This window comes from Lissotriton helveticus, chromosome 1_1, assembly GCF_964261635.1.
Source record: "Lissotriton helveticus chromosome 1_1, aLisHel1.1, whole genome shotgun sequence".
NCBI lineage: Eukaryota > Metazoa > Chordata > Amphibia > Caudata > Salamandridae > Lissotriton > Lissotriton helveticus.
The window spans coordinates 1,522,349,464-1,522,493,642 of NC_136057.1; positions in this window are offsets into that span (position 1 = coordinate 1,522,349,464).

The window sequence follows — 144,179 nt, forward strand, 5'->3', positions numbered from 1 at the left end:
CACTAAAGTTCTCGTGGGGACATAGACAACTTTTTGAACGTTCCAGTGACCCGATACAAATCGATCATTGTCTTAGAACCATACAATCAATACAATCACATAGTTTTGTAGTGAAACAATGATAAAGGCGGGCATGTAGTCACAGTTTGCAGGTATGTTTTAATTGTTATTTATATTCATAAAGTAATCAGACCAACTGTGAAAACACATGTTTTTAATCTTACATCTTCATGCACCAAGCAAACAAAGGTGGGACAAAAAAGGAAGAATAAACTGAATGCTATTTGCAACATTCCTAAACTTCAAAATGCAATTGGAGTAATATTGTAGTGTAATGGAGACAGGCTACAAGCACACAGAGCTGTAAGAGCAGAGAAATGTCCACTTTGTAAAAGTGGCATATCTAAAAAAGATATATAATATCCAACCTTACCAGTTTAGAGGATTTATCATTGCCATTCAAAAGATGCAAAGCATGGCACAGCTTCTCCTTTCAAAACAGGACTGTTAATCTATGAGAGGAGTAGGCCTCACAGAAGTGAAAAACAAATGTAGGTTTTTTTCACTACAATGACATTCAAAACGTAAATGTTCATGTCCTACCTTTTAGTAACACAGCCCCCTGCCCTGTGACTACCTAGGGCCTACCTTAGGGGTGACTTATGTGTAATAAAAGAGAAGTTTAAGGCTTGGCAAGGGGTTTTTAATACCAAGTAGATATGGAAGTAAAACTGCACACACAGGCTGCTCTACATTGTCAGGCCTGATACATGTTTAAAGGGCTACTTGTGTGGGTGGCACAATTAGTGCTGCAGACCCACAAGTAGCATTTAATTTACAGGCCCTGGGTATATGGTATACCACTGTAATAAGGTACCTGTAAGTATATTAAATATGCTAGTTGTGTATACACCAATGTTATCATGTTTGGGGAAGAATTACATGCATTTTAGCTCTGATCAGCTGTGGGTAAAGTGCTCAGAGTCCTAAGGCCAACAAAAAGAATCAGTAAAAAGAGGAGGTAAGCAGGTAATAGGTTTGGGGGAAGACCACCCTAAGACTGGCAGGTCTAATAGTATGGTATAGGATTCTGTGTGTCTGAGTATTGAAGTCAGTCGAACCGCTTTTGGAATCTCCTTGTTTAGCAGGGCACAAGAAGGAGAACAAGAATAGTTTCTCAAACACTGGAAGTTTATCGCCTGCATTCCTGTGACTGGAGGGTGCATAAACCCTCAATGCATAGCAAAGTATACAATGCAATACATAAACATTTGTTTTCTCATCGATGAGAAGCGTTATTGCAGATGGATGATACGAGTGTGGAGTGCACTCAAACTGCATTATCTTGCACAGAACTATAAGAAGCACTATGAGATAAATTTGCAATGAGAAGTAGCCTTGTGTGGGATGCTCACAAAAATGGGATGTGCAGAGTTTGTGTGGAAGAGAGACGCTTACCAATGTAAAAAGGCCTGCTATGAAAGACATATATGAGATGCTCACAGAAGATGAGTATAGTGAGATATGCAGAATGAGATGTGTGGCAAAGCTCAGATATGAGGTGTTAGTGATGAACACCAAAAGCATAGTGTTTGTGTGTAAAGCTTACAAATGAATAGAGTGGTTAGAAAGTCACAAATGAGTAGTGCATGGAATGCACTAAAGCACAAAAACTTAGTTATATGGGAAGCTCACAAAAACTATAAAATGCTCTTGGCCACGTCCCATTAGCGTGATTACTGTTGCTCGTCAGGCAAGGCGTGGTGACGCAGGTGGGTGGAGAGGCTGTAGGCGGCGAGTGCGCGGCGTGTGTGAGCCGCGGGGTTCGAGAATCGAAAAAAGCCGGGAGCAGGGCACTGCGAGGCTGTTGGGCAGCTGCACGTTTCGCAGTTTTCTGAGATCGGAGAGTGGAGATCGGTCGAATCGCGGTAAGGCGGCAGCGCGTAACCAGCACACGTGAGGGGGTGTGAGGTACAGGGGTTCAGAGGCTGTCTGGGAGGCAAATTACCGCCATTGCTGACGGGCTCTGGTGTGTAGGTGCTCCCGGGTGGCTTTTTCTCCTGCCCCCCCCCCGAATCACGCAAGTTGCAAGTTGCATGGCGCACGGAGCCCCTCGCGCTTAGACCTCTCTCCCGAGTTTTTTCTGCCCAGATTACCCCTTGCAGCCCCCAGTGCTCCCTCAGGGCTCTTGGCGGGCGGCTCCACTCCCCTGTGCTCTTAGCCCTCAGCCATCCCTTGCCCCTTCGCCCGTCACCTGGCCTGTCGACAGAACTCACTAGTTTTGGGGCTGCTCCCCTTGCTCCTCATCCCAGAGCCCGCCTAGGTCTCGACCACATTGACCAGGCCCTGCTCGCTCCACCCCAACCCCCCCCCACGTGCCTGCACTTAGCGCTCTGTGATCACATTGCGCCTGTATAGCACGTAACCCTAGTTGATCACGCGCCCTTGGCTTGAGCCGGAGGGGCGAGGTGGTGATAGCTGGTGGGGTCAAGGTTGGGGGGGCCTAGGGTAGGTTGGATTAGGTGAGCAGGGGGGTGCCACTAGCTATGTATATATATATATATATATATATTACCTACTGGCGGTCGCCAGTAGGTATATATAGTTAGGATTTTTTCTCTATGGGTTTTTTGAAAATTCTATGTCTAATAACTTTGGCGTTTGTGGACGGAATCGGCTGAAATTTTCAGGAAAATGGCACATTTTGTTTCTGAGCAGCCCTTGAAAATTTGGGGGGGGTTCGTCCAGTGGGGGCCGAGAAAAAAGGGGGGTCCCAAAACGTGTTTTTAACATTGAGTTTTCCATAGGGCGGTTGGCCTCACTTTTAGCCCGAACGGCTGAATGGATTTGCACGAAACTTGGCAAAATTGTAGGGACTGGTAGCCCGATGTGCCTTTTGTAGGTCTCAATATATGTGCTCCAGTCGATTTTGAGAAATTAACGTTTAAAAAAAGATATATATCTGTAACAGCGGACCGGTTAGCGCTCTGGTTCGCGGACTTTTCGCGCAACGGAGCTTTGTGAAGCGAAGCTGATTGGTTCTCCGGCGTCTGTCAACATTCCAAACAGTCCGTAGCGGCCGCCATCTTGTCTCTCGGTAGGATCGAGAGACAAGAGGAGGTCAAAACAAAGGGGGAAATAACTATAAGGGGGCATAGTAGATCCTCGCTGACCCCCTAGGTTTGATGTGGAGGTTTTAAAAGGGCCCCGCGGGGCAAAAAAAAACCAAAATAATAATAATCGAACGGCTGAATGGATTTGCACGAAACTTGGCAAAATATTAGGGACTGGTAGCCCGATGTGCCTTTGCTAGGTCTCAATATATGTGCTCCAGTGGATTTTGAGAAATTAACGTTGAAAAAAAGATATATATCTGTAACAGCGCTCCGCTTCGCGTACTTTTCGCGTTACGGAGCTTTGCGAAGCTGATTGGTTCTCCGGCGTCTGTCAACATTCCAAACAGTCCGTAGCGGCCGCCATCTTGTCCCTCGGTAGGATTGAGAGACAAGAGGAGGCCAAAGCGAAGGGGGAAATGACCATAAGGGGGCGTAGTAGATCCTTCCTGACCTCTTAGGTTTGATGTACCATTTTGCCAAGTTTGGTGTAATTCCGTTCAGCCATTCAGGCTGTAGACGTATGTAAATGTCCTATGGAAAATTGCATGGGGAAAACACATTTGAAAGTGTTGAAATTTAGAACCAATTAAAATGTTACTTTGGTTTTGTATTTGTGTGTGATGAAAGTTAATTGGTTATGTATATATGTCAAATGAGAGGAAACCACAGCCATTTTGTGATACTACTGTCTGAGGTACATTTGTGAGGAATTTTTGGTGGTGAATTTCTGGTGTTTGATTTACACAGTACTAACACTTCTGCTACTTTTAAAAAGGTGAGTTGTTAATTTGTAAGGGGAACTATGTTGTACACTTGAAGATAATTTGAAAAATGGTTTCTGTTATTTATTTGCTGTCCTTCTGTTATACTAAATACTTGATGAAGTTAGTTTTATATTATGTATTACTAAAAACGATAAATGAAAGTGATTATTTTTTTCTGCAATTTACAGCAAGCAATTTCAAAATAAAATGGCTCACAATGAAGAGACCGTGGCAATTTCTTTTGAATTGTCCACTACATTGATTGAAATTGAGAGCACCAATAATGAAATATTGTCACAAGGAGGACATGACTTGTATGATTCCATTAGATTGATTGAAATGGACAGCACCAAGAATGAAATATTGTCACAAGGAGATGACTTGAATGATTCCACTACATTGATTGAAATTGAGAGCACCAATAATGAAATATTGTCACAAGGAGGAGATGGCTTGTATGATTCCATTAGATTGATTGAAATGGACAGCACCAATAATGAAATATTGTCACAAGGAGGAGATGACTTGAATGATTCCACTACATTGATTGAAATTGAGAGCACCAATAATGAAATATTGTCACGAGGAGATGACTTGAATGATTCCACTACATTGATTGAAATTGACAGCACCAATAATGAAATATTGTCAGAAGGAGGAGATGACTTGAATGATTTTTTTGATCAATCTCTTGATGGCGAATTTATCGAGTGTTTGGAGACCATAGAGTTACAAGAATCATCATTGCAGACTTTTAATGAGGAGATTCCAGATGAGATGATTGAAGAGGAAATTACTGATGAGGACATGTTACTAGTTGTTTCAAATTTAGAAAATTCTGAAGAATAAATTTATATTTAGAAATCAAAAATTGTTTGAGACATTATTTATTTTTATTTTTAATTTATGAGGTTGTAGCGAAGTGATTGTAGTATAAAATGAGACTTATAGTATAGAGTGCAACATTTTTATGTTACATGGTAAGTTTACTCATATTTACTTCCCTTCTGCCACTATATTATCTCCAATGTGTATTTGACATGTCTTCTTCATCTCCGGCCTCCTTTCTCTCACTGTGTGTCTCCGATGCATCTTATCGCTGGTATTTTGTGTAATTACAGAAGAGAGTAAAATAAAATAGTTCGGAACGTGAAAAGGGGGCAAAGTAGAGTACTCCTCACCCCCTAGGCCTTTTTAGGCGGTCCCAAAAGGATCAGTTTCTGCTTTCCTGAGAGATTATGGTATGAGTTCCATATACCACAATAACTTGCATTACAACATGCAAGATATCTATCTCCTATTACCAACTTTTGGAGATATTCGCGCTAAGCGCGAATATCTCCAAAAAGTAACACCTGCCCTGAGCAGTTCTTAGCCATGTTATCCAATGGGAGGTGGATAACATGGCTAAGAGTATTAGCTCGGTAATGCATGAATATCGCTGAGTTTTTAGCGATATTCATGCATTGCGGCCGTTTATTATCGCATTTGCGATAAACCTTGATAATAGTAAGGTTTATCTTCGATAATTTCTGACGATGCTTAGTGGTAAAAAATTGGTTGGTAAGCATCGTTAGCGATAAATATCGCTTAACTTTGGTAATATGCCCCAACGTCTGTTAACGTTCGATTCGAAGGAAATGAGGAAGTGTTGAAAAACATTGTCTGCGCCATCTTGCCTTTTTTTAAATGCCACACTTTTGTCGTGCACGGCAGCCATTTTAGATGTCTTGACCAGACCCACTCTCTGCACGCTGTCGATTCGTAGCATGGCTCCTCACCCTCGTAAGCATCTCCCCCAGGCACTGGTCACCACCGCTCTCTGTCTTATGCATGGGCAATAAACCTTCCCCCATCTGCGCTGCTCTTCCCTGAGAATCACACTCTGTGCCCGCCCGACACCTCCCTTTCGCCCTATTCACTACCGCACCCTCTGACACTCCTCTTCCTCTGTGTCCGAATGTCCAGGCCGGTCCTAGGCTATCAGCTAGCCCTGCAGATGTAGTTTATGGCCCCAGCTGTAAAGAATCACCCCTCTTCAAAGGAGTTATAGTAGATCAAGGCCCACACCCGATGTGATCCGTCACAGCACACGCGTTCCTACTATCTGAAAACCATCCTGTATTGTGATTGGGGAGAGGACCGAGCCTGAAGCGGAAGATTCCAGGAATGACTCTTTGTACATCAAAGTTTTTACAATTATGTGTCACATTAAAAATATATAGCACTCCAACAAAGTAGTAGGAATATAAAACTTTAATAACATATAAATATATACAACAAAACAAAAACAGTAAAAACATTTAAACAACGAAGAGACCGTGGCAATTTCTTTTTAATTATCCAATAGATTTATTGAAATTGACAGCACCAATAATGAAATATTCTTGTCAGTAGCGGTCTGTTGTGCGAATAGTTCCAAGGCAGCAGAACGCGCTGAAATCTAGATGGCACGAAAGTGATGTCTAGTAAGTTGCCGCCCAGCAAAAAACGGCGTGGGGCGCCGCGGGGGTGAGTGAGTCCAGTAGGCACCACAGCTATTCTTACCGGCATTGCAGAATTACTGCTGGGGACAATGCCTGTGCTGTAGCAGGGTCACAGCAGAAACAAAAAGGATTCTGTTGAAGATGTTGTTGGTTTTCAATTTGAAAACAGTTCTGGTGTCAACTGCTATGCTAATGTAGTGGTTAATGTTTTGTTTTCTCTAGAAAATGTAAAAGAGGGGGAGGCAGTCCAAAGTTCCGTTAAAAGGGCAAAGGAAAGGATCGGTGGTTTGAACTATCAGTCAAAAAGGGGAGGGGGTGCAATAATTTTTCCTACCGGGTCACACTGTGCTTTCACCGGAAGTGAGGTCTGCAGGATTGTAGTAATTCAAAGTGAGGCTGGCGCCAGCATGGGAGCGCCGACGTCCCGCGGATACAGTTTCGTCACTCCACGGGCGATCATGGCAGTCATTCCCCATCGGGGGTCGGAGACTCCCGCGGCTCCTCTAGAATCTTCAAGGTCGTGGAGGACTACGGTGGTGGAGTCAACCAGTGACCGGGCCATTTCTTTATGTTGGGCCCGCTCTTGCCAGGTCGACCGCCATTTTGAGAGTTCGGCAGCTACCGGCGATCGCGGGGTCACATGAGCGGACGGGCTCCACCCTGCCGGGCGAGACGTTGCAGCATGGCCACAGTGGAAGAACCGTTATCTAGGTCGTTCCGAAACTGTGCAGCACTGTAGTTGTTAGGATGCCACCGCCTGGAGCGCTGAGGGTGCAGCTGGGAAGCCTCCACCTGGGGAGGCGGGAGAGGCCTGTTCGCACCGTCTCTCCCTCCCAGTGCACCCCACGGCGTCTCGCTTGAGATTTGTTATGGCCGGACCAGGCGATGAGGACGAGGGGGGGGTCGGAGGCATGTGCAAGACATCCCCCTCCAGTGTTGTCGCAGCCATTATAAAAGAAAGAAGTGTCCCGTCCGTCTTCGGGCCGGGCTTCCGGTGGATGTCGGCCGGACGCCCCTGGCTCTGGCCCCATGAACGGGTTTCTTGGTTTATCGGCTGCAGCCGGATCCCGTCGGCCTCGGCCCCCCGACCGTTGGTGGTCGGACCGGAAGAGCATGTGGCGGGACTACCTGCAACTCTCAAGGGCCACCGCGGCCGGACTGGGAGAGAGAGGGGAGGGTCGAGGAGACATTCCCCCCCCCTGCAACTGTTCAGCGTTGTAAAGGCAATCCCCTGGCCGGGTCCCGCTGGTCTCGGCCTCTCCTCCGGCTACACCCTACGTTAGGATCTCCTGGCCGAGGCGTGGCAGCAGAACCTGCCTTATATGGGCTGCTCCCGGCTGGGCGTAGCCGGAACCCTGCCCCACCTTGGAAGTTTCCAGAGTGGGGGTGGATGTTCTACTGACTTGCATTTTCCCTAGTCTATCGATTTTTTTGGCGTGGCAGGCGGTGGGACAGCGAGGGGTGATTTGGTTTCTCTTACTGTTTTTCTGGTCTCTCACCACTGGCATATTTTAACGTTTTCTTGTTTCTAGGACATTAATAGGTTTTATCATTACGTTATGTTATCGTTTCTTTGTTCGTTGTTTAATAAAAGTTCATGTTCATCAGTGGCCTACTGATTTTCGTTTTCCTATTTTTTTCTTTCCAGGTTGTTTCATGGTAAAGTTTCTGTTAACAGGATACAGTGATCACTTCGTTATTATTGCATATGTCCTTTTCACTAGGGGTGCTCTCTGGTCGGGCCAGATGACGTATCTCTAGTAAATGGTCCGGGTGAAAAAGGTGCATCAATCAGTGGGGAGTAGATAGGCATGACAGATTACAACGGGGGAGAACGGTCCGCATTACGTACCCTTTCACTACTTGCAAAGATTTTCCTACGTTTATTTGCAAACAGGGAATACCTCCAAAAAGAACTAATTCCCAAACAGTCAATGTTCGGACAATCAATCAATCAATGAGGAATGAAATAGGTACGACGTGTTAAAGGCTTGCGTTACCTACCCTTCACTATCTGCAAAGGGAGATAGAATATTCCTATTCTTCCTCGTTTGCAGGTAGAGAAGATCGTTAAGAGAATTAACTTCGAACAATTCAATGCTCGATTGAAACAATCAACAAGGGGTACTGTGAACACAAATGAACGCCGCTTATATACATACGCATTGCTATTTTCAACAGGTTGTTCCTAATGTTTCTATTTTAGCGAGGTCAAAAGAGATCCCATTAGTGGCCTACTGATTTTGCTCGATTCCTTTTGTTTTTTTACACGATTTTTCGCTATCTGCAAAGACTAAACAGAGTATTGCGACTCTGTGCTTGTTTGTAAATAGAGAATGAACCAAAGAGAACAATCAATCAAATGGAGAGAGAAGCAGGCACGACGGATTACAAAGGGGGAAAGGGCTGCATTAACTACCCTTCACTATCTGCAAAGAGAGAGTACTCCTAATAGAAATGAGGGGTGGGGGGCAGCAATCAAAGCAGATCAGTGTGCATAAACACGAAAAAAAAAATTCTTACCACGTACTTGACATTCGACAGCTTATGATATTTGCTATTAAAAAACCATTGAAATTCACTGAAAAAACCATAGGTTATAGACCATATATAGTTAGGAATTAGCATTTACAAAACCTTGAAAATTCACTGAAAAAACCATAGGTTATAGACCATATATAGTTAGGAATTAGCATTTAAAAAACCTTATTTTACTCACACAAAACCATTGAAATTCCATATATAGTTAGTTGCACTAACTATATATTGCGCACCCGCAATCCACTGCTGATGATGTCACATATTACATCATTCATGACATGGTCAGTGACATCACTGATGACATCACTGATGACATCTCAAATGACATCACTGATGACATCACTGATGACATCTCATTTGACATCAATGACCACATCACTGATGATATCATTCATGTGACAATACAATGCATCTCCTCACATTTTAATATAACCTCTGTTTCACCCAGTGTTAAAAACAGAGTATAATTTTTGAAACCATTGACACACCAATACTAGTTACTACATACGTACTCACTGATTCCTACGTCTACACACACATTCACTCATTCACCCATACAATCATTCATACATACAATCACTCATGTTTACAACACAATCATATGCACTCATACACCTATACAGACACTCACACTCTGCCACTCATCCATGGAGTTACTCACACACCTAGTCAGTCCTGTAAAGAATCAATCACACTTCCATTTTCTACTCTATACAGTTAAACATAGAGCACCTTACGTTTTCAACCATATACTAACACATACTTACTCTCTTATACAATCATTGATACAAGTACACATTGATCTGTACAGAGTCACACACCTCCCATCCAGCCACACACACACTCAGTCTCCCATGCAAATACTTGGGCAATCAATCAATAACCCATATAGTTACTCATATAGCTACTGATCAACACATGCAGCAGTTTACAGAACAACAGACATAATGATGCACAAATTAAGACAGTTTAGTCACTAACCCATGCACTCAGTGAGACACATTTAATCACTCACTCATACATTCAGTCATGCACCTACTAAATCCTTCGTCCAGACACTTATACATCCACTCATTCTTCAATATGTAAGACATATTTTAACTTTACAGAAACATAGTCACTGGATGTTGTCATCAGTGATGTCATCAGTGATGTCATTTGAGATGTCATCAGTGATGTCATCAGTGATGTCACTGACCATGTCATGAATGATGTAATATGTGACATCATCAGCAGTGGATTGCGGGTGCGCAATATATAGTTAGTGCAACTAACTATATATGGAATTTCAATGGTTTTGTGTGAGTAAAATAAGGTTTTTTAAATGCTAATTCCTAACTATATATGGTCTATAACCTATGGTTTTTTCAGTGAATTTTCAAGGTTTTGTAAATGCTAATTCCTAACTATATATGGTCTATAACCTATGGTTTTTTCAGTGAATATATATATATATATATATATAGCTATATAGTTGCACAGTTATAACGCACTGTGGCCAAACTTCAAAACCACGCTGCAATAAAAAGCCACTGCGAGCCACCGCAAGCCCGGCTTAGTCCAGTCGAGCCTTGGTTCTGGGAGCACCATTAAATACCACACTTGTGAGTACCAGTTAGTCATCTTTTAGCCTCATCTCAAAAAGAGACCTTGTCAATAAATAGATAGGAGCCCTGATGGCTATGTTCTTTTATTAGTCGAAAGCTTTTCATTTACGTTCTATCTCTTTCTTCCTTTTTCTTTCTATGCTCTACTCGCATGTTCTGACACGTTAATGAATGACGGCCCCAAGTTAGAATGTTAGGAAACTTGGGCATTGTGAGAAATTGAACATAATGTTCATAGCATTCTATTGTGTCCTTTGATTAAAACATAGATATAATGGAGACAGTTATTAGTAAGGATAGGAAAATGTCCATAAACTGACGTTGGAGATACAACGAGATTTAATGTGAAACACAAGTGAAACCATTATGGACAGTGTTGAGTGTCAAAATGAAAAACAAGATTACTGATCTGTTAATGTATTTGGTGCTGCTATTGATATAAGGAAATGTTCAACACTATGATTGTAAATACTGACCCTAAGGATTTTTAATATGTAATAGTTTTTGTGGAATAGCGACCGACATGTACATAGGTGTTGATCCTGTGTTTTTTTCTTTTAGATTTGTGTTGCACATTGAAATAACTACACAGTATTGTAGGGCTGGAGGGACGTTTAAGAGACCAAGCCTAAGTAGTATCCCCCACAGGAACAAACTACGAAACAGCAAACTTAGGGGTCTATTTAGAACTCCAGAAGTAATTCTATGCTTTTGTAATCATGTCAACAGTACATGAGAAACAAACACAGCAAATCCAACAAACCATACCACCAAAAAGTGAAGCACCAGGTAACGTGAGTCACCCCTGGTGGAGGATTCCCATCAAAAGTCTTGTATAGATCAATATTCTCATTTGGTAGTCCTTAACGGGTATCGTGTCTCTTGATCATTGAGACTGGCATACCCCGACAACCAGTTAGGGGTAGCGACCCACAATCACTCGGTACTACCACATGATGTTGATACAATGGGAAGTGCAGTGCAAAAGCAAAAAACGTGGTGATTTAAAACAGGATAGGGAACCTAACACAAACCAGTTTTAATAAACGTTAGCCCCTTCCCCTTTAAAAACAAGAACAGTATAATAGCATCAGCGCAGTCCACACAAATAGCTGCGAGGAGACCAACATGTTTCAGCCCCAGTGGGAAAATTGCCCAGGCTTTCGTCAGGGTCTCTGTTCTAAATATATGCTACTGCATTATGAGTGATGAACGTGTGAAAAACTAAACAAAAAACACACAAGTGAAAACCAGAAAAGGATATGATTCTCCTTCTACTGTATCAACTCCTCTCTTCGGCACCTGGTCGATTTAGTACTGTATGTTGGGAACAAACATACCGGTAAATCACGATCAGTAAACATGGTCTGCTGAGGGAGATTACAAGATACCTCAATCATTCTCAAATTCATTACTCACCCAGGGTGTCCGGGGAGTGGACCTCACCTCTTCCTGGACCTGGCTCAGGATATATGAGACCCCGCTCTAAAAACAGAAACCCACTCCGTCACTACACAGTGTAGAAAAAGCAGATATTACTCTCATCTAACACTGTGAGTCTGACGAAGACACACGGTCTCCTGTACATAGAGTCCTTAAACAACTGTCTGAACACTATCAATACAAACTACTGTCCCCACCCACTACTAACCACTGGCCGTGTGGCCATGGGTGTCATATTCATTAACGTACATACTCAAGTCAAGGCACACATGTTGCACAATTAGTAGGGGAAATAGAGATGTGTGTCCTACCTGTCCGTCGTTGTCTCTGGCTCTGAGACTGAGTCAGGGGGAGGCACTGAACATCCATTCTTCACCCTACTTGACTCGTCTTGTCCAACAGATAAGCCAATCAGTGCAAATGTAGGAGGGGCACAGTGTGTTAGCCCTAATTACTCAGCGTCCGCTGAGATTGCAAATAGTTTGAAAACCGGGGGGCCAAGTCCATGTTGTCGACTACCCTCGGTGTTTAGGAAAAATCCTCGGTGTTTGGGAACACTCGCGCGTACTCTCGCGAGACTCCCACATCCAAAACTACAAAATGACGTCACGCGTCTGAGTATTGTAGTTTAATCATGCCCGGGCACGGTGTATTAGCCCCAATTACTCAGCGTATGCTGAGATGCCAGATGAAACAAAAACGAAACAACAACAGTGGGCCAGGTACATGTTACCGACTGCCCTCAGTGAAAGAAACGAATCCCTGATGTTTAAAACACACTCGCGCGTGCTCTCGCGAGATTTCCATGTCAAAACTACAAGATGACGTCACGCGTCTGGCTATTGTAGTTCCAACCTGCCGTTTCCGCCCTATACACAGATTAGTTTTTCGAGGTGGCTACTAGTTGCTGACAAACCATTAACCTCCACCCTCTCAATGCCTGTTAATTTATGCAATATAACCAGACAATGAAACCCAGTCTGAACATTAACGTTATGTGCACAAGCAATTATGTGGGGGAAAAATGATCAGTAAAATTGTGAATAATTGATCCGTGTTCGTGAATGGAAACTGCAAATGCGACAAGGCACATCCGCAACTCCACAATAATAGAAACAGTCCACACAACAGGAAGGACTGGTGTGGATGTTGCGCTACAAGGGTATTGATATAGCCCCGTTTTCAACTATACACAGGTATTATGAGTCTGTTAAAGGTGTTTGGACAACAACATTAGTCACACCAGCCCTGTGCAGATAACACTAACCTACCTATGTACCTCATATTACGATAGATTGACCCAGGGTATATCGTCGTTCAATCCTCGTCTGTCTGTGCCCAATCTGAAGACCCACTTTTGTTCACGTAAGAACAGAAATCTAGACACGTCACTCACATGTGGTGGGATGAATGGTTTTTCCAGGACATGCCACTTGAAGTCTGTTTCAGCATGATTGTGTGTTATGAAATGCTTAGTGAGTTTTGAAATGTCCTTTTTGCACCGAAAGGTGCTCCTATGCTCTTGCATCCTCACGCGCACCTTCCGCGTGGTCATACCCACGTACCGTTCATTGCATGTGCAGGTGATGAGGTAAATTAGGTTAGTACTGTTGCAGTTAGAAAACTGCCGCAGTTCCCAAGGCCGATCTGTCCCGATGTCCACGCTTGTGATTTTGGTGGTCAAAGGGCAGACGGAACAGGCTCCGCACGGATGGTGACCCACCACTGCAGGTAAGTCCCAAAGAGTTCCTACCTCTCTCCTGGATGTAGCTTTAGGGCGAGTGTGAACTAACTGGTCTCTTAGGCTTCTGGAGCGTTTGAATGCAAAGAGTGGAAAAGCAATTTTTTCTTTCCCGCTGTTTAGAATCCTCCAGTGTTTCTTGATCACTTTCTGGACATAGTTGGACTTAGAATTGAAAGTGGTCACCAGTGTCAGGCGATCCAGAGGTGGTTTCTCAGGGCGCGGTTCCAGTAGCGCAGCCCGATGGTTGTTCGCTGCACGTTTGTATGAACGCTGGACTAGTTTCTTGGGGTAGTGTCTCGCAGTCAACTGCTTAGAGAGTTCGCCTGCATGTCGTTTGAACGTCTCTGTCGTGGAACAGTTCCGACGGACTCGGAGAAACTGTCCAAAAGGCAGATTCTCCCTCAGAGACTTCGGATGTTGGCTTTCGTACAAAAGCAGAGAGTTCCTCGCCATAGGCTTGCGGTATAGCTCGCTCTCTAGGCCACTCTCTGTACGGCACAAGGACAACCTCAGGTCCAATGGGAGGACACTACAGGTCCCCATGCAGGGACACGGAGCCATACGAGAAGGAGTGCCCAAGAATAATAAACACACCAGAGAAGAGCTTGGTCGTGAACCTGAGCCAAAGACCTTTATCAGACCTTGAAGAAGTTGTGCTCAATAAGGGCCTAGGTTTTGTGACAACAGATGAGGGGGATCCATTTGTCCTCCAAAATCGAATTAGCACAGTTTCTCCGTAAATTGAGGCTCCACTATTTTTTCAAGGACAAGAACACTGAGGAAATGCAGCATGATGGAGATAGGAACACAGGCCTGAGAACCAAATCCACTTTCTCACCTCCTACACATGCCATACCACCTCACATACTCACGTTTGAACTAGCTGTCAAAAATGATATAGATCAGATACACTATAGCCCCAGATCCCGCTATAATAATTTGACCACCGCGGAGAGACTTGCTCTCAAAACCCTGACACAGGACAGGACCATAATTGTGAAGCCCGCGGACAAAGGGGGCTCCACTGTGGTTCAAGATGTAGAGACATACAGGACTGAGTGTCTCCGTCAGTTGAGCAACGGTAATGCATACCGACCTCTGACCACAGATCCCACTCCCAGACTGATGAGTGAAATCAAAGTCTTGGTTGAAGAGGCCCTGGGAGAGGGTTGGATCACCCCCTCAGAGGCTCAGTTTTTACAGGTTAAACATCCCACCATGCCGTATTTTTATACCCTTCCTAAGGTCCATAAACCCCAGAGACCACCCCCGGGCAGGCCCATAATATCTGGCCTGGGCTCACTTCTGGAACCTCTTTCAGCGTTTGCGGATTATTTCCTCAAACCCTTGGTGCAAACCATGCCCACTTTTCTTAAGGACACAGCCGATGTCCTCAGAGTAATTCCTGACATCGCTTTCAATCAAGAGACTGACTATCTAGTCTCCCTGGATGTTGAGTCCTTGTATACTTCCATCCCCCAGGATGCGACTCTGGACACCATCAGGTCCATCCTGGGGGCATCTGATTTGGACTCCATTACTCCGGTACCTTTCATCATGGCCTTGGCAACCATAGCCATGAAAGAGAATTTCTTCATGTACGAGGACCAGATATACCATCAAATCTCGGGGACCAGCATGGGCAGTATTTTTGCCCCTTCCCTAGCGAATTTGTATGTTCATGACTTTGAACAAACCATCGTTTTGCATCCCACCAACCCGTTTTTTTCATCTATAATTTGGTGGAGAAGATACATCGATGATATTCTCATGGTTTGGAGGGGTACCAAAGAATCGGCACTCATCTTCCATCAATGGTTGAACGGCCAGAACAACTACCTCCGTTTCACCATAGAAATGAGCAAAGAAAGGCTTCCTTTCCTGGACCTCTCGATCTACAGTACAGAGAGTGGCCTAGAGAGCGAGCTATACCGCAAGCCTATGGCGAGGAACTCTCTGCTTTTGTACGAAAGCCAACATCCGAAGTCTCTGAGGGAGAATCTGCCTTTTGGACAGTTTCTCCGAGTCCGTCGGAACTGTTCCACGACAGAGACGTTCAAACGACATGCAGGCGAACTCTCTAAGCAGTTGACTGCGAGACACTACCCCAAGAAACTAGTCCAGCGTTCATACAAACGTGCAGCGAACAACCATCGGGCTGCGCTACTGGAACCGCGCCCTGAGAAACCACCTCTGGATCGCCTGACACTGGTGACCACTTTCAATTCTAAGTCCAACTATGTCCAGAAAGTGATCAAGAAACACTGGAGGATTCTAAACAGCGGGAAAGAAAAAATTGCTTTTCCACTCTTTGCATTCAAACGCTCCAGAAGCCTAAGAGACCAGTTAGTTCACACTCGCCCTAAAGCTACATCCAGGAGAGAGGTAGGAACTCTTTGGGACTTACCTGCAGTGGTGGGTCACCATCCGTGCGGAGCCTGTTCCGTCTGCCCTTTGACCACCAAAATCACAAGCGTGGACATCGGGACAGATCGGCCTTGGGAACTGCGGCAGTTTTCTAACTGCAACAGTACTAACCTAATTTACCTCATCACCTGCACATGCAATGAACGGTACGTGGGTATGACCACGCGGAAGGTGCGCGTGAGGATGCAAGAGCATAGGAGCACCTTTCGGTGCAAAAAGGACATTTCAAAACTCACTAAGCATTTCATAACACACAATCATGCTGAAACAGACTTCAAGTGGCATGTCCTGGAAAAACCATTCATCCCACCACATGTGAGTGACGTGTCTAGATTTCTGTTCTTACGTGAACAAAAGTGGGTCTTCAGATTGGGCACAGACAGACGAGGATTGAACGACGATATACCCTGGGTCAATCTATCGTAATATGAGGTACATAGGTAGGTTAGTGTTATCTGCACAGGGCTGGTGTGACTAATGTTGTTGTCCAAACACCTTTAACAGACTCATAATACCTGTGTATAGTTGAAAACGGGGCTATATCAATACCCTTGTAGCGCAACATCCACACCAGTCCTTCCTGTTGTGTGGACTGTTTCTATTATTGTGGAGTTGCGGATGTGCCTTGTCGCATTTGCAGTTTCCATTCACGAACACGGATCAATTATTCACAATTTTACTGATCATTTTTCCCCCACATAATTGCTTGTGCACATAACGTTAATGTTCAGACTGGGTTTCATTGTCTGGTTATATTGCATAAATTAACAGGCATTGAGAGGGTGGAGGTTAATGGTTTGTCAGCAACTAGTAGCCACCTCGAAAAACTAATCTGTGTATAGGGCGGAAACGGCAGGTTGGAACTACAATAGCCAGACGCGTGACGTCATCTTGTAGTTTTGACATGGAAATCTCGCGAGAGCACGCGCGAGTGTGTTTTAAACATCAGGGATTCGTTTCTTTCACTGAGGGCAGTCGGTAACATGTACCTGGCCCACTGTTGTTGTTTCGTTTTTGTTTCATCTGGCATCTCAGCATACGCTGAGTAATTGGGGCTAATACACCGTGCCCGGGCATGATTAAACTACAATACTCAGACGCGTGACGTCATTTTGTAGTTTTGGATGTGGGAGTCTCGCGAGAGTACGCGCGAGTGTTCCCAAACACCGAGGATTTTTCCTAAACACCGAGGGTAGTCGACAACATGGACTTGGCCCCCCGGTTTTCAAACTATTTGCAATCTCAGCGGACGCTGAGTAATTAGGGCTAACACACTGTGCCCCTCCTACATTTGCACTGATTGGCTTATCTGTTGGACAAGACGAGTCAAGTAGGGTGAAGAATGGATGTTCAGTGCCTCCCCCTGACTCAGTCTCAGAGCCAGAGACAACGACGGACAGGTAGGACACACATCTCTATTTCCCCTACTAATTGTGCAACATGTGTGCCTTGACTTGAGTATGTACGTTAATGAATATGACACCCATGGCCACACGGCCAGTGGTTAGTAGTGGGTGGGGACAGTAGTTTGTATTGATAGTGTTCAGACAGTTGTTAAAGGACTCTATGTACAGGAGACCGTGTGTCTTCGTCAGACTCACAGTGTTAGATGAGAGTAATATCTGCTTTTTCTACACTGTGTAGTGACGGAGTGGGTTTCTGTTTTTAGAGCGGGGTCTCATATATCCTGAGCCAGGTCCAGGAAGAGGTGAGGTCCACTCCCCGGACACCCTGGGTGAGTAATGAATTTGAGAATGATTGAGGTATCTTGTAATCTCCCTCAGCAGACCATGTTTACTGATCGTGATTTACCGGTATGTTTGTTCCCAACATACAGTACTAAATCGACCAGGTGCCGAAGAGAGGAGTTGATACAGTAGAAGGAGAATCATATCCTTTTCTGGTTTTCACTTGTGTGTTTTTTGTTTAGTTTTTCACACGTTCATCACTCATAATGCAGTAGCATATATTTAGGACAGAGACCCTGACGAAAGCCTGGGCAATTTTCCCACTGGGGCTGAAACATGTTGGTCTCCTCGCAGCTATTTGTGTGGACTGCGCTGATGCTATTATACTGTTCTTGTTTTTAAAGGGGAAGGGGCTAACGTTTATTAAAACTGGTTTGTGTTAGGTTCCCTATCCTGTTTTAAATCACCACGTTTTTTGCTTTTGCACTGCACTTCCCATTGTATCAACATCATGTGGTAGTACCGAGTGATTGTGGGTCGCTACCCCTAACTGGTTGTCGGGGTATGCCAGTCTCAATGATCAAGAGACACGATACCCGTTAAGGACTACCAAATGAGAATATTGATCTATACAAGACTTTTGATGGGAATCCTCCACCAGGGGTGACTCACGTTACCTGGTGCTTCACTTTTTGGTGGTATGGTTTGTTGGATTTGCTGTGTTTGTTTCTCATGTACTGTTGACATGATTACAAAAGCATAGAATTACTTCTGGAGTTCTAAATAGACCCCTAAGTTTGCTGTTTCGTAGTGTTGTGTTGCACATTGTCATGTTTACAATCTGCGAATGACGGTCACCTGACGAAGGCTACTGGCCGAAACGCGCGTAGTTTTATTCCACCGCATTGTCTCCTTTAAATTTTCCAACAACCGAATATGTCGTATAGCACTCTTCTTTTTTCTTTTGTCTCATGTGTTATGTGATTGTATGTGATACATGTTGTTGTATGTAATTCGTTAAATTAATTGCTACTAATGTTGAAAAGATATTTAAAAATGACAAAATATTTATAACAAATAGAGAAAAAAATATAAATAAAATGTTTTTTGAATTTGGATATACATTTTTGTGATATTTATGAATTGTACAAGGTCGCAAATAATTTGATTGCATGAATCATTAGGGTGGTACAATAATATTGGTTTGCTATATAGCCTTTTTTCCTACTTGGTTCTGGGAGTATTCAGAAGAGTCTAACTATACCCCGGAACATGAGATCTGGAAAAGTAAGGAAGTACACGGCGCCATCAAAGCGAAGGAAATCCAACCAATCGGATGTCGCTGAGGCGTCAAACCAGGCCAACCATAGATCAAAACCTCAAAAACCCATAAGCTTGCGGGACTATTTCAGAAAAACGCCAACAAAGACTGTTGTATTGTCACAACCACACCGTTCACTCTCCGGAGGTTATCACATCTATAACCCCGGTTCAACCAGGGTTGATCCATTTGGCCTCACCGCAACATTGGGCATTCGAAACCAAGAAGGCGACAGAATCATCAGAAGTTTACATCTTTGGATCTACCCACAATAATCTGCCGAGGAAGCAGCGAACTGACGAAACTCCCATCGCAAACAGCAAAAATTTCCAATATGCCCATTCCCCATCGGGCAAGTTTCCCGTTTCCCCAGCAGAGGACAAAGGATCATCTCACTCATCGCAAACCCAGTTGGAGGGCACCTTGCGCACAACAAAGGCCTGCTCAGTTCTAACACAGTCCCCTGAAACTTGCCCGGCGACACCAATGGAGCCCTCAGTGGTCTTGCCTCGGCAAACAACGACGGCGCAAATCCATAGGCAAGTCAACCTTGTGCCTCTCAATAGCAGCCAGCCGCTCTCAGCTCCACAAACAACAACCACTCTAACTGCATCACCAGCCTCGAGCCCTTCGTACATGATATTTTCGCCACCTGGACTAACAAAGGACTCACTGCAAAATCAGTCAGAACCGCCCGACTCGAATGATCAGCTCATCTCAGATCTGTCTCTCTTTTTCAAGACCACTCAAAATTCCCCCAAGCACATCTTAAACAAAAAGTCCAACACTGAAGATCATACAGCAACTAGTGCCAAGCCACAACTCCTCCAGGCCCTCCAACAAACTGTTAACGCAATAAACTACCATTCGGTAAAATTGGAGGTGCAGGTTGACCTATTAAACACCTTGGCATTATTCACATCTGGGATCGACAGCAAACTAGACAAATTAAACAATTTAATCTTAAGGGCGCAAGCCTCCACGAAGCTTGCCCAATCAGTTTGCTGCTGCTCCCCAATCATAGACTCTCTCTCTCTGCTTCCAGAATGCCTAACCACCGTCATAAGGGAAGTCAAGTTGATGAGGGGAGGAAACGTCCTCACTATACCTTCCTCCCCCCCACAGCAAGAACAGCAACACCTTACCCAAGACCTTGTCAAGCAGAGTGCAAATATGAACGAAGGGGTGCCGCCAAGAGCAGGAATAACCTCCGGCCCAATTGAGTCGAACGGGCAGGGCCACCGTGGTCAATTACAACCAAAGTCGATAGACGACAACGGTCTACCATTGACTTCAACTGGGCCCACAATCAGCCCAGACCAACTTGTGACCGGGTCAAAAGACAGCCCAGTGCCCCAGACTGCTCTAACAGTGGAAGTTCCCCCAGCGCTCCCCCCACTATGCAGTAAGAGAGAGCGCAAACGCCAGGGTAAAACTAGAAACAAACTCAGGGCAAGTTCCAATGTGGTCCACCAGGAACTCTTCCCTCTTTTTGCAAAAGCAGAAAATAAAAAAACCCTCACCAAAACCAGTGCATTATTGCTTACGACAAACCACAATGGAGAAATCCTAGGAATACCCACCCAACAACCAGCGAGGAGCTACCAGGACCAAAGCAAGCCAATTACGGACCTAGAAATGGACGAGCCCAGCGCATCCACTGAAAACACGAGGATGAGCTCAGATAAGATAAGTGCAACTGGGCCCAAGTCGGTACCAGGAAAACCTAAGTCACCGATGGCTCCAATTACACCCGGAAAGGACAATGTAACGTTAAGATCAAACTACTCTAAAACCATTTGTAATAATTCAACAACCTTGACTAGCCACAGCCCACCATTGAAGATGGCCCTGCAAAGATTGACACAACAGACACACGAAACCAAACCAGCCATGTTACCCGACAAACTTGACAACCTGCTTCTAAGTGCACCGGAGGTGAGCAAAAACGATCCATCGTGCCATCAGATCCTATTGGCTCCTGAATAAGAATCCAAAGGTCGGCACGACATTCTTAATAGATTGAACCTGATAAAACTCGTGGAAGGCATCCCGGGGCTCGCAGGGTTGTCCACGGACAGCATTGATTCCATTGAATTCCTCCCCCCCAGAGGTAACCAACCATCAGAGGTCACTGTGGCGACTTTTAAATCGGCCAGTTGGGTAGGAGCTTTTTTGGAACACAAGTCCATCTTGCAAAACTGGGGCATTAGAGTGTATCCATATTTCACACCAGGGTATCCAACTTCCCTGCTAACCAGATCGACTTCACCCAGACAATCGGTTACTATTAAATCAACAGTACATGCGAGATCTTACTCCGTTCTAAAAAACGCGTCAGGACCAGACGTCGAAATCAAATCCTTTGAAAAAGATGGTGTCAATGCAGATCCAAGCCAAGCCTGGGGGTGGCTGCCAGCGATCCTGTCCTCTAAAAACTCAAACTGACCGTTTGTGGCCGAGACGCAGGCAGAAAAATATAAACCCCCGGAAAATCAAACCCAGCAGCAGAACTACAGTTAAAAACAGACAACAGGCAAGGGCGGCTGCTCTTCTCACTGTGCTCATGGAACATCAGCGGGCTCCACCAAAAAACCTCCAATGATGACACTCTAGCCTTCCTATGCAAACACGCAGCAATTGCCCTACAGGAAACCTGGGCCATAGAGGGCCGCCCTATTGCAGGTTACATTGAATTTTGGAAGCCAGCACTTAGGGACAGCCGCTACGGTCACTCTAAAGGCGGTCTGTCCACATATATTTCTAACAACTTAAAAGGTTCATTCAATCAACTTTTACTCAAAGAAGACTGGTTACTTGGGGTCAAAATTAACCCGTGGAGGAAGCAGTGTTCACTCTTCCTCATAAACGTGTATATTAACCCCAGCACCCGTACCAAAAAAGACCACCTGGCCCGCCTCAGTGAAATCATGAATGACATTGCCACAGGACACCCCAACTCGGACTGCATTGTCACGGGGGACTTCAATACCAATTTATTCCAGGGGAACGCAGCAGACATGGAAGGGCCCGCCATGACAAACATCATTGAGGCCATGACTCAAACTAAACCTCCGAATCAAGCCCTCAATAAACTGGGTGAGCTCTCCGTGATGAGATTCTACAATGCAGGCTACTTGGTAATGAATGGCAGGTCAACCAGTGACTCTCCCCCAAACTGGACCTGGTCAAACGGAAGCAAAAACTATTTAGATTTCACCATCTGTAATTCAGAACTATTATTCAATCTGGACAGTTTCTGCATCCATCCACGGTCTGAAAGTGACCACAGGCCGCAGGTTATCTCTCTCAACACAAAGACAGAATCCCATAAAACGGCGCCCGTAACCTACAAGGGAATATATTCTGAAAATTTAAAGCGTCTCAAATGGAGTGAGATTAACAGCCGGAATATTTTAATAGTAAGTAAGGACTTTATCAAAGGCAGATTCGACCAAGACGCCTCCCCGACAGTGAAATGGTTGCTGTTTTGTTTTCACCTGATCAGCTGCTTCCCAGCGACAGTGCAGGGTTCAAGCCGCACTCTATCAGCCGGGTTTGCAGTTTCCACTGACACAAAGTCTTTAAAGAGAACGAGAAACAAGCTCTGAGGACACTTTCAAAATTCCCGGGGAATAGCGCCTACCTTACTATATACCATCAAGCTCAAAAAGCATTTAAGAGGGCAATTATCCGAGAGAAACAGGCGCAGGAAACCCAATATTGGGTTGAACTGGTGTGGAAGAGCAAGAAAAAAAATTCCAGGAAATTCTGGGCTCTCGTTAACCGCACCATCTTGAACCTGACAAACTCTGGCTCAGCAAATATTCAGGAAGCAGAATGGGCAACATACCTAATGGACCACTTCCAGGTACAAGACCACTTAGATCTTATTGGATCAGCCAGCGCATATGGCACTGGCGCTGGTGTATCATTGAGTACTCCCTCTGATCTAATACAAGGGTCCGCCGCGGAATATGTACTAACCGAAGAAAGAGTCACCAAAGCAGTGACAAAAGGGAGACAAGATGGAGCACCAGGTCCGAACGGCCTCCCACAGAGGTTGTTTAATTCGGACATCCCTTTCTGGTCCACGGTGCTATCAAACCTTTTCAACTACACTCTGAGGACAGCAACAATCCCGGACTCATGGCGGGGTGCAATTATCCACCCCATTTATAAATCTGGATCACGCGCTGCCCCTAACAACTACAGATTAATTGCCCTTTTGGACATAGAGGCGAAACATTACGCTGGGCTTATCCTGGAGGACCTTGGGCAATGGGTAAAGGACCACAATCTGATACCACTGAATCAAACAGGGTTTGTTGCCAACTCAGGAACCATGACAAATTTATTAGCAGTCTCTACCATCATCGACAAAGCCCTTTAAACATCTAGGACAGCATTTTGCTGCTTTGTCGACTTCAAAGCTGCATTTGACAGGGTTCCCAGGGCGGCACTCTGGGAAAAACTAAGGCAGTGGGGAATTCCAGATAAAATCCTGAACCCTATTATCCAACTGCACTCCAGTACATGGGTCCGAGTGAAGTTAGAGTCCGGCACACATCTCTCGCGAAAAATCATGACCTCACGAGGCGTCAAGCAGGGATGCGTGCTGGCCCCCCTTCTCTTCAACCTTTTCATAGCAGACTTGTCAAGTACTCTAGACAAAGTAAACAGTCACTCGCCCAAAGTAGGAGGCACTGCATTATGTAATCTTTTATATGCCGATGACCTGGCCCTGTTTAGCCTCACAAGAGTAGGGTCACAAAGGCTTCTCGACTCACTGATGCAATACACGACCATTAACCAACTAGAAGTCAACATGAAAAAGACCCTGATTGTCCCGTTTGGCAAGAAACGTTACGGCGGTGGCGGCTGGTCACTTAATAAAACAAGCCTTACCACTGGCCAATCATATAAATATCTAGGCGTTTATTTGGATTTCAGGGGCAACTTTATAAAGCAGAGTAATGTGATCGCAGCCAAAGCCACGGCACTAGTGGTATCACTCTCTAAGCTGTTGCAGAAACTTTCAGGTCCAACCTTTTCTCCCCTACTGGAAGTCTTAAGAGCAAAGATTGGCCCTACACTATCATATGGTATAGAGATCTTTAAAGGTAAAATGAACACCGCTTTAAATAAACATACAACTAAAATGTACAAGTCAAGTCAAGTAAGCTTTATTCGACAATTGTCATAAAAGCAAGCTCAATATATATAAGTACATGTATAAACCTTTAGTATTAAAACCATTATAAAATCAGGATATAAATTTCGTGAATAAATAGATAAAATCATTACAAAAACAGTACAAATGTGCAAAATATTACTCTCAACAGAGGTACTTAGCCTACGACTATGAATAATGTATTATTCTATCAAGAGTCGGGCTCTGATCGTCCATGCCCATCCTAGGAATTTCGCCACGGCTATGTACACAGACATAATAGGGCTAGTCCGGATAAGTCTGACTGCAAACATTCCTTTCCTTGTTCCCAATGTCCTGCACATCGGTTTTAGCCACTTCCGTCTCGGCGCTGCATACATTGGGCACTCAAACAAAAGGTGGGCGACAGTTTCAGTAACGTCTGAGCAAGCTGGAAAAGCCACCTTGCCCCCACTGGACCATTTATTTGAGAATGCCCTTATGGGCAGGCTTCCCACTCTTAGCTGAAAATAGAGTTTGCGGTCAAGGGGCTTCGTGATGACGTTCCAGAATTCCTCAAGTTTGGGACAATCTTTGATTTCTAAAAATAGGCCTACAAGAGATTGTGAAGGAGTGGTGCTAAAGATCTTTGTAGCCACCAAGTTCCAGTAGCGTCTTCTTCGATGGGAACCTGGCGTGCAATGGATCCTTCCACAATTCGCCTAGTCCTAGCTCAGTCAAAAGATTTTGAATGTGTCCCAGCCATTTGACTTTCCGGGAACCGTCACTATTGATCACATCCATCAGCCCTCTGATATATGTTTCCAATTCCTGTGTAGTCCAGATTCGCCGCCAATATAATATTGGGCGCAGAGATGCGATTAAATCTATTGGTGATATACCCAGGTCATAAAGCAGCGGATTCAATGGGGTGCTTTGAGGTAAACCTATTACTTTTCTAAGAAATGTGTTTTCTGAGACAGTCATCCCCTTTAGCCTTTCATTACCCCACATTTCCACACCATACAGCGTAGAACTAACTACCTTGCCATTGTAAACCGCTAACACCGGGCTTATCGGTTTAGTCAAAGACCTGGAATGCTCTATAGACAAAGCTCCAGAAAGTTGTCGGTGCTTCAGGGTGGCCAAATCAATCTGCTGCCTCCAGGAGAGGTCCTGTTGAATACAAATACCCAGATAGTTAAATGCCTGTACCTTCTCGAGTGGGCCGCTACTCATATGGACAGTACCCCTGTTGGCTTTAGGTGTATTAAAAGACATGTACTTAGATTTAAGAACATTGACTTCCAAACCACGTGCGACTAAAATTTACATCTGTGCATCCCCTGCACAGATCAGATTAGAGCTGGGGTTAACTAATTACGAAGCCTCTAATGTTGGTACATACCTTAAGCTTTGCCACAAATTAAGACAGGCTGAACCAGGTACACTAGAATCCCTAGTCTGGAAAGAAATTAACGAGAGCAACCAAGGAGGATCTTTTGGCTGTCTTTTGAAGGACTATATCCATCAAATGTCAGCTGCCGACCTCTGGGCCCTCAATCCTAGTCAGTCTGCCTTTAAAAACGCAATCAAAAAATGTGTGAGATTGACATCTCTCGCCACTGACAAAGCTCTCCTCAAGAAACGCAGCCATTCCTGGGCAGTAGTCAACTCCTATAAACGGCGATCCCCTGCTATGTATTTTTCCACCACATTTTCACTCTACTTAAAGTGCAGTTTTAGAGCCCTAAGAATGGGGGACTGGCGCTTTCTTCAAATCTACCCATTTGGCGTCGTATGGAGGAGGACACAATATGTAGAGGATGCGGGTTAGTGACAGAAACAATTTTGCATGTGGTTTGCATCTGCCCTACCTTCAATTCTCAACACAGGTGTATGCTCAGGTCAGAATGGAACAGGTTGGGAGTTCGGACCTGTAGGCATGCCGTCATCGCTGCTCTGTCCACGGACAACACTGTTTTAAATATAAAATTGGCCAAATTTATCCAGCAAGCGTATCGTAATCTCATCACAATGAAATCTGTTATGGCTTTGCAACCCACCTTTTACATTAAATAATGTACTGTAACAGAATTTCCAACGATTAGGAGGGTCGTAATACAAATTGAAATTCTGTAGCATGTATGTTTATGGTTCGATTTTATCATTTGAATATAATGGGAGCTGTACGAGAGACGCCAGGTCACGTTGCACAAAACAGTTTAAATTTCTATTTTTTTATGCTTTTTGTGCCCGTATGGGTTTTTTTAACCATTTTATTCACAAAACTGTACACAATGTGATTTGGGAAAAACTTTTAAAGATATTGTTTTATATCTAAATAAAGATTATTATTATTATTATTATAAAATGCTCAAAACAAACAAATATACCTTGTGCTAGAAATATTCGATCTAAAATATTGAGCATTTAATTGAAACAATGATTGAAGGCTTGGAGACCTTGTTCAAGACTATGACGTTTATTTACAAGTGACATTTGGAGAGTTGCATATTTTCAGTGAAGTAATCTTTGGCGAATAGTTATTGTTACCAAGGAAAAAGGTCAGATGGGCAGGATAACTTTGATATGGGTGGTGATGCTTCAGACGATGAGCCAGGGGTGTCCAACACCAAACACTCTGCTTCTAAGCATGTCCAAGAGGAGCCTGAAGACCCCTTGCTGGGGAACTCTAGTCCCCCAGGGAATAGTTCTAATGACACAGAGGTATGCCCTTGAGGTAGGACCCCCTGTGGGAGGGTACAACATGTTCAGGGGAGGTCCACGTCCTCCACAGTTAATTGAACCTCTTCTGCCACTGCAATAGAGACTTCCATCTCTAGCTAGAATGGGGATTCTTTAGAAAGGGAATACCACTTGTTCAAAGTTGAGAGAGCCAAGCTCAGAATCAAGAAAGAACAGTTGGCCCTAGATAAGAAAACCCCGGAGGTCCAGAGGGCTGATAAGAATTTGAGATTAGAATCCCATATTGGCAGCACTAGTGAACATAGAGTTAGGGAACCCTCCTTTCACACTAGGAACCTGAGCAGGATAGTCCCTCCTTATTAGCAGGGTGATGACATGCATAAGTGTTACTGCTTTAGCGAGGGCCTGTAAAGTTCAGAAGGTTCCTCAGGGACAGTGGGCAGCTATCCCATGGCTCTCCTTTGCTAACAAAGGTAAAGACAAACTCTTGACTGTGAAGGGAGAAGATGCAGACAATTACAAAGTCTTGAAGAGTGCCATCATAGGTGGGTTTGGTTCACCCACTGAGCAATACAGGGTTAATTTTAGGGACACACAAAAGGCAAACACTCAAGACTGAGTAGATTCTGTACATAGTTCTATTAAGGCTCTAGAAGGCTGGCTTCATGGAAGTAATGTACATGATTATGAGGGACTATACAATTTACTTGTAAGGAAGCACATCCTTAAAAATCAGCAACTGCACCAGTACATGGTGGACTCGGATCTGACCTTTCCTCAAGAGTTGGCAAAGAAGGCAGACGAGTGGGTCCGCACCATGGTAAAACAAAAGTCTCATGGTGGTAGTGACCAGAAGAAGCAAGATTCTTCTAATGTCCAAGAGAAAGATGGGAAGAAATTAATTTGAAGAAAAGAAAGAGTCTTCTGAAGGTCCTCAAAAATCTTCCTCTGGGGGTAGGTCCCATTCCTCTTCCTCCTCTAACAAGAAACCTTAGAGCTATTTTGTAAGGACAAAGGCCATAGAGCAAAGGATGCCAACTGCTCTAAGTCTAGCACCGATACAGCTACTATTACTCCTAAACCTCCTAGAACCCCAAGTAATAGCACTGGTAGTAGCAGTGCCCCCAAGAGTTTAGCTGGGTAAATCTTTGGTACTGAAGTAGGTTCTGACTACCCACTCAGGCTGCCACCCTTATTGTAAGTCCCACTAATTTGGACAAATACAGAAAACAGCCTCTCATCAATGGCCAGGAAGCTGTGGCACACAGGGGCAGAGAAACCTATGTCTCCTGAGGAGATTCCACTTGATCAGATATGCCAAGTGACCAATGCTAACAATACCAAGACAGATCATTCCATGGCAGTTGTCAATCTCAGATGGGGAAGGGTAACTGGCCCAAAGAGAGTTGTGGCATCCCCCAACCTACCTGTAGACTGTCTACTGGACAATAATTTGGAAACTTCAGTCTGGTCTGGAGTGGAGTTCAGGACTCATGCAGAAATCATGGGAATTTCAGCCAGTGTCTTTGCTAAGACATTAGGCACTGGGGAGCTCTGTATCCTGAAGAAATGGACCAGTCAGCTCCCAAGTGAAGAAGCAAGAAGGATAAAGATGTATCCTCCTCTCCCAGTGAGAATCAGCCTCCTGAGGGAGATGATCTCGGTACATGTAAAGGAACTGCCCCAATGGAGTATACGCCCAACAAGGCAAAGCTACTGGTGGTAGGGGTCATTCAGGGAAGACTTGAGTCTAGAGCAGGAGGCCTGCCACTCTCTTGACAATTCAGACAACAAGATGCTGCTGAGGAAGCAGGGACTGTCGGTGGACTTACTAGGAAGAAAAGGTCCTCTTTTCTGAAAGTAGACACTCCAAACCTGGTGCCACCAGGAGGCTTGGTCATTCCTCAGAAGTTCAGTGGTTTCTTTTTGACCTTGGCAGATGGCATTCCCCTTGCAGAACATCTTGGGCAAAGTAAGACTTGGTGCAGAATTGTCCCTCATTTTAACTGGCCCCACATGTCTGAAGACACCAAGGAGTTGTGTCACTCCTGTTTCACCTTCTAAGCCAGTGGTAAGTCGGGTAGCACTACAAAGGCCCCCTTAGTCCTACTACCAGTGGTTGGGGTTCCCTTTGAGAGGGAAGGGATATACATTGTAGGTATCTTAAACCCTCCAACAGCATCTGAACATAGCTTTATCTTAGTGGTGGTGGACCATGCCACTAGATATCCAGAGGCTATTCCTCTTAGGACCACTACAGCTTCTTTAGTGGCCAGGGCCCTCCTTAGAATCTTTTCCAGAGTTGGGTTCCCTAAGGAGGTCTTGTCAGACAGAAGTACTAACTTCATATCTAGCTACAGCACTGCTATGTAGAAAGATTGTGGTGTTAACTATATGTTTACCACACCCTACCGTCCATAGGGAAATGGGCTTGTTGAAATGTTCAACAAGACCCTCAAAGGTATGATCATGGGACTCCTCGAAAAGCTGAGGTGAAAATTGGATGTCTTACTATCTTGCCATCTCTTTTCCTACAGTGAGGTTCCTCAGAAGGGTGTGGGCTACAGCTTATTTGAACTTCTATTTCGACATCCAGTTGGGGTCTATTATGTCTAGTCAAAGAAGGATGGGAGCAAACCTCTCAAGCCTTCTAAATAGGACATAGTAGACTATGCTTTGAGCCTGCATCCTCACATGGCTGAGCATATGAAGAAGGCCAGCAAAAACCTTGAGGCCAGCCAGGAGCTTCAGAAAGCTTGACATGCCCAAAAGGCTATACTTACTGTTTACCAACCAGGACAGAAAGTGTGGGCATTGGAGCGTTTGTCCCCAGCAACTCTCCAAGACAAGTGGAGTGGCCCCCACACTATTATGGAAAAAAGGTCAGGTCACCTACTTAGTTGACCTAGGTACTCCAAGAAGTCCCCACAGGGTACTTCATGTGATTCGCCAAAACCTTTTGTTGACAGGGCTGACTGATGAGAGACAGGAGGAAGAAAGTGACCATCACCCTGATCCCCTCGCGCAGGAACCTGTTGGTTAATCAGTTGAAAGAGTAACCTTAAGAGAAAGCCTCACTGATCAACAGCAAACTGATTGTAGATAGGTTCTCAGTTTTCTGGTCTATTTTCTCTGACACCCAGTCAAACCACCTGGTGTACTCATGAAGTGGACACAGGTGACAGCCTGCCTGTGAAAAGCAGAATTTACTGACAGCCTGCCCATGTCACAGATCGCATTAGGACAGAGGTCTAAAAAATGCTAGAGTTGGGAGTCATTGAGCCTTCAGATAGTCCTTGGGCTAGTCAAAGTCAAAAGTCAAAGTCAAAAAGTAGCTTTATTCGATTTCAATTAGGAAAAATCAGGAAAGCACAATTAAATACTCGTTAAACATTAGTAAAATTAATTTAAAATTAAGAAAGAGTACATAGAAATAATCATAATAATTCAGTTCATTGTTAATCTACATCTAATTACACATTTTAAAAACATGGCTACTAGATACGTAGACTTCACATCTTCTAACATTTGCAGTTTTACGAATGCAGGTCTACATTGTCTCAAGCCCCATTGCTTCAATAAACATTTTTTATATTTATTCCTTGGAAATGTGTAAAATTTGCAAAACAGCGTACAATGTATCAATGACTGGCGCGCTATATCATCACAGGGGCAGAGTATCAAATCTTCCGACCAGCTATTAGGTTCAGGGAAAGTGATTAATCTAAAGAATGACCCCTCCCTGAATCGTGTCCATAGCATCCGGGTGTAAGAACTCTGAGTGTGTATCAAGTATTTCAGTATACCCGGTCCCTATAAAAGTATTTGATTCTCCAGCACAGAAACCTTTTTACTCTCTAGCAACCACCTTTTATTCTCTAACAAGGTGAGGCAGATATTTTTAATTTTTTTCCTCGAAATTGATACTAGCAGATTAGGGGAATCAAAGAATTCAGGGTGTCCAATCTCTTTTAAAAAACCCTTTACGTATAAAAACCATTCAATTTTTTGAGCCCCCGATAGCTTAAGGCAATCTTGAATTATATTCCTATTTAGCTCAGTTTCATCCGAGGTCCATACCTTGTGCCAAAATAGGACAGGACTCAGTTTAATAAGGTCTGTGAAGTAGTCCAGACCTAGTTCCTTGTGGCAAACATACGTAGAAGTTGACTTAGGAACAGCTAGCAGGTATTTGAGGAAGGCATTTTCGCATAATTGAATTTCGTTAGTGTCTGCAATTCCCCATAATCCGAGCAAGATATGTACTGGTCTGCCCCCAGTTTAGTTGCGAAATGTTTTACTGCTACAATTGAGCAAGAGAACGCTAATTTCCTCGTGTTAGCAGCTACCGACCATGTCCCATTTCTATCAAAATTAATCCCCAAATAGGAAAAAGTATTAGTTAGTGCTACTTTGATTTTCCTAAGAAAGTATTACATTGGACGTTTCTCTTTTTCGAGCAGCACATACTAAAACAGTGGCAGCTGGTGACATTTGAAAGTGGTCGGGCATAACATGTATGGATGAGTGACCTGTGGTGAGCGAGCTGGCGTAGGGAGTGAGCCCAACTGTCATAAGGGGGAACGGGGGAGTTCTCCCCTGAGAACATTTTGAAAAAAGAGTGGACAAATGGTGCGTTTTCAGGCAAATTTGAGAGAGTAAGTAGGTTAATAAGGTAGTTGTGAAAGTATAGTTAGGACATCAATAGAGACATATTATACAATAGTAATATAGGTATCTGTTTATTCAGCATAACCAGCGAACTTTAAAACAGACTTTGAGATAACAATGCTGAGCAACTTCTGCTCAGATTCTGTCATGTTTGTTGCTGCCTGCTGGGCCCTTTCACATGGTGCACCTTGAAAACAGATTCCTACAACCAATGCTGCCTGCACACGTTCATCTTGGAGCACTACTTTCTGACACTCGATTCTCGGATGTGGCAGGGCCGGGCCCTAGCAGTGTCCATTAGTGAGTGGTGACTGCAACTCGGCTGCTTTAGGTTACACGCGCTGGGCCACGGCTGATTTACTGCGCAGTGGGATAATGAGGGGACAATAAAATATTGCTCAATTAATATTAACTCTGTAGAAAGATGGCTACAAGGGCTATCCTTTGTCTGCATTTCCTGTCCTGTAGTAAAGAGATGGAAGACGTGCAGACTGTTCCAGGCCACCTGTCCCATCACGATGCCCGGTCACCTCATTCCACCCAGAAGCACCCACACTCCATTTACTGCATTCTCAGTCCAACGTATATGCAGCTAATATTAGTGCTCTGCAGACTGCAAGAATATTATTCTCACGAGTGACTGAAATTGAAATAGTCAAAACATAACATTTTTTTAATTTCTTCAGAAACCAAAATATTACAAAAACTGCTGCGCAGGATAATATTATTGCTGCTGTTTCTCTCTTCAACATAATGTATCTGTAAGACCTTCTCTCCCCCCCTTTCCTCCCTTATCTTTTTCCGTGCCTGATGTTTGTTGATTTCACGGTGCGATGCAGATGTTGAAATGCTAATAAGCGGGTGCTGCTTTCTTTAAGGCCATTTTACCAGCGACCCACAGCGAGGGTGGGTAGAAGCGCCGGTTGTAGAGTGTGCAGACAGTCCGTAACTGCCTCTGCGCCATGGCTCTCCCATTTCTGCAAACAGACAATTCGAGTGCACAGTGCCCTGAGCATGGGCACAAACAACAGCACGGCAGACACTTTCTGAGACTTATCTCCCAAAATTTAAATACAGGTTCCGGTTCCTCCATCAAGAACGAGGACAAAAAGCGTCAAAGGCCAGTTCATGAAACCTTAAGATTGACCGACCTGGGTTGAGTATTAGTGGCCAGTCGATGCCGGCATTACGGGTGGGGGGGGTGGAAATGGTGTTGTCGCGCTGGGGAGGGATAGGGGGGATTCGGAAGCGGGATAAATAAAATAATAAGTCAATAAACTTAACTTACCTGTACCTTCCCGCCTTGCGCCTTCAAGTAAAGTTCCAACTCCAGACTCCCGACTCCCGCCGTCCTGTTCTTTAATTCCTTTCCCATGGTGCTCGTCGTCACGCAGGAAGGCTGCATGCAGCCTCCCTCCACTCCACCACAGCACAGCGCTGTGATTGGTTCGGCCGGCTGCCCCAACCACGTCATTTCTCTCTGTATGCTGCAGCATACAGAGAGCAGGGAGAGTGGGAGGGGTTACTCGAGGGCAGGGGGGAGCGGCTTGCCCACTGTTCTTAATACAGTTAATACTGTCTGTTTGGACAGCCTCTCAGGCTGCCCAAACAGACAGTATTACCAACAGTGGGAAAGCCACTCCCCCCTGCCCTCGAGTAACGCCGCCCACTCTCTCAACCAAGAACTTCTGCTTTCTCGCCGTGCGAGAAGGCAGAAACAAATGGTAGTTAACTACTATTTGTTTCTGCCTTCTCGCACGGCGAGAAAGCAGTGGGGTGGCGCCCAAACGCCCCCATGGAGGATCCGCCACTGTACTAAAGGTTTTTCCAATGTTAATTTTTAGCCCTCTGTCTCCCATATAAACTGAAAAAGAGTTAAGCGTTCTCTGTAAGCCTAACTGGGTCCTAGCCATAATGACCGCGTCGTCAGCGTAAAGTAAAATGGGAGCAGGGGTACCATCAATTTGAGGAAAATCCTGTTTTTCATTTGATAAATGGCTTGCCACGCTGTTAATGTTGAGATTAAATAAAAAACGGTGCTAATATGCAACCTTGGCGTACTCCTTTATTTATTGGAAATTTTGAGGTACATTGACCCTCATTGCCAAAACGTACTTTAGCATCCGCCCCTCGATATAATTCTTTAATAAAATTCAGCAAGTTGAGTTTAATGACCTGGGTGGAGTATTAGTGGCCAGTCGCGGGCGGCATTACGGGTGGGGGGGGGATGGAAATGGTGTTGTCATGCTGGGGAGGGATTGGGGGATTCGGAAGCGGGATAAATAAAATAATAAGTCAATAAACGTAACTTACCTGTACCTTCCCGCCTTGCGCCTTCAAGTAAAGTTCCAACTCCAGACTCCCGACTACCGCCGTCCTGTTGTTGAATTCCTTTCCCATGGTGCTCATCGTCACGCCGGAAGGCTGCATGCAGCCTCCCTCCCCTCCACCACAGCACAGCGCTGTGATTGGTTTTGCTGGCTGCCCCAACCACGTCATTTCTCTCTGTATGCTGCAGCATACAGAGAGCAGGGAGAGTGGGAGGGTTTAATCGAGGGCAGGGGAGAGCGGCTTGCCCACTGTTCTTAATACAGTTAATACTGTCTGTTTGGACAGCCTCTCAGGCTGCCCAAACAGACAGTATTAACAACAGTGGGAAAGCCACTCCCCCCTGCCCTCGAGTAACGCCGCCCACTCTCTCAACCAAGAACTTCTGCTTTCTCGCCGTGCGAGAAGGCAGAAACAAATGGTAGTTAACTACTATTTGTTTCTGCCTTCTCGCACGGCGAGAAAGCAGTGGGGTGGCGTCCAAACGCCCCCATGGAGGATCCGCCACTGTACTAAAAGTTTTTCCAATGATAATTTTTAGCCCTCTGTCTCTCATATAAACTGAAAAAGAGTTAAGCGTTCTCTGTAAGCCTAACTGGGTCCTAGCCATAATGACCGCGTCGTCGGCATAAAGTAAAATGGGAGCAGGGGTACCATCAATTTGGGGAAAATCCTGTCTTTCATTTGATAAATGGCTTGCCACGCTGTTAATGTAGAGATTAAATAAAAAAGGTGCTAATATGCAACCTTGGCGTACTCCTTTATTTATTGGAAATTTTGAGGTACATTGACCCTCATTGCCAAAACGTACTTTAGCACCCGCCCCTCGATATAATTCTGTAATAAAATTCAGCAAGTTGAGTTCAATGACCTGGGTGGAGTATTAGTGGCCAGTCGCGGGCGGCATTACGGGTGGGGGGGGATGGAAATGGTGTTGTCGCGTTGGGGAGGGATGGGGGGATTCGGAAGCGGGATAAATAAAATAATAAGTCAATAAACGTAACTTACCTGTACCTTCCCGCCTTGCGCCTTCAAGTAAAGTTCCAACTCCAGACTCCCGACTCCCGCCGTCCTATTCTTGAATTCCTTTCCCATGGTGCTCGTCGTCACGCCGGCTCCCTCCCCTCCACCACAGCACAGCGCTTTGATTGGTTTGGCTGGCTGCCCCAACCACGTCATTTCTCACTGTATGCTGCAGCATACAGAGAGCAGGGAGAGTGGGAGGGGTTACTCGAGGGCAGGGGGGAGCGGCTTGCCCACTGTTCTTAATACAGTTAATACTGTCTGTTTGGACAGCCTCTCAGGCTGCCCAAACAGACAGTATTAACAACAGTGGGACAGTGGGAAAGCCACTCCCCCCTGCCCTCGAGTAACGCCGCCCACTCTCTCAACCAAGAACTCCTGCTTTCTTGCCGTGCGAGAAGGCAGAAACAAATGGTAGTTAACTACTATTTGTATCTGCCTTCTCGCACGGCGAGAAAGCAGTAGGGCCGCGCCCAAACGCCCCCATGGAGGATCCGCCACTGTACTAAAAGTTTTTCCAATGTTAATTTTTAGCCCTCTGTCTCCCATATAAACTGAAAAAGAGTTAAGCGTTCTCTGTAAGCCTAACTGGGTCCTAGCCATAATGACCGCATCGTCGGCGTAAAGTAAAATGGGAGCAGGGGTACCATCAATTTGGGGAAAATCCTGTTTTTCATTTGATAAATGGCTTGCCATGCTGTTAATGTAGAGATTAAATAAAAAAGGTGCTAATATGCAACCTTGGCGTACTCCTTTATTTATTGGAAATTTTGAGGTACATTGACCCTCATTGCCAAAACGTACTTTAGCACCCGCCCCTCGATATAAATCTTTAATAAAATTCAACACGTTGAGTTCAATGACCTGGGTGGAGTATTAGTGGCCAGTCGCGGGCGGCATTACGGGTGGGGGTGGGATGGAAATGGTGTTGTCGCGCTGGGGAGGGATGGGGGGATTCGGAAGCGGGATAAATAAAATAATAAGTCAATAAACTTAACTTACCGGTACCTTCCCGCCTTGCGCCTTCAAGTAAAGTTCCAACTCCACACTCCCGACTCCCGCCGTCCTGTTCTTGAATTCCTTTCCCATGGTGCTCGTCGTCAAGCAGGAAGGCTGCATGCAGCCTCCCTCCCCTCCACCACAGCACAGCGCTGTGATTGGTTCGGCCGGCTGCCCCAACCACGTCATTTCTCTCTGTATGCTGCAGCATACAGAGAGCAGGGAGAGTGGGAGGGGTTACTCGAGGGCAGGGGGGAGCAGCTTGCCCACTGATCTTAATACAGTTAATACTGTCTGTTTGGACAGCCTCTCAGGCTGCCCAAACAGACTGTATTAACAACAGTGGGAAAGCCACTCCCCCCTGCCTTCGAGTAACACCGCCCACTCTCTCAACCAAGAACTTCTGCTTTCTCGCCGTGCGAGAAGGCAGAAACAAATGGTAGTTAACTACTATTTGTTTCTGCCTTCTCGCACGGCGAGAAAGCAGTGGGGTGGCGCCCAAACGCCCCCATGGAGGATCCGCCACTGTACTAAAGGTTTTTCCAATGTTAATTTTTAGCCCTCTGTCTCCCATATAATCTGAAAAAGAGTTAAGCGTTCTCTGTAAACCTAACTGGGTCCTAGCCATAATGACCGCGTCGTCGGTGTAAAGTAAAATGGAGCAGGGGTACCATCAATTTGGGGAAAATCCTGTTTTTCATTTGATAAATGGCTTGCCACGCTGTTAATGTAGAGATTAAATAAAAAAGGTGCTAATATGCAACCTTGGCGTACTCCTTTATTTATTGGAAATTTTGAGGTACATTGACCCTCATTGCCAAAACGTACTTTAGCACCCGCCCCTCGATATCATTCTTTAATAAAATTCAGCAAGTTGAGTTCAATGACCTGGGTGGAGTATTAGTGGCCAGTCGCGGGCGGCATTACGGGTGGGGGGGGATGGAAATGGTGTTGTCGCGCTGGGGAGGGATGGGGGGGATTCGGAAGCGGGATAAATTAAATATTAAGTCAATAAACTTAACTTACCTGTACTTTCCCGCCTTGCGCCTTCAAGTAAAGTTCCAACTCCAGACTCCCGACTCCCGCCATCCTGTTCTTGAATTCCTTTCCCATGGTGCTCGTCGTCACGCCGGAAGGCTGCATGCAGCCTCCCTCCCCTCCAGCACAGCACAGCGCTGTGATTGGTTCGGCTGGCTGCCCCAACCATGTCATTTCTCTCTGTATGCTGCAGCAAACAGAGAGCAGGGAGAGTGGAAGGGGTTACTCGAGGGCAGGGGGGAGCGGCTTGCCCACTGTTACTAATACAGTTAATACTGTATGTTTGGACAGCCTCTCAGGCTGCCCAAACAGACAGTATTAACAACAGTGGGAAAGCCACTCCCCCTGCCCTCGAGTAACGCCGCCCACTCTCTCAAACAAGAACTTCTGCTTTCTCGCCGTGCGAGAAGGCAGAAACAAATGGTAGTTAACTACTATTTGTATCTGCCTTCTCGCACGGCGAGAAAACAGTGGGGCGGCGCCCAAACGCCCCCATGGAGGATCTGCCACTGTACTAAAAGTTTTTCCAATGTTAATTTTTAGCCCTCTGTCTCCCATATAACCTGAAAAAGAGTTAAGCGTTCTCTGTAAGCCTAACTGGGTCCTAGCCATAATGACCGCGTCGTCGACGTAAAGTTAAATGGGAGCAGGGGTACCATCAATTTGGGGAAAATCCTGTTTTTCATTTGATAAATGGCTTGCCACGCTGTTAATGTAGAGATTAAATAAAAAAGATGCTAATATGCAACCTTGGCGTACTCCTTTGTTTATTGGAAATTTTGAGGAACATTGACCCTCATTGCCAAAACGTACTTTAGCACCCGCCCCTCGATATAATTCTTTAATAAAATTCAGCAAGTTGAGTTCAATGCCTAAGAGTGACAGGGTATCCCACAATATTTTATGGCTCAGGCAGTCGAACGCCGAATTTAAGTCGACGAAGGTTAAAAATAAATTACCATCTTTTGCAACCACATGCTTGCCTATAATTATTGCCAAGTTCAACCCCTGTTCCACAGTGCCCACACCAGCTTTGAACCCATACTGAAACTTTGAGAGGGCTCCTGTGTCTTCTGCCCATATCTGGAGTCTGTTTAAATTGACTCTCCCTGCCACTTTCATCAGGGAATCAAGCAACAAGATTGGCCTGTAGCATTTGGGGTTGTTTCGGTCCCCTTTCTTAAAAATGGGGACCACTATTGCCTCTTGCTATGACTGCAAAAACCCTTCTTCGTTGCAACTGTTTAAAACATTGGTCAGAAGAGGTGCCCATAGATCTACATTTGTCTTATAAATATCTACGGGGACCCCGTCTGGCCCGGGGGCTTTTCCTGCTGCACTTTCTGTAATAGCTATTTCAACTTCGGATAACGTGAAATCTATGTTTAAAGGAAAAGATACCTCTATGTTCTTCTCCGGTGTTATAGCAATTTCTACGTTGCCGGTCCCAACTGAAGCATCTATTTTATATAGTTCGGTAAAGTGGGTTACCCAGGTGTCCTCATCAATAGCCATCTCTATGGTATCTGTGTTCCTATCTGTGAAGAAAGGTGCGTTCACCGCCTTCCAAAACCCAATGTTGTCTTTCGAAATGCAGGCTTGGTGTAGAGCTTGCCACGCTTCCTGCTTCAAAACTTTTTTCCGTTGTTTAATGGCTGCAAAATAAATGGCTCTTGCCTTTCTTATTTCAGGAGGGTTTTTCGGTTCACTTTTGAGTGTCTGCTTCAAGCATGTGCTTTCCTACACTCAATATCAAACCAACCCTTAAACTTTTTACCTATGCTCTTCTTCGCGGTCCTAGAAAGAGCTTTATTTATTTCTTCTGAAATGCCACGAAAGGCCCTAATGACCACGGCACGGTCATTATTTTCAGCTAAACAAGTCATAAAATGTTTGTAATTATTTTTAACTAAAACCTGAATAAACTCTGTTGGCTCCACTTTATTCCATTTTATGGAGTAACTGTTTAATTTTGCCAGGGTTAACTTGTGATTGTAAAGATTATCTGTAACATCAATATTCTTATCATTCGTAAGTGTAAAATCTAATAATAGACTGATAGGATAATGATTACTTAATACATGTCCCCTCTTTCAACTTTTAAGACGTGGCGGCAGTAACTACTTGATATCAAAATATAATCAATCAGAGAGTTACATCCCCTGCCATTGAAAGTCGGTTTAAAGGCCACTTGTGGGTTGGATAATTCGTTAGCATATCCCAGATCTAGTTGGAACAGCAAGTTATTCAATAAATCCCCTGTGGTAGTGTGTGCGAAATGAGTGCAAGGGTCTCCTTTCAAATTTTCCAACCCGCACACCCCCAATTGACTAGTTGTACATAGATAAGAATTAAAATCTCCCACCCAAACTACACAATTCCCTTTCGGACAAGCATCACAAACATTTTGCATGCATCTTGATAGGTCACCTAGGGCATATGTTAACTCTGTTTTTACAATGTTGTTATAAAAATAAATCAAATTAATATTTTGATTTCCTCCCACATCAAGTATCAAAGACTGGAAGTAATGGTTTATTGACCCTATATTATGTGATTTGACCTTGATGTTTACAGTGTTTGATATGTAGGTGCAGAGCCCCCCTGAGTTTCTGCCCCTACTTGTAGGCTTAGCAGGTGTATGAAAGGTTCGAAAACCACATATATGAATAGCTTCCTGTTCCCAACACTCTTGGAAACAGATGATCAAATATTTATTTATAAGGGACATGAACATTGGGTCATTTAACTTACTAGATAAACCAGCTACATTCCAGGAAAGAAGAGTTAGGACATCGCTCTTATCTATGTGCTTGCTTGTGGGTTTTTCCCTCTTAGAGGTAACTGGACTGGTTTCACAACCTTCATAATCCAGGCAAGCTTCTGGATCCTGTTGGTGATTTATTATAAATTGCTCCTGCTCTACAGCTAAAAATGACTGGAGCTGGTTACAGGGTGTGCCTTTCGTAATCTTGTTGACGGCAGGGACTTGACTCGAGCCCCCTTCAACAGTTTTTACCTGGATCTTTTGAGTGCTCTCCTGAGTAATAACCATTTGGTCACATTTTTCTCTAGTGATATGGCCGTTTGGGAAATTGTTATCCTCTTGCCTAGCTTCCTTGTTTATTTTACGTTCTCTGCGCAAGTGGAGTCAATCCACCAGGTCTAAGCTGCTAAACCTATTTTGGGTGGGTATGCCTCTCCAGACAGTAAATGGTACAAATCCCCGATTTTCCCTTTGTGCATGTGCATATTTTGTCGCCCGTGTCCAGTCGCCACCAGGGTCACGTGTGCTAGATGATGGGTAAAAAAACGAAAGTGGTCGAGTTTCTATAGTTGAACTTGTAATTTCTTTTCCCCAAGAGCAAATATGATCCACTGTACGGGGATCTCTAAAATTTACCAGCACACTGTCCCCTGGGATTGTTTTCGGACTATTTCCCACCCATCTAATTCTCCTTACCATCAGTATTTCGCTCGTAATTTGCGGGGGTAAGGGTCGATTTTCGTTGAGCCAATATGTCACTTTGTTCTTCACGGACATATACGATTCATGAGTGGGATTCTCTAGTTCTGGGACTCCGGTCAGTACCAGCAGGTAAGGGTGAGAATCTGGTGGCAGATTAAAACTACCGCCCTCTTGGGATTTCACACCCTCTAGAGGGCATCGATGCTCTCTATCAGGGGCTTTAGATGTAATTATCCCTCCCGTGGAATGCAGGATAGATTTAGCAGGTTCTGCATGCGGGGTTATCTCTGGTACAATAGAAGCATTAGCACTAGATTGCGAGGCCAATTGGGGAGATTTGTTAATAACTTGTGCTTCTGGTATCGTGCTTAATAGAGCAGTGTCTGAACATGTCGTCTTTGTGTTTGTGGCGATTAACATACCCCTACTATACCGTTCCAGCTTAAAGAGCTGTTTCTCAATACCTAGGAGTCTAGATTCCAAAGGTTCGAGTGAAGACTTTATCAGAGCCCCCAGTTTTAATAATAGGACTTCATTTTGCTCTTCGGTTCTTCTATCTATTGCGTTAACAACATCACCGGGAATTAGATTTTGGGTTAATAATACCGGGGGTTGATGAGCTTGCCTAATCGGGGTGTTCTGACCGCTATCACCCTTTCGCTTTGTGGTAATCTCACTTTTTCCCAAACCTTTGGCTACCTTTGGTTTCCTATCTCCAGTGTTTATTGTATGTTCCCTCTTGCGCTTGGGGATAGCACCTTCATGTCTTTCTCGTAATTTCCTGGTGTTCAATATCTCCGGTGAATCCACACTAATTGGAGTTAGAGCTGTCTCTAATGTCACAAGTGTTTGTGAATTATTCGCATATAAAAAATGTGATTGGTCGTGGGAAGTAGGGGGGTCGTGTATAAGTGCTTGGGCAACAATAGGATTATTTTTTGTAGAGTGGTCAGGTGTGCGTGCTGTCGCAAAGTGGCCCATAGATGATCTTTTGGCCATTGCCAGATCTTGTGACACACGACGTTCCATTAAAATGATACCTTGATCAATTACCGAATTAGCCCTTGTTATAAAATTATCCAAGGTGCCGGTTAGTACGGCCCCTGCACTTGTAGCTTTGCTTCTACTCTCCCGTGGAGACATAGTTAATCAAACTTCAATATAAACAGGATAGCAAATCAAAACCAATACAAATATTAATTTCCGGAGGTAAATGACAGAAAGTGGGCCCGGTCCGGTCACTCTCGGGCTAAAACGGGCCCGCGCGCGTCCCGCGGGACGCGGAAGTGAGTGGGGCTAAATACAAACAGGGGTGGGCGGGAAGAGTCCCAGGTGCCGGAAATGTTGTAATGCTCGGGCTGCTGGTCCTCACAGTCCCGCAGTGCAACTCCCGCAGCAAAGGCAATCCCAGACCTTTAAAATCCGAAGGGTTTATTAAAAAGCAGAGTCACAGCCCATGAAGATACTGCTGCGAGTGGCTCCCACGAAGCGGGGGCCGCGAGCAGTTATGCAATGCAGTCAGGGGTGGGCGGGAAGAGTCCCAGGTGCCGGCAATGTTGTAACGCTCGGGCTGCTGGTCCTTGCAGTCCCGCAGCGCAACTCCCGCAGCAAAGGCAATCCCAGACCTTTAAAATCCGAATGGTTTATTATAAAGCATAGTCACAGCCCACGAAGATACAGCTGCGAGCGGCTCCCACGAAGCGGGGGCCGCGAGCAGTTATGCAGTTATGCAGTTATACAGTTATGCAATGCAGTCAGGGGTGGGCGGGAAGAGTCCCAGGTGCCGGCAATGTTCTAACGCTCGGGCTGCTGGTCCTCGCAGTCCCGCAGCGCAACTCCCGCAGCAAAGGCAATCCCAAACCTTTAAAATCCGAAGGGTTTATTAAAAAGCAGTCACAGCCCACGAAGATACTGCTGCTTGAGAGATGAGGTTTTGTTTTGACTATAGAGGCCTCAATGTAGTCACTAGGACTGATGCCCATCCAATTACAAGGGCAGGTGAAGTGATTGATACTTTGGCCTCTACCAAATATCTCAGTACATTTGACCTGACTGCTGGTTAATGGCAAATCAGAATCGATCAGTATGGAAAACCAGAAACAGCATTTTCAACCCCCAGTGGGCATTATAAATGTATTGTGCTGCCTTTTGGTATGAAAACTGCACCTGCCATATTTCAGAGGCTGGTGAATAAATTCTTAACAGGTCTGGAAGCCTATAGTGCAGCATATCTGTATGATATAGTTGTATTTAGCTCCACCTGGTATGATCACCTTGTCCACCTCAAAAATGTACTTGCAGCCCTGCGAAGGTAGGCCTCACTATCAAGGCCACAAAGTGCTGGATAGGGCAGAGCAAGTTTGTGTACTTGGGCCACCTTGAAGGTGGAGGACAAGTTCAACCACTAGAGCGCAAAATTCAAACCATCATAGACTGGATCGCTTCCACTACCCAGACTCAGGTCAGACCTTTCTTGGGCCTGACTGGGTACTACAGAATATTTGTTAAGGGTCATGGATCCATAGTGACACCCCTTAATGATCTCACTTCCAAAAGAATGCCCAAGAGAGTTCAGTGGGCATTTAGCTGTCAGACACAAGCTATGTGCTCTGCTCCAATTTTGCAAAGTCCTGACTACTCCAAACCATTCATTGTCCATACAGATGCTTCTGAGACAGTATTGTCACAGCTTAATGCAGAAGGTCAGGATCAATCAATAGCTTTTATAAGCCGAAAGTTGAACCTCAGGGAGAAGCGTTGGTCAAATAAGAAGAAGGCCTTCCTGTGGTCTGGACTTTGAAGAAGTTGAAGCCATACCTGTTTAGAACTCACTTCATTGTTCAGACAGACCATAAGCCCCTCTTATGGCTTAAACAGAGATGAGGTGGTCCATGGGATGGACTTTTCAGTGGAACATAGACCTGGGAGTAACCATGGCAACGGAGATGGACTTTCCAGATATTTCCACTTAGAAAATGAAGACTCAAATGGGCAAGGTTACCCTCATGTCCTTACATTTGGGGGGGTAGGAAAGTAGGATCTGCTTTCATGGTTACCCCCACTTTTTGCCTGGTGTCAGTGTGTTTTGACTGTAGACTGCTGAGATCCTGCTAGTCAGGACCCTAGCAACTATGCTCTCTCCTTTGAATTGGTTCTGGCAAGTACTTTGGTACCTCCACAATTGGCTACTGGTGAACCCTTATAAGTCGCTAGTATATGGTACTAACGTGCCCAGGGCATAGGTACACCAGAGGCTCCCATGGGCTGCAGCATGTATTTTGCCAACCGTGGACGTTCACTTAATCTTGATTAAAGGCCTGCCATTGCAGCCTGTGTGAGATGCTGCTTGCACCTATCACAAAAGATGTAAGTTTCCTTATATCTGAGGTCACTGCACTCAAAATATATAAGTCACCTCTATGATAGTCAGGGTGCTTGGTTACAAATGAGAGGGTGCCCTCCATGACCATGACACCCCTATAAACCCCGGAGTCGATTCTCCAGGCTTTGTAAGAGCAGTTAGCCATTTTAAGGTATATAGTGGACATCAGTTATTATGAGATGTCTATCTATATAATGGCTGCACTGGACTTGGTCATGTTTTGTATCATACATGTTGGAATCATACCTCAACACCGATTCCAGTGCTAGAAAAATGATCACAAGTACTGGGGGCACTTAGGGGACCGCCCTGTACTCCAAGTAACAGCCTTTCAGGGTCTGCCTGCAACCTAGTTCTGCTGCTGACCACAGACATGATTCATCCCTCATGCTGCTGAGCTCAAGTAGGGGAAGGTAGAACAATAGCTTTCCTGTCACAGAGAGGTGTGACCACCTCCCAGACAGGACATAATGTATTGGGCCGGGGTGGGGGCACTTGCCAGTGGCACCAGACTGCTTTGAAGGGCAGATTTGGTGCCTTCCTTGCATACTCCTCTTAGAAACAGTTCAGGAACCCCTGGTTACCACTCTGGTGTAAAACTGGACAAACAAAAGGGGAGTATCTTCCCCTCTGTCCAGCCCCTCCTCTCGGAGTGACCCCAGAGTCATTCTGACCCTTTCCCTAGGGTACTTAAGCGCACCCCCGTGGGCAGGTCCTCAGATTCTTGGTGGAACAAGGCTCATCTCTGAAACCAAAACACTCCTCGACCATTTAGATACTTGGACTTTGTCGGACTTTGACTGGACCCGAGACTACATCAAGGAAGACTCCTACTGTTCCTGGTCTCACTGTTCTTCAAGTCTTCAGTGTCGTCTGTGTCTGTGCATCATCCAGGTTCACCAGAAGGCCTGTGGGCATCAAGGACATCCAAAGTAATCTTCCTTGATGTGAAGGAGCAACTCCCCTGCATCTGGAGGCACCGCAACAAAGCTGACCAGTCTGCTGATTATGTAATCCAATGGACTTCCTGAGGCCCAGCAACATAGATGGTAGTTCTACAGCTCCCTAGAGGTCTGTCCTGTCTTCTCTGCACTTTTGAGGACAGTATCCCTCATCAAAGTCGCTGCGACCAAACCCATGTGCACTGTGTCAACTTGCCGTCCATCTTTGGTGAGCTGCCTGAGGGCCTCTTGCGACTGTGCCGTGGGCCTGTGGGTCCTCTTGAGCACCTTCCTTTGCTTTAGTGGGCTCCCCTCTTGCTTGGGGCCTGCTCTGACTTTCCTGTACTTGGTGAGTTGCTTAGATACTACTGGTTCCAATGTTTGCATCTTTTTGCTTTCCACTCAAGTTGCAGCTACCAAGGCTTGTTGGTCCTATGCGAGACTCCAACCACCTGACCTCCGACACCCAATATGGGACAGCTTGTACATGGCTCATGGTCTTCCTCAGCATCCCCTGGTCTTTACAGCTGCGCAACAAGGTCACTGTCTTCACTCTTAAACCCCCCAACATCGGTGGGCATTGTGTTCCCCTGCCACCTGGTCACTTCCAAGTGGCATAGACTCTGTACCCTCTGCTTGCAGGTTCCCTTCTTCAAGAATCCACTCTTGGATTCCACCGGACTCCTTCAAAGTCATCCATTGTCTCCTATGACAGGTTCCGATGTCACTTCACCCCTATGCATCCGGCTTCTCTGGTGCAGGTAACCTGGTTCCTGGGGCATCCACAGGTGGGGTGACTCTCCAACCTCCCATCTTCCAAAGGGATTCTTCGGGCTCTCTGGGAAGGGACCTTCTTCTGTAAAACAAAAACTGCGACTTATCCATTGACTTCCATTGGGCATGTGGCTGTGTTTCCACTCTGCACACACCCTCAGTGGGGTTCCTTGGTACTACCTTGAGTAATTCCTTGATTCCCCATCTTCTATGAGTCTTCTGGTCCAAGTCTTTGCATTCCGCTTTCTTAGTATGTGGTTTGGTCTTGCCCTGGACACCAGTGTATATTTGTGCTACTTACCTTATTATTTTGAAGTATTCTTGTGTGCATTGTTGATATCTCCGGGCAGGAATGTACCAATGTGTTTGTGATTGTGTTGCATAATAAATAGTCTTATTTTCAAAAACACTGTGTTGTTCTTTTTCATCTAATCTACATTGTCGATTAAATGTGGTAAAACATGCTGCCTTTAAACTCCTTCAAGATAAATCTGAAGACTTCTCTCCACAGCTACCTCTTTGAGAGATTTCTATGGTTATCAAAGATCACTAAAATCACCATAAGGGTTGCCTGGATTAGTGCAAGGTGCATCACTCCTGAGAGTGTGCACCATATACTAAGCCAGTCTCTTCCAACCACCAACACCAGTTCTCCAATATACTTCTCCAACCAGGGCACAAGTCCTAAAAAAAGAAGTGGGGCACTAACCAAGTTAGGCAGTATGCAAGTGGCATAACAGCGCATGACATTGCATGTGACATCACAACCCATGACCTCACAGGAAGTGATATCACAAAAAATGACATCAGATTTTAAGACCTCGCTTACGTTAAGCAGGTCTATCATGAGTACATTTGAGGCCATTACAATATTTAACAAATTAGAGTTTGCGTTGAAGTTGTGCCAAAAAAGGGATGCAACTCTCGTGCAAGATCTAGGCTTCCACTTATGCATTTATTTATTAAAGCTCTACCAGAATGAAATTGGAAACAAGGAGAAATCTGGCAGTATATTTGTTCTGCTTAATTGGTTACAGGAAATAATAATGGTAAGATAATTCTGGAGGGTAAAGTTCTTGCTGGAGAGACAGGTGTTTTGTCTAGTCTCAGTTTTGTATCAATGTAGCATAGAGGGTTAATGTGTCTCACGCAAAGCACAACATGTGACATACAGATGACAGATTTTTATTTTATGTAGATGGGTAAGTGGATTAATGCTTTTAACACAGAGATCCTTTAGTTACTTGCAGTTCATACATTGTAATCCTTCTAATACAGCACAGTGAACTATGAAGGAATGGACATGTGACTCGTACACCTTGTGATCCTCACAAACGTATGTACCACATCCTGTAAATTGATTTACACACATATGATTTATTGACAATGTATAATGTGTATGTGTGATTTAAAGCACAATGACACACTGGATTGGGTAGGGTAGCACTATGAAAGAAATAAGACAAAATAGTGGTATTTAAATTGTTATTTGTTTGAATATTAGGGCAGACCAAAACATCTAACACAACATGATGCAAGATGTGTGCTTAGACTATGTCTGATGCTAATCGTTCTCATGTTCCAAGGCTAGGTTCAACTGCTCAAAATAAACTTTTCAACAAAACAGGCTTTGAGTGGCTGAATTGCACAGTGTGAAACAGTCAAATATGGTAGGGTCCCAGCTGAGGAGGGGGCAGGATGCAGTCAGGATAGCTGCCAAGGTTTCAGAATGCTATGTGTGCCATTTTAATAATTTCAGTGTAATTATGAGAGACATTTCAACGACTATGAGTGACACTTTCTCGCAAGCAATGAAGACGAGGGAAACATATAAATATCAGAAATTACACTCATATGAGCCTGAAGGACTCTGGCAATGATCTTAAAATTGCTGCAAAGCACCAAAAATGGAAGGGCACTAACAGGTAACTCCTCCTTGCAGTCCAGCTTGACAGACTATTGACATCAACTCAATTTACTATTCTGAAAGTAATCTAAGCTTTATGGGCAAAACAATATTTCATAAAGTAAACAGCTTCAGTTATGGTCCACTGCAAAACTCATTCCAAGATCTTTATTAACGTTTCTTCCACACTCATATTTTGTTAATACTACACAGTCTTGCAGCGGACCAACTCATGGGGGCTGGGGGTCACACAGACACTGGGAATGCACCTCAATACTAAATATATTTGTAGCTAAAGTGAGCGTTTAAAGGATCAGGAGTCCCACTTGTTAAAAAAGATTTGCAAGTAGAATACTAAAATGCACTACTAACTGGGAGAAAATATCACAGGCCTAAACTGTAATCTTAACACCATATGGAATAAAATTCTGTTTTTTCAGTACAGACTTCCTCTGTGGGCATATTAAAAAGAACTACACAAAGTTTGCATAACTGGTAAATTTAGTTTGAAAAAATAATTTGGCGACCTGTGTGGTTCATGTTACTTCGGGAGAAGCGTTGTTTAAGTTTTTAGTGATAAATTGAAACAAACAAGTTAGTGCTTCCTAAAGAGGTGCACGTTCGCATAGACAGTACTGCTTGCAGATACACTTCAGCAGATTGATAAGCACAAAAATGAACTCGTACGCATGCTCCTTTTATCAGCACAGGAACCTCTCATGTTTCTAATAGAAATACAATTGTTTTACATGTTGCTGCGCACACTACCACGAACAACATGCACGCACCTGACTCCATCACTCAATTGTTTCGGGTCATATGAGCAGCATTGTACTCACCACACAGCACGGCCCGTGATCAAAACAAACTCAGAAATCAAACCATTCCTTGATCCTTCCAATTCTCTCCGCTTGTGATCGTCCTGCTCATGAGTATTTGTGTTTGTATCACTTTTGGCATATAACTACAAGAGTAAACAGATTTAGGACTGCAAGATTACTTTTTGTGAATGCCTACAAGACCTAAACTATGCCATTTGTGCTTCTAACCCAGATTTACTAGTGTTAATAAGTTTGAGAACTGGGCAAAACGATTTAGAGGAAAGTCTCGTCTCCTCCATGAGTTAGGCGCTCTAATCTTTGACCTTCTCTTGAGAAATGGTGTTTTAGTCCCTCCTCCTCCTATAACGTTCCTCCTTTAAACGACCGGACAGACCTTCCTCACTCACACGTTTTGTTTCATATTAATAGATTTCGAGGCAGAATGGCAATTCTAGGTTTGCGGTTAATATTTCTTCTCAGACACTGGTATGGGTTTGGATGCAATGGTTCTCTGCCCTGAGATATAAGGTGTTATAGTGGGACATTTCTCATGAAATATTTCAAAAGCTGCCCTCTCTAATACTGGCATATTAATGACAGAAACTAATTACGTTTTCAACGTTTTAACCTTTTATTGATGTGGGAGCGGAATAATATCGACTCAATATTACATAGTACCAAATTAGGAAACTACACGCAAAAAGATACAATTTAAAATAATGAATACGATATTAAAGTAGACATTAAACATGTTTGCATGATAATTAATAACTTTCTTAAATGCGGATTGCATAGATACATTCCAGTCACATCTTTTGAAGTCTTATTCATCTTAATAATGAATTTAGAAACAACGTGATGTACAGCTAATGGTACCGGCAGTTAATTTAAGTAATCAAATTAAATCGTAATTGCCTGGTTCCAAGGGCTGCATTAGTTAGGTACCCAAGGCTAGATTGTGAAGGAAGCAGCAGAAGTGCACGTTTTCAACATATCAAGCACAGACTGCTACACATTCAGAGGTGATCCTCTGTCTCCCCAGTACAAATTGATAAAGAACTCCCATGAAAAGCTGACAAGTCTGAGTACTTTCCAAGCACATGGCGAGTTTATATGAGGAATTCCTTCAGTTGAACGATAAATGACCCGAATCCCTGCCTATGATGGACCAGACAACACAGGTGGCTATAAGAACCTAAGGGAAAGATGTACAAAGCCATTTATGACTATGTGTAATAGTAATACTGTGGCATTACCTCGGATACTTCTAAATATCAATTGACAAAGAAAGGCCCAGTCATGTCCCTTTTCACTAACCCCTTACATCTCTTGTGAGGGGATAATTTTGCTGTGGGAGATATTCTCAAGAACGTCTGATAACCATTGCAAATGTAACAACACAACACTCAACATTGCAGTCTATCGTGGGAAAATCAAGCTGTGTTAACTAAGTATTCACAACACGGCGGTACCATGCGATAGTCTCCAGATAACGCATCAGAAGACCATGTTAAAATCAACTCCACACCGCAAAAATGCAAAGCATGAACGCAAAAAAAGCTGCGATGAGGCCAATCGCGATACAAAAATCTGCAAAAACCAGCGACAGGCCTGCAATTCTCACGCGTCAGGTGGGAAAAATCACCATAAAAGTAGAAAAAAAGCATAATCGTATTATTTAGACTGCAGGGCTGTTTGCATAAGGGAATTGATTTAACGTAGAGTGGAAAGCTGCTATTCTCGCAATGGGTAAGAGGAAAGCTACTGATGGGGGTAGCGATTCCACGAACCCTAAAAAAGGGAAAAAATCAAAAAAATCCAAAGTCCAACACACAGCATCAAACTGTGTGCTCTCGAGCATTGAATCAATTGTTGAGGAATGCGAGGAGATACTGAAGGGGGCCCCGGACGCAGAAGAGCTAGGTAGCCTAAATAGCCCATTTAGGGAGATATCCCGGAAACAGAAGAGAGTAATTCCAGATATATTTGTTAAAAAATCACATCTTACCACCCCTGTGCCAGTAATTCATTCCCCCCCTCAAGCCCCAACATCCCATGAGGCTATTCATTCATCACAGGTCCATGAAGAAACTAGAAAAGGGGAGGCCACGCAAGAAATTATTGATGTTCCAGATTTGGATGGGGATAAGCTGGCAGGAGATAAGGAGGTTCCCTGTAGCAATAGATTTGCTGTACTAGAAGGGGAAGCCAGAGAAGTGTCCGATCTTGTTCAACAAGATATCGACCTCAGGAAACAAACATTAGAGAATACAGTCGATTGCCCAAATTGTCAAAACTTCAAAGGAAGTATCTTAAAGAAAATGGGGTCTCTGGCATCAGAATTAGCCCAAATTAAGAAAATGCTTGTAGACCTAATTAAGTGGGGGGGGAAGATAGTAGAAAATGTGCTGCAGTTGTTGGTTCCAGTAGTATCCCCAATAAATGCTGCCTTGGGAACAGCAAAGCCAGCCGTCGCTCTTAAAAACATGGGGCGGCCGGGCGCACAAAACACTCAGTCACCAAAGGGAAAGTCTAATTTGATAAAGCCTGCTCCCAAGATTGTAGCTACCCCATCAGGGTTTAGGCCATTAGGAGGCCAGACGGCTGGTAATGCTCCACAAAATAATAACACCAGGTTAGCGATGGGGTGTAACAAGAATAAACCCCCTACCTTTGCAGAGGCTGCAAAGCAGCAGGGCTTGTCAATTGGAAACAAGGTGCCCCCAGTTGTGAGACAATATGAAAATGATGCGGGGGGGAGAAATGCTCTGACAAGGAGAGTGACCAAAGGATCCCATGTCCAGGGAACTTCAGCTTACAATCCCAGAAATACCACCATCTATATGACAGGGGTACCGAGGTTAAGATCTAATGTCTATGGGCCAGATGTAGGTAATTTTTATTTACCGACCTCTTAAATACCGAGTCACACCGACTCGGTATTTAAGAGGTCGGAAAATAAAAATACCGAGATGTAGGTAATTGCAGATGTGCAATTACCGAATCGGAAACAGTCGGTAATTTCCGATGTGGTAAATACCGACCAGTTAATGCCCATGCATTCCTATGGGCTTTGAAGCCCATAGGATTGATTGGGCATATACCGGTCGGTATTTACCACATCGGAAAATACCGACTGTCACAAGGGTGCAGGGGGTGTCACTTTGACACCCTCTGGCACCCCCAAAAGAGGCTCGGGTGCCATGTGGCAGGCATACCTGCCCTAAGGGCAGGTCTGCCTGTCATATGGCATAGGTGTGCATGCACACATGTGCATGCACACCAGAAACGGTATTTTACCATCAAGTAGTATTTGATGGTAAAATACCGATGTGGTACTGCTTGTGGGACTCAGAAGAGTCCCACCTACATACCAATTGTCCGGAATCAGTAATGATACCGACTCGGTATTTTACATACTCGGTAAATTTACCTACCGGTAAATTTACCGAGTCTGTAAATTACAGGGACCTACATGTCAAATTGCTTTTACCGGGTGGTAACGGCCGAATTCGGCCGTAACCACCCGGTAAAAGCCTACCTACATCTGGCCCTATGAGAGCAGGGACTCCATTTGTAATAAAGCCATCCACTGGCTGCGCCATGTGAGAGGGTGCAGGTCAGTAATCAGGGAAGACCTGATCAAAGTCTCAAGACTGTCCTTGTCTAATTCAATAACTGATTGTATTGAAATCCATTTGGATAATATGACCCTGGCGGAAAGCCTGGTGTCCCTTGAGTACAGAACTTCACCCCCTGCACACTCAAATATACAAATTAGGCAGTCTCCCTTATGCTTTAAAGCTTGATCCAACGATGATTCTAATCTTAATAATATTGACTGACTAGAGAATGACACGTATGCTCATAACGCTCTACATACCTATTTACCACGGACTAGTGAGCAGCAGTATGAGATCATCATCTCGAATGATTCCGATTTAGGGAAGGAGCCCCTACTCACCAAAGCCCTTGTTGGGAAGTGTGGAATGAGTAGCGCCCCAGAGAGTATCCAGACAAGGGTAGTGGAGGAAGGTTTAGAGTTTCAAGCTCCCTCTAAAAATATAGATGAGATCATTAATATAACCAATCTCGTTTCTTGGAACATAGCGGGTCTAAAAAAAAACCTGGAAAGCCCAGAATGGAACCAATTTATTGACCGGTTTGAGATTTGTTTGTTCCAAGAAACATGGAGTACGACACCCCTCCGTAAAAATGGATATGCCACCTACTTCATACCGGCAACTACGGTAGGGAGAGGCCGCCCATCTGGCGGCATCCACATATGGATCAGTGTGGCCCTTAATCTGGCCATCACGGTACATAGGCTACCCTAAAAGGACAGACTGCATCTTTCCCTTAAAGGTCCCAAAGCAGCGCCCCCCATAGAACTGTTCTGCGTATATGCTAGGGGAACCCCAGGAGGACAAATTTCCCCAACAATAGCAGTACTTGAGGCAGCTCTAGCCGATATTCATCCTTTAGCCACTATTATAGTGGGTGGCGATATGAACTGCACTTTCGAACCCCTAGCCGAAGATGATCTGGTGGGAGCTAGTGAATAGGACTCAAGGCAGTCTCTCCCCCTACTAAGTTTGGCCCCAATAAAGAAATGGTCTGCAAGAGCGATCCAATTGAACGCCTTAACTCTAGAATATAAAATGCGTGCTCTTAATGGGAGGACACCTTCCGACATAAATGGGGCTATGATATAAAATAGATTGGGTTGCCCGTCTCGCATCGATTATATTTTGCTTGATACTAGCTCTTGGGGGAATTTACTAGATATGGAGGTCATCCAATCGCAGGATAGCGACCACAACCCACTTTGTATGAAAATCAAAGGATTAAACGAGTGGTAGTGGGGAAGGGCCCACTAATGCTTTCTAAAGATGTAACATCCACGCATTGTAATAGGAAACTAAAATGGAACAAAGTCCGTTGCCATGAGGACAAACTCTCTAGTATTAAGGAGTTAGTTCAAGCAGAAATCAGTGACCTGGTGGCCTACGAGTCCACAATGAAGCCTGACCCAAATTTCAAACTAGCAGATTCCTATAAAAATCTAGTAGCGGAGATTGGGGTTTACTTTATGATGGGTGTGACCAATGGGCCACCTAGGAGTAATCCCGTTAGTAAGGGAACCCCGTGGTACACGGCTACATGCAGGGTTAAGAGAAAGGCAATCACCTCTGCAATTAGGGAAAAAGATATATTGGCAGTAAGAGGCCTATCAGAATAGTATCAGGAGTGGGAGGAAGATCACTGGCAGCAACTTAAAAAAGCCGCCTCCATGAAAGATTCCACCATGTTCTGGAATCTAATAAACAAAATTGGGAAAAGGGGTGTAGAACCTACCTCTATCCATATTACTGAAAACCAATGGTACGCACATTTTGCCAAACTGTATGGTGAGGCAGTTCCTACAGGACAAGCTATAGCAACCCCAACAGTACTTGCAATAGAGACTATGGGCACAGTTGAACCATTTATAGCCAGAGAAGTACAAGAGGCCATTATAAACATTTCCCCAGGAAAGGCAGCGGGCCCGGATGGGCTACCTGGCGACTTACTATTGTGTGCACCTGAATTATGGTTGGTTTTCATCGCCCTCCTTATGAATTTGAGTCTCCAGGGACATCCTGTCCCAGAGTCTTGGAAGGGTGCGGAGATAGTGACCCTATACAAGAAGGGTGACAGGGAGGACCCTGCCAACTACAGACCGATAAGTCAAATTGATGTAATTCAGAAAGTAGTTGGCAGGGTCATTGTTACCAGAATGGGAGTCTGGATAGAGGATGAAAGAATCCTCTCCCACTTCCAGGCTGGGTTTAGCAAAAATATGGGAACAATCGACCAGGTCTTTAGGTTTTGTGCTGTGTATGGGAAGACGGTGTCTGTTGCCAAGGGCAGCCTATACCTGGCTTTCATTGACCTCAAGACAGCATTCGACTTGGTGCCACGCGATAAATTATAGAAGGTGCTTCTTGATATGGGGTTCCCTAGTTACCTTCTAGAGTTAATCGTTAGGCTACATCAGGGCAATTATGCCAGAATCAGATGGGGGATCAATGCCAATTAACAGGGAGAGTGCCTGTACAGAGGGGGGTCCGCAGGGCTGTGTGATGGCTCCGACACTGTTCTCCCTCTTCATCAATGGGGTGGTAGACCATTTGAGGGAGGACTCTGCGGATGCCCCAGTCCTGTAGGGAGAGAAAACACCAACCCTACTCTTTGCAGATGACAGCCTCCTTTTGTCGAAAACTCCCTCTGGCCTCCAAAAGTTATTAGATAGATTCAGTTTGTTTTGTGATGAGAGGGGTCTTATTGTGAATACTGCCAAAACCAAACTGATGGTGCTGTCCGCACAACAGAAAGCTAGGAAGATAAGCATAACCCTAAATGGGGCTCCACTTGAGGTGGTGGAAGAGTTTCACTACCTGGGCGTCAGGATTAACAATCGAATGAGATGGGACTCCCATGTAGCCAAAATGCTTCTTAACCTCAAAAGAGCCGCAAGAGCTATCTTGAGAAACCAGCGCCTATCCACTAGTAGACCAGTAGCCCCAGCACTGGCAGCATACGAAGGAAAGGCAGTAGCCTCTGCTGTCTATGGCCCTGAGCTGTGGGGATGTGAGAACACTAGTGACTTGGTAAGGGCAGAAAACAAATTTGTGAGGGACTTGGTTGCTCTTCCGCTTTCCACACCCCTAAAACCCCTCTTTTTAGATATGGGCAAACACTCTATTGCAGATGTGGTGCGTCTTCGCCCTTTGCTGTTCTGGGTGCGCCTGCGAAGGACACCAGAATTATCAAATTATGCGCTGGTTCTGGATGAGCTCATTATTCTGAATGGGACAAATAAGATACTGTTGCTAACCAAACTAAAGCAGATGGTCTTGAAGCTAGGGTTGGGCCAATTTTGGACCTCCCAGTCCCCCCTCACAAGCAAATAATCAAAAAAATATATTGGGACTGGGTACAGGAGAATGAAGCAAAGCATGCAAAATGGGGGATATTAACATCACAATTCATGGAATTTAAACCCTCGAAAAAACTCGAACCCTTCCTAGATCTCATACAAACCCCAAGGGATAGGTCTCTCTTCTTAAAAATGAGATATGGAATCCTACCCTTGAATAAGTTCATTGGGGGGTGGAAAGGAAGGGGGGCCCATGCCCACTCCCTCAACTGTCCTGGGTGCCCTTGTACAAGCGAATCTCTTTCTCATTTCTTGTTCGCTTGTAGGGCATATAAAAATCCAAGATCAAAATGGTATGTAGAGAGTTGGGTGTGAGAGAGTGCAGAACTGCCCTGCGCATCTTATCATCAGATGTAACATCCATGTTGGTTGTATGTGGGGTTGCTAAATATTTAGCCAGTGCCTGGTCCATCCGTACAAAACTCTTGATCAAAGACTAGAGCTAAGCTCAGGTTGCTTCTGCTGCTAATGTATTATTGAATTCTCTGTTTTAACTGTAAATATCATTTTATATCGTTTTATCTTTTTTACTAAAATGATTTTTATCTTTTTTAAATATGTGTTTTTATGTTGTAATGTTTCTTACTTTTATGATATGCAAATATCGAATAAAGTATAAAAAAAGAAAAAAAAAAGACAAACAAATGCCAAACAATAGCGAAGCACAATGGACTTTGCCGGAGCAAGTACAGAGGAGAACCAGAACCCCACAATCCCCCCAGAGGACCAGCCTGGGACCTTGGGATCAGGGAAGGCCAAGGAGAAGAAAAGTAGGAACAAGCGGTTCAGTCCCCAGGAAAACAGGATCCTGATAACGGAGGTGGTAGAACACCATCAACAACTGTTCGTCACCTCCAGTGTGTCATTAGAAACAAAAAAAGGACTATGGCAGTCCTTCGTGGACAAGGTGAATGCAGTTGGAGTGCTGAAGAGTTCAATGGAAGAGGTCAAGAGGCTCTGGAATGATGTCAAGCGCAAAACCAAGCTGAAACTCGCCAACAACCGGAAGGCAGCAACGCAGACTGGAGGTTGGAGTCGTGCGCCACAGGAGGAGCTGGACGATATGGAGGAAATGGTGTCCACAGTCATCAGTGGGGAGACAGTGGCAGGAGTTGGGGGACCGGGCACTGCTCAACATGACCGGACACAACAGCACCAGGTGAGTAAGAACCAGGAACTGGGGAGACGGGGGAGATGGGCACAATGGCACATATGCACAATGGAGTAGAGCACATCTGAGGACAAACCATGCCCCAGACCACCAACTGCCACAAAGAGACCAATGTAGCCAAGTATGCTACATCTCAGCACTGTACAAGCACAGAAGTCAAAGGCACACTGCATGAAAGGGATAATGGTCAGCAAAATCAGAGCTGCACGGGCGACTCCCCCAAAATGGAGCACACACATATAACATGCAGAGCACAACAACACTGACAACAATGTTGTACACACCGCAAAACACCTACAACAGAACACAGGACACAACTGGTGCCGCTTGGGTGCAGACAGTGGCCAATCACATTTGGCATTGCAGGGAAACGTGAATTGATAATGTACAAGTTCAAACACACACACGTCTGTTGTTGAAATGTCCATTGTCCCCCATCAAATAGGCAGCTCCTCCCAAACAGCCACAATTTACACAGTCATGCAGTTTGTATGAAAACATGTACAATGCGACAACATACATGTGGACACATTGTTAAACTGCCTCTCCCCTTCACATTGCAGAGGGAAAACCAACACCTCCTGCAGAGCAGCCTGACCCTTTCTTCTCTGATGACGAAGAGGACCACCACTGCTTCGACTCCAACGCCCTCCAACAGCTCATGGAGAGCCCACCCCCTGCAAAGACCACACAGCAGGCAGTACCTACCCCCATGGCTGCCTCCCAGGACCCCCACGAAGAACACATGGCCTTCCAACGCTGTGTTTTGTGGTGACAGGAGAATCTGGCTGAACAGGTGCGGGTGGGCTTCGACCGCATGGCAGACAAACTAGATGCCATATATGGGTGTCTAAGTCCCATCAGGGACCACTCACGGTCCCTAACAGATACCCTCAGTCCCCTCCATGCTCTCCAATGGACCATGGCTGACATCGCTGGAGCCCTGATTCAGAGAATAGAACAACTGTCCAGTCAAAGTGGCTCTAGCGATGTCACGCTGGAGTTGGGAAACATGCAGAGGTTAATGGAGACCATGGAGCAGGCGAATGTGGATCGAGCAGCTGCCACAGCTGCATACCAGTGAGTGGTAGCTTGGTTCCTCAATGACCTCAAGACCAACCTCATGGCATTGCTGCCACAAGGCCTGGCGCTGATGCATGCTGCTGCAACCACTACATCCACATCTCCACACCCTGAAGTGTCAGTGCCACACAGTGCATCAGACATTCCACCTGCAGCCCCTGAGGTGTCCTGCCACACAGTGCAGGAGACAGAACACCACCACCCACATGTGAGGCACACGAAACAGCAGAGGACGAAGATGCAGATGAATTTGCCATAGTGGTAAGAAGGACGCAGTAGCATGCATCTTCGCCATAGGGCCAGTTTCAGCTTGGTTCTACCCTCTGCATCATCACCTTCCACTGTCCCCGATGGACTCACCTTGGAACTCGACATGGACTGCCATATGCTGTTTGATCGCTAATGACACAGCAATCTGACTGCGGACTGAACTCTTACTCTTCCTTTGTACTTGTCATTCCCTGAAGGACTCTGGCTGGCACTCCACAGGCCAACATTGTCATGTGGGGTTTGCATGGCCCTGTGCTGCTTCAGATGCAACACTTCACTGAATGTGCATTAAACATTCATAGTCACACAGATGTGTCATGTCTATGGTCTTTCAAGTGTGGAAGTATGGATGAATGTAGGCTCACTGGACTCCTCTTACATCCATGTGGCTCATGTCGTAGAACTGGGGTCACAGGGTGACACATCGCCGAATGCGGTCCGGTGGCCCTGACACAACAACAGGGACACAATCATTAGTTACTTCCTTGTCCAGCCCAGTACGTAAACCACGCCCAGGGCCCCGGGGTCATTTACAAACCCTTACGCTGGACTGGCATACGCCAGGCCAGCCCACTCCGCTTATGCTCACAGGGGGGGGGAGGCAACGCTACAATACCCAGGTCTTCACGGTAGTGATCTGCTGATCACAGGTCTAGTTGTCAGCATACTCAGCACGAAAGAGGGGCGAGGGTAAAAAAAGTTTAGACTCTACCACCCCTGACCCCCAAGGAACTCAAATGTACACACAAAGGGGGTGTGTAGAGTATATTACACAAACAAAAACAAAAGACCCCAATCAGGCAAATTGCTCTGCTTGGAAAAACTGCCCTCACTCACATACCAAGGTATGTGACATGCTTCATCATCGGGCCTGCTTACAATACGCCCTGGTGTAGCCACACTCAGGGCGGAGCATAAGGGAGGGGGAAAAATAATAAATTCCACTTAACAAGACGTACAACCAGAAAAGTTCAACACATACAACATATAACATGTATTGTGGTGAAAGCCGTGTAATCACCAAGTGACCAAAACTGATAGTGCGACAAAAAGTGGAGTTAAAGGGAGATGATTAAAACTGATTAAGGGTGCCAACCAAACAAGTACCTTTATTAAACTTTCCTTGGTACCCCTATCAGGATTAAAAATAAGAAGAGGATGGGAAATGCCTTAAGGAGAAAATTAGGCATCTCAAGGCTTCCCTCCTACCACTGCTTGAGTCAACATGTTTCAACCGCTTTGTATATGCCTCTGTGGGTCACTCCGGTCTTCTTCAGGACCGTCGCAATCAGTGCCTCTCTCGGTCCTCCCGTAGTTCGGACGATGGACCCCAAGGAAAAGGTAGGTCCACTAGATCCGTACCCTTCCTGAGTTATATGTGGAGACTGATCCCTGTAGTGCGGGAAAACATTCACGAGTTTATGTGATCCATAAACCCGAACTGATGTCCGGCAGGGAGGTCACCTGAGAACACAACTGTCCTGAAGGCACGCCCTCTCCTGTAAGCCTGCAGTCCGTGACACCAGACTAGTTGTCAGCATGCCACAGCCACTTCCTCATGGCTGGTTTACACCCACATAACACAAGCCAGATAGGGGAGGGTCTAAGGGATAGTTTTATGACCCAACAATACTAATATCCCAAAACCATATGCACAACACAAGATAGTAAGGGGTCAAGACAAAAAGTTCTAACTGAATTAGATCTCTACAACACCTGAACGGAACAAGAAGACAGACAGGAAAAACAGGAAAAAATAAAGGAGTGTCAATTAAATCACACCTAGGGTCTCCTGTCACTAAGGGGGAATTCCCATCAGTCACCACTCGGATCCGCCCTTCATCATCTGGGATCCTGCACCCTCTAGGCCACAGATGTATAGACCCACAGTGGATTGGCAGATGTCTAAATGCCTAATCCTACATGTGGCGGACCAACAAGAGGGAGAACATAGGTATTTTGGTGGTGACTTGAAGCAGTGCTATAAGTGCAAAAAACGTGAAGTGCACGGTGAATAGTGAAAACTGGTTATAAAATTAGGTAAAGAAGCAAAGAGGAAATTTATTAGAGTTCGCTTCTTCCCTAAATATTAAAAGAAAGGAGTGCGTGGTGGTTTGAACAAATAACCACCGTTGGAAAAAAAGGTCGACATGTTTCTGCAGACTTATCAGATCAAACAGTATCCAGCTGCTTCCTCAGGACCAAATTACGCTACTGCTTGTGCAAAGAATAAGTGGGAAAACAAAAAGGTAAATGGATATCACCTGCAAAGTAGCGATACCATCTTTCTCCTGGCTGATAGTATTCATATGCCAAAAGCAGGTCCATTCAGAAAACGTATATGTAGAGAAAGAAAACAGAAGAAAAACAACGTTTCCAAGTGCAGATCACAATGTAAGTGCACAAAAACAGACAACCTTTTGTCATAATCAATGCTTGTCAGATGTGGTCGCCTATATGTGCGTCTAACACATCTCTATTTACAACACCAAATTTGTAGTTGCTCACTTACCTAACTGGCAGGAGAGAAAGACCCACCTCACCTGGCTACAGCGCAGGTAAAGCGAGGCACCGCTCTAAAGTAGCGAAAAGACATAAGTGAAATGAAAGGGAACCATTAGGACATCAAAGTCATCACGCTATTCAAGCAGAAGACCTCACACACAGATCATGTATTTTAAAAAACAAGTATATATCGTGCTTTTACTCTGACCATAATAGAACTGAGAGCCCCACTCGTGATCAATTGTCGATGGTATAGAACTGGTTTGCAAAGGAGCAAAAAACGGGCTCTAGGTTGCACATATGAAAGGACCTGCACGTTATGCAGATTACACCGGTGTCGGAAACACACAGTAAATGAAAAGTACACTGCGCATATAAGTTACATGGCATGAAACTCAAGACTCCCTCCACAACCTCTTCTCGGGGAAGCGGAGAGCAAGGAGCCGCGAGCATAAAAAAATTATGAGTAGTCACGCCTGTCTTAAGGGTGTCTCTCAACGGAAGGAGCAAAGACTACCTTCCGAATTCTAAAGGAGACCCATCATGGATTGTAACCTCGGGGCCTAAAGAGTAAACACACCAAACACTGCCCTCATGCAGAAGAACAGACGTGGTCTCAGCCTACCTGACCGTCGGTACCCCGGGCGTCCCTCTGGGCTGACGTGGGAGGTACCGACGCGGCGTTCGGCTTGTTGATTTAATCCGGCAGGAGTGAGACAGCGCCGCATGCCGATGACGTCAGTCATGACGTCAGTCCGTGTGCGCTCAGCTAGGCATTATGGGGATTGGAGTCTTTTTCTTGATTACGCTATTGAAAGACTGACCGAGTGTATTTTTGTGATAATGGTCGCCCTGCTGGCATACAGTACAATAAGGTGTTGGCAATCATAATGCGCTATGTTAGGAAAAATGGAACAAGGAGTGTCCAATGCACATATGTATCGGTCCACAGGTCGTGGACAGAATTTTACGTACAGCGCTCAGTTGGAAGGAGTGTAATTAAAATAAGTACCCCGTCGATTAGATAAGCGAGTGTATTAAAATAATAATAGTAGCGCTGATGGTGTATATTACAAAGTGGTGTTGGTGAACATAAACCACTATTTAGGGAAATTTGAACAAAGAGTGTCCAATGAACAAAAGCATCAATCCACCAGGTGGCAAACAGAATGTTGCGTATGGCGCTCAATTGAAAGGGGTATATTTCAAATATATACCAAACTACCGTAGATCTTACTAAGTGGCAGTAGAGTAACAGGGGGAAAGGGGAGGGGATTGATCAGTGCTATTGCTATGCAATGTGCCCAACCTGGGGGCCTAACTGAAATAACTCAGAGGTCACAGTGTCACGTCCCTTTCATCATAATGACATCCATGGGATCGGTTCGTTGAGACCTATTTTATCTGATCGAAGTTTGTACACCCATTTTTGCTCTTTGCCAAATAGGAACCCACTGATGTCTGTAATGTGTGATGGAATCATAGGTTGTTCAATGATTGTCCACTTGAGTTCAGAAGGAGAATGGCCAACCTCTAAGTAATGAGCTGTTAGTCTGGTAGCCTGTTTAGAGCACCGGATGGAGCTCCTGTGCTCAGAAATCCTCAGTTTCACTTTGCGTGCAGTCATCCCTACATACTGCATATTGCAGGGACATGTGATTAAATAGATGACATTTTGACTGTTACAATTAGTGAAACGGCGCTGCTCCCAGGGACGCCCTGTACCAATGTCAATCTGTGTCGATTTGGTTGTAAATGGACAGGCCACACAGTTGCCACAGGGATGGTGTCCCGTGACAGCTGGCATGTCCCAGAGGGTTCCTATGGTGCGGGGATTCATGGTCTTAGGTCTCGTATGGACCAGCTGATCCTTTACATTCCATCCTCTTTTAAAAGCAAAGAGGGGAGGGGGTAGGGTGACAGTGTCTCCCCCTGTGTTCAGGATGGCCCAGTGCTTTTTCACTATTTTCTGAATTAGGTTTGACTTAGTACTGAAGGTGTTAACATAAGTTATTCTCTTTGATGCTTCTTTTGGAGGCAAAAGTTCAAGAAGACCATCCCTGTTATTGTTTAAAGCGCGCTTTTTGGCTGCTTTAACAAGTTTTTTAGGGTACTTCTTTTCCACCAACTGTTTCTCTAGGTTCGAAGCATGTACCTCAAAAGCCGGCCTGGTCGAGCAATTTCGTTGAATGCGAAGAAATTGCCCGTATGGCAGATTATCAAGCAGGGCTTTAGGATGAAAGCTCTGATAGCTCAAAAGGGAATTCCTTGCTGTCGGTTTCCGATATATTTCAGTATGTAAACCTGACGGGGTGGGTGTAACCAACAGATCCAAAAAAGATAACTCTTCTGCACTAAATTCCATGGTAAATTTCAGAAAAGGATTCCGCTCATTTAACCACACATGGAATCTGTTCAAGTTCTCAATAGTGCCACGCCAAACCACCAGCACGTCATCAATGTAACGCTTCCATAGACGCACATTGTTCCTGAATGGGTTAGTTGGAGTGAGCACATGTTGTTGCTCAAAATGATGTACATATAAATTAGCGAGACTCGGGGCAAAAACGCTGCCCATGCTGGTCCCGCTAATCTGTAGGTACAGGGAGTCCTCGAAAGCAAAAAAGTTTTCAGTCATAGCCAAAGTCGCTAAATTCATAATCAACCCGACTGGTGTGATAGATTTTAGATCTCGGGTTTCAAGAAGGCCCTCTATTACCTCTAGAGTTTCAGTTTGAGGTATGGAAGTGTAGAGGCTTTCTACGTCGAACGAGACCAAGAGGTCTTGTTCGGCGTCGTAACTCACTTCAGGGAGGATTCTGAGCACTGTTTTAGTGTCTTTTAGATAAGTAGGCATCTCTAAGACTAAAGGTTGCAAGAAACAATCCACAAACATAGATAAAGGCTCTAACAATGAGCCTATGCCCGAGATTATAGGGCGCCCTGGCGGTGGTCTCTGGGGTTTATGGACCTTGGGCAGCACATAGAAATATGGAATGACTGGGTTAGTGGCACATAAAAATTGTGACTCTTTGACCGTGAGCCAACCCTCTGCCAAAGCTTCTTCAACAATCGTGCCAATAATGGTGGTAAGTCTAGGGGTAGGGTCACAAGGCAATTTGCGGTAAAACTTGTTGCCATTTAGTTGCCGCAAACATTCCTCCCGATAGGTGTTCGTGTCCAGAAGAACTACGGCACCCCCCTTATCTGCCGGCTTTATCACGACAGCTGAGTTGTTTGCTAGTCCATTAAGTGCTAGTTGTTCATTTCTACTAAGGTTGATGAAAGGTTTTTGATGTTGTTGCAAAAGCAGCTGTAGATCATGGTCTACAGCTTCTTCGAAGGCTGATACCTTAGCAGGTAAGCCTATTGTAGTGGGATTGAACTTGGACGGTTTCCGTAGACCAGTATTGTCATCAGTGGTATCAGGGTTAAAATCATTAGCCAGACCATCTTTATTGGCAAACAAGAAGTGCAATCTAACCTTGCGAAAGAATTTGTTCATCTCAATGTTAGCGAGGAAGGGATCTGTTTTATTAGTTGAAACAAACCCAAGTCCTCTATTGAGTACCTGTTCTTCAATATCAGACAAGGTATGAGAGCTTAGGTTCATTACGAGGGATGCTCTGCTGATGTCCCTGGTGTTGCTCGGGAAATCTGCTTCCCGTTCCTCAGGTCCAAGGTCGGAGGTGGTAGGTTCCATTGGACCTGGCCCTGCTGTTGGGATCTGCGTCGGCCCCTCGGTCTCCCTTGGCCATAGCCTAAAAAAGACTGCTGTGAATAATCAGGGTAAAAGTTTTGGGGGCCAAAAGGACCTCCTGGCGGTGGATAGGTTGGTATGCCCCAAGGGGACGGTTGCCACCAAGGAGGGGGCGGGGGTGGTCCATAGTTTGAATTGTATCTGCCCCAATTCCTCCTATTATTGCCTCTGCCTCTTTTGTTGGTATTCATAAGGCTTGAATTCTCCGAGTCGCTAGCCTCTGCATCGGAACTGGAGGTGCCGTAGGTTGAGCCCCCTTTCCTTCCTTTGTTATTAAAGGGCACAGGTACATAACTCTCATGAGTGTATGGATAAACTTTATCCATAGCGAATTTTGCAAGGTCTTTCTTGCACTTTTCAAGTTTTGTAAATAGGATGGAATCCCTGAATTCCTTGTTGGCCTTGTTGTTTTCATCCTGATTCTTAGTGAAAATCTTGGAAGTGAGGGTAGTCTTGATCTGCCCCTCAAGAATCTGGATCTCTATGAGAATCTTATCTGCCGCTTTTTTGGCAGTTTTGATAATTAGCACCAACCAATCTCTCGTACACTTCCAGGCGATAAGGGACCAATCTCGCAGGAAATCCTTATCATCCAGGAAGAGACGAGGAGTATTAGTGACAATTAGGCCACTCGGGGCACCATTGCCTCGGAGGTATTCTGCCATGGAGATTCCATGTACACAGATCCTGGACTGACTTTTTTTCAATAGGAGGATTTTAGCCCACCCATCATCCCCTGTAATCTGTACAGGTGGTAACATATCTAGAACACTCGGATTTTCCGACAAGATTGACTGGATCTCCATTTCATCAAATGCCAACCCGGCGATAGTAGCCATGGTGAGCGCTGATAAGTGAAACAAAGACACTACTTGAACAGAAATACCTATAAGAGGTCACACAATGTCCCTTCCATTATTCCAAGGTATGTTTGGTAACCCTGAACATTTTTTTAAAAAAAGACCCACAGCTCAGCAGCTGCACAAGAACATAACACAAGCCAGATAGGGGAGGGTCTAAGGGATAGTTTTATGACCCAACAATACTAATATCCCAAAACCATATGCACAACACAAGATAGTAAGGGGTCAAGACAAAAAGTTCTAACTGAATTAGATCTCTACAACACCTGAACGGAACAAGAAGACAGACAGGAAAAACAGGAAAAAATAAAGGAGTGTCAATTAAATCACACCTAGGGTCTCCTGTCACTAAGGGGGAATTCCCATCAGTCACCACTCGGATCCGCCCTTCATCATCTGGGATCCTGCACCCTCTAGGCCACAGATGTATAGACCCACAGTGGATTGGCAGATGTCTAAATGCCTAATCCTACATGTGGCGGACCAACAAGAGGGAGAACATAGGTATTTTGGTGGTGACTTGAAGCAGTGCTATAAGTGCAAAAAACGTGAGGTGCACGGTGAATAGTGAAAACTGGTTATAAAATTAGGTAAAGAAGCAAAGAGGAAATTTATTAGAGTTCGCTTCTTCCCTAAATATTAAAAGAAAGGAGTGCGTGGTGGTTTGAACAAATAACCACCGTTGGAAAAAAAGGTCGACATGTTTCTGCAGACTTATCAGATCAAACAGTATCCAGCTGCTTCCTCAGGACCAAATTACGCTACTGCTTGTGCAAAGAATAAGTGGGAAAACAAAAAGGTAAATGGATATCACCTGCAAAGTAGCGATACCATCTTTCTCCTGGCTGATAGTATTCATATGCCAAAAGCAGGTCCATTCAGAAAACGTATATGTAGAGAAAGAAAACAGAAGAAAAACAACGTTTCTAAGTGCAGATCACAATGTAAGTGCACAAAAACAGACAACCTTTTGTCATAATCAATGCTTGTCAGATGTGGTCGCCTATATGTGCGTCTAACACATCTCTATTTACAACACCAAATGTGTAGTTGCTCACTTACCTAACTGGCAGGAGAGAAAGACCCACCTCACCTGGCTACAGCGCAGGTAAAGCGAGGCACCGCTCTAAAGTAGCGAAAAGACATAAGTGAAATGAAAGGGAACCATTAGGACATCAAAGTCATCACGCTATTCAAGCAGAAGACCTCACACACAGATCATGTATTTTAAAAAACAAGTATATATCGTGCTTTTACTCTGACCATAATAGAACTGAGAGCCCCACTCGTGATCAATTGTCGATGGTATAGAACTGGTTTGCAAAGGAGCAAAAAACGGGCTCTAGGTTGCACATATGAAAGGACCTGCACGTTATGCAGATTACACCGGTGTCGGAAACACACAGTAAATGAAAAGTACACTGCGCATATAAGTTACATGGCATGAAACTCAAGACTACCTCCACAACCTCTTCTCGGGGAAGCGGAGAGCAAGGAGCCGTGAGCATAAAAAAATTATGAGTAGTCACGCCTGTCTTAAGGGTGTCTCTCAACGGAAGGAGCAAAGACTACCTTCCGAATTCTAAAGGAGACCCGTCATGGATTGTAACCTCGGGGCCTAAAGAATAAACACACCAAACACTGCCCTCATGCAGAAGAACAGACGTGGTCTCAGCCTACCTGACCGTCGGTACCCCGGGAGTCCCTCTGGGCTGACGTGGGAGGTACCGACGCGGCGTTCGGCTTGTTGATTTAATCCGGCAGGAGTGAGACAGCGCCGCATGCCGATGACATCAGTCATGACGTCAGTCCGTGTGCGCTCAGCTAGGCATTATGGGGATTGGAGTCTTTTTCTTGATTACGCTATTGAAAGACTGACCGAGTGTATTTTTGTGATAATGGTCGCCCTGCTGGCATACAGTACAATAAGGTGTTGGCAATCATAATGCGCTATGTTAGGAAAAATGGAACAAGGAGTGTCCAATGCACATATGTATCGGTCCACAGGTCGTGGACAGAATTTTACGTACAGCGCTCAGTTGGAAGGAGTGTAATTAAAATAAGTACCCCGTCGATTAGCTAAGCGAGTGTATTAAAATAATAGTAGTAGCGCTGATGGTGTATATTACAAAGTGGTGTTGGTGAACATAAACCACTATTTAGGGAAATTTGAACAAAGAGTGTCCAATGAACAAAAGCATCAATCCACCAGGTGGCAAACAGAATGTTGCGTATGGCGCTCAATTGAAAGGGGTATATTTCAAATATATACCAAACTACCGTAGATCTTACTAAGTGGCAGTAGAGTAACAGGGGGAAAGGGGAGGGGATTGATCAGTGCTATTGCTATGCAATGTGCCCAACCTGGGGGCCTAACTGAAATAACTCAGAGGTCACAGTGTCACGTCCCTTTCATCATAATGACATCCATGGGATTGGTTCGTTGAGACCTATTTTATCTGATCGATGTTTGTACACCCATTTTTGTTCTTTGCCAAATAGGAACCCACTGATGTCTGTAATGTGTGATGGAATCATAGGTTGTTCAATGATTGTCCACTTGAGTTCAGAAGGAGAATGGCCAACCTCTAAGTAATGAGCTGTTAGTCTGGTAGCCTGTTTAGAGCACCGGATGGAGCTCCTGTGCTCAGAAATCCTCAGTTTCACTTTGCGTGCAGTCATCCCTACATACTGCATATTGCAGGGACATGTGATTAAATTGATGACATTTTGACTGTTACAATTAGTGAAACGGCGCTGCTCCCAGGGACGCCCTGTACCAATGTCAATCTGTGTCGATTTGGTTGTAAATGGACAGGCCACACAGTTGCCACAGGGATGGTGTCCCGTGACAGCTGGCATGTCCCAGAGGATTCCTATGGTGCGGGGATTCATGGTCTTAGGTCTCGTATGGACCAGCTGATCCTTTACATTCCGTCCTCTTTTAAAAGCAAAGAGGGGAGGGGGTAGGGTGACAGTGTCTCCCCCTGTGTTCAGGATGGCCCAGTGCTTTTTCACTATTTTCTGAATTAGGTTTGACTTAGTACTGAAGGTGTTAACATAACGAAATTGCTCGACCAGGCCGGCTTTTGAGGTACATGCTTCGAACCTTGAGAAACAGTTGGTGGAAAAGAAGTACCCTAAAAAACTTGTTAAAGCAGCCAAAAAGCGCGCTTTACACAATAACAGGGATGGTCTTCTTGAACTTTTGCCTCCAAAAGAAGCATCAAAGAGAATAACTTATGTTAACACCTTCAGTACTAAGTCAAACCTAATTCAGAAAATAGTGAAAAAGCACTGGGCCATCCTGAACACAGGGGGAGACACTGTCACCCTACCCCCTCCCCTCTTTGCTTTTAAAAGAGGACGGAATGTAAAGGATCAGCTGGTCCATACGAGACCTAAGACCATGAATCCCCGCACCATAGGAACCCTCTGGGACATGCCAGCTGTCACGGGACACCATCCCTGTGGCAACTGTGTGGCCTGTCCATTTACAACCAAATCGACACAGATTGACATTGGTACAGGGCGTCCCTGGGAGCAGCGCCGTTTCACTAATTGTAACAGTCAAAATGTCATCTATTTAATCACATGTCCCTGCAATATGCAGTATGTAGGGATGACTGCACGCAAAGTGAAACTGAGGATTTCTGAGCACAGGAGCTCCATCCGGTGCTCTAAACAGGCTACCAGACTAACAGCTCATTACTTAGAGGTTGGCCATTCTCCTTCTGAACTCAAGTGGACAATCATTGAACAACCTATGATTCCATCACACATTACAGACATCAGTGGGTTCCTATATGGCAAAGAGCAAAAATGGGTGTACAAACTTCGATCAGATAAAATAGGTCTCAACGAACCGATCCCATGGATGTCATTATGATGAAAGGGACGTGACACTGTGACCTCTGAGTTATTTCAGTTAGGCCCCCAGGTTGGGCACATTGCATAGCAATAGCACTGATCAATCCCCTCCCCTTTCCCCCTGTTACTCTACTGCCACGTAGTAAGATCTACGGTAGTTTGGTATATATTTGAAATATACCCCTTTCAATTGAGCGCCATATGCAACATTCTGTTTGCCACCTGGTGGATTGATGCTTTTGTTCATTGGACACTCTTTGTTCAAATTTCCCTAAATAGTGGTTTATGTTCACCAACACCACTTTGTAATATACACCATCAGCGCTACTATTATTATTTTAATACACTCGCTTAGCTAATCGACGGGGTACTTATTTTAATTACACTCCTTCCAACTGAGCGCTGTACGTAAAATTCTGTCCACGACCTGTGGACCGATACATATGTGCATTGGACACTCCTTGTTCCATTTTTCCTAACATAGCGCATTATGATTGCCAACACCTTATTGTACTGTATGCCAGCAGGGCGACCATTATCACAAAAATACACTCGGTCAGTCTTTCAATAGCGTAATCAAGAAAAAGACTCCAATCCCCATAATGCCTAGCTGAGCGCACACGGACTGACGTCATGACTGACGTCATCGGCATGCGGCGCTGTCTCACTCCTGCCGGATTAAATCAACAAGCCGAACGCCGCGTCGGTACCTCCCACGTCAGCCCAGAGGGACGCCCGGGGTAGCAACGGTCAGGTAGGCTGAGACCACGTCTGTTCTTCTGCATGAGGGCAGTGTTTGGTGTGTTTACTCTTTAGGCCCCGAGGTTACAATCCATGACGGGCCTCCTTTAGAATTCGGAAGGTAGTCTTTGCTCCTTCCGTTGAGAGACACCCTTAAGACAGGCGTGACTACTCATAATTTTTTATGCTCGCGGCTCCTTGCTCTCCGCTTCCCCGAGAAGAGGTTGTGGAGGTAGTCTTGAGTTTCATTCCATGTAACTTATATGCGCAGTGTACTTTTCATTTACTGTGTGTTTCCGACACCGGTGTAATCTGCATAACGTGCAGGTCCTTTCATATGTGCAACCTAGAGCCCGTTTTTTGCTCCTTTGCAAACCAGTTCTATACCATCGACAATTGATCACGAGTGGGGCTCTCAGTTCTATTATGGTCAGAGTAAAAGCACGATATATACTTGTTTTTTAAAATACATGATCTGTGTGTGAGGTCTTCTGCTTGAATAGCGTGATGACTTTGATGTCCTAATGGTTCCCTTTCATTTCACTTATGTCTTTTCGCTACTTTAGAGCGGTGCCTCGCTTTACCTGCGCTGTAGCCAGGTGAGGTGGGTCTTTCTCTCCTGCCAGTTAGGTAAGTGAGCAACTACAAATTTGGTGTTGTAAATAGAGATGTGTTAGACGCACATATAGGCGACCACATCTGACAAGCATTGATTATGACAAAAGGTTGTCTGTTTTTGTGCACTTACATTGTGATCTGCACTTAGAAACGTTGTTTTTCTTCTGTTTTCTTTCTCTACATATACGTTTTCTGAATGGACCTGCTTTTGGCATATGAATACTATCAGCCAGGAGAAAGATGGTATCGCTACTTTGCAGGTGATATCCATTTACCTTTTTGTTTTCCCACTTATTCTTTGCACAAGCAGTAGCGTAATTTGGTCCTGAGGAAGCAGCTGGATACTGTTTGATCTGATAAGTCTGCAGAAACATGTCGACCTTTTTTTCCAACGGTGGTTATTTGTTCAAACCACCACGCACTCCTTTCTTTTAATATTTAGGGAAGAAGCGAACTCTAATAAATTTCCTCTTTGCTTCTTTACCTAATTTTATAACCAGTTTTCACTATTCACCGTGCACTTCACGTTTTTTGCACTTATAGCACTGCTTCAAGTCACCACCAAAATACCTATGTTCTCCCTCTTGTTGGTCCGCCACATGTAGGATTAGGCATTTAGACATCTGCCAATCCACTGTGGGTCTATACATCTGTGGCCTAGAGGGTGCAGGATCCCAGATGATGAAGGGCGGATCCGAGTGGTGACTGATGGGAATTCCCCCTTAGTGACAGGAGACCCTAGGTGTGATTTAATTGACACTCCTTTATTTTTTCCTGTTTTTCCTGTCTGTCTTCTTGTTCCGTTCAGGTGTTGTAGAGATCTAATTCAGTTAGAACTTTTTGTCTTGACCCCTTACTATCTTGTGTTGTGCATATGGTTTTGGGATATTAGTATTGTTGGGTCATAAAACTATCCCTTAGACCCTCCCCTATCTGGCTTGTGTTATGTTCTTGTGCAGCTGCTGAGCTGTGGGTCTTTTTTTAAAAAAATGTTCAGGGTTACCAAACATACCTTGGAATAATGGAAGGGACATTGTGTGACCTCTTATAGGTATTTCTGTTCAAGTAGTGTCTTTGTTTCACTTATCAGCGCTCACCATGGCTACTATCGCCGGGTTGGCATTTGATGAAATGGAGATCCAGTCAATCTTGTCGGAAAATCCGAGTGTTCTAGATATGTTACCACCTGTACAGATTACAGGGGATGATGGGTGGGCTAAAATCCTCCTATTGAAAAAAAGTCAGTCCAGGATCTGTGTACATGGAATCTCCATGGCAGAATACCTCCGAGGCAATGGTGCCCCGAGTGGCCTAATTGTCACTAATACTCCTCGTCTCTTCCTGGATGATAAGGATTTCCTGCGAGATTGGTCCCTTATCGCCTGGAAGTGTACGAGAGATTGGTTGGTGCTAATTATCAAAACTGCCAAAAAAGCGGCAGATAAGATTCTCATAGAGATCCAGATTCTTGAGGGGCAGATCAAGACTACCCTCACTTCCAAGATTTTCACTAAGAATCAGGATGAAAACAACAAGGCCAACAAGGAATTCAGGGATTCCATCCTATTTACAAAACTTGAAAAGTGCAAGAAAGACCTTGCAAAATTCGCTATGGATAAAGTTTATCCATACACTCATGAGAGTTATGTACCTGTGCCCTTTAATAACAAAGGAAGGAAGGGGGGCTCAACCTACGGCACCTCCAGTTCCGATGCAGAGTCTAGCGACTCGGAGAATTCAAGCCTTATGAATACCAACAAAAGAGGCAGAGGCAATAATAGGAGGAATTGGGGCAGATACAATTCAAACTATGGACCACCCCCGCCCCCTCCTTGGTGGCAACCGTCCCCTTGGGGCATACCAACCTATCCACCGCCAGGAGGTCCTTTTGGCCCCCAAAACTTTTACCCTGATTATTCACAGCAGTCTTTTTTAGGCTATGGCCAAGGGAGACCGAGGGGCCGACGCAGATCCCAACAGCAGGGCCAGGTCCAATGGAACCTACCACCTCCGACCTTGGACCTGAGGAACGGGAAGCAGATTTCCCGAGCAACACCAGGGACATCAGCAGAGCATCCCTCGTAATGAACCTAAGCTCTCATACCTTGTCTGATATTGAAGAACAGGTACTCAATAGAGGACTTGGGTTTGTTTCAACTAATAAAACAGATCCCTTCCTCGCTAACATTGAGATGAACAAATTCTTTCGCAAGGTTAGATTGCACTTCTTGTTTGCCAATAAAGATGGTCTGGCTAATGATTTTAACCCTGATACCACTGATGACAATACTGGTCTACGGAAACCGTCCAAGTTCAATCCCACTACAATAGGCTTACCTGCTAAGGTATCAGCCTTCGAAGAAGCTGTAGACCATGATCTACAGCTGCTTTTGCAACAACATCAAAAACCTTTCATCAACCTTAGTAGAAATGAACAACTAGCACTTAATGGACTAGCAAACAACTCAGCTGTCGTGATAAAGCCGGCAGATAAGGGGGGTGCCGTAGTTCTTCTGGACACGAACACCTATCGGGAGGAATGTTTGCGGCAACTAAATGACAACAAGTTTTACCGCAAATTGCCTTATGACCCTACCCCTAGACTTACCACCATTATTGGCACGATTGTTGAAGAAGCTTTGGCAGAGGGTTGGCTCACGGTCAAAGAGTCACAATTTTTATGTGCCACTAACCCAGTCATTCCATATTTCTATGTGCTGCCCAAGGTCCATAAACCCCAGAGACCACCGCCAGGGCGCCCTATAATCTCGGGCATAGGCTCATTGTTAGATCTGTTGGTTACACCCACCCCGTCAGGTTTACATACTGAAATATATCGGAAACCGACAGCAAGGAATTCCCTTTTGAGCTATCAGAGCTTTCATCCTAAAGCCCTGCTTGATAATCTGCCATACGGGCAATTTCTTCGCATTCAACGAAATTGCTCGACCAGGCCGGCTTTTGAGGTACATGCTTCGAACCTTGAGAAACAGTTGGTGGAAAAGAAGTACCCTAAAAAACTTGTTAAAGCAGCCAAAAAGCGCGCTTTAAACAATAACAGGGATGGTCTTCTTGAACTTTTGCCTCCAAAAGAAGCATCAAAGAGAATAACTTATGTTAACACCTTCAGTACTAAGTCAAACCTAATTCAGAAAATAGTGAAAAAGCACTGGGCCATCCTGAACACAGGGGGAGACACTGTCACCCTACCCCCTCCCCTCTTTGCTTTTAAAAGAGGACGGAATGTAAAGTATCAGCTGGTCCATACGAGACCTAAGACCATGAATCCCTGCACCATAGGAACCCTCTGGGACATGCCAGCTGTCACGGGACACCATCCCTGTGGCAACTGTGTGGCCTGTCCATTTACAACCAAATCGACACAGATTGACATTGGTACAGGGCGTCCCTGGGAGCAGCGCCGTTTCACTAATTGTAACAGTCAAAATGTCATCTATTTAATCACATGTCCCTGCAATATGCAGTATGTAGGGATGACTGCACGCAAAGTGAAACTGAGGATTTCTGAGCACAGGAGCTCCATCCGGTGCTCTAAACAGGCTACCAGACTAACAGCTCATTACTTAGAGGTTGGCCATTCTCCTTCTGAACTCAAGTGGACAATCATTGAACAACCTATGATTCCATCACACATTACAGACATCAGTGGGTTCCTATTTGGCAAAGAGCAAAAATGGGTGTACAAACTTCGATCAGATAAAATAGGTCTCAACGAACCGATCCCATGGATGTCATTATGATGAAAGGGACGTGACACTGTGACCTCTGAGTTATTTCAGTTAGGCCCCCAGGTTGGGCACATTGCATAGCAATAGCACTGATCAATCCCCTCCCCTTTCCCCCTGTTACTCTACTGCCACTTAGTAAGATCTACGGTAGTTTGGTATATATTTGAAATATACCCCTTTCAATTGAGCGCCATACGCAACATTCTGTTTGCCACCTGGTGGATTGATGCTTGTGTTCATTGGACACTCTTTGTTCAAATTTTCCTAAATAGTGGTTTATGTTCACCAACACCACTTTGTAATATACACCATCAGCGCTACTATTATTATTTTAATACACTCGCTTAGCTAATCGACGGGGTACTTATTTTAATTACACTCCTTCCAACTGAGCGCTGTACGAAAAAATTCTGTCCACGACCTGTGGACCGATACATATGTGCATTGGACACTCCTTGTTCCATTTTTCCTAACATAGCGCATTATGATGGCCAACACCTTATTGTACTGTATGCCAGCAGGGCGACCATTATCACAAAAATACACTCGGTCAGTCTTTCAATAGCGTAATCAAGAAAAAGACTCCAATCCCCATAATGCCTAGCTGAGCGCACACGGACTGACGTCATGACTGACGTCATCGGCATGCGGCGCTGTCTCACTCCTGCCGGATTAAATCAACAAGCCGAACGCCGCGTCGGTACCTCCCACGTCAGCCCAGAGGGACGCCCGGGGTACCGACGGTCAGGTAGGCTGAGACCACGTCTGTTCTTCTGCATGAGGGCAGTGTTTGGTGTGTTTACTCTTTAGGCCCCGAGGTTACAATCCATGACGGGTCTCCTTTAGAATTCGGAAGGTAGTCTTTGCTCCTTCCGTTGAGAGACACCCTTAAGACAGGCGTGACTACTCATAATTTTTTTATGCTCGCGGCTTCTTGCTCTCCGCTTCCCCGAGAAGAGGTTGTGGAGGTAGTCTTGAGTTTCATGCCATGTAACTTATATGCGCAGTGTACTTTTCATTTACTGTGTGTTTCCGACACCGGTGTAATCTGCATAACGTGCAGGTCCTTTCATATGTGCAACCTAGAGCCCGTTTTTTGCTCCTTTGCAAACCAGTTCTATACCATCGACAATTGATCACGAGTGGGGCTCTCAGTTCTATTATGGTCAGAGTAAAAGCACGATATATACTTGTTTTTTAAAATACATGATCTGTGTGTGAGGTCTTCTGCTTGAATAGCGTGATGACTTTGATGTCCTAATGGTTCCCTTTCATTTCACTTATGTCTTTTTGCTACTTTAGAGCGGTGCCTCGCTTTACCTGCGCTGTAGCCAGGTGAGGTGGGTCTTTCAATCCTTCAAGTTAGGTAAGGGAGCAACTACAAATTTGGTGTTGTAAATAGAGATGTGTTAGACGCACATATAGGCGACCACATCTGACAAGCATTGATTATGACAAAAGGTTGTCTGTTTTTGTGCACTTACATTGTGATCTGCACTTAGAAACGTTGTTTTTCTTCTGTTTTCTTTCTCTACATATACGTTTTCTGAATGGACCTGCTTTTGGCATATGAATACTATCAGCCAGGAGAAAGATGGTATCGCTACTTTGCAGGTGATATCCATTTACCTTTTTGTTTTCCCACTTATTCTTTGCACAAGCAGTAGCGTAATTTGGTCCTGAGGAAGCAGCTGGATACTGTTTGATCTGATAAGTCTGCAGAAACATGTCGACCTTTTTTTCCAACGGTGGTTATTTGTTCAAACCACCACGCAATCCTTTCTTTTAATATTTAGGGAAGAAGCGAACTCTAATAAATTTCCTCTTTGCTTCTTTACCTAATTTTATAACCAGTTTTCACTATTCACCGTGCACTTCACGTTTTTTGCACTTATAGCACTGCTTCAAGTCACCACCAAAATACCTATGTTCTCCCTCTTGTTGGTCCGCCACATGTAGGATTAGGCATTTAGACATCTGCCAATCCACTGTGGGTCTATACATCTGTGGCCTAGAGGGTGCAGGATCCCAGATGATGAAGGGCGGATCCGAGTGGTGATTGATGGGAATTCCCCCTTAGTGACAGGAGACCCTAGGTGTGATTTAATTGACACTCCTTTATTTTTTCCTGTTTTTCCTGTCTGTCTTCTTGTTCCGTTCAGGTGTTGTAGAGATCTAATTCAGTTAGAACTTTTTGTCTTGACCCCTTACTATCTTGTGTTGTGCATATGGTTTACACCCACACCACACCCATCCAGCACACGCGTCACAGAACAAGTGACCCTGCCAATATAAAGGCCCGGGCGCACGTGCTCAGCGCCATTCCCACTCTCTATCTGGGTGCATCCGTGTGGTGTTAATGTCAGGCCCTGCAACATCACATTCCCCAGGCCTGAAGATGACATGATGGTGTCCGCAGCATGATACCCAATCATACCGGGTCCATGAGTTTGGGGGCACAGACTTGGTGGCACCGGATACATTTCAGCCGGCAGAGGCACACCACCACGGGACGGTGACATTGGGTGCACTGAGGTAGGGGCACTTTAAGTGCTGAGCGGGTGTCCAGCCTGCGATGATGCCCCTTCCTGGCGGTCGGACTGCTCAGGATTTGAGTGCCCTGCTGGACCGCAGTGTAGGCCAGGGTCAGCGCGGTGTCACATCCCGGATCACAGAGTTAGTGGCACCTCAAGGGCTGACAGGTGTGCAGCCCGCGATGATGCCGGGTGCACTGGTATGTCCTCTGCCATGGCAAAATCAAGACCCAGAATCAAATGTGAGACCTGGTGGCCTGCGGAGCGGGGCTGCATGATGTGGAGGGTGCCATGTTCAAGGGCCCCGGGCTTGGGGCTTGCACCGGTACGTGGTAAGCCCTCATTGTGACACGCCGGTGGTGCTAGGTGAGCAATGAGGGCAGCGGGAAGGGCTGTGGTGCAACTGCCTGGGTGCGCAGGGGCAGACAGGCGAAGATGTCGTCTGCAATTGTATGTACTCTGCCATTCATGTATCTGGACTCTTTCAGATGACGGATCTGTTTCAGGTGTGGGTACTGGTGAACTGCACTACATACCGGCACGTGGTTGGAAACACACCGGCGTCAGCAGGTGAGCAGTGAGGCCTGGGTGGGCAGTGTCAGCACTCTCTCTCCCTGTCCCTCTCTTCTTTTCTCTGTGCCTCTCTCCCCTCTCTGTACATCTATCTCTCTCTCTCCCTCTCTGTACGTCTATCTCTCTCTCTCCCTCTCTTTCTGTCTTTCTCTCTTCCTCTCTTTCTCTCTCTCCGTATATCTCTCTTTCCTACGCTCTCTGTCTCTGTCCTTCGATGTGCACAAGACACACCTTCACATGTGGTGTCCGTTATGTTCCTCAAACAGTGTCTGACTGTGCTACAGGATAGCAGAGTAGACGTGGATGGAGCTTTGAGACGCGGCAGAGTTTCGAGTTGCCGGTCTAGTGTTTCCCGGCTCGCGACTGACACCGCAGATGAGGTGCGCGTTCCGATAACGAACTGCGCACTTCAACTGATGCCGTGCAGAGAGTCAGAGTGATTATTCTGCGTGTTCCGTGAGTCAGAGAAATGATTTCAATTGCCTTCAAGTTTCCAGTTACCGCATGCGCAACGTGGGACTTCTGAAGTAAGAGATATCCATTTCCTTTTCAAAGACTGTTAAAGCCTTAGATAACGCTGCAGCTAAGCGACATTTTTTTTTTCTTTTTGTTCCTGAGAGAGATTACAAGTCTTTACAGTTAAGATAGAGTTATTTCTTATTCTGAAAAGGAATAGTTAGGATGGACCTCATTTAGTTTACTCATAGTTAGGACGCATTAATTCCTTGAGCAGCAAATGAACTTTCAAATACTGCGTTATTCATCAGTTGAAGAAATTACAGAGGATGCTAAAATTGTGACAGGTATTTATATATTAAGGAAGGTAAAACAAATTAGAGTCAGGCAGAAGTAATAAAAAGAATTCACTAATTGTGTTGTGCTTACATAGGTTTTAAAGATACCAGTGTTCACAATTGACAATCCAGAGGGAGAGAAGCAATTGCCTAGAGTCCAAGGGTAAGCGTTACAGTAGCTCATGTTGGGTTAAATAAATTGCTAGCCGGTGTTGCATGTATTATATTTTGGTGTTTCCCTGCAGGATACCGTACAGGAACCCCAGTGGACCAATCCGAAGTGCTTATCGCTACCACTCGGAGGCAGTCTCTCTTTTTCTTCCACTTCCCCTTTCCCCTCTACTTTAGGGGTTACCTGGACATTTATTGTCGGGTGGCCACTGAGGTGGTGGGGCGTTGGGACTAGTGTCGACTCCTGTGGATCTATCAGGCATTCTTGACAGATTGAAGTGCCAGTTATTCACCTGAGTCTACATGGCGGAGGGGTTGGACTTGAAGGCGTTGGCAGGGATTCTTGAGGGGTTACAGAATCAGTTAACACAATCGGCCGAGGAAAACAGAGCCCTAAGGGATGAAGTTAAGCGCTCCCAACAAGAAACTCATCAGATTAGATTAAAAATGGAGGAATTACTGGCAGGTACCACTCCTCTGCCCGGGTTAAATCCTAGTACTAGTTCTGCTTCTGAAGCAGCTACTCAGGTTATTCATTCGGTGGCTCCTGTGGTTCCGTTGGCTAACAAAGAGAGATTTAGTGGGGACCCACATAAGGCCCAAATTTTTCTTACCCAATGCTCTTTACATTTCTTATGTGGAGCGGTAGTGTTTAAAGAGCATCAAGTAAAGGTTGCCTTCATGCTGTCGTATTTGAGCGGTGATGCCGCAGCCTGGTCCATGCCATTGATCTCCCGAGATGACCCAGCCCTGTACGATTTTGACCTCTTTTAAAAAGAGTTCTTGAGAATTTTCGACAGAAGGACTGCAAATCAAGCTACAGATATGAGCTTTTGGATATCAAACAAGGGAATCGTGACCTGGTAGCCTATATCGCTCAGTTCAACAAACTGATTGTGGAAACGGATTGGCCAGAAGAAAAGCGTTCAGCAATATTCTATCGAGGCCTTAAGGACGAACTAAAAGACGCTTTGGCACAGATACCTAAGCGACCACAGGAGATTTCTAAACTGATTGATTTAGTTCTTCAAATTGATCACCGTCTATTCGAGAGACGGTCTGAGAAGAGCAAAGATTTTAAATCTTTCGTTCCCCATTTAGATCGGATCAAGTCGGAAAGTAACAAAACTGAAGTCAATTCTAGTGAAGAACCTATGCAAATCGGATCAATCAGAGGCCCACTGTCCAAAAAAGAGAAGGAAAAATGGCGCACTAATCAGCTGTGCCTGTATTGTGGGGCCTCCGGTCATTTTGTGAAAGAGTGTCCAAAGAAGCCAAAAATCAATCAAGGGTTAAAAGACTGATCCCATCAGTAGAGGGAGTTGCCCTGGTGGGATGTTGCAATGAGTCAACTCTGGAGCATCAACAATTGGTCAACACCTTGCAGTCGTCAGCACCACATCTCACAGTCTCTTTCTCAGTGAGATTTGGGTCATAAGAAATTAAAGAAGTGTCAGTCATGATTGACTTCGGGGCCACGGGGAACTTTTGTGATTTGCAGTACGCACAGGCAATCGGAGTCAGGGCCATCAAGAAGAGACATCCTGAAGTGGTAAAAGCGGTAGATGGCACTAATCTTACCTCAGGCCCCATCGTGAATGAGACGGAAACCTTGGAATTGGTAGGGTTGCAGAGTCATAGAGAATTTATAAGATTCAATCTAAAAGATGCCCCGTAATTTCAACTAATTTTGGGTTTGCCATGGTTGTCCGAGCATAATCCTACCATAGATTAGGATCAAAGAACAGTGAAGATGAATTCAGAACATTGCCAAAAGAATTGTTCTTCCAGAACTAATCAGAAGATGGAAGAGTCCCCAGCTTCTAAGCTCGCACAACTCACCATCAGTATTTGTACGGTGGTAACTCAGGAAATACCTAAAGAGTATCACGATCTTGCTAGTGTGTTTGACAAAAAAAATGCAGAAAGACTTCCACCTCACAGGGATTACAACTGCAAAATCGAACTTGAGCCTGGGGCGGTGTTACCCTGCAGTCGCATCTACGCCTTAACAGAAGCCGAGAATGTATATCTTAAAAAATATCTGGATGAGTATTTGAAGATCGGATTTATCCAGCCGTCCCAGTCACCAGCGTCATCGCCTTTGTTTTTCCGACCCAAGAAAAATGGAACTCTTTGAACCTGCATCCACTATAGAGCCCTGAATCAAGTCACCATAAAGAATAGATATCCACTCCCCCTGATCTCCCAACTTTTGGATCAGATCAAGGGAGCCAAGATATATACTAAACTTGATCTAGGTGGGGCGTACCATTTGGTGAAAGTAACCGAGGGCGATGAGTGGAAGATGGCCTTTTGGACTAAATACGGCCTGTTTGAGTATCAAGTGATGCCCTATGGGTTGAGCAACGCTCCCGCAGCCTTCCAGCACTTGGTCAACGATGTCCTGTGGGAATTTTTGGATCGTGTTGCGGTAGTATATATCGACAACATCTTGATTTTTTCAAACAGTGTGGAGGAACATGTACAGCATGTGAGAGCGGTGTTGCAGAAGTTGCTGGAGAATCATCTATATGTTAAGCTTGAAAAGTGCTCCTTTCATTCTGAACGAGTGGAATTTTTAGGTTTCGTTCTGTCAGCTGATGGTGTGGAAATGGATGATTCCAAGGTTCAAGCCATTCAAGAATGGTCTTCACCGAAATGCGTGAAGGAGATACAACGTTTTGTTGGGTTCGCTCATTTTTATCGGAGACATATACCCAATTTTTCGGACAAGGTCTCTCCCATCACACAATTACTGAAGAAAGGGAAGAAATGTGAATGGTCAGATGAAGCAGAGACGTCCTTTCAGACTCTTAAAAAGGCTTTTGTCACAGCTCCTATTTTGATGCACCCAGATCCTGAACAACCATTCTATGTAGAAACGGATGCGTCAGACTTCGCTACAGGGGGAATATTATCTCAGAGAGATAAACAAACAGGTCAACTTCACCCGGTAGCCTACCGATCAAGGAAACTATCAGAGCCAGAATGCAACTATTCCATTGCTGACAAAGAGTTGTTGGCGGTTAAGGAGGCTTTCCAAGACTGGCGACATTACCTACTAGGGGCCAGGCATTGTGTGACGGTATTCACCGACCATCGCAACTTGCAATTTTTTCACATCATCTGGGTGGTGGATTTCAACAGTCACTTATGCAAATATTCTAACTCTTTTTTGCACAATGAGTATGGGGACACCCTGAATAACCTCTTGTGCCAAAGTAACTTGGGTATAATTAAAAACACTAAACATGGCCAGGTAGGGGCAACTTTTAGGCGGGGTTCCCAGGCATCAACAATTGATTTTATCTTAGCTTCTTCCACATTGAGGGGCCAATTCCCATCTCGGTCGGAAGAGCCTCCGAGAGCCGTCCGGAGGGTTATCTTCCGACTTACTTGCAAGCAACGGAGCACGATGCGCAAATGCCTCCAATTCCTGACCGATTTGTCCTCACAGATTCCAGCACCATTTACCGACCGAGCCGGATCTTGAAATGTATAAGGGAGTCACATGGAGCCCTTTCCAAAGCAGTTTCTGGCCGGCCAAGTATGATGCGTACTTCCTACGCGCCGAACAGGTCACCACCTCCGGCATGTCAGAGCTTCCGGAAGAGCTGTATTTCAGCACCTATGGTTGAAACAACAACCTTAACTGGCACGTCCTTCACAGATGGGAAGTCAGACACCAACCACACACAAAAATGACACGATCCCGTGAAAGGCAAAGCACCCATAGGTGGAGGATGCCCAACACTACCAGCATTGCATACCACATAGGAGGTGGATGCCCAAAACTACCAGTATTGCCCACCCCATAGGGGTGGATGCCCAACACTACCAGCATTGCATACCACATAGGAGGTGGATGCCTAACACTACGGGGCAGATTTATGAGGCCCTTGCGCCACGTTTACGCCGCTGTTGCGTCACGCAAGGCGGCAGAAACGTGGCGCATCCCTACGAGGCATTTACAACGTGACGCATCTATGGAGATGCGTCACGGTGTAAGGCCCTGCGCCACATGAAACCTGCATCAGGTTTCATGTAGGCGGTACGGTGCAGGGGTGGGCGTTCCGTCGCAGGAACGCCCCTGGAAAGTGACTCAGTGAAATCTACAAGATTTCACTGAGTCACTTTCTACGTCAATTCCTTACGCCTGCTTGAAGCAGGCGTAAGGGTGATGCACCATGCAATGAAGGGGTGGCCCCTGTGCATTGCAGGAGTCATGTCGCACTTGCGACATGACTCCAGCAATGCGCCGCCCGTACGCTGAAAGATGCGTCACGCATCTTCCCTGCCTTGCACCATGGTGCGCCGCATTGTAAATGTGGCGCACCATGGGTTGCGGAGCTGTGGCACACTGTGGCGCACATTAACTGGCGCATCCCTGGGGATGCGCCAGTTAACGTAAATCTGCCCCTAAATGTATTGCCCACCCCATAGGGGGTGGATGCCCAACACTACCAGCATTGCACACCCCCTAGGGGTGGATGCCCAACACTACCAGCATTGCACACCACATAGGGAGTGGATGCCCAACACTACCATCATTGCACACCCCATAGGGGATGGGTTCCCAATACTACCTGTATTGCACACCACATAGGGGTGCATGCCCAACACTACCAGCATTGCCCACTCCGTAGGGGGTGGATGCCCAACATTACCAGTGTTGCGTACCACATAAGGGGGAGGCTGCAGAACACTCCACTAGTGCTGTTGTGCCTAAAATGTGTTTAGAATGTATAGTGTTTGCAAAATTTGACACATCAAGAGAATTATGGGACAAACAACCCATATCTGTAGTGAAAAATAGCAGACTTTTGGGTTCACTCCCCCATCATCTTTAAGCACATAGGGGTCATGGGGGATAAGCCCCCATTACTGTAGTGACAAAAAGGTGAATGTATCACACACACCCAGCATGTCCTACCAATCATGTCATATTTGAGCCTAAAAACACAAGCAATGTAGTGAGACAGCAGTGGTTGTGTGCCAAACAACTACATAACGGTTTTCAACAACATTGTTGTATGTGTCAGATACCCCCAGCCATGTACATCCAAACTGAGCTCTTGGGGGAAAACACTGCCAGCAATGTTCAATTGGACAATGTAACAAGTGAGCAACAAAAAACCATAAACACACTTTTTGTCACAAGCACACACAATCACAAATGATTTTATCCGAAACAACATTTGGGATTATAACCAGTACCACACTGTGACAGCAAGGTAAAATGATAAACATAAGGGATGTGCTGAGTGAAGATGAAGGAGTCCCAGGGCCAGTAGAGCAAACCACGATAGAAAACATACACATGCACAAAGTCAACCAACCAGCCACACACTGCAGTACAAACACAAGTGTCACTTGCCTGGCAGAGTACACTCAATGTGGGTCCAAACTCCACTGAGACATATGCGTGCTAAGTACAATCTTGAAGGATCAAATATTTAGGGACAGTGAATGTGGCAATTCAGCTATTGTATGATGAGCGATGCACAAGAGTCCCAGGTGGGACAAGCCTGATGGAACAATAAACAAAACGCAAGGGACTGACTCACTTCCGCAGAACCCTCAAAGGCCCCTCACTGTGGTGACTGTATCATGTCTGCTGACCCTCTGTCATGCTTAATTTTGATGTGTGCCAGACTTCAGAGCACTATCACTCATGCACACTGTGGCACGTTCCTTGCAAGAACCACTGTCATCTCACATACCCAAACATTACTCCCACGGCATGGCTCTTACATTACGTAAGGCTACTCAAGAGGTATGGGCCTTGCGGAGAGACCACTGACATTTGGGCATTCCAAACACAACACACCTTGACCTGCCATATTGCACCTCACCGAAGCCTAAATAGGCTGGAGACATTGCACAGGCACCCATGACAGTGTGTATCGCTGGCTGCATTAGTAGGAAAACAACATTCACCACACATGATTCTGATCATAATACACACATGGGTCAATGAAGGGCTTTAAGTAGGCCGGGTCTGTCCGGGTCTGAGAACCGGCAATTATTTTCACGGGACCACAAAAGGGGTCTCTATCAGGCTCTATTTTCAGGTCGTCTTCTTATTTTTCTAGACTGCAGTGAGAGCATGCACATCGATGTGCCCATGCTCATTTTGCCCACTATTGAGCAGTGGAGTCAAAGCATGACATCATGCCAGGTGAGCCATGTTGTAGCAGGAAGGGAAATCCTTTAAAGAGAGCCATTTTCTCTCAGGATTTCCCTTCTCTTTTTGCAGCGCAGAAGCAATGTTGTCGTGGTGCCAGCCTTGACATCGCGGGATGATTAGGAGAGAGACTACAACAAGCAGCCTGCTCTAGCATGACCCTGCTCTGACCTTTCACACTGAGCATCAAGGCTACAGTGTAATCCAGCAACAAGTAAAGCAAAGAGAGAGGAATTACTCTGCGTGATCCTGCCCCAGTCCTAACACAATGCTAGTTTTCTTGATTTACACCACACCCCTCCTTGGATAGGCCACACCCCTTTTAAGAGGTTTGTCCTGCCCCTTTTAGAGCACCACCAGTTTGTTTTACACTTAAAGCTCTCGGTCCATGTACTGTTGTGTATGGCCAATTTGTTAATCAGTGTAACAGCAAGGTACTCCCAATCATGCCACATACTAGGACACAAACACACATATATATTGAACAGACACAAATTCACACCATTTGTCCACAACAACACAAACTCCAACCCTGTAGGGAAACAGGAGTAAACACACTCACTGAAGTATGACATTCAGATGAGTTGTTGTACAATGAAGCACACAGGCGAAAGCCCACGACAACACACAACTCCACAGACTATCAAGAAACATTAATGATGCTCGCACTGCAACAAACATTATGTGGTTGTGTCACACTTGTCAGCACTACAGTTGCAGAACAGATTCACACTTGAGGTGTTGCAAAACATGGAACAACAATCTAAAAGACAGCCAAGATGTGTTGACTATGTGCATTGCACACAACTCAAGATCAGACAATTTTCAAGCCATTACCGATATTGGCGTATGCAGATGACGCGGTCCTGGTTGCCATGACAGGAGTGGCCCTACAATCTCTTATAACATCATATGCCTCATTTATTGCCTCAATAGATCTTAGAGTAAATGAGGCAAAAGCATTTATTTTCATAGCCGGTGCCAGAAGAGAAGAAAAACAGCCCCAATTCCAGCTGGTCTCTAAGAAACTCGAAGTGGTAGACTCCTTCTCATATCTGGGGGTTCTATTTGACAAAAAACACTCCTGGAAAAACGTGGTTGTGGGAAGAGCCTCTGCTATGGAAAAGAGTCTGCAGGCTATCAATGGCTTTGAAAGGAAATTGGGAGCCAGTCCTTTGGACACAATTAAAAACATCTATTGTGCCAAAACTAAGGCAATGGTGACATATGGGGCGGGAGTGTGGGGGGTGGCTAATGCTGACCCTCTCCAGAGAATCAAATACACCTCATTTAAAAATCGGGTATCCCTAGCCCAATCAAGATCAAACTATACTTTACATTTGGAATTAGGGTTACCCCACATGCTTGATTCCATTAGACTGGCCTCAATCCCCTTTGTCTTTTGATCTGGCATAGGTCCACGGTTGATTTAACACAACGTATAAATGCTAGCTGCATGAAACTGAACCGCAGTAGCAAGATTCGTTGGCTTAGTTATGTAGAGGCCGAATTGATCGCAATAGGGCAGGGCATTTTATTTAGAGACCCAGCACTGTGTATGAAGGTCTCAAAGAGGAGAATCACCGAGCTATACCTTCAAAGGGCTGACTTTCCCAGGAGCGAAAAAAATCACAAACAAAGGTAGGTAGCTGTTTACGATCTCATTCCCGCAAGAGGATGTGGTGGCTTTTCTTATCTCTCATGCATTAATATAGCTCTCGAAAGATTCATCTTACTACGTTTCCGCCTGAATTATATTCCTATGATGTTACCCCTCCCAGAGAGGTAGTTCAAGCACTCAGATTTGCCACTCTGCCCCTGTGACAACCACTCTTCTCAATCGTACCTACACATAATGTTTTTTTGCAACTTTTATTACACTGAAAGGAAAACTTTTATCCTCCCGATTTTAAGGCGCCATAATTCTACCCAATATAAGGTGGCACTGTATTTCCTAAAAGCACTTTACAACCTCTTTGTAAGCTTCTTTGTAGCCTGTTTCTTGTGGGCATGCATGAGAAGGTGGAAGAACTGGGACTCTCTCAATTTAATTGCTGGAAAAAATTGAACTATGTTTGCACTTAAAGGGTAAGGGCCCTAGTAACTGGAACTGTTTGTTGCCTATGATTGCCCCATACATGATTTTAAATAATACTTGCACTTGTAGAGTTCACCCATAAAATTACTTCGTTTGAATTGATTTTTTTGAATGTTTTAAACTGTGGTTTTATGCAGATCTTCTTAAAACTGTTTTATGAGTTACTTGATGAGTTGATGCTTTTATGATCTGTATTTATAAGAGATCGAATAACGTTTAAGAACAAGCAGAGCACTGTGTACAACTTTTGTGAAAAACCTGTCTGTTTCCATCTTTGTAATGCAGGTACTGTGGATATTGCACCGGAAGAAAGGGCTGCATCATCTATCATCTACAAGTAAAGGATGGTAGGCAAACTAGAGAGAAAATCCGATCCTCTTCTAAGCAGCTATCTCAGTGGCCAACACTGTTCAAAAAGATGTGGCAGAGGAGGATGAGGAGTAGGAGCTGGTGAGGAGGATAATGTGGATGAGGACACTGTTGCCAACACACAGAATATCTCCAAGAAGATAAGGTCACAGCTGGGCAGCAAAATCATTTTTGAGGATTATCAGTCCCAAGGCATTAGTTAAGCTAAAAAATTAAATAATGCACTTCTTTTTTTGTATAAAAAAATCTGTCCGACATGTTTGCTGAGTGTTTGATGTTGAAGTCACTACACAGTAAACTATTATTTATGTTCTGCTCTTTGTTTACCCTTAAAGTGCATTACAACAAAAAATATTTAAGTATAGAAATCTTTTTGTATTGAAATGTTTGTGGCTGTTGTGGCAAAAAAACAATGTTTGGGATAAATTATAAACTGTCCTTGGGAACGGGCACAATTATGTAAAATGAAGTCTTACTTCATAGGTAAATACAAATTTTAAGGGGGCCGACAAGTAATAAAAGCAAGTGAGGAAATGTCAAGGGAACATGTCTTGGGCCCCTATCAGTCCAAAAGCTTTCTGTTGGACAAGGGTGTCCCCCAGGGCTCCTGCCTTAGCCGCACCCTTTTTAATATCTATATGGCGCCTTTGGCTAAGGTGGTGGAAGCCCTGGGGTTCGAAATAGTGTCATACACCAATGACACCCAACTGGTGTTCAAATGTGGACCAGATAAAGAGGCCGATAAACATCGTTTCTGTACGGGTATGTTGGAGATTTCCAATTGGATGGGTAAAAACTATCTTCAGCTTAACCCAAGCAAGACAGAAATTATGCTTCTGGGCAAGGCAGGACAATCTTGGTCCTCGGACTGGTGGCCGTCGCAACTCGGTGCCCCTCCCGTGTTGGCACAGAGTGTTAACAATCTGGGCATTAAATTGAATCAAACCCTCTCAATGCAAGACCATATATCATCAATAGCCGGGGCTGAAGCTGTTACGAAAAATTCTTCCCTTTATCCCTATGACTTACCGAAGGACGCTGACCCAAGCGACGATCATCAGCAGGCTAGATTATGGCAACGCTCTGCTAGCTGAGGTCGGAGTATTCCACTTGAGAAAGTTGCAGGTTATTCAGAACACTGCTGCCAGACTGGTTTTGAATTCAACCAGCTGGCACACCGTCACTGCCTTTGTTAAAATCCCTCCACTGGCTTCCGGTCAAACAGCGGTCCTTTTTTAAGGTCTGCTGTCTGACATTCTCTACCCTTGCTGAGGTCTAATTCGATGCAACTACTCCAAGTACCGTGCATCAAACGCAGCAGGTCGGGGGTCAAGGCCTTCTCTTACTTAGCCCCCAAATATTGGAACAGTCTCCCAGTAGCCCTGCGTGAAATCTCCTCTTATTATGCTTTTAGGAAACTCCTCAAAGCATGTTTGTATTAGCGGCCCTGACTTCTGTTTGGCTACTTCGCTCTCCAGGTGTGATTGAGGAAAGCGCCGAGATGCCCCCCGGTGATTTGTGCGCGATACTAGTTCTCCACATAACATAACATAACATATACAAAGGAACTGAATAAAAAAAGTTTATACCCCACAAAATCAATCCATAAATATAATGATTAGTTTTGGGAAAAACAAAGTTCACAAACAAAGACCATTCTCCTAAACTATAATAAAGTCCTTTCCCTAAGCCAGAGAGGATGTCCTAGTTTTGTTCCTTGCTTGGGAGCTTCCTGGTCATCCTCTGCCTCACTCTTCACCACAACAATAGTAAAGTCTTCCTATGGTGTGGGTGTTAAATCGGATACTGTGGCAGGAAACATGGGTAGCAGAGGAAACAGATAACCAATGAACTTGTAAAAGGACAACAAGACAAAAGACGATGGGGTAGGTTGGGGAGGCAGACATGATATTATCAATATTGAACCCAATAGGGAGATTTTAGGGGCTCCTTTTGAGAGTTAGAGAGTTTGAAATTTTGTATAGCACTCGGCTCCTGGTACTTTTAAAGTAGAACAAATAAAAGGCAAGGTTTGAAGTCCAAACTACTGTTATATCTACTTTTATTCAATTGTCTAGTGGTGATTCATTCAAGGAGTTTGTTTGTGTTTATTATACAAATATTAAAAAAGTAAGCAAACTGAGTATATTTGAAAGTCAGAGACCATTTATTTCAACTCCATTATTGACTTTTCATGAATAGAGAGCAGGCCAATATGTGTTTCGCTACTGCCAGTTATGTATGTCACTTCATCGACAGCCAGGTTCCTGTTTTATTCATACAGTAAACTCTTTTATGGCAGCCCATTGTTTACTTCCTTTCATGTCTAATATAGACTGTATCAATTCTAAAATACCTTTAGTTCAAATGAATTACTACACAGTATTCTGCTAAACAGGCTGTGAGAGATTGGTGTCAGAGGCTTAGCCCTTAAATGGTTTCAGAGCTATCTCTCCGATAGAACTCAATCCGTCCAATTAGGGTGCCATGTGTCACCTCCAGCTGCAGTGGACAAGGGGGTGCCTCAGGGCTCTATATTGAGTCCCACATTATTTAATCTATATGTTGCCCCTCTGGCCTCAATCATCAGGAACTGTGGGTTTGAAACTATTTCTTACTCTGGTGACACGCAGCTGATCGTACACATAGAGAGAGAACCGGCCGAAATGAAAGCAAAGTTTCTGAGGTGTATGAATATTATAGCAGATTGGATGAAGAGAAACTTTCTACAACTAAATTCCGCCAAAACCGAGATACTCTTGTTTGGCAAGCTGTGGTCCCCAGACTGGTGGCCATCAGAACTAGGAGAGGCCCCCTCCCCGAAAAGCTGGGCGAAGAACCTGTGGATAAAGATAGATAATCAGCTCTCAATGGAGGAACAGGTAAAGACCCTTGCAGCCTCCTGCTTTGGGACAATGCGGATATTAAGAAAGATTTTCCCATGGATCCCGCTTAGCGCTAGAAATTATCCAGGCGCTGTTAATCAGCCGCCTTGATTATGGAAATTCTTTATTGGTAGGAATCAGGGAGGACCTTTTATCCAAATTACAGGTCATGCAAAATACAGGGGCCCGCCTTGCACTCGATAAGCCAGCCCGAACCCCCTCTGTGCCTCTCTTACGGCAACTACATTGGCTTCCAGTCAAGAAACGGGCCACCTTTAAGATGTTGTGTTTGGTCTTCAGGGCCCTGCACGGTCTGGGTCCGGCTTATCCGATCAACAAACTAAAATGGTATCAACCTACACGGCAGCTCAGATCTAGTAATCCGAAGCTGCTGTGCTGCCTCAGATTCAGGAAGACAAAAATGGGGGGTCGTTCCTTTTCCTATCTGGCCCCCAAACTTTGGAATAGCCTCCTGTAACAAATCCGGGAATTTCCGAACCTGTCCCAATTTAAAAAACTGCTCAAAACATGGCTCTTTTAAGCGCTCCTCACAGACCGTCTGTCGTTTTCTTGAGCGCAGAGAGATCCCCTTGGGGATGATTCGTGCGCGATAAAAAATGACCTAAACAAAAAAATCAAAAAAATCTGGACCACTCCAACTAAGTTCCAGATAGCCAGAGAAATTGATCCATGATTCTCCCCAAAAGGCCTCCTTGTAGACAGCTAATGACACTGGAGGAAGGGACTGGAATACACAAGAGGGCTCTGGGGTGTTGGGGGCTAAAGTGTCCCTGAACTCTGGATGTTCTGGTTGGGCACTTAGGGGAGGAGATGACAGCTGGACAGGGGGTGCAGTTGGAGGCCTTGATGATATGGGTTGATTCAGGCCCAGATGGTGGTGTGGCCTGCTTAAAAACAACTGGATAGTCTTTCACAAGGCCAGGAGGATCTACACTGTCTGCGTTCTCAGTCGCTGGTCATGTTCACATCCCATCCCCCGAAGCTGACTCCACAGCCTTTTCCTGTACTCTTTTTGTGACTGATCCTGTTTGTTTCCAGTCAGGTGCACTCTCTCTACATGTATTGGCTTTCTCCTCCTCACATTGCAGTTGAGGATCTTCTTTGCTGATGATGTTTGACCACACAAGTCCCCAGAAAAGGAATAGGAAAAAAAGGACATTTTGAATTAACATTTTCAATGCTGCATATCAAAGGTACTTCATTCAAAAGGGATATTCTATCCCTAAATACAAGAACTGACATTGTGCAATTGCTACCAAACTTTTAGCAAGTCATTTTTTATATTGATTTTTACTAACTTCCAGATTGTAAGAAATGATAATCTTACAAAAATTCTTTGTGATTCGGAGAAATGTTTGTGCTAAGAGGGTTAGTGTTTTGCATAAACCTGTGATTACATTTTTAAATGATATTTTGTAACATCTAACCGATCTTAAATTCAAGAATATTTTTACAAGGCAAAAAAAACATTCCAAAGGATTATGTTTTATTGTTTATTTTCTACCAAAGCTTTGAATTTTTTTGTTTCCTAATGAGTGCATTTTTATATTTTTAATTGAAGAAAATATGGTGGTTTGAAAGTAAGGAAAAATTACAGAATATCAGCATCCCATAAACACACTTTGACAAATGGAAATGTAATGGATTCCAAACGTGTTTTGACTATTATGATGTTGCAAAATATGAAAATTAAAAAGCATGTCCAACATGTCTCGATAAGATGATTAGCAAATCCAACGGAAGCTACAACGATACATCCCATTACAAAAATGGGGTAACCCAATAATGGTCACGGACCTGGTTACAGTACGATACAAAAAACAATGGTCCTAGGCCTTCATTTCAAAAGACATAAATCAATATCCCTATTTGGTCTATTCAGCCAATAATTTCATGAGCATTCTTAGGAACAAATTAATAGCTCATAGTACTTAATAGATTATTCACAATAAAACAAGAAAGTGCAACAAACCATAATCTAATTCACCGTACATTTTATTCTAATGTCAAATGATGAAAAAAACAGACAGTATTAACTGTGCGTTATCAATTTTGCAGTGGAGGTTGCTCCAGAGGGAACGTGCTTGAAGCAAGGATGCTCAAGTGTAAGGTGGTGAAGAAGAGTATTCAAAGTGGTGACATAGGGGAAGCTTAATACATTAAACAGTTGGACTGGTTGTAATTCACTGTCCTATCGGGCCTGGCCACGTTTTTCAATGCACAATCTCAAGTTTATTACAGTTTTAACTTGCATAGAAATCCATTATAGTGTGTCACGTTGGGAGTAAATTCGGGGTCCAGGCTAGTTACAGGGGCGTAGACGTTTCGACCCGTCTTGTGGCCATGAGGGTGGCTTGATACTCGGCTTTGCGGGTCTTCTTCAGGACTGGGTGGGGCAATCTGGGAAGGTATGGGGCCTTTTCACATACCCGCCGTTACTCGCGGGATGTGGGTCCTAGTTAAGGTGAAAGACTAGCTTCCACAATTTCCTATGGCCATGCGGGCAATTCAACTAGTAGATGCGCTTAAAACCTGTGGCTTGAAGCTTGAAACAGAAAATCCAGTCTACATCCAGTAATTTAATGAAGACGATCCACGTAGTCAGACGACAGTTAATTGTGTCTCAGTGAAAACGGAATTTAATTCCAAAGCTTAACGCGCTGTGCGTCCGCATCCGAATTCCGCCTCATGTGGCTGGATACTGCTATCCAATACATGCATTTTAGTATGTCATCTTTCATTCCTTTCATGGCACACAAATAACACAGATTAAATACAACATGGAATGTAAGCACAAAGGTCAGACTAAATACATTACTGGATACCACCGTCAAAACTCAATATGCAAATATTACACATACCAGCTTTCTGAGTGTGGAGGGTTAGCCAGGTTGGTCTCAATACCCTCCTGTACAGTGTTGTTATGCAGAAATGCCGAGAGTGTGGCTGGAAGGACCAATCCAAAATGTCTGGGTCTACTGACAAAGGTCCTCCGAGCACTTCCGGGACTTCTGCCAGATGTGCACACTCACTGCACATCAGCGTGTACCTATATCCCTCCAAATTTGAGCCTGTGCTGCATTGGTCAGCTGGGTCAAGTAGCTCTTATAAAGGAGAGGGTACCTTTTGTGAGGGGAACCCCACACAAACTAATTCTAATTCTGTATCTGTGAATGGGGAGATGGCTCATCTTGCTTGGGGGTTGATAAATAGAGAAGCAGCAGACTGTAGGATGATGTTGTGTTAAAGGATGACTAGAACTAGCACAAAAAGGCTGAGTGTGTCATTTCCTATTAGTCGTGGTTGGTGGAGATTTCCAACCTGATTCCACTGATCTTTGCCCGCATGAAGGATGGCGATCTCTGCATGTGGGCCAGAGACTCCATATGTGAGAGAAGGAACCCCTCCTAATGGAGGTGGTAGACTACTGTATTTAGAAAAGCTAAAAATACTTTAACAATCACAAAAAATGTAACAGATTATTTGTGAAAGTAATTTATGTTTCAAGAGTAAGATTTTGAAGATGTGTCTTCTTCGTAATAATATGTGATAATGTGATAATTCATGTGATAAGTCTTAAGTATATTATGTTAGTGCTAGTACTTAAGTGCCATTAATGGAAAGTGTTTGAATGTTATAGAAAATAGAATTGATTTTATTTTAACTAGAGCATAGAATGTTTTTTTTTTTTTTTTTTTTTTAAACCTTTATTATTGTAAAATGAGGACAGATATAGACCTACAACCATCATGGCCGGTCAGTAACGCAAATCAACAAGAATAAATCAGTACACAGCTCATCAGCCGACAACCCGAGGGTCTGGCAGCATAGAAGCAGGATGAAGTTGGGAGCATCTGGCAAAGGAGGATAAATAATAGGTTTTATATTTTTATACATACAAACAACAAAAAGAAAACCCACAAGAAAAAAGTCGAGGCAAAAGTATCAGTATGAGGGCTGCTATGTGCGGTATGGGGGAGACAATGAAAAGCAAGCATCAGGAAATCATGGAGGTGGGGAGCGGGGACCAGGAGCGAGCAATACTTTACAAAGAACCGAAAAGCAAAATGCTGGAACGTCGAAGTCAAGGAGATCCCGTAGTATCAGGGGGTTCAGCAAGGGGAGGGTCACAAATCTCTCCACGATACGAGTTCCACTGACCCCAAATCCTATCCCACTTCCTGGGCCTACCTCGGGAGATGTACACGATTTTTTCTCGAAACATGCACCAATCCATGTTCTCCTCCCAGGCCGAAACCAGTGGTGCCCTATTAGATCCCCAGAGTTGAGCAATGTCCCTTTTTGCAATGATATTGCCCAGCGTGACCCATTGAACCTGAGCAACGGTGCAGTCATTCGGTTCCCAGACATTCAGCAAGCAGCGTCGGGCCTCAGGAAGTAACCCGACGCCCGTCACTTCTCTCATCACCGCATGCACACGATTCCAGAAAACCACTACCACCGGGCATTCCCATATAATATGGAGGAAGGTAGCAAGCAAACCACAACCACGCCGACATAATCCATCCACAGAATAGCCCATATGCATCAAACGTGGACCCGTGACATAGATGCGATGAAGAATCTTTAGCTGCACCAGTCGGAGACGCGCCGGAATAGCGACTACCTTTGGGGAGGATATTGCGAGCATAGAATGTTTATTGATTAAATTAAGTACATTTAACAGAGTTGTGTCAGGTGTTACATATGGATGGTGTTGTAGTACACCATTCATCATTGAAAAGAAACTGTCCAACCACGTGATTGCAATAGTAAAACTGGCAACTCATGAAAAGAAAGGAGCTAGCTAGATGATCCTGCATCAGTATACCTTGACCTCTGTTATGTACCCCACTCCACAAATCTGTATGTGGGAATAGACCAGGGTCCAGATATATATGTAAGCCATGTTGCATGGCATTAGTGTGCCACACACAACTGTTGGAGAGAATACGAGCACCCCCCTGTATGGTCAAGGCATCTGAATCATGACTGAAAGATCTCAAAAGTTCATTCATTAATGGCTCATGTATGTATGTGTGCCATATTGTACCTCTTTTAAGGTAGTGTAGTTGGATGTCTGTAGGTTGTGAACAGATGGGGATAGAAAATGTAACTGACATCACCTGCAACAAATACATATGAAAGTTCTTAAAAGGGGGGCTCTATTCTAAATATAAAACAGAATGTGTGCATACATGCAGTAAGTATCAGGGCAATGTGTGTGTTGCATTGTAGTGATTAATGAGCATGTTTGAGATGCCACCCCCTATATGCATAGTAGCCCCAGCGTGATATGTCATTACTTACCAATGAGCCACATGTCACCTAAATGCCCCTGACACATGCAGCATGCTAGAGGCTTCTGATGGAAGATGTAGCTGTTGTGTGTGCTTTCAGGAAAGGCTGCGTAGAAATTTGTAAAGTAAACCCTAGCATTACACAGAGCTTGCATGTTGATGGAGTGCCAGCATTGTCTATTGTGAAAAAGGTGTGCTGTGTGGTGAGATGGCTGAAGTATCACATGGGTTGAGTCAATGGCACTTATGACTTGAAGGAGCACACGACTCCAAGACGCAGGGATCCGGGACAAGGCCCTGGACTGGACCTCCTCCTTCCTCTCCAGCAGAACCCAGAGAGTCCCTCTCCCCCGTTCTGATCCGAAGCCTCGGAGATCATCTGTGGCGTCCCGCAGGGACCCTCCCTCAGCCCGACACTGTTCGACGTCTTCATGGCACCTCTTGCACGCATCGCCCGACAGCACGACCTCAACATAATCTCCTACGCCGACGACACGCAACTTATCCTCTCCCTCACCAAGGACCCCCTCACTGTCAAATCCAACCTCCACCGGGGAATGAAGGCCGTTGCCAAATGGATGGAGCATAGCCACCTCAAACTGAACGCAGACAAGACGGAGATCCTCATCCACGGGCCAACCCCTCTGCAAGGGACAACTCCTGGTGGCCCGCATCACTGGGGACACTCCCCGCACCCACCACCCACGCACGCAATTTGGGAGTCATCCTCGACTCGAAACTCACCATGACCAAACAAGTCAATGCTGTCTCCTCCACTTGTTTCAACACTCTCCGTATGCTCCGCAAGATCTGCAGATGGATCCCGACAGACACAAGGAAAACAGTCACCCAGGCCCTAGTCAGCAGCAGACTCGATTACGGAAAATCCATCTGCGCCAGAGCCCCGTCCAAGCTCATCAACAGACAACCAAAGAATCCAGAATGCCTCGGCACGCCTGATCCTCGACATCTCGCGCCACGACCACATCCCCCCCCCACCTGATGAACCTGCACTGGCTCCCTCTCGACAAAACAATCTCCTTCAAACTCCTGATCCACACACACAAGGCACTCCACAGGACTGGCCCAGCCTATCTCACCAGCCGACTCTCCTGCTACGTACCCAACAGGAAACTCCGCTCCGCAGACCTCTCCCTGGCTACCGTCCCAAGCACCGTAAAACCACATCCAAGGCAAATCCTTCTCCCACCGCACCGCCAAGACCTGGTACACCCTCCCCCTCATCCCACGGCAAACCGAAGACCTTCTATCCTTCAGGAAACTACTCAAGACCTGGCTGTTCGACCAGTAGCTACAGCACCCCTTTCCTCCCCTCCCGTCAGCGCCTTGAAACCCTTGCGGGTATGTAGTGCACTTTACAAATTTCCAAATGATTGATTGATTGATTGAAGGAAGTTTACAAAGGCATAAAATGTCCTTGCTATAGTTGCCTTTCTACCAGTGACAGTGACATGGTGATAAACTGATGCACTTTTCTGTCGATGCATCTCAGTACCTCATAAACACTGGTTTGCCTGTGAGATCCCTATGTTGTCTGAGCTGACCCTCTTGAAAGTTCCAGTGGCCAAGTCATTGAGTGCAGTCAGTATTTGATATGGTTAGCGATAGGATGTGAGTAGGCTGTAGATGAACCACAGACCTACTCCCAATCTGCAACCATGTCAAGGATCACTTCAGGTGACAAGCAGTATCTGGCAATGAGGTCTCCACTGGAGAATCCAAGATGTTGCTACTTTGCTTATAAACCCTCTCTTGCCTCCTAAAATAATTGTCCCTCAAATGGAGGGGCAAAGCAACAAGCACAATCACTGATATAGAAGAGGCAGAAAATGGTGCTTGTTGGGTAAGCTCACTTATTATGTGCTCAGCCTGAAAGTCATTGATTGGGGTTGAAATGTATTTCAGCAGTAAATGGGAGATCGAGCTCAGAACAATCACTCCTTGCTTTGCCAAATGTGTTCCAAGTGCTGTAAGCCTTGTTATAAAATTTGATAGGATTAACTTTATAGATAATATAAAATATGGAAAATAAAAATATGTGATAATATTGCACGGAATTTCCTAAAAAGTAAAAAAAAATATTGGATCTTACAAAGAAAAAAGATTTTCTTTATCTTCCAATATATTTCAATAGTTATTTGGTGGCTCCATTTTTTTCTACTGCAGTATTTTGCAGGTACTGCCACTTGCCCGTTCGCGGTGCAATTCTTACTCCAAGGGTGTGCTGGAGTACATGTACTGCTGTTTTGTGTCCATTTTGGCTGTGGTAACTGTAGAAGCACAGTTTGTGAATAGCAATGGTCTTACTCTTTTGTGAGAGGATGTTTGTCCCTCCCTAAAGCTCTCCTTACCCCTCCATAAACCCCCACCATTTGCTAGCAAGAATATCCCATTTTCCATCCACTCATCGTTCTTTCCTACATTTACTACAAGAATGTATGTTTTTGTATATGGAGAATGCTACCACTGTGCATAGCAACATGACACATACGCAGGAATGTAGCAAAAGGTAAACCAAACAACCTATTTGAAGTTTTACAGGGAAGAAAATTGCTCAAGGTATTGCTAGACGAGAAATGCATATATGAATTGTGTGGTTCAAAGGACAAGACGAATTGTAGATTTGTAGAGTTCCATACCGCCATCGACCTTGTCAACCACAAAACTCTGTGGTCTAAGCTGAGGGACGTGGATATCCTGAAGGGCCTCCTATCAATTTTAGAAGAACTCCACTGGGATAATTGAGCACAGGTGAAGCTGGATTTAAGTGGTTCACTTTCAAAGAAACTTCCTTTAGAAAATGGGTTGAGGCTGCGGTGTGCATTGGCCCCCGCACTGTTTTCTTTGTATCTAGCCAACCTCCCACAATGCTTGATGAAAGTGAAAGCGTTCCTGCCAGTGATGGGGGTAGGACACGTATCATGTCTTCTATATGCCGACGACTTGGCAATCATTGATCTTACACAGATGGGAATCAAAAGGAAAGGCATTTAGTAAATATTATGTGGCAAATGATTTCTCCATTAATATGTATAAGAGAAAAACTGTTACATTCGGTAAAAAAATCTAAACCTTACATGAGGGTAATGGGAGACAAACAAGTAGAGGTCATTAACTCTTATAAGAAATTATGGATGATTTTGATGAGAAATTACATATTGGTACCGTCATAGGGAGGCAGAGGAAGTCTTGCCTTTGTCAACAGCAGGAGGGCTTGTTAAATTAAAAAGATTTTGGAGAATCCTCATTAACTTCAAGTCAAGTCAAGTCAAAAACCACTTTATTCGATTTAGTTAAAAATCATAAAAGCATACTACAACAATTAAAAAACAAATCGGATACATGTTAAAATTTTCATACAATACAATATGTAAAAACAGTAAAAAGGGTCAGATTAAAAAGAGAAATCATCATGTGCAAAAAAGCGAAATATAACACATTTATCACAGTCCCCAATGTGTGATTCATAGTTTCCTCTAGAAGGGTCAGATTAAAAAAGAGATCATCATGTGCAAAAAAGCGAAATATACCACATTCATCACAGTCCCCAATGTTTGACTCATAATTTCCTCTTCCTGATCCGAACAGCAGCAACAAGGTAATTTGCCACACTGAACATCACCAAGGGCGTTTCAAGCATTTGCAAAAACAAAAAAGCTGGTTTCGCTTGCATGAAAACTTTCTCTTTCAACAAAGGTACCAAATACTTCTGCCTTGGAACGTTATAAAAGGGGCAGAACAACATAAGGTGCATGTTATCTTGGATGGAAAAATTATCGCATTTGCATACAGGTGCGTCCTCAGGCTTAAACCAACCCTGTCTGTCACAGAGTACCAAATAAATCTGGTTAAATCGGAACTTAACCAGGAGCCACCTGTGAAACGGGATATTAACTAGGGCAAGATACGGTTGGATGGCTGTGCAGGTCATTGTCATATAATGTGCTCTAACCGTAGGTTTTGTTAACTGGAGTTGCTCTCTCTCCAAGATCTTAAGCTTGTAAAAGTTTTCCTTGACCCAAGCTAAATCTGCTTTTTTCAGATCCAACGGAGAGGAGAAGATCTCCGGGCGTCCAAGTTCTACTGAGCACTTATTAATATATGACAGCCAAGCAATGTCTTTATGTTTATCAAGTTTTAAACAATCCATCAGAATTTTGTGGTTAAGACCTAGGTTGTTATTGATCCAGACCCTAATCCACAAAAGAATGGGTGCCATAGAAAGGATATCAGTAATGTACCCTACTCCAAGCTCCTGGTGGACAGAAAAAGTGGCTGTCGACAGAGGGAGTCCTAACACAGAACAAAAAAACTTCAGTATTAACAGCATATCATGCTATGGTTCCTGTAGTGTTGCTGGCAGTGGGGCGTACCACTACAGCACACGCCCCCTCCCACTGTTATCCTGTTTGCCCCTCCAGCGTGGAGGGGTTTGGTTGAGTCCAACGTGAAGCGTTGGGAACGTAGGGGAGTTAATAAAAAGCCCGGGGTCCGGGCGTGGCCAAGTCACATACTGACCACTAACTGAACACGTGTGTCCTCCGGTCTCTGATTAAATAGGCCCAGCCTCAGGACACTACACTGGCGACGAGGTGGTCTACTATCCACCCCATCGCGTGCCCTGCTGTACCGCCGACACTGAAGGGTGCCCCGCTGCCAAGCGCCGTGCATGCCTGCACGCTGCGCACCGGCCGACACTCCCGAGCGCAGCCGGCCCGCTGTGGCCCGCCTCAGTGCCACCGTCGACCTGCCTGCTCCCTGCAGCGCATCGCACCACTCACCGGTGCCCAGCGAAATCTCCAGCCGGCTGCCTCAGCCTACGTTCCTCCGCGGCCTCACGGACCTGTGCGAGGCTTTCAGGTACCCCAAAGTGCCCCCGCTGCTTCCCGCTGCCTCCGGCCCCTAGCTGTGCCATTCTGTTCGGCCTCGGCCCCAGTCGGCTCCTCGGCTGTCCCGCGCATGCGCTGTGGACACCCGGCACCTCGCTTCTGGCGCGCGTACAGCCGCCCTTCCATACCTCACGCATCTCGCGTGTGTGCCGACCCTGCCAAACCTCACGCAACTCGCGGAGCGAGGCCTACGTGCCTCCCATGCCTCCTGGATTCATCTCTGGTGTCTACGTGAGCCTGCACAGCCGCCTTCAACCCTGCCTGTCACTCACTCTGCGTTACTTCGGCTACAATGGCCACCGTGCCGCCTCTGGAACCTTTCGCCGTCACTGGAACACCCCCCTCACAAGCAGCCCGGTGGAAGAAATGGGTGGGGCGTCTTGAAACATACTTCATCGCGGCGGATATTGCGGTGGGGCGTCGTCGCGCCATGCTCCTGCACCTAGGAGGGGAAGCGATCCACGATATCTCCAAGGACGTCACGGAGGGAGACCCGCCCCACACATACGCCACCCTAAGGAATGCCATCACGAAGTATTTTGAGCCGTTTGCCAGCGCGGATTACGAACGTTTTCTGCTCCGCCAAGCCCGCCAACTCCCAGAGGAGTCCGTAGATGTGTTCTATGCCCGGCTCAAGAGGTTAGCTGGCACGTGCACCCTCCTGGATGCAGAAGACGAAATCCGCGCCCAGTTCATACAGGGGTGCGCCTCCCTGAAGTTACGTGAGAGAGTGCTAGAAACAGACGCCATGTCTATGCGTGACATCTCAGCCCTGGGGCGGTCCAAAGAACTTTCCAAAGCCTGTGCCGCCCACATGGAGCCTGGCCCAGCGGTCACGATCAAAACGGAACCCGTCTGCGCCATCAGGTCGCAAACTCCAGATAACCGGACGAGACCACCCAGCAAAGGACGACCTAAGCCAGCCCAGACCGCCCACGACCAAGCATGCATGTGGTGCGGAGGTGCCACTCCCCACAAAGGCGCGTGCCCCGCCCAAGGCAAGATCTGCAGCGCCTGTGGCAAAGCCAACCACTATGCGAGTGTCTGTTTGTCATCACAAAGGAAGAAGCAGAGTGGCCCACCCAGGAGAGTGCGTCAGATGGCTCCGCTACCGAACACTTCCGCCAGCAGCGACATGGACGACGATGGAGAAGACGCCGCAACCGTCCACGTTGTACGCATGCTCAACTCCCTGGCAGCCACGTCATCTACGGAACCAATGTGCACTGTCCAGGTGCAGGGCCAATCCGTCACTGCCCTCATCGACACAGGCGCAACAATAAATCTCATGGCCGCCAGCGTATACCGAGATCTAGAGGACGCTCCCACACTCCACCCTACCAGAGTGCAAGTCTTCGCCTATGGAACTCGTCGTCCGCTGCGCCTGTGCGGCGTATTTCGTACTACAGTGTCCCACGACTCGACGCAACTACAGACGAAGATCTACGTATCCCAGGAAGGATCAGTATTCCTCCTTGGCTGCAGGACAGCGCGAGAGCTCGGGCTGATTCACTTTGCCCTAACTGTGCAAGCCCATGGTTTGGATCACCTGGTATCAGACCATTCCTCACTTTTCGAAGGCATCGGCTGTCTAAGAGGGCCTCCTGTCCGACTCCACTTCGACCTGTCAGTAGCCCCAGTAGCCCTCCGGCACAGACGCATCGCGTTTCACCTCAGACCGAAAGTAGAAGCCGAGCTGAGGATGCTCGAACAGGCCGGCATCATCGAACGAGTGACCGGGCTCACACCATGGGTTTCCCCCATTGTGGTCGCCAAGAAGCCAAAGCAACCCGATGCAGTAAGGATCTGTGTGGACATGCGCCTCCCCAATCTGGCCATCAAAAGAGAGCGTCACTTGACACCAACAATCGACGACATCATTGGGGAGCTCGCAGGATCCAAGTGGTTCTCCAAGATGGACCTAAGGTCGGGATACCATCAGTTCCCTCTTCACCCAGACTCCCGCTCTATCACGACCTTTTCCACCCACGTTGGCCTCTGGAGATACACCAGGCTCAACTTTGGCATTTCAAGTGCGGCCGAAGTCTTCCAGAACATCATCCACAATGTACTGCAAGGCCTCAATGGAGTGCTCAACGTGAGCGATGATATCCTGGTCCATGCCCCGACCTTGGAAGAACACATCCAACGCCACCCAGAGCGATCAAGAACCCAATGGACCCGCTGAAGACCCCAGCACCAGCGAAGTCACAGACTCTGAAGAACCATCCCAGACCGCGGCGGAGGGGCGAAGCCAAGCAAAGTACAGTCTACGTCCGTGCCCCAGACCCTCCCAGAGGTATCGAGACTTCGTGGCACAGTGCTGCCGTTGAGCAGACCACGTTGGTGACCCCGCCGAGAATAAAGTAAGACTGTTCTGTTGTTGTGTTTTACATGTGGTGGGTCTCATGGCATCTCCAAGGACTCTGCCGGCGACAGGTTCCACAGAGACTATAAACGAAAGTACTTTATGTTTGTTACAGCACACCAAAAGACTAGGAAGTGAATTGTGTACTGTCATGTGTTCCAGTTTGTTTTATTCCCAGGTAAAGGAGGAATGTAGTGTTGCTGGCAGTGGGGCGTACCACTACAGCACACGCCCCCTCCCACTGTTATCCTGTTTGCCCCTCCAGCGTGGAGGGGTTTGGTTGAGTCCAACGTGAAGCGTTGGGAACGTAGGGGAGTTAATAAAAAGCCCGGGGCTCCGGGCGTGGCCAAGTCACATACTGACCACTAACTGAACACGTGTGTCCTCCGGTCTCTGATTAAATAGGCCCAGCATCAGGACACTACAGTTCCCTCCCAAAGCTTGTATGGGGCAGAAGTTCTTTGTCTTAGCTGCTCCCTAATTGAGATAAATGTGTAGGCAAAGGTTTGGTCATAAGAGTCGAAAGTGAAGTACAGTCTTGGAATTTCTAACTTGAAAATCCAATTTGCGCTTTTAGAATTAACTTTGGAATGCAGAGGATCCAAACATGTCATTCTTCTGTGCCAAATACATTTCTAGCAGTGAACATGTTTGGGCTGGTAAAGTCAGGAATAGATTAGCAGAAATGGCAGCTGAGTTAATGATTGGGAATTATAATGTTGCCGAGCCGCCCCAAATCTTTAAAACTGATTGTAAGGCGGCATGTAAAAGAGAATCAAGGCGCCATGATCTACCTTATCCTTGAAACGTTCGGCTAGCACTATTTTGGAACCATGGCAGGAGAATCGCGTGTACCCAGATATATCCTCATTAAAAGACCCTCAGCTGTGCCAGTCGTTATTGAGATTTCGTGTGGCTTTCATTTTGTTTTTAGATTATGCATTTCATTCCTTCCCAAGTGGTCATGGGAAATGTACATGCAGCTTATGGAGCAATAGTTTTAATGTGCATTTATGACTTGACTGTTTACGTTTTACGAATTAGACGTCTGATTTTAAAAGTGGTGTTCTTAAAGTATAACATTAAATTAGTCATGGTAGTATAGCAATGATGCTTCTTTTAAATATAGAGTTCTTCGTCGTAACGTGCATTGGGAAGGTTTTTAATGGCGATTTTGACATAGATGTGGCGATTTTAGATATCTCTCTTGTTTTAATCATCATGTCCTATTGTATTCACTTGGTTTTATTAGACTATGGCCTAAATAAACGTGACTGACTTGACTTGACAGGATGAGTAGTACCATTTGAAGACACTCCAAACATTGGATGCATTACCAGATAATAATGTTACTAAAATATTCAACACGCTTGCCTTTCATTTCATATTTGCAGGTAAGTACATAATTTAGATGCATAATGGACGCTGGACGACCTAGCGGTTGTTGTACAGCATGTGCCCATGAATAAAGATTAGGAAAGTGTGTTGTCACGGAACATAAATGCCTGTCAAGCAGATTTATCATGAATGGAACCATTTAAATTGCTTCGTACATCCCTCAATAAAATCAATGATTAGCAGGTAGGATTAGGCAGATGCTTACACCACTTGGCGCAATCCATTCGTCAACTGCTGCCAACTTCAACACGGGCACCATATATCACTCACAGAAATAGAGTCATTTCCATAAATGGTTTAATCTGCGTGGTGCAAAAGAGCACATAATCTCCTCTTATTTCATGTTGTTATACCTTCATGAAATGCCACCTTTACTTTCAAGCTAAGCTGTTCACTCATGCAGAAAACCAATGATTAAAAGATCAAAATAGCACTCTTTTCACCGGTCAATAAAATATCACAATGCGTATTCTACTGCATCAGGTGTTCAATTTTTGTTATACCATGCCAGTGCCATATTTTGTTACAAGTAGAGGCCGGCACAGATCGGTGGTGGCGGGGCAGGGAGGCAGGGGGGGGAGTAAAAATACAATACAACTTACCTCCTCCCTACATCCTCCATTGCCGCATCCTCCTTGTAGCTCTCTTCCCTGGCTGGAACAAGGCACTGGAAGCACCTAGGGTGAGGCTATCCTGAGTCAATCACAACACTGCATTGCAGCATTGTGATTGGTCTGAGCGCCGAACTACGACGCCCTGATGGGGACAGGGACCCTGGGCATGTTCTCCACCCAGGCTGTAATGCAGCCTGGGTGGAGAACATGCTAAGTGCCATTGAATGTTCGGCCGGCCCGAGATGGCCGGACAAACATTCATGTGTACTTGGGGAGTGAAAACCATTCCTTGCCTTCCCTGCGCTTCCAGCAGAGCAGCCCCGCCCTGCCTGGCAAAGCTGCCGCACCTGCAACAGAAACAAATAAAATGATAACTTTCAGTTAATATAATTTTATTTGTCCTTCCACTGCTTAAGAGCAGTGGGGCAACAATCCTCCCCCACGTAACACTGCATTATTGCTCAATTATGCGATTTTGTATAGTGATACATGACGCTTGTGGTTGCTTTTTCTTTTTTTGATCTTCACCATATTGATACATTTTTTTGTTTGTTTGTTATTTTTTAAAAATATTTTGTATTGATTTTGTACAAAAATTACCCATTTAAGACAATGGCGATAAATCAGCTTTCTATTCGTACGACTCAGGTCTTGTGCATTTACATCTGTTACATATCAGATCCCAATAATATCCCAAAGAATCATACACAATGTGCAAATAACATTATTACATTCCATAAGCACAGTAGAGCGAGTACATGGCTTGACCGCAATGTGTAGTCTTGTAACTCCCGTACAACCGCCAAGAAACAGCCATCATACAACATTTAAATCTGTAAATTTAAATCTTCTCATTTTATAATGAACTTAAAAGAATAAACGACCCCAACCCTCCCTCTTCCCGCAGACCTGGCCAACACTTCCTATAAAGTGTATATTCATAGGCCCATATCATGTACCCGCGTGCACAGTAGTCTCCGTACTCATTTCTGCATGCACACACTACCTTTCTGTAATGGAAAGCACTAACATTGTTGACATGTTTAACCACCACCATTGGTCCGGGGTCTATCCAGTTGCAACTATGCCTCCTCAATATGATAGTATGTTGATCGCATTACGCAGTACGTTGATGCCTCCATTAGCGGGTGCAAGCCATAGATATTGGTGTTTTTCTCAAACCCATACGTTCTTCCCTTTGTAGTTCAGCCCCCTCTTCCCTTCCCCATCTAACCACTTCCGCATGCCAGTCCTGTAAGGTCAGCGACGCGTGTGGTTGCTTGATGGGTACTGAGGCCTGCCCAGGAAGTAGAATAACATTGGGGTTGACCCATGTTAGAACATTCTGTGAGGGCTTCCTGTTGGCCGGTGTTGTGTAATATTTGGGATCGCGTTTCTCCTGCTCTTCGGCAGACTCTGGAGGTCTTGCCTATTGGACATCTCGGACGGGCCCGCAGCAGACCCGCCCACTTCGGGCAGATTTATGAAGGCCTTGCGCCGCCGGTGCGTCATTTTTAACATGGGAAAAAGTGACGCACCGGCGGCGCAAGGCCTTCATAAATCTGCCCCCAGGAGAGGCGATTCTCAGCTCTAGCAGGCAGACGCAGCAGTGCACCGAGCTGAGCAGCTGAAGGAATGCACCCCTCGCTCTTTCAGGGACACTCAGAAAGGGTCTAAGTAAAGAAACTGTTTCTTTTGTTTATTCTGCCGTGACCTCTGACTATTTGAACGGACAGACTCAAGATATTAACTACATGTAATACAAAAGAGAAAAATGAAGGAATGCTAAAGGAGAAGAAAAGATTAGTTTAAGGAAATGGAACAAAATGAATACGAGTTAAATAGAATTAAAAGGCAGAGAAAGCATCACAGTAATGGAAAACACAAGGAAATAATGCAAAGACTTAAGGAGGATCAAGGAATAATTTCAGGACTAAAAAAGAAGGAGAGAGGGTGCATGAGAGGAACATGGAGAAAGAAAACATTTTGGCTTTTTAATAATGAAACATATTCAAAGCCTTAGAGATACTGCATGGACAGAAGCAGCAAATGCCTTCCTTATTTGCATGTAGATATGAGCCTGGTGGTGATACCCCTCTGACTCCCTATTGAACCCAGAGATGATTATACAAAAAAATAACAAGGACAGCCAAGCTAAGGGTTACCTTGGTTCTTAAAGCCTGTGCACAAGCTGGACTTTAAAAATGTTTGTATTAACATTTGGAAGCTTTGACACTAATAGGTCACATGATAGCGCTGCACTGAGAATACTTATTAAAAGTGATCGTTTTTTAAACATGGATTCAAAACTATTTCTGCCACTGGCCCTACACCGATGACTGTACCATTAGTAAAGAATGATGATGGATTCAACCCATATCTGTGACTAGGTGGTGAGCATCTGAAAACTGTCAGCTCTCCGTCCATCATCTCCTCGTGTTTGCTTTGTTCACCCTAAGTTAGGAATGTATGCCCAGACGTGGGACCCTTGCTCACTTTGCCACTGGATTCAACCCAGCCTGGCTGATGAAGGGTGTTGCCCAGAAACCGGTCCCAGCATGCTTGTTTCCGGTTCACAGAAGACCTGGCTTGGCAGTTCGGGCAGGACTGTTCCCATGAGGCACAGGGTCAAAACTGATTTGCATATAGCTGGGTCTGAACTGAGGTGGCAAAGTGAGCTAAAGAATGATGATGGATTCAATCCAAATCTGTGACTGGGGGGGAGTGTCTGAAAAATGTCAGCGCTCCGTCCATCATCTCCTTGTGTTTGATTAGTAAAGTAAGAGGCAGGACAGTTGTTATGTGAACCCTGTCTGCATCCTAGAACACAATCAATCAACATTATGGTCCATTAAATCAAACGCAGTAGGTTTTTGTGCAGCTAGTATTCTGAAATTACGTATTCAAAAGTGCTTGTGAAATAAAATATATGCCTAAGATCACAAAAAGTAAGCAGAGAAGCCACGATTCATTCAGGCTTTCTGGTTTCACTTAAAAAAAAACAATCACTAAATGGATATAATTTTGTCTCCTTATTATGTTATGGTTTTGTTTTTACATTTTTGTGCATTTTCTGCAATTTTTAAATAATGCAAACTCAACCCTAAGGCATTGGAGCTCTTTATATCAGTAATATTTACATTAAGCAAGGTCATATTTCTTTTTGGCATGGAGAGGGTAAGTGATTTTTCCAGAATCACAGAATCTTGAGCCAATGTTGAGACTGGCTACCCAGTTTGAAAGTCGACAGCTCTGTCTATAAATGTCCGAGCAGAGCGGTAGAGCAGGCCAGAGCAGAAGGGTAGAGCATTTGGTGTCTGCAGCCAGTGTCCTAGGTCACATGACTGTGATTATCTTAGCTGTTGAGCTTTGTTTATTCCTCCCAGTGAGACAAAAGAGGATTAGGTGAAGCAGCGGATATCATGTCCTGAGGTTGGTGGGTGGAGTGTACATAAAAACATTAAAAAAATAAAACACACTTACCTTGTTATGTGGGAATCTAGGACCCTAGTGTAATTTCTCCCGATTCATGCCCATATATAGGTATAATTCACCCAGTCCTTATGCATATATATATATATTTTTTTTTGCAGAGTTTTATATAGCGCGAACTAGACCCGAACCGAATCAGGTATCAGAGCTCTTTACATAGCACCAGTTACGTTACATGAGGACGGACACACACACATTCATTTTAGGCACGGGGAGATTAAGTGATTTGCCCAGAATCACAGGAGGTTTTTGGCGTCGTTACCGAGACTCGAACCCAGATCCCCAGGTCCGAGGTCGAGCGCCCTAGCCGTTAGGTATAGGCATAAAGAAGAATTGCCTTATTTAGTTATCGCCTGTGCAGCCCTAAAATGGCATGGCTACTTCCACTAAACTCCGAGAATCCACATTAATTTTGTGGTAAAACCAGCCTTCAGCAGTCAGGAACTTCCTCCTGCTTGAATACTAATTTATCCAAGAAAACCGGGAGTTTTCAAGGAACTGAGGCACTAGTGACGATATTATGTCCAATCTTACGTCAGACTCGGCACCTTCAGGGGTATAAATATGCCTACATTTGCTCAGTCAAACACACGGTGGTTCAGGAGCAGATCGACTAACTACTTGCCCAACGCCCTGCTGCTGCAAGTGCTGCAGGAAGCCGACCCTCCAACTGATGCACTGGGGAGAACTCTGTCAAATTGAACCTCTGACTCCCACCTGGACATCCCTTGTTGCCAGGAGGACCCTTGTTTCTTGGTCTCGGTGTTTCCCGCGCCGTGAGTGCGCCTTCGCCCGCCTGTCCCCCCCGCCGCCGCGACCTACAAACTTAGCAGCTGCAGTGCGGAGGGACTACACTGACCAGAGCACCGTGCGGGACTGCCCCGCCCACCAGCCGGACTTCCGCGCCCGGATGCCCTTAAAGATCCTGCGCTTGCCCGGGGGAGCGGGAGAACTCTGCCAAATTGAACCTCTGACGCCCACCTGGACGTCCCTTGTTGCCAGGAAGACCCTTGTTTCTTGGTCCCGGTGTTTCCCGCGCCGTGAGTGCGCCTTCGCCCGCCTGTCCCCCCCGCCGCCGCGACCTACCAACTTAGCGGCCGCAGTGTGGGGGGACTACACTGACCAGAGCACCGTGCGGGACTGCCCCGCCCACCAGCCGGACTTCCGCGCCCGGAGGCGCTTAAAGATCCTGCGCTTGCCCCGCGTCATGGGACGCGCGCGGGCGGTCGCCGGGCTGAGCCTGTGGCCGGAAGAGGCCGGGACGGGCCACCCCTCTTACATCTATGGTGGACTAGCATCAGAGACATCAGTAAGGAGGGTCCTGTACATTGGCAGACATTATTAAACCAGGCTAATTGTATTGTCACAGTTGGGTAGAGAGCCCCGATAATATACATCAGGGGTGTAATATTGCATTATTATGATCAAAGTTAACCCTAAAGTGTGTTCTGGGGCTGGTAGGGTTGGAACCTTAGATGCCTTCCTTAAATTAGCCAAAAGCGCTGTGGCAAAAGAAATTGAACTTGTGGAAAGAAGGCGTTCGCTGGATCCATCCGGTCACATTGTACCCCCAATATTAGTTCCAGAGACAATGGATTGCCCTACGGTTCCATCTGCTCTTATACATCTCCCGCAGGCTACTAATGGGTCAGTCTTAGACGGTAGCTTATCTATCAGCTCGGCTCCATCTTCCCCATCTTCTGCTAGCAGTTTAGTTCCTTCGCCCCCGGTAACACGCAATAGGCAGCAGCGGGCCAGGCCGGTGAGCAAGGCTAAGACTGTAACAGGTAAAAGAAAGGCTAGTAATGCACCCAAAGGTAGCCAGCAACAAGCTAAACAACCTAGAAAATTAAATTTCCTTACCTGGGTTGGGTGGGCAGCAAAATAAGGTTATACCTAATGCTTTTGAAGGCATAACCCCAGGCAGAAATGAGCAGTTGGTAAAAGAAGCAGGGGCCAACCAGGGATGCAATATGACCGAGCTCATGAGAATCATGGACGAAAGCCTCAGGTCCCTTATCTTGCCATTATTGGCCAAACTCGAGCAAATAGATGGTAGATTAAATGCCATAGAAAAACATCTCCTAGACCATAAAAGCCCATCACTGGAAAATGACTTAATAGCGGCTCACCCTTTGAATACAATTACAACTAGAGTAAATGACCTGGTGGACTCTATGATAACTTCTTTGCCTCAGGATATAGCCCAAGTTGTAGTACCTACTACGACTTCCCCAGCTTTAGGACCTAGGGAGGCAGCAAAACAAGGGCCTCGGGGGCCTGTAGGTAGACTAAGCCCACTGGAACAGCCAACTAAAAAAATCTTCTCACTGCACCTTCCCCCGGAGGCTTGCCCATATTCAGTAATCCTGGCAAATGTCCAGAAAACCCAGGATGGTCGCGAAGAACATTGGACCACACTAAAAAACGAAGCCCTTCATTTCCTTTCCGCGAAAACCGTGCTGGGCGATCATTTGCACAATATTTTCAAGATGGTGAGAAGGGTACCATGGGTGGGTAAATCCAAGAAAAGTATGGAGGGTGATTGTGTTGTGGGGATTTTTAGATCCCCTAGATTGGTTAATGATATTTTGAGGCAGGCGGGATCAGCAATTATTCATCACGACTATGTAAATGTTGTTCCGCTGCGGTTCTTTTACCCCCCTCAGAAATTTGGTGCTATTGGTGAGGGTCAGTCCAGCCGGGAAACAGTTCCCCATATCGACTTAATTACAACAAGCAATAGATATGAGGTCCTGAGCTCGCTGGACACTAACGACTGACTTGAGGAAGATAATACCAGGGCTCGGGGAAGGGTGTGTCCAGGTGATGCAAATTGAGGGGGTTTACCAGTGGAAACTGGGCCGCAAAGCCCTTTGGTACAGCTAACCATCCCCAGTGGGGGTAGGGGCGCAGACATAATAGAGACCAGGACCAGAGCTACTGAACATCCTATAGGGGAAAGTGGGTCGGAATCTGGCCATGCCGAAACCCTGGAATGTATTCGGACTATTGGGGGAACAGGGGAAGCTCAGGAAATAGTAAGAGTTATCTCCTGGAATATAGCGGGTCTGGCATCCAAATTCAATAACACTGAGTGGTGCCACTATATTAGTGGCTATCAGATAATTAGCCTCCAGGAGACATGGGCGGTCGACAATAGCACCTTTCATATCCAGGGTTATAAATGTTTCTTTGTCCCGGCACAAAAATCCAGATCGGCCAGAGCCATGGGAGGATTATCCATATATGTAGACCTGAACCTCCAGGGCACATGGTCTAACACGGACTGGTGCTCGTATGCCATTCAAGCCGTACGATTTAAGGGCAAGGGGTTAAGGTTGACCATGTTTAACGTTTACAACAATGTGGCGGGGTTAGACTATAACACACTTGTAGGGGAATTGGATGACAGATTGAGCCAGGAAACCACAGTTAGGAAGGGGGCACATGCACCTGCTATACTTGTCATGGGAGACTTTAATTGCCACCTATGCCCGGCCCTAGTTCCAATAGACGCAGAATGGTCTCAAGCCCCGTGGAGAACGGACCGCATTTTGACCATACGCCGGAAGGTCTGGCCTTTAGCAAACTCCTACACAACCATGATTTAGAGCACACAATTAATATGATGGTCGTGCAGAGGGATGGCAGTCTACCTCCGACATTTAAGGGCAGAGGGTGCTCCTTATTTATCGATTATATCCTAGCCTCTAGAGTTTAAAAAAATAGAATCACTAGTGTAGGGATAGAATGGAGCCCTTTCAGTGATCACAATCCCCTAGTATTGGAGTTGCTCTATTTGGCTTGGCCTAGAAGGAGACAGCCTGGTATAATTATTGAGAAGGTAACGGACCAGGGTAGGCGACTGAGGTGGTCTAAAATAGATGGGGAAACCTTCTATAAATCCTTGATGGATACTGGGAAATCCGTTTTCGAGGATTGTTTAGATACGGCAGTAGAAGGTCCCCCGTTACTCGTGGCATTTGGGCAGATTGCTAAGCTTATAGATGGATTGTTAAAAACAAGGGCGCCTACAAGGAAACACTGTCACCCACGATGGTTCGATCGAGATTGCTCACAGGCTTTAAGGGAGCTTAAAAGTAGTCTTAAAATTAGACCAAGGGACCCCCAACAAGTTGCACTGTGCAGGAAAAGATATAAGAGTGAGACTAAGAGGAGGAAATTAGTACTACAGGGGGAAGCATGGGCAGACTTAAGAGAATCGGGGGAAAAAAGGGACATGTCTGAATTCTGGAGAATTATTAACAGATCAAGTTTCCAGGATAACAATGTCCCTGAAATAGGGACGAATATTCTGCCGGACCAGTGGGTCTCCCGCTATAAGGGGCTGTATAATCACGAAGCAGGAATAACTGAAGAGCCTGTAGGGAAGGGGCACCAGGGCCAGCCTGTAGTTTTTTCCATTAAGGAGATTACTGCCGGAATTGAGGGTTTGACGAAAAATAAAGCCCCCGGCCTAGACGGGATCCCGCCTGATTTGTTTCTGAGCTGTGTGGAGCTGTGGGCCCCTATAATGACTAGGGTCATAAATGCTGCCATTAGCTGTTGTTTGCCGCCCTCATGGTCAATGGCCATAATCGTCCCCATCTTTAAAAAGGGCAATAGGGAGACCCCTAGTGCTATCGCCCTATTTCCCTGATTGATGTGTCTGCTAAACTCTTGGGTAGGGGGATCCTTAACCGGCTGACTGAGTGGACCGAGGAAAACAACATAATCTCGGACACTCAGTACGGCTTCAGGATGGGGAGGTCCACTAGTGACCAATGTTTGAACCTCTATATGCTGACTGCCAAATACACCAAGGCCAGCAACGAAGCCATCTATATGGGGTTCATGGATTTGGCAGCTGCATTCGACCACGTGAATAGGGATAAGCTCTGGGACATGATGTCCCTTATGGGGATTGAGGTCGGCCTAATTAACATTTTAAGGGAGCTTCACAGTGACACCTCAGCAAAAGTCCTGTACAATATGGAGGGTGGGTTGACTGAATCATTCCCTTGTAGGAGTGGGGTACACCAAGGCTGCATTCTTGCCCCGTTTTTATTCTCACTTTACATAAATAATTTAGAGCAGTTTTTGTTAAATTTAAGGACAGACTGTCCAAGAGTAGGGTCGCGTCACATCCCTGTTTTACTTTACGCGGATGACGCGGTCCTCCTTGCACGTACGCCAAAGAGTCTACAGATTTTAATTGACGGATTTGTTAAATTTATGGGTTCTTTAGAACTGTCCGTAAACCTGGGCAAATCATATGTGCTGTTGGCAGGCAATAAACCTTGCACCAAATCCACTTATACGATAGGAAGTCACAAAATAGAAAAGGTTAAAACATTTTCCTACTTAGGCTTACTATTCGATGGGTCTTTACAATTTAACTCCCTGGTAGAGGAGCGTTGTTGTAAAATGATTGCTACCAATGGCGCTATCGCAAGCTATGGGAGGAGGGTAGGTAGATGGTGTCCCGAACAGGTGATGAACCTTTATGGTTCTATGTGCTGCTCCAAAGTCATCTATGGGGCGGAGGTATGGGGCTTTGCCAACATCTCGCAACTTCAGCGGGAAGAAAATAAATATTTAAGATCCATCTTGAAAGTTCCACCAAGTACCACCGGCGTAATAGTCCATAGGGAACTAGGGAGTCCATACCTCGAAGACTTGGTGAAGCTTAGTCCCAGGGTGGCTTGGTTGAAAATTTGGACTAATCCAGAGGCGTCCCTGAGTAGGGAAATTCTAAATGATTGCCTAGGAAGAGAGAAATGTATGAGAATCCCATGGCTCAACTATGTAAAGGCCACCTTAGAAGCTCTGGGCTATAAGAATCTCTTTGTCGATCCGGTAGCAATTGTACCTCAGCATAAAGTGATCGTAAAGAGAGCTTTTCTAGCCCAGAAAATAATACAGAGAGCTGAGGCCGAAGGGTCAAAAAAGACTGTGAGGGCTCATAGTCTTGTTAAGAGCACCGAGGGAATGGAGCCATATTTGTACCTTATGCATAATGCCCAGGATAGGTTTTTAATGTGCCGTTTTAGGCTCAATTTATTACCTTATTTATTAGCGTTACCAGTAGGGTTTTTAACTACAATTGAGCAGAAGGGAACCTGCGGTTGCGACAATAGGTCTCCGCAGGATTTCCTTCATTTTGTTTTGTTGTGTCCTTTTTATTCAATGCCTAGGCGTAGATTCTTGGTAAATATTTTAAAACAAGCTAAAATGAAACATGCTCGAGAGGCCTTAATTTATTTACAACAAGCAACTGACCCGTTGACATTATGTTGCATGATGAATTTTATTAAAGTGGCGGTCTGACTAAGGGTAACCAGAGGGGGGGAATGATTGTCAAGACTTCTATTGTACTCTTTTAGATAGTTTTTTCTCCTTTTTTAAAGTATTAGATAGCACTACAAGCAGGATTCTGATAATGATTTAATTGGATTTTAAACAGTTGTATATATATGTGCTTTTATGGTGATTTTTAATCATCGAATAAAGAATTCTTGACTTGACTCTGTCATTTCTCCTGCCGAGAAATCCAGCTCCGGTGTTTCCAAGCTACCCTTGCGGGTTGCTGGGAGATCGAGACCTGAGAGAGATATACAAGACCTCTATCATCCTAAAACCAAGGTACGGCGCTGATTAGATCCCTAGAGAATTCTTGAACAGATTCTTGGCAGAGAAATACTAAAACTTAGACTACTCCTCACTTACTTCTTCCCTTGTACTAGGCTTAGGTTAGGTACACCGGGGTAGGCGTATTTTAGAAGCACCAGTTGAGTACTTTTAGCCACTCTTTTATTATTGTATGTATTTTATGCATTTTATGTATTCTATGTTTATGGTTTAGAAACCATATCATGCTTTTAGAGTACTATTTTATAATACTATTCATATTATATGCATTGTACTTCTTAACTAGCATTTCAATTGAGGCAGTGCATTTCTTATGCTTAAGAAATAAGACTGTTCAATAAACAGCGTTTTATTGAAAAAGCCAGTCTCTCTATTTCTAAGCAACTCTGCTGAAACGAAGCATGCACATCTGACTGAGTGAAATAGCCGTCTATTGTTTCCGCGACTCTAGAGATACGTTTCATTCTGGGGAAACAAAGTTGTCATGTTATATGGTTTTCAGAGACTAATCCCTTCTTGTTTATTCGAGAAAGTTTCTAGTGACCTCTGAGCTAGCTGGCACTCACAATTAAGTCTAATATATTCGTCAGAGACCTTGTCGACATAAGTCCTGTGTCTAAGCTGCAGGGTATATTATTACAATGCGTAGAGCCTATTGGGAATATAGGAACTACACTAAGCACTTCCTGACAAGTGCAACACCATCCCTGATCCTTCTCTCCTCGAGGCAGGCAGCAGGCAGACTTGCAACTCCCAAGCCATCTTGGCACTTCTCTCATGCAGCATGAGAGCAGCACTAGGATTGTTGGGAGCAGCCTCTATCAGCTCTCACAAGAGCACTGGAGGCCTTTGCTTTCTCCAACCTAGCTGTTTAAGACATTGATGATGACAAACTCCTAATCCTGGATATTCTGCTTCTTCTGCTCAGAACATTTTGCTGCCATTGTCAATGGCTTCACTAAGACTTTGTCCAGTGCTCCTTGGCGATAACAACTCCTCTTTGGATGCAGCCTGCTACCTTACCCCGATGAACTCTACCTTCTTTCGGCATTTTTCTTTAAAATGTAATCTCAGTCCGAAGGTCAGTCAAGACCATGCCCAATCCACTGTGTGCATCTGACTTGTGCTCCATTGTGGTCAGCCTTAACCTTTGAATTTGTCCTGGTGTCAAGCAACCAGATACGAGCTGTTAGCATTGTTGTCATTTAGGTGCTAGATTTCACAGAAAACTTTAAAAAATCTGGTTGTACTGATAGGATTTAATTTGATTTGGAGTTATTTTATTAATTAAAATGTAACTTACTTTTTCACTTTATCACTGTATGGTGCATAAATACTTTACACAGTGACTCTAAGTTAAGCCTGAAAGCATTTGCACCATGCTACCAGAGGGCTAAGCACAGGTTAATTCAGTGACTTTTGTGATTCATGCTGAGAAGGATTCTAGTTGTTGTTTGAGTAGCATTCCATCCCACTCAAAGAATACCCCTATTTCTTACAGTATTGTAACTGAGTATTTAAAAAAGACATTCTCCTGCTGCTTCTGAAGAAGCAGGGATGTGACCTGTCCATAATCTTACACTAAAATATGTTCTTCATTACAGCTTGAAGACAACATGCTTCTTCCTCACTCTCAGACATTGGGTTTCTGATTGGTAGAGGTATGCACCGTGTCCAAGCAGGAACCACAGTCCCTGTCAGGGTAAGTGCAATACCCACTAAAAGTTTACCAGTACTCACCCTCTGGTAGCATGGCACAGACCAGTCTGCCTAAGCTAAGGAGGCAATGTGTAAAGTATTTGTGCACACACACACTGTAACACAGCAAAACACCACGAAAGTACTCCACACCAGTGTAGACAAATAGCCAATATTTATCTGAATAAAAGAAGACCAACACAACAAAAATCCAAGCTTCACAAGTCAAGATATGAATTTTTCAAGATTACCCTAAAATGAAGTGCTTAAAAGTCAATAAATCCTACTAAGGCTATCTGGTCACCTTTGACCAGGGTAAATCTAAAAGTTCAGTCTGACTGTCATGGAGCGCGGGCTGGAGAAAGAAGTCACACAGACCCGTTGACAGTACCTTGGATGCTCGGGGACAATGCGGTGCACAATGGAGAGGATACATTGCGTGTGCAGGTGATGTGTCTGTTCTTGGAGGCAGTGCAAGGTAGTTGAAGCGTTGGCACTCAGGAATTATGTGTTGCACAAAGGAGGTGATGCGTTGGTTGCGGCTGCCAGACTTTGGTTTCTGAAGCCGGTGCAGCAACAGTGGTGTGTTAATGTCAAGAGCGTGGTGTGTCAATTTTGTGGTATCGTAATCGTACTGCTTGGCGGAAGGCAATGCATCAGTGCGTTTGAGTTATGACAGTGCACCATGGATGTCGATGACTCAGTGTCTGAGACTCGTACAGCAGCAATTCTTCGGCGGTGCTGGGGCAAAGTTAGAGCTTCCTTGAAAGTCGAGGTCAAGGTTGTTGTGTCATGCATTCAGTGAGAGGTGTCCAAGGCTTCGGTGCAGGCAGAAGCAATGCGTCAGTTTTGCAGGGATACACAGGTTTCAAAATGATGCTTTGGAGTCGACCAGAGCAGGGCCCACAGTGGAGGGGCCCAGGCAAGGCCATAGCCACAGGGGTCGAGCGGAGTCTAGCCAGGCCATAATGTGCTCTGGCCCTCTCCTCAATGCATGACATCTTTTAATTTTACTTCCCTATCTCGCGCAGGATCTCTGTACAACTATCTCTAGAGACTCCATAATAGACGCTTACACACAGAAAAATAAGGATAACAATGCACACAGACATACAGACACCTGTATAGACAGAACCACAAACATAAAGGTATCCATGCACACAGACCAACATGCAGTATATATAGTCACAAATACCACCCATGCACAACTGCCAACAGTCTGATCAATGTGTCCCCATGTGGCTGTATGTAGACTGCCTCTGGTAGTAATTACTTCTGGAGCTGGAAGTGGCATTTAAAAACCTTCAATAGTCATTGTTTCTAAGTAATGGAGCCATTATTTGGAAAGAATACCACACTGGTAAAGGGGAGTGTTGGTTTAAAGTTAGAGGTCCCTCTGTCCATCTATATATTTAGATCTTACGAACACCTGGAGCTAAGAAATCTTCAAAGTTAAATCTAATAAATGTCATGGATGGGGGTGCAGTCTTTCCTGTCAATGAGAGAAGGGTATTATGATTCTCTGCTGATCAACAAATGCACACAAGTGTACAGACACACAGGTTCCATGTGCACAGACCAACAACCATACATGCTATTTTGTTCTGTAGAAGGCTCTGATATCACCATGTTCTCATCTACCAATGCACATCAGGTATGTGCACATCAGCTTGTGCTCACTGTTCCACATCACACTATGTTCTCTAACGTATACCAGTCTCTACCCCTTACTGTCAATCACCCTGTACTCCCAGGTGCACAACAATATATGCTCCCAATGTACATCAGGTTGCCTTTCCTTGAACTGAATCACATTATCCTATACTGCAGAATACCAGGTAGTCCCTTGCTACTTATCATCCTTGAGATTTATTTTGTTGCACACCACAGTATGCTCCCCTGATTCCTATAGCTTTTACCTCTTGCTCTTGGGTGCACTTATGTTCTTCCATACCATTATGTGAGAAATCGCACCATTACAGATCTTTTTTGGATTGCTGGTGCTTATTGCAGGGCTGTTTTAAGGCATGGGAAAATTGGGTCATTGCCCAAGACCTCTAACATCCAAAGGGCCCCCTGGTAAAGTGATCATTAAAGCCAGTAGTACAGATTTGTTTTGTCTGATATGCATGCACACTTCAAAGAATCTTAAACCGTATACCCACCTACCCCACCTTAACCCTCATGCTTTCAGGTATTTTGTGGTAATTAAGCTAAAGAATAAACTCTCTGTCTTATGTCTCTCTTGCCATCATCACATCACCACTATCTTATCACTCTCTCTTTACCTCTCTACCAAACTTTACATTATGTGCCTATCACTGTTCTCACTCTATTTGAACTCGCTCCCTAGATTTCCCAAGCCTCACTATCAATACACCGCACTCACCCCCACGCCTGTCTACCTCTCTCAATACCTCACCACTATCTCTCAACCTCTACCACTCTTTACATCAACTCTGTCTCTCTCTACAAACTCACAGTCTCACTGAATCAAAGAACACATTTTGAAGTTTATGGGTGGGGCCTAGCTCTCCTCTCCCAAGTGTGTCCCACCCAGCTCACAGAAATGCAGCAGTACACAAATCTGTCTGGGAGGATTCCTCAATCGACTCATTTCTTCAGCGTGCAGGCCTGGGACTTCCAAAAAGGAATCTAAAGTCCTCCATTACAGGCATACTTGCACTCAGTGCATGTACACAACAAACACTGTCCAGCACTGTTACCTCTATGTATTTTGCCACTACAGGGACCCACAGACCAATCACACACATTTACCATGTACACACTATAAAGCACTATTTCCTTCATATATTGTACTCCTCATGGGTACACATGCACACAGTACATGCATTAACCATGTATTCATCATGCATGCATTGCACAGCACTACATTCTTCATGTACTGTTCTCCTTGCAGGTACACATACACCCGGCACATTCACTCACAATGCATGCACAGCTCAGTGCTGCCCTATCCTTGTATTGTACCCTCCCAGGCACACATATACCCAGTGCTGAGACACCACTCCAGTGCTGTGAAACACTTCCACATATACCTGATGTAAGGTAAGGGTGAGTTAAGCACACAGCTACAGAACTTTCAAAAAGGTGAGTGAGCATGAAGGCCTCACTCCAGTAACACAGAGTAAAAAGTACCTGTTCACTACAAATGATCACTACACAGTGTGCTGCCAGCACCACGCTTGTGCTTTGAAGGCGGTATCCTTCCACCGCCATGAGGGGAGCACTTTGGGCAACCCAAGTCTCACAAGACCACAATCTGTGAGAGAGGCCTATGTCATGGCATGGATGTATGATCCATGTTTGCCTATGACAACAAACATTAGCAGTAGGGATCCTTAAAACAGTACAGTTGGGCACTTAGGGTAGGAGGCCAAGTACATTACTATGCAGAGGACTTTTCTACCCTAACAATATTCTTTTCAGAAATTATGCAAAATGCTGATCCGGCATTTTGTGCTATTTTTTGCATTAAATGCCTAATACTTAATTAATTTTGAGGGCCCATTTGACACTAAAAACAGTGAACAGTGTCATGTCTCGTGAACAGCCACTCATGTTCTATGCATTTGCATTGTTACCTTGTTCCCATATTCACATTTTTAAATAATCGAAAACCGAATATGTAGCATGGTGTAATACTGTAATCATGGGCATTTTCTGTAACATGTCTGACGTGAAATACAGGAACTTTTGTGTGATTTCGCGATTGTACACTAATTTTTGCCCCACCTACCTTTTACCCAAGTCGATAAAATGAGAACCCCTGATTTAATTAACAGTATAAGTTGCCATCTGTATCAAGAGATAACTTTGGTAGTCATTGTGCACTTTACAAAGCATATATTTCTATACTAAGCTTCTTCAGATACTCCAGCCACAAGCTCTAAAACAGAAATGGGTCACTTCATGGGGATTCAAGCAGTGAATCATTAGGCTTGTTTCAATTTTACTCTAATAGTCTAAAGTTGTACAAAACAGCCATCATAGTGACAGCAAAGAAACAAAATGCCTGTTTGAATGATCGGCAGGCTATGCTCAGCCTATCACATATGCACTCTTTGTGTTGTATAGTTCGCTGACACACTTGGACTGTGTTAGTCATAAGATGCCGGAAAACACAGCCTGAAGCTCACTGTATGCCTGTGATTGAAAGCTAATTACAGGCCCTGCATCAAACTTACAATTTGATTACACAACCAACCACCATGCAGCACAAGCGACATGGTGATTTACTGTTGTATATGCCCTGGAACTGTCAATCACCCTGTAAGAGATACAGAGCCTTTCACATGGCGGGACGAGAAATCCAGGGGCATATTTACAAGGGGATATTACCACCAGAACGTCACTTTTAGTGTTCTGTTGGCGATATGCCCTTCTCCATATTCACAGAGCGTGTAAAGAGGCCTTATTTACAAGGCAGCGTTAAGCTCCTTTTTGTGGCTTAACGCCGCGTTGTAAATAAGGCCCCTTTACATGCATTACTTAGCATGAAAAGGGTATTCCATGGGTGTTGCTGTGGGTATTCCACTACAACACTCATTACTTTTGACTCTGCAACAGATTTACAAGGAGGTGGTAATCTGAGTCCACGCCAAAATTCAACGCTATCCAATATCAGGCATTATAATGGGGAAACAAGGAGAGATAATTGTATTTCTTATTGTTTTGGCTTTTTCTATGTGTGCTGCATTCTGCAGCACATAAGTAAAGAGAAAAATGCAATTAATGATTATTTATATGGCGGAAGATGTCTCTTCTGGCACATAAACAATCATTAAATAATGGCAATTTGCTACTTCTGTGTGCAGTAACACATCACCATTAGTGATTAGCTATTGTGCAGGAAGATGCACATGAATAATCATTCCCTGCAATTCAGGCATGCTTGCACTATGGTGCAAGGGTGCCTGCGTTGGCGCTAGGCTGCTAAGTTTAGAGGCAGCACTAGGGAAATCACAGGGGTGAGACGTATTGTGAATATGGTGCATCCCTCGATTTAAAAATGTCAGCGCACAGCACTGTCAAATTTGGTGCAGCTACGCCAATATTTTCTTGTAAATATGCTCCCACGTGAAACCTGAGACGCAACCCTAGCAGGACTCTCAACACGGTAAGTGTACATACACCTATATATAGCAAAATCTCTCCAATACCCACAGAGAGAGGACCTGACACACTCGACTGCAAGCACATTTCTTTTATTCATCTGAGACATGAGCATGGGTGTGACTCCCGACGCATTTCGGTGTCATCTTAAGCATGGGGTCAAACAGCAGTCCAATAAATTTTCAAAGCGACTGACGTTATTTATACCTCCAGGGGGACAACCAATAAAATGAATTCCCAATGCATTCTGGTCTTTCTCAATGCATTGTGGTCATGTCAGTCCCCTCAATTATAAATCATTTGTTTCGGTTTGCATGTCGCTTTCATGGCAGGAAACATGGTCCTATTCAGCCACACAACACAGCTGCCATGGACCGACCACCACTGCGTACACTTCTCCATCAACAAACCCAAGGCACCCAAACCAGCCCCACGCCCACCATGAAGGAACTGGAGCAAGGTTACCGACGAGCAGCTTCACTCCACCCTCACGCGAGACAACCACTAAGCATGGGCTGAAAATTCGTTTGAAATTTGCTGATTTTTGGCAGTTTCACGTGGCAATCCGCAATTCGCAAGTTCGCGAATTGTTTTTGCTTGTTCGCGCTTCAAAAATACAATCTCGCGCGCGCTGCGTTGACTTACCTTGATTCTGAGTTTGCCGAGTTGTTTTCCTCCCGCGAACAAGATGGTCGCACCCAAAAACGACCGCATGGGTAAGTTCGCGGTAGCCGTGCGGAAAAAACCCCCCGCGAACACGGCAACATAAAAAAATTCGCAAGTTCGCACAAATTTGCGGATTTCGCGGACCGCGAATTCGCTTTTGCGTGAATTCGCACATTTCGCCCATGCTTAACAACCACACCTGGGCACCTGACGCAAACAACACAAATGACGCAGCCAGAGAACTCCACACCTGGATCTCCAACTGCACAGAGAAACACCAAGACAACCAAAAAACACACCACCGACAAGAACATCTACCACAACCAGATGAGAGCCACCAAGAGGAACTTCATCCACAACAAAATCCTGGACAACTCCACCAACTCCAAGGAACTTTTCAGTGTCATTCAATAATTCACCAACCCACGCAGCGAAGCCACAGATATCACCACATCCCAAGACCTCTGCGACAAGCTTGGAACCTATTTCCACCTCTAGAACAAAAATCTCTATGACAACTTTATTGACCATCCACCAGGCGCCACTGATGGCCCCCTGCCCCCCAGAAACACAAGCCAACCCTCCATCTCCAACTGGACACCGATCACAGCTGAAGACACCGCCTCAACAATGAAAAGCATCCACTCAGGGGCCCCCACCGAACCCTACCCCTCACATCTACCACAGAGCTGCGGCCGCTGTCACACCCAAACTACAACGCACCATCAACACCACCTTCAAAACAGGCACCTTCCCTGGTGACTGGAAGTGCGCAGAAGTCAGACCCCTGCTCAGGAAGCCCACAGCTGACCCCACCAACCTCAATAACTGTCAGCCCATCTCTCTGCTCCCCTTCGCAGCCAAAGTTGCAGAGAAAACAGTCAACAGGAAACTGACACGATTCATTGAAGAGAACACTGTCCTCGACCCATCCCAATCCGGATTCCGAAGCAACCACCGCCACAGACGACATCCGCACTCTCCTGGAGCAAGGCCACTCTGCAGCTCTCATCCTAACCAACCTATCAGCAGCCTTCGACACTGTCTTCCACCACACACTAGTCACGAGACTACACGATGCAGGCCTACAAGAACAGCCCTGGACTGGATCCGATCATTCCTCACCGAAAGAAGCCAAATGATCAGACTCCCACCATTCCTCTACGACCTTATGAAGATCACCTGCGGAGTTCCACAGGGTTGTTCACTGAGCCCCACCCTCTTCAACATCTACCTGGCCCCCCTCGCAGCCATCGTCCGACAACACAGCCTCAAAATCGTATCCTACGCAGACGACACCCAGCTCATCCTATCCTTCACCAAAGACCCCACCACTGCCAAACCCAACTTCCAGAAGGGAATGCAAGATGTAGCAGTCTGGATGACCAACAGCTCCCTGAAGCTCAACACAGAGAAGGCAGAAGTCCTCGTCCTCGGTACCACCCCTTCTGCATGGGACAGCAACTGGTGGCTGCTCGCCCTCGGAAGCCCACCTACCCCCCTCAGACCCCACCAAGTACTTCGGCATCGTACTCGACTCATCACTCTCCATGAAGCGACAGGTTAACACCGTCACCTCCAGCTGCTTCAACACCCTCTGCATCCTGCCGCAAGACCTTCAAGTGGCTCCCCCCTGAGTCAAGGAAGACAGTCACCCAAGCAATCATCACCAGCAGGCTTGACTTTGGAAGCGCACTATATGCCCTATATGCCGGTATCAACATCAACAAGTCCCTACTCCACAAACTCCAGACAATACAGAACACCGCCGCCAGACTCGTCCTCGGCGTCCCCCGACACGAACAAATCAGCCAATACCTACGAAGTCTCAACTGGCCTTCACAACAACGGACCCAAATACCTCAATGAGACAATTAACTTCCACGTACCCAAAAGAAACCTCTGATCTTCCAACCTTGCACTAGCCAAAACCACGCGCATCCACAGAGCCAGAGCAGATGGAAGATCCTTCTCTCACATTGCAGCCAAGACCTGGAACGAGCTACCAGCAGACATCAGACGCGCCCCCTACCTGAACACCTTCAGGAAGACCCTCAAGTCCTGGCTCTTCAGCTAAATAAATCTGCAGACCCCCGCGCCTTGAGACCCTCACGGGTGAGTAGCACGCTTACAATTCCCTGATTAATTGATTGATTGATCAAAATGACAAAGCAGTGTTGAAACATCAATTAATTTTCAAAGCAACTGACGTTATTTATACCTCAAGGGGGACAACCAATAAAATTCATTCACAATGCATTCTGGTCTTTCTCAATGCATTGTGGTCATGTCAGTCCCTTCAATTATAAATCATTTGTTTCGGTCTGCATGTCGCTTTCATGGCAGGAAACATGGTCCAATTCAGCCACACAACACAGCCGCCATGGACCGACCACCACTGCGTACACTTCGCCATCAAAAATGAAAACTAGTACTTTGGAACAAAAAGTTTGTTTTTCGTAACACAGATAAGCTTTTGTTTTGGGGATGTCGAGTTATGTTATGTTATGTTATGTTACTTTTTCTTTTGTATAGCGCAACGGCTACTCAAAAAGAGTGTCCCGGCGCTTTAGGTAAGGAGAACTGCATCACCATAACATAACACAGTGAAATGAAAAAACAAGAAAAACACAGTTAAAAAAAGGGAAACTGAGAGGCCTACTGGGTGAACAACCAGGTTTTAAGACCTCTCCTAAAAGCAAGAAGACTAGTGGCTCCCCGGAGTGAGAGCGGAAGCGAATTCCACATCTGTGGTGCCAGCAAACCAAAGGAGCGGCCACCCAGGCGCGCTCTCTTCACTCGCGGAACAGCCGCCAGGAATAAAGATTCTGACCTCAACCAGCGAGCCGGATGGTAAAAGGCAAGTCTCTTTTGGAGGTACTTTGCTCCCACCGCATGGAGAGCCTTATAGGCCAGAGTCATTGCCTTAAAGGCAATCCATTTGCGGATGGGTAGCCAGTGCAGCGTCCGCAATAGACCCGAAGCGCTGGCACGTCTATTAAGACCAAAGATGGCCCTGGCCGCCGCATTCTGCGCGACTTGCAGCCGCTGCAGCAAGTACTCTGGAAGGCCCAGGTAAAGAACGTTCGAATAATCTAACCTAGAGCCGATCAGAGCCTGCACGGTCAGCTTCCTGTGTTCCTCAGACAGCAGAGGTAAAAACCTCCGCAACATCTTTAGTAGGCCAAAACAGGTGCCAGTCACCCCGAGGATCTGGGCTTTCATCGTTAGCCCCTTGTCCATCTTAACCCCCAAGTTCTTAGCCATTAGGGAAGAACAAGACGGGGGGAACATATCAATGGGCCACCAGGCCTGCCAGATTGGCTCCGTGTCGCACCCAAAGAAGAGTACCTCGGACTTATCGGAATTGCACTTGAGGCTGTTCAGTTGGAACCATTTAAAAACAGCCCCAAGGCAATCCCGGATACTCTCCCCATCAAAGTCTCCACCTCTCTTGCAGGAGAAGAGGAGCTGGGTGTCGTCGGCATAGGATACGATCCGGGCCCCAAACGACTCCGCCAACACCGCCAGAGGGGTCATGAAGATGTTAGTACTCAGCGGTCGGTGCCCAGAGGGAGCACCAATAAGCCTTGGCAATGGCAACCGATTTAGAAGGTCAAGGAGGTTTACGGTTCAGACCAGCAAGGGCCAGGAGACTCACCAAATGCAGAGGAGTTAGGGCAAGCCGGGAGCAACCAGGGGATCTCAGGAAAAGCAAAGTTGACCGTCAAGTAGACCTACAGGTAGGAGGCACAGGAGTTGCGAGAGGACCTCAAGTGATTTCACCAAAAACCAGCCCCACGGAGCACCCAGAGTGAGGAGGTCGAATTCCTTGGTAGGAAAGGGTGCCAGAGAGCAAATAGGGGCAAGATGGTGGCCGAGTAGTTGGCCGATGCAGTGCTGGTGGTTAGTGGCAGCAGGATCTGGTATGGACCCAAGCTGAAGCGACTCCTAAGTGGAAGAGCATCTCCATCGTAGCGGCCTTTCAGCCCCCCCTCTGAAATACCCCTTCCCACCCCTGCCGTAGATGCAATTTTGCCGTGGAGTGCTGAGGGTTCATCGTCCTTATCGGACAGACATTATTGAAGAGCACCTTCTGTGGCTACTCACCCGGCTGGATAGAAGAAACTACGGGATGGCACCGAAAGTGGTGTCGGCGGCTGCGGCTCGTAAAGCTCGTACGGAGAGCGGACTGGGGCCAGTAGCTGTAGGCGAGAGTCCCCCGCCACAAAAATCCCAGCTCCTGTCTCCGGAACTGCCGGCCACAAGGAGAGGAAGGGGCGGAGTGTCTGCGAAAACCCACCCGACAGGACCATCAGTCGTCGAACTGCTACAGCGGCCAAAGGAGACGCCTATGGTGGTGACGGCTGGTACTGGGGTAGATGCGGCGAAGGATGGAAGCGAGACACGAGAAGCGGAGGTGAGCGGGTAGCTGGGCATGTCGACCCTCAGTCTACCCTCGTTGGTGGAGTAGCGGAGTTTAACACTGGCACAAAGGATAGTACGGTGGGCAGTGGGATACCTCTCTTCGGGGGCGCTTCTGCTGGGGAGTCGTTTGGTTCCGCTGCTCGACCTCCTAATGAGCAGCTGATGGCTGTAAATGCAGTAGAGAGGTCTGAAAATGCAAATAAAGGCAGGAGCATGGGGGGCACTGTCTGCACTAGACTGGAACCTCAGAGTATTGGTCAGGAGAACCAGAACCAGGAACAGATTCAGAGCATGCCTGTGTCCGGCCCATTGGCGATCCATTAAGTTGACCTGGAGGGGGAGAAGGACAGAATCAAGGTGGAGAAGGAGCCAAGCAACTGTTCTTTTTCCGTGTCCGAAGGTGCAGAATGGTCAGATGATATTCTGAGCAACTCTCAAGGGGCTAGCAGCCTAGAATCATATCTGGAAGACAGTGACTCGGAGTGACCCCTTACAGCTGTAAAATCAGCTCAGCAGATTGGTGCCCACACTCAGGGAGGGCACAGCAGGGGCAGAAAAGAATTGGCCTGGGATCATTCAGCAGTTACAGTGCTTACAGGCTCTGCAAGGAAGGCACCCGTAGAAGAGGACGGTATCCCCCCCCACTTTGGATATAATACATCAAGCCATCCTGGCACATAGAGAAGAAACGCGTCAAGATAGCCGTAAGGCTCAGGCAGGGATGAGGAAAATGCAGGAAGTTGTCAGGAAGCTCTCTAAGGCATTCTCAAACTTGGGTGACAGAGTCACAGATATAGAGGAAAGAATAGTGGCAACAGAAGCTGAGGCGGTGGGTGCTGTAACCATGGCTGAAGCCCAGGGTGCTCAAATTAAAGACTTGCAGTGGAAACTCGAGGAATTTGAGAACAGACTGAGGTGCAATAATCTTTGAGTCTTGGGGGTTAAGAAGGGTTTGGAAGGGTCGGATGCCAGGAGGTATATAATCGATTTGTTTAAAGTAGCCTTCCCCGAACTCTCGGAGTGGAATTGGTCAGCAGAGATCCAGACAGCACACCGTATCCCGCAAAAACCTCGAGCACCAGAAAAAGATGGGGACAAGCCCCGGGCAATTTTAGAATTTTTGGAAACTTCCTCCTGCGACAAGCTATCTATGACAAAGCAAGACCGGATGCCAAAAGATCATTTGGAGGAGTATCTTTTTTCGTCTGGCCGGATTTCTTCCATGTCACAGTCGAGAGGCGCTGGAGGCTGAGGCAGCTCATAAAACCCTTTCAGGATAGAAAATTCCAGGTTAATCTGGTTAATCCAGCTCAATTTAAAGTGATCAACCAAGGCAGCACACTCTATTTGTCATCAGAGATAAAAGCCAAATAATACTTGGACTCCCTGGACAAATGAAGGAAAGGGGTTTTTATCCTCATTTTTGTGTCTGGGGAGTCAGGAAGGTAGGGAATGGGATATTGAATGAGTAGTTTTTGGTGAGGTTGTTTTTTCAGGCGGGGGTTGTGAAATTTATGTTTTCTTGGTAGATATATGGGTCTGATATATTGTAGTTTTTTAATGTGTGGGATGCTACTTCCCACTGGCACAAGCATAACATCATATGCACAGACCCTGGTCTGAGCATCCCTTCGGGGTGGAGGGGCATCTTGAGCGAGGGAGGGTGGGGTGTCATGGGGAGGAGGGTGTGAGGGCTGGAGGGGCGTTGGGTTGCACTCTTATGGGGAGAATAAATAAGTTTACCTGGTGCTATGGGTCACATTCATTGATTATTGTGGAATATGAATTTGTATTATATCATGTTGGAATGAGACAGTGGTTAGGTAGTTTTTTTACCAAGAAGTAATTGGGTTGCTTAGGATCTGCTCAATTAATGTTGGGGGTATGAATGATTGGTCTAAGAGACAATGGTTGGGGCATTTTGCAAGATCTAATCAGATAGATGTGATATGTCTGCAGGAGACCCACCTACCTTGGGCAAAAAAACATCTATTAAATATTAAAGGTTCTGAGGTGCTGGCATGCTCCACTCAGACATCTAAGGTAAGAGGTGTGGCAATTCTGGGTAAACCAAGTCTGGGTGGTACTAGCCGTTGTCTGACAGATTCCTGGGGGCGGTGGGGGATTGTAGAACTTAAGGCTGGGATCACGCTGTGTACAATTTATGGATCCAATCAGGATGAGCCAGAGCTGTTTGATAATTTAGAAATAGAATTAGTGAACTGGGCATCCCCACTCATTTGCTGTGGGGATTTTAATATCTGTACAGATCTCACTGACATTGATGGGACTATTAAGTACGGGGAAGTAAACCTAGGGTATATAGAGCCTTGTGCTCTCTTATTAGGTCTTACAACTTATTAGATGTTTGGGGGTATAAGGAGCAACAGAATCCAGGGTTCACATATTTTTCATACCCGCATAAGAAATATACTAAATTAGATTATTTTCTTATTTCATCTTCAGAGGGGTCGAGGGTGGGTATTAAAAACGTCCGAAATTGAATTTAGATCATAATCCATTGGTTTTATTATATGAATTAGATAAAACTCCGAAGGCTAGGGCTAGATGGACATTTGAGAGGAGACTGTTGCTGAACCCTGAGTTTGTTCATCATTTACAAAAATGGGCTGAGAATTTTTTTGATGCAAATAGGTTTAGTGCCTCCCGTAATTGTGTTTGGGATGCCTTTAAGGCAGCATTAAGGGGGGAGGTGTTTAGCTTCTCTGCCAGACAGAGGAAAGAAGTTCTGGCAGAACATGACAAATTAATGGGGCAGCTAATGGAGGCGGAGGAGCAGCATGTGAGGAATATTATAGGGGGGAATGAGGCAGAGGAAAGTCATCAAAACATTTTGTCTATTAAGGCCGAATTAAATAAATGGATAGCACAGATAAATGCAGATGAGTATCAGCTGCACAGCGGTGAGATGTATGAAACGGGGGAACAGGCTGGGAAGCTCTTGGAATTGAAAATTACGCAGGGATTTAATAGTAATATAATTTCTAAAATCCATGAAGGTGATCAGGAATTTGTAGAGCCAGCTGACATCCGCAGGGTGTTTAAGAATTTCTACCAGCAACTGTACATGGAGGAGGATAGGGCAACATTGGCTACAATGGGGCTGGGCAATATCGGTCACATGCTATCGGAGCAGGATAAAATAACACTTGATAGTGACCTGACTCTAAGTGAAGTAGAAGAAGCTTTGCAGGATTTGGCAGCCGGGAAGGCTACAGGACCTGATAATATTCCTATTGAGGCATATAAATCCTTGCAGGATGTGTTAGCACCATTTCTGTTGGATTTATTTAGCGGTGTAATATGTTCTGGAAAAGTTCCTGAGACCTGGAAAAGTACAAATATTATTGTTTTTCATAAAAAGGGCAAGAAAAAGGAAGACCCAGGCTCTTACCGCCCAATATCCCTCATAAATACGGACACCAAAATATATGCGAATGTCTTGGCCAAAAGGCTGGGAGGGATCATCGGCGGTTTGGCAGCACAGGTTTACACCAGGTTGTGATACCACGGACCACATCATACAAGCTATCACGCTATTTGATGCTCAGGCTGCTGCGGTGGAACGGATCGCCATGATCCTTCTGGATGCGGAAAAGGCCTTCGATCGTGTCACATGGAAGTATTTATGGGGGATATTGGACCTGAGGGTCTTTGGCCCTAATATTATGAGGGTGCTGGTTTCCGGTCCAGGGAAGACATGGCTTGGCAGTTCGGGCTGCACTGTTCCCATGAGGCACAGGGTCAGACTGATTTGCATATGGCCATGTCTGAACTGGGGTGGAGGAGTGAGCTAAAGAATAATGATGGATTAAACCCACATCACTTGACTGGGGTTGAGTGCTTTCAATGTTCAACACTCTGTCCATCATCCCCTTTGGTTTTGCTTTGTTCACCCTAGGTTGGCAGGGTTTGCCCAGACATGGGTCCCTTGCTCACCTTGCCACTGGGTTCAAGCTAGCCTGGCTGATGACGGCTGATTAGCTAGAAACCGGTCCCAGGATGCTTGTTTCTGGTCCAGCGAAGACATGGCTTGACAGTTCGGGCGGGACTGTTCCCATGAGGCACAGGGTCAGACTGATTTGCATATGGCATGTCTGAACTGGGGTGGCGGAGTGAGCTAAAGAATGATGATGGTTTAAACCCAGATCAGTTGACTGGGGATGAGTGTTTGCAATGTTCAACACTCCGTCCATCATCGCCTTTGGTTTTGCTTTTATAGCTAGGACAGCCATGGACAGATTGGGGGACCAGTTTTAAAACCTGTAGACCAGCGTTACCTTATGTAACAGACGAACTGCAAGGTTTGACTAAGGATTTTTTGGTGGACACAGGTGTGACGAAAAGTTCTGTTTCTTGAAATATGGTCCCTGGGGTGGCTCTGGCTGGCCATTATAATGTTTCGGTAGGTTTGTCTGGTGTACCAATTGTAAGCCACATTTCAAGATCTCTTGCATTGACCATTGGTCCTTCTACTGTGGATTCGCCATTCTTGCTGACATCTAACTGTGGTGAAAATTTGATGGGTTTGGATTTGTTGAAGAAATTGCATGCTACTATTTATTGTTCACCGGTAGGTGTTTATATGACAATGGGGCCAGATGTGGTACGTGCTAAACAGTGTTTGTCCAAAGATGCACATCTTCCTGTTAAATTTGCTGCTCTGCCACCCACTTTGTGGGTGACAGGTGATATAGATGTGGGACTACTGCAGATACCTCCAGCCTCAATATAATTTAAGAATGGTGCTATTTTGCCCTGTATCCCCCAGTATAAAATACTGCAGGCAGGAGAGCGAGCCTTATTGCAAAATATTCAGGATTTGATTAAAAAGGGAGTGGTGCAAGAGACAACTGCCAATATTTATAATAGCCCTATTCTTCCCATTCTTAAACGGACACCCACAGGTTACTCTAATGAACATGAAGATGTTCATTGTTTCGTGATAGACTTGCGCAAAGGTAATAAAATAGTTGTTCCACAGTTTCCAGTGGTCCCTGACATTACTACTCTTTTGACAATGAGTCCTTCTACTGCTCAATAATTTTCTGTCATTGACTTGAAAAATGCATTCTTCAGGATTCCTATTCGCTATCACTATTGTGGGCCGCTGCAGCTGAGGAGCTGTGCCCCTGAGTACCCGCATTTGCCGTCCTACGAGAATCATCGATATCACTATTGTGGGCCCCTGCAGCTGAGGAGCTGTGCCGCTAAGTGCCTGCATTTGCCGTTCTACGAGAATCATCTATATCGCTATTGTGGGCCGCTGCAGCTGAGGAGCTGTACCGCTGAGTACCCGCATTTGCCGTCCTACAAGAATTATCACTATCTTTATTGTGGGCCGCCGCAGCTGAAGAACTGTGCCGCTGAGTGCCCGCATTTGCCGTCCTGTGAGAATCATCGCAATCGCTATTGTGGGCCGCTGCAGCTGAGGAGCAGTGCCCCTGAGTGCCCGCACTAGTCCCCACTTCAAGGATCTTGTTACCACCAGTGTATGCCGCTGGGTGCCCGCCTTTAAGCCCTGACCAGAATTATCATGAGTGCACGCCGCGGACCGCTACAGCTGGGAGCTGTGGCCACTGCGAGTCCGCCTTCCTTGTGGGGTTGCGTGCCGTGCCCCTGTAAATCTCAGGTACATTGTGCCCCATCAGGTCATGTGGACCCCGGCCTCGAACTAAGTTCATTCCACACGCTTTCTGAGTGCCTTTATTGCTTTTGAATTGAATCTGTAATTATGTGCATTATGGCTCCTTGAACGCTTTTTAGCCTCGTGTTCAGTCTATATAAAGATAACTTTTTTTTATATTTGCTTGTGGTGTCCGTTTATGACATCTTCCCTGCGTTATTGTGAATGGTCATAAATGCTTCACACACTGCCTCTGAGATAGGCCTGTCTGCTTGTGCTACGTTACCACAGGGTTGAGCAGGGGTTATCAAAGGGTGTAGCCCCCTTACTCTGACTTAGGAAGCAGGATCCCTATTTGGACCTCGGCGCCAGCCGCTGCCAACTAGAGATCCCCATTTCTAACAAGTGCCAATTGGATTCCCTTTAGTTTCCAACAGGTAATGTATTGGTGCAGTAATATGTCGATGACCTCCTTATCGCTTCTAATACCGAACAATGTTGTAAAGACTGTAGAGTTAAGTTATTGTTACATTTAGCTCAGCTTTTCCATAAAGTTTCTCTTTCAAATGTCAGTATTGTCGGCAGGAGGTCACCAACTTAGGTCACCTACTGTCGGAGGAGGGTAGGAGATTGACTCCTGAATGCATCAGTGCCCTTGTTATAATGCCCGTCCCACAGATTCAGAAAGATGTGCGTGCTTTCAGAGGTATCACTTTCTATTGCGGGTATCAGATACCTAACTACTATTTACTAAACACACCTTTGCTTCTGCTAACCACTGAAGACATGCAGGAACCCTTGCCTTAGATGCCTGATTACCAGCAGTCTTTTGAGCAATTGAAAACGGCATTTTGTTCAGCTCCAGTACTCGGCACCCCCGATTATAACAAGTTGTTTGTGTTGTTCAACCATGAGATGGCTGGTTGTGCGCTTTCTGTCCTAACACAAACATTTGGAGATAACCAAAGGCTGTGTGTTTATTGCTCTGCTGTTCTTGACCCAGTCGCACAAGCCCTCCCGAGCTGTGTAAGAGCGGTCGTGTCTGTGGCCATCTCAATAAGACAATCGGTTAGACTTGTACTTGATAGGGATCTCACAGTCATGGTACCCCATGCTGTGGATATACTTTTTAATAAGAGGAAGACACAGCACCTCACCAGTGCCCGTCTGACTGACTATGAATTAACATTGTTTTCCAAACATATTACAATCAAAAGATGTGGCACTCTGAATCCAGCCATTTTACTGCCCCTCCCTTCTGAGAATGATGAGATTGATAAACATGATTGTATCTATCAGATGGAAGAAGAGACGAAAGGACGGGTAGACTTGACTGATGTTCCCTTATCTGGCTCACAAGGGGAACTATATGTCGATGGCTCTTGTTTTAAATTACCAGATAGCACTACAATTGCTGCATAAGCTATCACCACACTGTGTATAGTAATTGAGACATCACAAGTTCCCTATCAGTCGGCCCAATTTGCTGAGCTTGTTGCCTTAATACAAGCTTGCAAACTGAGTGAGGGACTGGTTGTCAATATTTATACTGACAGCCAGTATGCTTTTGGAGCCGCACACAATTTTGGGCGACTCCGGGCTGAGAGAGGGTTTCTTACTTCGCATGACACCAAGATTCCGCATGGGCACCTTATATTGAGACTTTTGTCTGCTTTGACACTTCCTAAGAAACTGGCTATAGTAAAGTGTAGCGCCCATCGGAAAATCACTGATGACGTAGGAGGGGAAATGATTTTGCAGATCAGACAGCTAAGGAAACAGCCTGGACTAAAATGAAAAGAATGTTTGTAGCAGGTCCCGCTAGGTGGGTGCCTGAAGGTACCTTATTTGAGGATACATTCGAGAATGTGAAAGAGATACAAAGTGAGGCCACAATAGAGGAATTAGCAATGTGGCAAGAAAGTACAGCACAGTTGAACGACGAGGGACATTGGATTGATAAGTCAGGGAAGCAGAGATGGATGTTGCCAGAAGCATATGTTCTTCATGTAGTCATGATGGCCCCTGGCCCAGCCCATATTAGTGCTAAGGGTATTTACAAGATGTTAGATCCTAAATAGCAGAATAATAACAGTTCGAAAACAGCTACACATTTAGTGAGGTATTGCATGGTGTGCATGATGTACAATCCTGAAAAAGGTTCCCCTACACCGCCCAGTAATTTTGCACCACCTACTTTTCCTTTGAGGTCCTTCAGATGGATTACATAGAGCTAGATAGGTGCAACAACTTGAAGTATGTTTTGGTGGTTGCCTGTGCATTCAGTAAATGGGTTGAGGCTTATCCCACTAAAGATAATACAGCCATTATGACTGCAAAGGTACTCCTAAAGGAGTTCTTTCCTCGTTTTGGCTTGCCCCGTTTGAGTGATAACAGAAGTAATTTTAATGCCAAAGTAATTCAATTGATTTGTGATGGTTTGAGTATTCACAACCAACATGTTTGGTTGAGAAGTACAACGGTACTCTCAAACTGAAACTGGCAAAGATTCAGGAGACCACAGGGTTACAGTGGCCAGATGCTTTACCATTAGCTCTTTTGTCAAAAAGAAGAACAGCACATTCTAGGACAGGATTGTCACCGTGCGAGCTCGTGTTTGGACACCCGGCAAACGTCTGGGGCGTTCTTCTCCCTCTGCAGTTTTCTGACAATGAGTATCCATTGATAGACTATCTTTGGCAGTCATTTGAAAAATTGTGTTTTATTCTCCAACTGGTCCGGGAATCCCTGCCAGCTACACCAGAGGGGCCCGGACATGATATTCAGCCTGGGGATTTTGTGCTTGTGTGCAACGTCCAGCGGAAAAAGAGTCTGGAGCCGCAATGAAAAGAGCTGGAAAACAGGTCCTTCTATATATGCGCCCAGCTGTTAAAGTCGCCGGCCAAAAGAACTGGGTCCACACAACTCACTGCCGCAGGATACCTTTACCCTTGCCCTTTGATCAGTGGGTGAGGGATGGAGTAGGGGACTCTGAGTGAGAGAAGGTGCCCCAGTTTGTCCCCTTCAGCTATGCCAGGCTGACTTGGACCAAAACAGATGAGGAAAATGATGCAGTAGTACCTCCAGAAATACGAGCTATCCAGGAGCCCCTTTTCACTTATCCCTTTGTGCTTGGAGTCATAAGGTAAAATTTGACCCTCGGCTGAAGAAAGGTGCACAAAAGGAGAAGCCAGATTAGTTAGGGGTGGGCTGTGTAAGTTAGGGTGTATTTTGCTTTAGTACCAACTGAGTTAGTTTAGGGTGATGTGAGAACTTGTGCACTGTTTGAACATTGGACAGGATATATATAGTAAGTATACCCTTGGGGGTACATTATCCTGGTCGACGTGGGAACCCAAGCTTAGGACAGAGCAAGCTCCACTGCCAGTGCTCAAGAGCACCAACATTTTTGAGGAACAATAGGAGCCTGTACCAGTGAGGTTCTGATGGACACTGGGAACTTATATATTCCAATTGCTTTTTTATCCCTCTTTCAACATTTATTATGCATCCTTTTGGTCGACAGGTTGCTGATGAGAAGCAACCAATGATTCTTGTTCTTTGGCCCACTACGATGTGGACACTCAAACGGAAAATATTATGTGTCACTTTTGTGGTTCTATTGCTTTTGATACTGTGTGGGGTGACATGGGTTTTGGATAATGATCAAAATGTGGTTTTGCTAGAAAAGGGGAAAGTCATCTCTTTGACTAGAAATAAAAGGTCAGTCCAGAGTAAGGTATATTTAGACATCCATTTGAGGTTCTTTGGGTAGGGAACAACTTGCTACCCTACTGATTCAGTCACTAGCGTATGGACTGCTTATCCATTGTCCCTTGTGAATTATAATTATACTCAACCCCCGGAACTTCACAGAAGCTTTTGTAGTTTTTGGTTTTGGTTATCAAGGGTCTTGCTTATATTATAGAAAGCCACAGTGTGTGGGCTACCCAGGATGTGCTAATGATATATGCTGGAATAATTACTACATGGAGGAGCAGAATATTATTTTCGTAGGTTGGCATTATAAGGATGTGATAGTTACTCGAAAGGCTGGTTATTATCCTGCTTGCTGTCCTATTGTGAATAGTACGGACACAGACTTGTATGTGAACTGTTCAGGCAGAGCTGTATAAAAGTATGCTCTCTTTGGTGAATGATAAAGATCCTGATACCTTTGGTATGAATTCTAGATACTCTGCTGTGGATTGTGATGGACCAGTTTATGCACACCCTGGATTCTATTTTTTGTCCAACTGTACATACACTAATTTCCATAATAGTACAGGCGATGTGGCTTTGAGAATGGTGTCACCTCTAGGTGTGCTTTGCAAACATGTCAATCCAGAGCCTAATGTCCACTGAGTGAAAAGGACTCTGGTGAAAGAATTCTGTGTAGAGAGTCACTAACATAGAGATAAATAATTATAGTATTGGGGCCACTTTTGGGTATATTCTGTCATCCTGTGTTACTTTGGGAATTACATCTATGGCCAGGGGTGAGAAAGCCCGAGTATATTTTGGATGCAAAGTGCAAATATTGTCCAACTCTATAGTAGCAGTTTTGCGTGACATCAGCACCCAATTAGAAAGTATGCAAATATATTCTGAGCAGACTAGATATGCAGTTGATTTAATCTTAACTAAGAGTGAAGGAGTGTGCGCTGTAGTAGGCGATCAGTACATAGTCAGCAACAAGAATATGGAAAAGCATATCACCCAGCATATTCTAGACAATATCGAGAATGTCAAGGGAATGGAAAGTGGAAATTGGAACTGGACCCTTGAAAAAGTGATTTGTCTGATTGTGATTTGGTGTTCTGCTGTGCCCTTATCTAGATTAGAAAGGCCTGCTAGAGGAGTGACTTATAGGTTTAAAGTACAGTGACCCTTAGATATAGTAAACCTATATCTTACTTGAGTGGTGTATGCACCACCTTACACAGGCTGCAATGGCAGGCCTGTAGTTCCATTTTGCATGGCCTCTCATGGGTGGCATAATACATGCTTCAGCCCATGGGAGGCTTCTGGGTACCTATACCACCACTAAATCCTGTCTGGAAAGTGTTCCCACCTTCCTGTGACAGGATGCCTTTTGTTCTGCCTATCCCCTGCTTGAGCTTGGCTCAGAAGCAGGAGGTAAGAAATGTGTCTCTGGTCAGCAGCAACCATTTTTTGCTCTCTGGGAGCAGAAGGCTGGTACCGGGGACACCAGGGACCCCACAAAGCTTGCTTCTGAGGGGTGGAATAAAACCTCCCACACCGGTTACAGGTGTGCGGGTATATTTCCCACATGTTTGACACCAAACAAGATAGGGTTTGTTTCGGCTGTTTTAGAGTTGGTCATTACGCAGTTGCATAATGCCACTCTATATGTCGTAAATGGCTGCCTCACTGACAACCCGGGAGTATGTTCTGCTCATGTAGTGGCACCCTCTAACTTAGAACCAAGCACCCTGCCCTCAGGATTGTAAAGGCCTACTAGAGGGGTGACTTATAAGTTGTAAGTGCAGTGACCCTTGGATATAGTTAACCTATGTCTTAATTAAGTGGTGCATGCACTAACTTAGAAAGGCTGCAATGGCAGGCCTGTAGTTCCATATTACATGGCCTTTCATGGGTAGCATAATACATGCTTCAGCCTATGGCGTACCTATGCCCTGGGTACATACGTACCTTATACTAGGGATTGACAAGAGTACCCCAGTGTCCAATCTGGAAAGTAGCTAGCATAACGGTTTAAGGAGAAAGCAGATAGACTGGGGTCCCGATTAGCAGGATCCCAGTCAGACTAGTCAAAAACAGAATCACATTTAGCAAAAAGTGGCGGCAACCATAATAAGAAGATCCTACTTTCCTACAGTAACTATAAACAGAGGGAGACACTTTGGCCCTCATTAGGATGATGGGCAGATCGCCCTTGTCGGGCAGGCGGTAGCCCCTGCCAGCCCGGCGGGGGCGATCCACCCACCAACCTCCCATGAAAGGCCCCCACCATATTACGATGGCAGGGAGTCCTCGGCGGATGGAAAGACCGTCCGCCGCTTTTCCGCCCGGTCGAGAAGTCAACCGGGCGGAAAAGGGTTACATATGGTAGCGGTGTCTGAAAGACATCGCCAGCCATATTACAATGTGGTGCCTGTCACGTTGTGCATTGAAAAGCACAACATGCATTCAGCACCGCCCGCAGCAATGTTTAAAATGCGGGATGCGCCTGCCATCCTAATGGGATGTATGGGACCCTTAGCAGGCTGTCCCAGTTCCCACTGGTCCGCCCGCCATACTAATGTGCCCCTTTGAGTGGAAAAATAAATGACTTCAGTCAATCAGTTAGTCAGTCAAAATAACTTTATTCGGTTATTTTGTGCAAAGCATCAAAGTATACAAAAAGTAAAAACAATGTCAATTTACAGTTTAAAAAATATACAAACAAGTACATTTTCAAATGGCTTCTTTAAAAAGGGCTATAGAAATGGACAGCCAAGCATACATCAGGATACATCAAGAAACAGCTGTAGGGCAAGCTTCCTGCTATGACCCATGCAGCTTGCATGTGCCCAAGGAAATAAGGGGAGCATTCCTAAAGTACACAATTCATAAAGTGCATATTTTATGAGACAGTTAGAATTACGGTGCAATCTATAATAAAATCTTCTGTCGGATTATCCAGAAGACAAATAAAAAGCGGCTGACAGAAAAAACTATCGACTCAGATAAATCAGATTTTAGAATTCTACGCGCAATCTGATACTGCCTAGCTCCTAAATTGAGGCAAATTGGTTTTATCCATCTCCTGCGTATCTGGTGATATCTAGGGCAGAAAAACAAAATATGTTCTTCGTTTTTTTTACAGTAGTACAGGCAGGACATAAATCCAGTACGAGGTCAACCACCTCCGTCTAGGAAGTTTTAGGAGCAAATTGCCGTATCTGAATCTAACATATAAGCTTTTTGCAAGAGGGGGCGAGATTTGGTCCAGAAGGGTTCAAATTGTGGGCATAATTTTATGGTTACAATTGTGGATGATAACTGACCACTAGTCAAATTGTTAGTATAGTTATCGCCCACCACCTCCCAATATCTGGCTTTTAATCTCAGTAGATCATCTATTGTAGCCCAATCCGGATGTTCCCACAGGACCTTCATGCTCATTGTCTTGCACCAATCTGTGACATGTTTAAACCATGGTAAGCTTTTTGCACTATTTATCACCATGACCTCCCGTAGAGAGTTTCAATAATCGATAAAGTTGGGGTAATAACCATAGGCGCAAACAGTAGGTTAAGGGTTTCAGAGCAGCCAAATCACCAATTCTCTTCAACCCGAGATCGCAAAAAAGGGGAATAAGAGGAATTTTAATAGGTACCGAACTAAGGGATCTAACAAAGATGTTTTCGCAAATCGTTAACCTGTTGACAGTGGTGTAGCCCCAAATCTCAGCTCCGTACAGGACTCCACTTTGGGCTTTTGCATGATAGATTTCCAATGCTGGGGATAGGGGTTGTGTGTAAGATTGCTTGTGAAATCGTACTATAGATTAAAGATCTTTGACATAGGGTTAGGTAACTCTTATTTAGCTGGTGTTCCCAATTGAGTGACTCGCTCAGACCTATACCTAGGTAATCAAAGTTTTTTACCCTTTCAAGGGGTTTGTGTATAATCTTGATCTCCCGTAGACCACCCCGTACTTTCCCAAACACCATGTATTTTGTCTTGGAGGTGTTGAGTTCCAGTCTCCTATCTCTGCAAAATACAAAAAATCTATCCAATAGTATTTGCAGACCGATTGGTGTCTTAGATATTAATAAGGAGTCATCTGCAAAGAGCAGGATAGGGACTTTTTCACTGTTCAGGGAGGGTGCATCCTTCTTACTAAGCATTAAGAGACTCGCCACATCATTAATGAACAGAGAAAACAGCGTGGGGGTGAGAACGCGCCCTTGTCGCACACTTAGCTGTATCAGTATCTTCTCTGTTAGTTCACTGTCTTTCCCCCATCTGACTTGGGCATAATTATCTATGTGGAGTGGTGCTATCACTGTTCCCAAATCTGCAGGGGCACCTAAATCGAGCATAATCTTCCATAACAAGTAAAGGAGTACCAGATCAAATGCAGCTTGCAGATCCACAAATGCTACATAAAGCTTCTGTTTCCTGAGTAGCACATACTTCCAAGTTAATAAAGTGAATCTGAAAGCTTGATCACACATGCTCATTTTGGAATGAAAACCTGCCTGGTATGTTGACAATATCATGTGATCATGCATCCAACATTGTAATTTATCCAGGACAAAATCGTTTGTAAATTGTCTATCAGGATGATGGGTCTATAGTTTGAGGACATAGCAGCATTGCCCTTTTTGTGCATGGTGATTATCTCGGCTCCCCTCCAGGTTTCTGGGATGTCCCCACCAGCCAATATGCAATTAGACAAAAGATTTATATACAGGGCCCATAACATTGGTTCTGATTTGTACAAATCACCCGGGATCAAATCAGGGCCAGGAGCTTTACCTGCTTTTAATCTACTGATTGCTGAAAGAGTGTCTTATAGGCTGAAAGCCAATGCTGTGTTGTTTACATTCACTGTAGGGGCAATAGTAGCTGGGTTGCGTTCAACCCTGTAGGTGTTTGAACTGCCCTGGTCCTCTATCCCGGAATATAGTTTTGAGAAATGGTCCACCAGGTGTCTGGTTGGATATGATAGCTAAGAGTTAAACCATTCTCCTTGCTCCCCTTTGAAACAATATGCCAAAAAAGGCGACTATCCCTACATTGAGCAGCTAGGACCAGATCTTGCCAATTTTTGTCGGCAGCGTCTCGCTTTGCTTTACGTAACGCTAATTTATAACTGTTGTGAGCCTGGATTACTTCAGTTCTAGAGCTCTCTCTAACTGTTAATTGCAGAACATTCTTGACTCTCTTACAATCTTTATTGAACTACTTATTTTCCCCAATCCTGGGAGGCCTTCTGCCAGAGCCATGTTTAGTGAAAACAGTTTGTAGAGCGTCAAAAAATGTATGATGCACCAATACAATATGAGTTAATTCTGGGGGTTGTGTACTTCTCACACTGCTACACAGATTAGTTCAAAACAATGTGAAAAGCTTGTATATACTAGTACAGAAGCCCTGATCAGCTTAGACTTTAGGCCACATAACTCTTCTGCGGTTATTAGTTACGTGCGGCTCCTCATTTTTAGAAGTGTGACTTGAAAAATTCCTATCCAAATCCGTACCCCTCATTTTTAATAATAAAGAATTATGACCGCTGTTGTCCCTTTGTTCGATACTTATATCTTCGACCAGTGACCACACTCTTACGTCAATGAATATATTATCAATGATACTAATGTAGGCACCCCTTCTAAATGTGGCCTTCCTCCCTAAATCAGATGCAGTTCCCCCATTACAGGCCCTCAGTCTCCTACCTGTGATTAAAGAAGCAATCTGCAAGGAGACATTTGATAGGCGTGGGCCTTGTTCGCCAGCAACCAAATTAGGGATACCCCATAGCTCATCCTCTTCCTCGAGCAGAGTGCTCAGTAGAATAGACAGTTCAAATGCAGCGTTAAAATCCCCTTCAACTATAACTTTAGAGTTAGATTGATGTACTCTGACCACATCGTCTAGCAGTGGAGAATCGCTGCTATATAGTTCTGACCTAGCATAAACATTAAACAAGGTCAAAATTAACTGTTTGGAAAAACAAGCTGTATCCCCATAACATCTTGAGAATCAATTGGTATATGCTTATACTTGCAGGATAAGGAATGTTTTAAGAGAATTAGTTGCCCACCACTGGCCCTGCCCGTCATTTTGGGTGGATTAGCTCCCCCACTATAAGTGATGTAACCGTTTATATGTACCCTATCTACGGCCCAGGTCTCTTGGAAGATACAGATATCATTTTTCTCTATGTAGGAAAACCAATCTGGATCTTGAAGTTTAGTGTGGATACATGCCAAGTTCCACGATATTATTGTTAGATTGTTATTTACCTCATTTTTAATTATAGGTATATACACATGGGTATCTGTACTATTTGGGAAATCGCTATCACTGATAGGGTCAATCGGGCGTGATCTTAATTGAAGTTGCATCGAGGGCGTAATCTTAGTAGTACTATTAGTATTATTTATTAACGCATCAGTACTTGTAGTCGAATGCAAATTACTTGTATCTTGTTCGACAATATGACTGCTACCCTGAAACCCGAGGATTGGTTCATTTGTGATATTCAGTGGTCTGTGATAAGTTTTTAAGAACGATGTTGCGGTTATGCCTTTGCCCTATATAAGGGCTGCCAGTGATACATTTCTCAAGGGGTTCCTTTGTAATTAACCTATGGGACTACCTGGGATCACGGGTCTCCTGGTCTTTCAGGTAATCAATTGCTGCTATTGCTGTCATGATGTCCCTTATGGTGCCTATGTCCACAGCTAGACCTCCTTCCAATGAGGACAGTCAGTCATTATCGTCTAGGGGGTTGAAAACGTCATAGTGATTATTCACAGGGATGGCATATCTATGCTGTCTCCACCCTCCAACTGGGATCTCCCCTTGTGAAGGCGGTATAAAGCTGGGTGCTTTGTAAAAATAACCAAGCGGTAGGATACTGATCCCCTTTTCCTCTATGAACCTGTTACCCGCCCTTTCTAGTATTGCTTGGACCAGATCTGGTGACCCAAATTATAGCGCTACGCAGTCGCCTTCTAGAGATTTTATTTTTAATCTCCCTATCCAACTGACCCGCCTCACCATTTTGAACTCTGTGAAAAGGGGATTTGATAGACCTGTCTTTGCACTTACCTCGTATAGGGCCAGATGTAGGTGTCCAAATACCGGTCGGAAACGGCCGAAAATACCGAATTTCGGCCGTTTCCGACCGGTATTTGGACATTGGTATGTAGGGGCATGTAAAATTACAGAATCGGTAATTTTACCGAATCTGTAATTTTACCGAATCGGTAAAATACCGAATTGGTAAAATTACAGATTCTGCAATTTCAGATGTAGGTAGCACTGTTTTCAGTGGTACAAGGGTTTAAGAATTCTTAATTTACCACCAACTAGTAGTTGGTGGTAAAATAAGAAAAACATTTAAAAAGCATTTTTTTTGCTTTTTAAACAGTGCCATGTTGCAGACATGTATGTCAGCAACATGTGCACCCATGCACAATTGAGGGGTGCAACAGGGTGTCAAAGTGCCACCCTGCCACCCTTCAATATATCCCCCAATTACCGAATCGGTATTTACCGATTCGGTAATTGACATTGATTCCTATGGGCCTCAAGGCCCATAGGAAACAATGGCAGTTGCAGACTCGGTAAATACCGATTCATTAATTACCGAATCATACCGATTCGGTAAATATACCTACATCCCGATTGCCAGTTCTTAAATACCGAATCGGTATGATTCGGTATTTAAGAATCGGTAATCGGGGATTACCTACATCTGGCCCATAGTGATTTATTTCTTAGATTGGTCCAATATTCCATGGCTCCATATGGCAAGGTAGGGACATTAGTCAGCACTATGGTGTATGTTGTTGCTTCTGGGGGTAAATGTGGTGTGTTAGCACCTGTCATTACTCTCGCTGGCTCATTATGTTGTCCTTGGCTGCTATGTAACTGCGTTTCCGCCCTACGTGCATTATTAAGCCTATTTGGGGTGGGGATTTTTGAATATTCAACAGCGTTTCTTGGATGGTAGTTTGTGTATGTACCATATTGTTTTGCCTCACATTTGCTATCCCATTGCTGTTGTAGGAATAGGAATCCAATGGGGCAGTGAGGGGTGCTAACACTGGGCCGGAATCAGCAATGCTGGGGAGATTGTTTGGACAGCTACTAGGTCCATTATGCTGAACGTTCTTAGCACTGCAATGACACATAGTAGCCTGGTGCTGCTGAGCACGCTGGGTACTCATGTGGCATTGCTGGCTCCTCTTACCCTCCTGGTTTGGGTGTACAATGCTTACGAGCTTTTCTAAGTTTTCTATGCTCAATTCCAGTCTCAATAGCTTTTGCATCAGGGGGTTCAATAAGCTTGATATACCCTCATTCATTTTTGACCAAAACTCTCTGCTGTCGTCAGTCTGCAGGGGGTTGAGATACTGGGGGAGACTCTTTGGCAGTAGTTAAGGTGTCAATCGCTAGGCAGTTCCCTTCCTCCTCGGCCTCCCTCATTATGCCTCTGTGCCCTCTATTTGATGTAGGATAGAATTGCTTGTTAGTGCTATACCCTTTTTTTTTGGACTGGTGC